The sequence below is a fragment of the Abramis brama genome (assembly GCF_963993115.1).
Source record: "Abramis brama genome assembly, chromosome: 6".
Taxonomy (NCBI): Eukaryota; Metazoa; Chordata; class Actinopteri; order Cypriniformes; family Leuciscidae; genus Abramis; species Abramis brama.
The window spans coordinates 23,370,715-23,514,893 of record NC_139968.1 but is presented as its reverse complement, the minus strand read 5'-3'; the positions used below and the strand labels follow the sequence as shown (position 1 = coordinate 23,514,893).

The 144,179-nt window shown below is 37.2% G+C and overlaps 7 protein-coding genes and 1 long non-coding RNA gene across 9 annotated transcripts; 5 read left to right on the top strand and 3 right to left on the bottom strand.

Moving 5' to 3' along the window:
* Positions 1–7,929: 7,929 nt before the first annotated feature.
* LOC311084314 lies at positions 7,930–12,410 on the bottom strand. The gene is made up of 3 exons (XR_014606482.1): positions 12,179–12,410; positions 10,228–10,402; positions 7,930–9,632 (listed from the first exon to the last, which is right to left on the bottom strand). It is a non-coding gene; the product is annotated as an uncharacterized lncRNA (long non-coding RNA).
* LOC311084313 (amine sulfotransferase-like) lies at positions 9,023–11,399 on the top strand (the record flags this gene model as incomplete). The annotated part of the gene is made up of 6 exons (XM_084116268.1): positions 9,023–9,293; positions 9,448–9,650; positions 9,725–9,851; positions 10,018–10,112; positions 10,238–10,418; positions 10,821–11,399. The coding sequence occupies 6 exons, from the start codon at positions 9,023–9,025 to the stop codon at positions 10,946–10,948; spliced, it is 1,005 nt and encodes a 334-aa protein (XP_083972394.1). The 3' UTR covers positions 10,949–11,399.
* Positions 12,411–15,802: 3,392 nt separating the features above from the next.
* On the top strand, positions 15,803–18,106 carry LOC311084298 (amine sulfotransferase-like). The gene is made up of 6 exons (XM_084116247.1): positions 15,803–16,354; positions 16,512–16,714; positions 16,789–16,915; positions 17,082–17,176; positions 17,302–17,482; positions 17,885–18,106. The coding sequence occupies exons 1-6, from the start codon at positions 16,189–16,191 to the stop codon at positions 18,010–18,012; spliced, it is 900 nt and encodes a 299-aa protein (XP_083972373.1). The 5' UTR covers positions 15,803–16,188; the 3' UTR covers positions 18,013–18,106.
* Positions 18,107–18,523: 417 nt separating this feature from the next.
* Positions 18,524–23,927, top strand: rrp36 (ribosomal RNA processing 36). Its single transcript, XM_084116244.1, has 8 exons — positions 18,524–18,739; positions 19,046–19,452; positions 19,555–19,690; positions 22,639–22,705; positions 22,786–22,890; positions 22,976–23,050; positions 23,170–23,287; positions 23,521–23,927. Exons 2-8 carry the CDS (start codon positions 19,101–19,103, stop codon positions 23,652–23,654), a joined length of 987 nt encoding a protein of 328 aa, XP_083972370.1. The 5' UTR covers positions 18,524–18,739; positions 19,046–19,100; the 3' UTR covers positions 23,655–23,927.
* A 13,002-nt stretch (positions 23,928–36,929) lies between these two features.
* tmem264 (transmembrane protein 264) lies at positions 36,930–40,628 on the bottom strand. Its single transcript, XM_084117262.1, has one exon. The coding sequence runs from the start codon at positions 39,432–39,434 to the stop codon at positions 38,448–38,450; it is 987 nt and encodes a 328-aa protein (XP_083973388.1). The 5' UTR covers positions 39,435–40,628; the 3' UTR covers positions 36,930–38,447.
* A 20,006-nt stretch (positions 40,629–60,634) lies between these two features.
* Positions 60,635–70,495, bottom strand: rpp21 (ribonuclease P subunit p21). 2 transcript variants are annotated; one of them, XM_084117999.1, is made up of 5 exons: positions 70,334–70,495; positions 70,156–70,256; positions 69,983–70,065; positions 69,742–69,876; positions 60,635–60,966 (listed from the first exon to the last, which is right to left on the bottom strand). In XM_084117999.1, exons 1-5 carry the CDS (start codon positions 70,388–70,390, stop codon positions 60,854–60,856), a joined length of 489 nt encoding a protein of 162 aa, XP_083974125.1. In that variant the 5' UTR covers positions 70,391–70,495; the 3' UTR covers positions 60,635–60,853. The 2 variants fall into 2 exon arrangements, 1 of the variants encoding a protein (XP_083974125.1); XR_014606836.1 differs by having other exon boundaries at positions 60,830–60,966; positions 69,996–70,065; positions 70,334–70,487.
* Positions 70,496–71,378: 883 nt separating this feature from the next.
* On the top strand, positions 71,379–115,442 carry gpc5b (glypican 5b). Its single transcript, XM_084116551.1, has 9 exons — positions 71,379–71,796; positions 74,109–74,270; positions 76,682–77,391; positions 79,379–79,560; positions 79,701–79,760; positions 80,148–80,270; positions 86,858–86,978; positions 96,496–96,631; positions 113,777–115,442. The coding sequence occupies exons 1-9, from the start codon at positions 71,628–71,630 to the stop codon at positions 113,962–113,964; spliced, it is 1,851 nt and encodes a 616-aa protein (XP_083972677.1). The 5' UTR covers positions 71,379–71,627; the 3' UTR covers positions 113,965–115,442.
* Positions 115,443–117,532: 2,090 nt separating this feature from the next.
* Positions 117,533–142,243, top strand: gpc1a (glypican 1a). Its single transcript, XM_084117978.1, has 9 exons — positions 117,533–118,089; positions 135,159–135,317; positions 136,593–136,990; positions 139,171–139,336; positions 139,486–139,616; positions 139,760–139,897; positions 139,977–140,107; positions 141,095–141,270; positions 141,939–142,243. The coding sequence occupies exons 1-9, from the start codon at positions 117,933–117,935 to the stop codon at positions 142,145–142,147; spliced, it is 1,665 nt and encodes a 554-aa protein (XP_083974104.1). The 5' UTR covers positions 117,533–117,932; the 3' UTR covers positions 142,148–142,243.
* Positions 142,244–144,179: the final 1,936 nt, after the last annotated feature.

Below are 144,179 nucleotides of genomic sequence, written 5' to 3'. Positions count from 1 at the left end.
CAGCAGAGAGCGTATTGTTTCAAGCTTGAAATACATATTTAAATTCATCGTAATTCTGAATGATTATCTCTTGCTCCTCCGCGGAAAAATAGGCCTAAATCGCTCTCGCTCTACCCGCGATTGGTTGTTCAGTGTCGACGTCACTCTTTTATGTGCACGCGCGCGTGGAGTAATCATAGCTTAAGGCAAAAGCCTGAGTTGACAGAGAAAGTTGATGAGCTGCATCATGGTACCAATAAAGCCTGATTGCATCGGTTTGGTTTTGTCAACTCAAAACTAATCCTGTAACCCTGAGTTTGTTCAGCTACCTTCATGGTACAGGCCCCTGGTCATTGTTTATTTTTGTAATGACAGTAATAATTTCGACATGAAACAAATTCTTCTATACTTTTTTTTTTTTTTTCAACATTAAAGTACTTTTTCCAACTATGAACAACATATGTTAAACATATCAAAATCAACATAAACATTTACAATACATAAAATAAGAAAAAAATGATGTAGACTTTTATTGAGCTGAGCAGGGAGACCCTGGTGGTGCTGCTGGACCGGGATGGGCTGCCCCTGGTAAGGCCTCTCTGCTGGTGGGACATCATCTGGGACGGTCTCCAGAGTGTTTGAGTGCATATTTACACTATCCAGTATCCACTAAGCTGTCTACCAACAGGTTTGCAGGGCTGACTCAATCACAGCTCCCATGTCACTGAGTTTTTTTTGTTGTTGTTTTTTTTAAAGAATATATTTCTGAAAAAAGTACTTTTAATAACTACTAATATTGCATTGGGGAAAAACTACTAAAACCTTAGTTAAGCAAAATCATCTTGCATACTCTAATGTACTTAAAGTATCAAGAGTAAAACTAGAGGTATGTATTCTGCAGGGGAAAAAACTCTTTGTCAGGGTTTTTATTATAGTTTTGTATTTATATTATGCTACTAATGAATTTTACTTCTGTATTTTTTCAAGGTTGTTACATTATATACTTTTGTGTAGTTTAATGTAAAATCATATGTGAGGGGAAAAAAGTACTTCAGTAGGTTACTTCACATTTGAACGTGCATACTTAACGAAATATGCAGTTCCGAAAATTAAAGTAACAAAATGTAGGTCTATTGTCACAATATTAACAAAGTTAACAAATTGTTGCTAACTACAGCTGCGTCCCATATCAAAGGGCACTCGGACCGGTCTAGCCTACGGAGGATTGTTCTTGTCTCCTTGCAACTGTGACAGCTGCCGATGACGAGCGGGAGAAATACTGGACTTTTTTATATTCAGTTGGGTTTTATATTCAAACAGGGCTAAACCGAAAATACATGGTCTGGCAGCGCCGGGGCTGAAACATCCTCACCATGTCCTCCAGTAAAAACATAAAAATGACAATAGCCAATTCTGGCTCTAGCTGTTTACTCAATTAGGCTATATCAAATGAATGATCAGGATGGCAGCAGTCCTCTCGCACATTGCTTGGCGCCAGGAGCGGTGATCAGAAGAAGCTGCGTCCGAAATCGAATACTTCCCTACTATATAGTATGCGAAAAACAGTACGCGAGCAGAGTAGTATGTCCGAAATCATAGAATTCGAAAAACAGTAGGCGAGAAGTACCCGGATGACCTACTACATCCGGCGAGATTCTGAAGTGCGCATACGATGGACACTTTACTATCCCATGATGCCACGGGAGAGGAGTTGTCGTCCTTATATTTGAAAATGGCGGAAACGGAGACGCGGCTGTTTTCAAGTGTAAGTACTTTACAACACACTTTTTGTTTATTTGTGGTTAAATTGTATTCGTTTAACATCATAAGTAAACGATTGACTTGTTAAAAGTTTAAATAATGTAAATCGAGGGTACAAGTTTGTGAATTGGCTGCAAAATGACAATTTTATCATTATTATTATTACCGAACAGAACGAGCTAATGCCTGTCAGCTAAGTTAGTTAACACTGTTTTATTTAAACACCGACGTTGTTTCTCAGTTAAATGAGAGGGTTACAAAACTTTTATTTTTTAATTTTACAACGATTTTATTTCTCCTTTACCAGTGTTGATGTAGTATGTGTTGGCTACGTAGCAAGCTACTGTTATCAAGTGTACCTCAACTTGTCCATGTAACATTAATATTAATTTAATAATATAGATTGACCATGGTTCATCACTAATGTTAAATTCTGTGTTGATTTTGCAGGGGACTGATGACCACACCTGTGTTCTTATAGAGTGGAGAGTGGCTAATGAAAGCGAGGAAAGAAAAGAAAGCGCGACGAGAGAGAGGAAAGATTCCTTCAGCTTTTAGAAATAATTGCTAAAAAAAAAATTATAATAAAGAAAACAAATGTTACACACTCTCTTTCCATTTATTTGTTAGTAAGTTCATTTTGTAATGCTGTTTTAGCAAGTTTTATTACAAAACACTTAATTCCCAGGGATTTACAGTAGTTAGATTGTCAGTTGTAAAGTGTTTAATATGTGGCATGGAGTAATTAATATTTTTAAAGGGTGTTTTTTTTTTGAAAAGCAAATTGCAGGTATATCTGAAAAATATGAGTGCCACACTGAAGAGAAATACCCACACACCCCAGACACCTTTAAAATGTATTTGCTTTATTTATGTATATTATTTAACTTTTAAATGGATACAGAATACAAAAGTTTAAAACAAAATCACAAAACTTTGGCACAAAGTAGTATAATAGAGCTTAAAGCACCACCAAAAGCAAAAGTTTTAAAACTTTCTTTATTAAAGTGTCATCTTGATGGAAGAAAATGAACGTCAGCAGCTTCAGTAAGGCAACCTTCACAGGTTTCTAAAAGATCTAAAGGGACTTTCTTACTAACAATCTCATTTGCTGGGCATCACTTTAAAATAATTTAAAATCTGTTTCTTTAAAAGCATGTGTACAAGATGAGAACTTTACACCCTGGGTAATTTTTGGATTTCCACTTGTATTTTTCCTACCCAAATTTAAAGTAAATGATTTGTAAAAAATGAAGCTCGAATATGTGATATGTAGCTAGAACACCAGCACCTCGATGTCCTTTTTTTCCACCCATGGTCGCAATCAGTGACTGGATGGACTACCGTGAAAGTCGGAGGTCGGGGTGGAGGTCAGCTCCATCTTTAAAATATAGATGAAGAATTGGCTCAGTAGGTTGTAGGGCTCACAATCTGTAAACATGTTCATAGTTTATTTTAGAATACAATTTGAATCGACAAGACACTTGTTTTCGGTGTTGGATTATTTATAAATATAATATGTATGTATTATATGTATATGATCCATTTCTTATGTATGTGTGTGTGTGTGTATATACACACATATATATATATATATATATATATATATATATATATATATGAATACTTAAGATGTAAAAGCCTCTAAGTGCCATCTGGAATTTTCTTCTAATTTGATTATTTTTATCAAGCTTGTATGTTTATGTTCAGTTATTTCACTTTAATGGCAATGAAAAGGACCTATTAATTGTCATTAAAGTGAAATTACTGAACCTAAATAATACAAGCTTGATAAAAATGCTCATTTTAGAAGAATTTTTTTCTTTTACGTCTTAAGTCTTCATATGTACACGTATGAATGAATGTGTGTGTGTATTGTATCTGACCTCAGTGTGTGTGTGTGTGTGTGTATATATATATATATATATATATATATATATACAGGGGTGGATTAAGGTGGTCAGGGGCCCCTAGGCTGCTCTTTGTGTGAGGCCCCCCCTAAAAATGTATTTAGTGCCATACATGGTCCACACGCAACTACGGTGAACTGGCATACACACATTGAGAGAGCCAACACTACAGTGTTTCCTTTACATTCCTTCAAGTAATTCACATCTACCCAATCACCTGCTTGTTTTTGTTTTTTTTTCTTGTTTTTTTTCTTATGGGCCAATTAGGGTCTTTTTTTTTTTGTTCGCGGCGCACTTTTCAACAGGCCCACCCAAAACTATTCTTCAAAAAAAAAAAAAAAAAACTTTTAATATATTCTAATTTAGTCAAGAAAAAATCGTCAATAAGCTCATAATTTGTGCTAAAATAGTCTAAATGTTTTAAGAACAATTTTAAAAAGCTGGTTATGTCCATTTTGATGTTTCTGCGCAAGTTCAGCAGACAGTGGTTCGGGTTTGTTCCAATCAGAGCTCGTGAGCGGAGAGCGCATTTCTGAATATTCCGCTCCGCTCGTTCATTCCGCTCAGGGTCGCTCGCTCAACCCAGAATGGCCTGAGCCTGGTTCGAAAATATGTGGAATAAGGGCTGCCTCCGACTAAATTTTTTTCTAGTCGACTAGTAGTTGTTCATTTAAGACATTCGTGGACAAATCGCCCCTTTATATTAATTTAATTACTTAGGCTATATAGGGCGTTTACATATAGCCGCATTCAAGCGCACACACGCACGCATAAAGCTTGCCACAAAGAACCGGTAAAAGTAATGATTATGAATGTGTCTAAAAAGCAAGGAGACATTTAATTATTTATTAATATACTGGTGTTTTCTGTGTCGCTGCAAAGATGAAGTTGACGATGCGGATTCGCCATGAACGCCAGAGAGAAATGCACATTTCAGATGACATATTCAGAGAATAGCCAATTTCTTTTGGTTTTGAATATTTTCGTTTGAAAGTAGACATTTCAAGCTTTCTATAATAGATAGCCTATATTTCTCAAATCTGTGAGGCACAAGCTGAGTTTCGGCGCCCTGCAGTTCACGTGCAATGCAAGTGATTGTGCCGGCGCTTTATTACATTGTCTGCTATATATTTGCTTCTTATTTAGTAAATACAGGCAATTGGTTGATAAAACATTGATCAAAATTAAGATACAATTTATACAAAACGAAAATCTTTTAAAAAGAGACTTTCTACAAAACAAGACTCAATGAAGTGGTCAAAATCATGTTTTACCCACTCCATGTCTCCAGACATTGCGCATCTCATGATGTATAGGCTAATATCTTTCTCATGCTGCATGCTCACTTTCATAATCAACATTGATTAAATTAAAAAACATAATGACGACACATATTTTCTAACCCAGCCCTCGGCCCTGTTGCAACAGTCGTTGTTTAGGTAGGCTACCTTAAACACGCACGTACAGTCTCTGAGTCATCGCTGCAACCAGGAGATGAAGAGAGCTGAGATCCACATCACCTAGCACATCTTCGTCTCTGCCACCCCAGGATACTAGCGCGGCTAGCGCAGCTAGCGTGACCAGCGCCATTGCTAGGAGGGCGCCAGCGCCTCTGCCTCGCGAGTGGATGATAGCCCTGAAGACGCCTAGTAATGGTATACCTTTAGTGGTAGTATACCTTTAGTTAAGTTATACCTATGAGTCTTCATAGCGCGCTAAGAGACAGCGTTATCGGGAAACGCAGCCCAGGTATGATGCGTATGATGCGTAATGGAGATTCCAAAGCGCTCTTCTTTGGTCAGAACCATGGAGAGCGACCGCGGATAGGTCCGTCCTATGCACCGAAACTTTTAACAATGCAACAAAATATTTAAAGAGCATCAAGCTATTAAAATCTATATTATGTATACGCACAGATAATATAACAGTATAGGCCTATTAGTCAGTAATTTTTATTAGGTTAAACAGTGATTGGATAAGGTTTTTAATTTAAGGCCCACCCACAATTGGTCTGGCCCATCCAAAACTGGAATCCGGGCGCCGTGCCTTTGCGCTTAAGCAAATAAAAAATAATAATAAAAAATAATGGTCTGGCCAATCCGAGGCCCCTGCACACGTGGGGCCCCTAGGCTGCAGCCTAGGCAAGCCTGTGCATTAATCCGCGCCAGTATATATATATATACACACACACACTGTGATATTGACATCCATGAATGAATCGACAGAGATAAACACACGCATACTATTGATTCATTCATGTTTATTCATTGATGGTAATATCACAAGCAAATAAATTACTTTTTCCTTACCAAAAATCAACATTGTTCACAGGTTTGTGTGTGTGCGAGCAACTGACCGACGACTCTGAATTGTGAGCACGAACGACGTAAAAACACAGACGAAAGCGGAAAGAAGAACTAAAAACATTGCTCAGTTGGTGCAGTCAGTGGAACGGGCTCTTTAAATTTAAGCGCTGATGTGACCGCGCATGTTACGTGACAATACCAACATGGCGCATGTAGTACGTCCGGACTCCATTCATACTACCCGTATTCATACTATATAGAACGTACTTTTTTAACGGTCGCGAAGTACGTTCTAATTTAAATGTAGTACCTACTCGCAAAGTACGCGATTTCGGACGCAGCCCGCGCCCTTCGCAGAGACCCGCCCCCCTTAGTTACTGTCGCTATGCCCGACAAGCTACGCTGCTCTCACGCCACACCATGTTCTCACGCAGTGAAAAATACATCGCGGAGCAGAGAGGAGACTGACAACACGCTGACAGACAGGACGGACCAGGTTACTTTTCGGTTACTTTTGATATTAGACATAATAAACAAAGTCTCACCTTTCAAATGTGGTCATTTTTTAAAAGAAATTTAAACGATACATACCGTTTTGTGGCTCTTAAATGTGTCTGACAGATCGCTGTAGAGCATCAGTTAAAGCTGCTCGTGAACCGATCATCTCTTCCTTCTAGTTAATATATAGCATCAAATAAACATGAATGAACATAAGAAGGAATGTTGTTTTAACCGCGGAAAGGCGTCAGTACATTCCGTTTTTCAAGTTCAAATTCTCCCATGTTAATCTGCTATCTCTCCTGACTGCTTTGTCGGACAAAATGGCGGATGGCGGATTATGATTGGTTAGATCGCCTGTCAATCAAGCTCCCTGCGAAGGGTCAATTTTTAGCAACCGCGGGAGGTCTGGCAAGCTTTCGAGCGAGAGGGAAACATGCCGAAGCGTTGTGCGTATGGATTGTGCAAATCTGATACCCGGTATCCTAAAAGTTTGGACGGGGTGGTGGATTTTGTTCCCTTCCCGAAACCTAAAACCCAAAGGGAGAAATGCCGGGCGTCATCTTCATTTATATAGCGCTTTTAACAATGTAGATTGTTCCAAAGCAGCTTTACATTGATAATAGGACTTAAATGTAAAGTGTTTTGGCTTTATAGCAGCTCTAGAATAAAGTTATTGTCCAGCTCGTGGATCAAGCAGTGTGATTAAAGGCAAGACGGAGGCTCACTGACATAATTTAACGTTACTTAAAAATATATTTCAGCATTTTGTTAATCGACGGCCAAACTAGTAACGTTACCCCAATCCGATCGCGACTCTCCCAGTGAGGGTGTGTTTCCCATTTGAATGGTCAGCGTATGAGGCGGCTGCTGCTTGCGCTATGACCTAACGTGATAGGCTTTAGCTTCAATTTTGATGAAATTATTCGTTTGCATATTATGTCGCGGATATAGCCCTCGAATGCATACTGCAGTCTTGCTCTCTCATATTTTCACCTGTTCGCCAAAAATGACTTATTATCTCCTTAGGAATGTATGAAACCAGTGCATACATACTGCAATAGACGTGCCAGGCGCAAAAGCTTGACAGGCGTAGCAACAGTAACTAAGGAGGGCGGGGCTTAGCGAAGGGTCAATTAGGAAATCCTACGAAGGCTACATGGTGCGTCCTTCGAAGGACGCATAGGCTGCATCCTTGAAGTCTTCAGTCCTTCGAAGGATGCAGCCTTCACATTGGGACACAGCTACAGACTATAAGTTTTTTCTTCTGCCAGTTAACTGGCAACACACTTTATCTGTAATGTACCTGTCATGTTAATATTTTCCTCCTTTTATCGGCATATTTGACTGCGGTACTCTGAGGCACCGGTTGGCTATGTGGATGAAAACAACAACACAGTAAGCACAAATATTTAGGGGAAACTTTTACATATAGCTCCAACTGTTAGTGAATGACGATATGACATATGCATATTGTGATGTACAAGACATGTACACAGCTGTCTTTTAATAAGGTTAACGCCTTCGCGCAGGGTTAGCATTCATAATATTGTCAAGTGTTACAGTTGACAATACAAAAAAAATGTATTTACATATTTAATATAATATATTGACAAATTCCTTTGCACTAACATCTTTATGGTCAATGCATCTTTCCACATCTTAAAAACAAGCAAGTAAAATCTGGTTAAAAAGGACAAGAGCCTAAAGCGTAAAATGCCTAAATCAGCAAAGAAACTGACCAAAATGGAAAATCACAGTTCTGATGATGAAGAGGACGCTTTAGAGATGGAGAGAAACTTTGCTTTACTCAGTAAAAGGAGCGCGATGCAAACTTCAGCAGAGGATGAAGAGAAAATTAGAGATGAAGATGGATCTGCAGAGGTTGAAGACAATGGCATGGATGATGAAGGTGACACAGGGAGTGAAGATGATGTCAGTTAGTGACCATGAAGATGGAGGCAGTAAGGCACAATCACACTGGAAGGGCAGCATCAATAGTGGTAAGAAGATATCAGATCTTTATGCAACAATTTTGTCATTTAAATTATTATTTGCTGACCCTGTTTAAAAGAGCCATATTTACATTTACACTCATATCTTTGTGTTTGTACAGAATTATCAACCATGCCATTTGAGGAAATCTTAAAGCTACAGAATAAAGTTGGAACAAAAGCATACAATAAAATTGTGTATGGTGCCACAAAGCAGCAGCAAAAAAACGAGCCCATGAAACGACTAAATAAACACAGGTATTTAAATAGGGAAAACGTGGAGGTGTTTGGTCGCTTCTAACTTCATCTCTGTTTGGTCCCTAATGAATGAACTGGACTAAGCTAAGCTAAGTGCTATCAAAGTGTCGCCGCGCGCCAGAGCGATTGAGTGCACGCAATGAAACGAGAGAGGTATGTATCAACTCGTCTTAGTTAAGGGAATAACATAGTTTAATATGAAAAAATGGTGAAGTATCCCATTAAAGCACAAGGGTCCAAAGGTTTGTCATGAACTCCGCAAAAATAACTAACCCTTTGACTATTGTGTAACAGCAAAGATTACCTTTTGTTCTCAATGAAATCCGGCCCTGCATGGATAAGGACTAACAAATTTCCTTCATCATTTATGGTCTTTTGGCAAAACGCGCTAGTGTTGATTTGGCTCAGCAAGAACTACTGTATGGCTCAGCAGGATTACAAAAAGCTTAGTGACAAACTGATCACGTACAAAGACACCGTCTTAAGTTTGAACAAACATCATGATATTACTCCAGAGTATATTGACAGTTTGGAGGATTTCGAAACCAGGGATGATGATCTCTTTGTTGTTACCTTCCCGAAATCAGGTAAGTGAAGACAAAATAATAATAATAAGCCAAAGAGTAACCTATTTCAGAACTTAAGTAGCCTAAGGCATATAGGCTACTTTTTAACACGCACATTTCTAAGGATATAAAACAGAAATGTTTAATGTTGGCATATTAAATGCTTGATTCTCAGGTACGGTATGGACCCAACGGATCATTACTTTAATATACGAGGAAGATTTCCCGGACAAAGCCAAACAAAGCACGTACGAGCAGATGCCCTGGCTAGAGTATCGCTTCAAGGGGAAAGATTACAACACGCGTCCATCTCCGAGACTCTTCTGTTCCCATTTACTCCAGCCGGTGATGCCCAAAGCGCTGCAAAGAAAAGGAAAGGTATGCGTTCACCAATCAATTAATACACATTATTGTCGTCATGCACAGTTTTTAATACATCTTTTTGATGTCAGATCATCTACGTCATGAGAAACCCTAAAGACGTCATGGTGTCATATTTCCATTTTTCCAACAACATGGACAACTTGGATTCTTCCGAGAGCATGGGCCAGATGCTGGAAAAATTCCTCACAGGATGCAGTAAGAGCCAAAACTATATAATTGTTTACATAAAAGATACTTGCTAAGAAATATTTATAAAAAAATATATAATGTGTAAATCTATTTATTTTGTGCGTTTGTATGTCTATAAATATAAAACGAACCTTCTACAAAGTTTGACACTAATGTTGTGTCTGGTTTGCAGTGATTGGTGGCCGTTGGTTTGACCATGTTAAAGGATGGATTACTAATAAAGACAAATACAACATCCTGATCCTTACTTATGAAGAAATGGTCAAGGTGAGACTGGTTCAGTTTATGATCCTATCATCTTTCCATCAAGTGTTATTTTTTCTTGTTGTGTTCGGTGGCTATTGGTAGGCTATCTGTAGACTGACCAATGATATGAACAAACCTTTTAACAGGACCTCAGGTCTGTCATTGTGAAAATCTGTGAGTTCTTGGGGAAGAATCTGTCAGACGCAGCGATCGATAAAGTGGTGGAGACAGCCACGTTCAAACACATGAAGCAAGACCCCTTGGCCAACTATGAATCCCTTCTTCAGAGTGTCACGAAAGATCCTAAAGGACTTTTTTTCCGCAAAGGTCAGATAAAAGTGAAAAAACAAGAGTTGGTAATTGAAGCACTGTCAAATTAATCTTCAAGATAAGAAATAAACAGAGACTTTGTCACTTTCATGATCCCAGCTAACAGGGAACGTTCTCAGAACTTCCTCAGAACGTTAGTTCAGAACTCAGAACTATCGTTCTGACAAGTTTCTCACAAAGTTATGAACAAACTTTCTTTCAGTAACAATGATAGAATGTTCGTTCAAAATTATCTTTAATAATGTTCTCAAAACATTGTGTTGGGTCAGGGTGACCGTAGACTTTTGAAATTATTCATTGTTTAAAAGTAAATGATTCAATTTGATAAATGACACATCAGCAGTTGTGGAATAGGCCTTTGTTACAGTATATTAACGTTTTCAACCTGCCGTGTTACAGGAACAGTTGGGGACTGGAGGAACTCTTTAACAGTGGCTCAGAATGAATGTTTTGACCGCGTCTACCAAGAAAGAATGAAGGATGTACCTCTTAACATGGTCTGGGACATCTCAGAATTGCATGGCTGAAAACTCAAGACATCCATTTTAAAACTAATACAGATATAATGCTATCACGATAAAAAAAGGAAGGCATAATATATAGATAGACTAAATTTCACAATATTAAAACAGATAACTGATGGTTGAAGAGTGTGAACATTATTATTAACATTATGTAAAATATGGAAACAATATGAATTTGCAGTAGGCTATGTAATTTTCACCCAATTTGATATTTAACCTAATAAATATGATAATATTTACGCTTTTATGTTGCAAATGTGAACATAATTTACTGCCAGTTATATCCTATTAAATGTTGAATGCAAATGTCAAAATAAAGGGCTATATTCTCAAAACATAAAACCTTCAAAGTCATTATTTCATATGTGTTTGTGTAATCCTTTTCCAGAATATTATGATTGAATTTACAAAGCTATCGTATTAAATGTATAAGATACATAATATTGTTTACATGTCTCCGAGTACATTTATTTTAATAGAATTATAATTAGCCTCAGAACTTTTATTTTGATAGACTTTTTTTTGGGGGGGGGGGGGGGGGGGGATTGGACGGGTCGCGGGAATGGGGGTGTTTCATTAATAATATTATTATTAGTGTTTTTGTTGTTGTTATTAATAATTGCTCAGATACCAAATACAAAATAGTTATTCAATTTCCGCGTGTGTGTGTGTGTGTGTGAGAGAGAGAGAGAGAGAGAGAGATTATGACTGGTGTTGTTTATTGTAAGTGTTGCCTTTTTGGACTTGTTGCCTTCCACCTGCACTGTCTCCTCCTCTAATGGGTCTACCCTTTTCTCCACCTTCTCTGGGACAGCATCATCTAACCTGGCCTTTTTAGGGGACTCTCCTCTCAGGGCGAATGAAAGGATGCTTAATTGCTTTTTACCTGACATCTTTGAAAGACAGATGCGATGATTAATGCATCCATGGCCGGGATATAATTATAAAATATGACATGATTTTAAAAGTGACCTATAACATCGACTATGCAATACATTTTAATTTATTTAGTGCTAATAAAATTATTAAGCCTATTTTGGAGAGAGAGATGTTTATAATGTGACAGTATGTTTTTCTCACAAGGAAAATAATATACAGGCTGTAAAACTGTACAGACACTCATGAAAAACTGATGAGCTGGGAAACATTCTCTAACAGCAGTCAAGTTGTCACTGTTTGTGTCAAACAAGTTGTGAATTTGTTGTAACATTAAAACAGGAGATCATGACTTACTCTGTGCTCAAAGCAGGGGCGTAGAATTCAGTAGGGACGCTAGGGACGTGTCCCTACCAATATCCAGTGACACTGATATATCCTTAGCAATAATTTCGATCAAAACTTAAAATATATTTATATTGATGTCCCCGTCCCCACCAATTTCAAAATCAAACCTATGCCACTGGCTCAAAGTAAAGCTCGGAGTGATTTCCTCTGTGGGTGAACGAAACTTTCGGAAGACGTTGTCGCAGAATCACGTGAACAATTCCAGCATATGCTTTTTTTTCATTGGTTGTTGCGTTAAATCTTACCCAGATACAATAGTGCTATTTTCTGATTGGCTATTGTGTAGCCCTTTTCTTTTTTTGATTGGCTGATAAGACGCGCTTGATTCCTGCCGGTTCCATAGTGAGAGCGGCGCGGCCAGAGAAATTTTGGGCGCTGCGGCATATTAAATATATTATAAATAGTTTTTCCGCGTGAGAAAAACAATGTGTGGCGGGAGTGCGTGACAAAAGACTGAAATGAGTGACTGTCACGCATTGAGAGCCCTGGGTTAATGCCTTCGCGCAGGGTTAGCATTCATAATATTGTCAAGTGTTAGTTGACAATACAAAAAAAAAAAATATATATATATATTTTTTTTTACATATTTAATATAATATATTGCCAAATTTCTTTGCACTAACATCTTTATGGTCAATGCATCTTTCCACAGCTTAAAAACAAGCTATGATTTTCCATTTTGGTCAGTTTCTTTGCTGATTTAGGCATTTTACGCTTTAGGCTCTTGTGCTTTTTAACCAGATTCTGGTTAAAAAGGACAAGAGCCTAAAGCGTAAAATGCCTAAATCAGCAAAGAAACTGACCAAAATGGAAAATCACAGTTCTGATGATGAAGAGGACGCTTTAGAGATGGAGAGAAACTTTGCTTTACTCAGTAAAAGGAGCGCAATGCAAACTTCAGCAGAGGATGAAGAGAAAATTAGAGATGAAGATGGATCTGCAGAAGAGGATGAAGCACCTGAAGAGGATGAAGATGGATCTGCAGAGGTTGAAGACAATGGCATGGACGATGAAGGTGACTCAGGGAGTGATGAAGGTGACACGAGGAGTGAAGATGATGAGTCAGTTAGTGACCATGAAGATGGAGGCAGCAAGGCACAATCACATACAGTGAGGAAAATAAGTATTTGAACACCCTGCTATTTTGCAAGTTCTCCCACTTGGAAATCATGGAGGGGTCTGAAATTGTCATCGTAGGTGCATGTCCACTGTGAGAGACATAATCTAAAAAAAACAAATCCAGAAATCACAATATATGATTTTTTTTACTATTTATTTGTATGATACAGCTGCAAATAAGTATTTGAACACCTGTCTATCAGCTAGAATTCTGACCCTCAAAGACCTGTTAGTCTGCCTTTAAAATGTCCACCTCCACTCCATTTATTATCCTAAATTAGATGCACCTGTTTGAGGTCGTTAGCTGCATAAAGACACCTGTCCACCCCATACAATCAGTAAGAATCCAACTACTAACATGGCCAAGACCAAAGAGCTGTCCAAAGACACTAGAGACAAAATTGTACACCTCCACAAGGCTGGAAAGGGCTACGGGGAAATTGCCAAGCAGCTTGGTGAAAAAAGGTCCACTGTTGGAGCAATCATTAGAAAATGGAAGAAGCTAAACATGACTGTCAATCTCCCTCGGACTAGGGCTCCATGCAAGATCTCACCTCGTGGGGTCTCAATGATCCTAAGAAAGGTGAGAAATCAGCCCAGAACTACACGGGAGGAGCTGGTCAATGACCTGAAAAGAGCTGGGACCACCGTTTCCAAGGTTACTGTTGGTAATACACTAAGACGTCATGGTTTGAAATCATGCATGGCACGGAAGGTTCCCCTGCTTAAACCAGCACATCGTCCCCTTGGAATTATAAGGTTCTATCTGACATTTTTGTCAAAATTTAGTTATTCACATATTCTTATTCTGTGACCACTTCTTTACATTCTTTGTGTACATTTTGGAACTTTTTATTTAGAAAATAAAAAGGTTCTTTCTACACAGTCGAATGGAATGCAAAAACTTTAAAGCTCAATATCTCAAAACTGCTCAGAACGCAGATAGAACCTTATAATTCCAAGGGGACGACATGTCAAGGCCCGTCTTAAGTTTGCCAATGACCATTTGGATGATCCAGAGGAGTCATGGGAGAAAGTCATGTGGTCAGATGAGACCAAAATAGAACTTTTTGGTCATCATTCCACTAAACGTGTTTGGAGGAAGAAGAATGATGAGTACCATCCCAAGAACACCATCCCTACTGTGAAGCATGGGGGTGGTAGCATCATGCTTTAGGGGTGTTTTTCTGCACATGGGACAGGGCAACTGCACTGTATTAAGGAGAGGATGACCGGGGCCATGTATTGCGAGATTTTGGGGAACAACCTCCTTCCCTCAGTTAGAGCATTGAAGATGGGTCGAGGCTGGGTCTTCCAACATGACAATGACCCGAAGCACACAGCCAGGATAACCAAGGAGTGGCTCTGTAAGAAGCATATCAAGGTTCTGGCATGGCCTAGCCAGTCTCCAGACCTAAACCCAATAGAAAATCTTTGGAGGGAGCTCAAACTCCGTGTTTCTCAGCGACAGCCCAGAAACCTGACTGATCTAGAGAAGATCTGTGTGGAGGAGTGGGCCAAAATCCCTCCTGCAGTGTGTGCAAACATGGTGAAAAACTACAGGAAACGTTTGACCTCTGTAATTGCAAACAAAGGCTACTGTACCAAATGTTAACATTGATTTTCTCAGGTGTTCAAATACTTATTTGCAGCTGTATCATACAAATATATAGTTAAAAAATCATACATTGTGATTTCTGGATTTTTTTTTTTTTTAGATTATGTCTCTCACAGTGGACATGCACCTACGATGACAATTTCAGACCCCTCCATGATTTCTAAGTGGGAGAACTTGCAAAATAGCAGGGTGTTCAAATACTTATTTTCCTCACTGTAGTAAGGGCAGCATTAAAAGTGGTAAGAAGATATCAGATCTTTATGCAACAATTTTGTCATTTAAATTATTATTTGCTGACCCTGTTTAAAAGAGCCATATTTACATTTACACTCATATCTTTGTGTTTGTACAGAATTATCAACCATGCCATTTGAGGAAATCTTAAAGCTACAGAATTAAGTTGGAACAAAAGCGTACAATAAAATCGCGTATGGTGCCACAAAGCAGCAGCAAAAAAACGAGCCCAAGAAACGACTAAATAAACACAGGTACTCACAGTGTTGTTAAATATTATAGTATTTATTAATATTTTGAATTAGCTTTTATTTGTATATTTTCATTATAATTTTAGTTTGAGTTACTTTCAGGAATTTGTTTGTGCAGTAAAAAGTCACGTTGATGGTTGATTCTAATGACAGAAGTGAGAGGGAGAGGATTTTTCAAGCGTGACTTTTTACTGCGCCGAGTCGAAGTGCTCCCAACTTCAAGTGCTATTCCGCCATACATTATAGTTATCCTTTTTACCCGCTTAGAAAAGCACCATGTTTTATTTTGTGTCACCATACTTGGTCGTGTAACTACTCGTGTAAATGTATTTAAATAGGGAAAACGTGGAGGTGTTTGGTCGCTTCTAACTTCATCTCTGTTTGGTCCCTAATGAATGAACTGGGCTAAGCTAAGTGCTATCAAAGTGTCGCCGCGCGCCAGAGCGATTGAGTGCACGCAATGAAACGAGAGAGGTATGTATCAACTCGTCTTAGTTAAGGGAATAACATAGTTTAATATGAAAAAATGGTGAAGTATCCCATTAAAGCACAAGGGTCCAAAGGTTTGTCATGAACTCCGCAAAAATAACTAACCCTTTGACTATTGTGTAACAGCAAAGATTACCTTTTGTTCTCAATGAAATCCGGCCCTGCATGGATAAGGACTAACAAATTTCCTTCATCATTTATGGTCTTTTGGCAAAACGCGCTAGTGTTGATTTGGCTCAGCAAGAACTATGGCTCAGCAGGATTACAAAAAGCTTAGTGACAAACTGATCACGTACAAAGACACCGTCTTAAGTTTGAAAAAAAATCATGATATTACTCCAGAGTATATTGACAGTTTGGAGGATTTCGAAACCAGGGATGATGATCTCTTTGTTGTTACCTTCCCGAAATCAGGTAAGTGAAGACAAAATAATAATAATAATAAGCCAAAGAGTAACCTATTTCAGAACTTAAGTAGCCTAAGGCATATAGGCTACTTTTTAGCACGTACATTTCTAAGGATATATAACAGAAATGTTTAATGTTGGCCTATTAAATGCTTGATTCTCAGGTACGGTATGGACCCAACGGATCATTACTTTAATATACCAGGAAGATTTCCCGGACAAAGCCAAACAAAGCACGTACGAGCAGATGCCCTGGCTAGAGTATCGCTTCAAGGGGAAAGATTACAACACGCGTCCATCTCCGAGACTCTTCTGTTCCCATTTACTCCAGCCGGTGATGCCCAAAGCGCTGCAAAGAAAAGGAAAGGTATGCGTTCACCAATCAATTAATACACATTATTGTCGTCATGCACAGTTTTTAATACATCTTTTTGATGTCAGATCATCTACGTCATGAGAAACCCTAAAGACGTCATGGTGTCATATTTCCATTTTTCCAACAACATGGACAACTTGGATTCTTCTGAGAGCATGGGCCAGATGCTGGAAAAATTCCTCACAGGATGCAGTAAGAGCCAAAACTATATAATTTTTTACATAAAAGATACTTGCTAAGAAATATTTATAAAAAAATAAATAATGTGTAAATCTATTTATTTTGTGCGTTTGTATGTCTATAAATATAAAACGAACCTTCTACAAAGTTTGACACTAATGTTGTGTCTGGTTTGCAGTGATTGGTGGCCGTTGGTTTGACCATGTTAAAGGATGGATTACTAATAAAGACAAATACAACATCCTGATCCTTACTTATGAAGAAATGGTCAAGGTGAGACTGGTTCAGTTTATGATCCTATCATCTTTCCATCAAGTGTTATTTTTTATTGTTGTGGTCGGTGGCTATTGGTAGGCTATCTGTAGACTGACCAATGATATGAACAAACCTTTTAACAGGACCTCAGGTCTGTCATTGTGAAAATCTGTGAGTTCTTGGGGAAGAATCTGTCAGACGCAGCGATCGATAAAGTGGTGGAGACAGCCACGTTCAAACACATGAAGCAAGACCCCTTGGCCAACTATGAATCCCTTCTTCAGGGTGTCACGAAAGATCCTAAAGGACTTTTTTTCCGCAAAGGTCAGATAAAAGTGAAAAAACAAGAGTTGGTAATTGAAGCACTGTCAAATTAATCTTCAAGATAAGATATAAACAGAGACTTTGTCACTTTCATGATCCCAGCTAACAGGGAACGTTCTCAGAACTTCCTCAGAACGTTAGTTCAGAACTCAGAACTATCGTTCTGACAAGTTTCTCACAAAGTTATGAACAAACTTTCTTTCAGTAACAATGATAGAATGTTCGTTCAAAATTATCTTTAATAATGTTCTCAAAACATTGTGTTGGGTCAGGGTGACCGTAGACTTTTGAAATTATTCATTGTTTAAAAGTAAATGATTCAATTTGATAAATGACACATCAGCAGTTGTGGAATAGGCCTTTGTTACAGTATATTAACATTTTCAACCTGCCGTGTTACAGGAACAGTTGGGGACTGGAGGAACTCTTTAACAGTGGCTCAGAATGAATGTTTTGACCGCGTCTACCAAGAAAGAATGAAGGACGTACCTCTTAACATGGTCTGGGACATCTCAGAATTGCATGGCTGAGAACTCAAGACATCCATTTTAAAACTAATACAGATATAATGCTATCACAATAAAAAAAAGGAAGGCATAATATATGTAGATAGACTAAATGTTACCATATTAAAACAGATAACTGATGGTTGAAGAGTGTGAACATTATTATTAACATAACAATATGAATTTGCAGAAGGCTATGTAATTTTCACCCAATTTGATATTTAACCTAATAAATATGATCATATTTACGCTTTTATGTTGTAAATGTAAACATAATCCTGCCAGTTATATCCTATTAAATGTTTGTGAATGTAAATGTCAAAATAAAGGGCTATTATATTACCAAAACATAAAACCTTGAAAGTCATTATTTCATGTGTTTGTGTAATCCTTTTCCATAATATTATGATTGAATTTACAAAGCTATCGTATTAAATGTATAAGATATATAATATTAATGTTTACATGTCTCCGAGTACATTTATTTTAATAGAATTATAATTAGCCTCAGAACTTTTATTTTGATAGACGTTTTGTGACGCGCATGCTCAGTTCTCAAACTTCCACGTGCGTGCGGAACTAGCTTTTTTTTCCGCAAATATAAGTCTTCACTTGGTCTTAGACTATAAGTTTTGACATTTTTTCTTCTTCTGCCAGTTAACCGGTAACACACTGCATCTGTAATGAACCTGTCATGTTAACATTTTCCTCCTTTTATCGGCATATTTGACTGCGGTACTCCGAGGCACAGGTATGTGGATGAAAACAACAACACAGTAAGCACGAGTATTTCAGGGAAAAAAGCAATAAACGAATCTAACTTTTACATATAGCTCCAACTGTTAGTGAATGATGATATGACATATTCATATTGTGATGCACAAGACATGTAAGTTACACAGCTGTCTTTTAATAAGGTTAATGCCTTCGCGCAGGGTTAGCATTTATAATATTGTCAAGTGTTACAGTTATATTAAAATATACTACATATTTAATATAATATATTGCCAAATTTCTTTGCACTAACATCTTTATGGTCAATGCACCATTTCCACAGCTTATAAACAAGCTAAGTAAATCTGGTTAAAAAGGACAAGAGCCTAAAGCGTAAAATGCCTAAATCAGCAAAGAAACTGACCAAAATGGAAAATCACAGTTCTGATGATGAAGAGGATGCTTTAGAGATGGAGAGAAACTTTGCTTTACTCAGTAAAAGGAGCGCGATGCAAACTTCAGCAGAGGATGAAGAGAAAATTAGAGATGAAGATGGATCTGCAGAAGATGATGAAGCACCTGAAGAGGATGAAGATGGATCTGCAGAGGTTGAAGACAATGGCATGGACGATGAAGGTGACTCAGGGAGTGATGAAGGTGACACGAGGAGTGAAGATGATGAGTCAGTTAGTGACCATGAAGATGGAGGCAGCAAGGCACAATCACACTGGAAGGGCAGCATCAATAGTGGTAAGAAGATATAGCAGAATTTTATGCAACAATTTTGTCAATTAAAATATTATTTGCTGACCCATATTTTACATTTACACTCATATCTTTGTGTTTGTACAGAATTATCAACCATGTCATTTGAGGAAATCTTAAAGCTACAGAATAAAGTCGGAACAAAAGCGTACAATAAAATCGCGTATGGTGCCACAAAGCAGCAGCAAAAAAACGAGCCCAAGAAACGACTAAATAAACACAGGTACCCGCAGTGTTGTTGAATATTACAGTATTTATTAAAGGTCCCCTATTATGCCCCTTTTCACAAGATGTAAAATAAGTCTCTGATGTCCCCAGAGTGTGTATGTGAAGTTTCAGCTCAAAATACCCAACAGATCATTTTTTACAGCATGTTTAAATTGTCATTTTTGGGGGCTCAGAAAAACGCGCGTTTTAGTGTGTGCCCTTTAAATGCAAATAAGCTGCTGCTGGACGACCCAGGGGGCGGAGCTTCACGAGCTCGCGCTCAGTCTCTCAGGACAATTTCATCTCACGGAATGATGATAATATCAGAAACTCTCAGTAACGGTGTTCATTTCGAGTCGGACAATAATGCCTACAGAGTCAGAGTGCTGTATAGAGATGAAACAGGTATAGTTTAGTAGTTTAATTACGGTTATAACGTATTTGTCATCTGCTTGTATGTATCCACTATTAATAGCCTACAAGTCTGCTGTTTCGGACCAGGTCCAAATGATGATCAAACATATACTGATGAGTTTAATAAAGTTTATTGTACATCACACAAAAGATGAAGCGTCAGTTTTACTTCAGAAAATCACCGTAAGAGCTGAGTAAACACAGTAAGTTATAAGAAGTGCGCAAGTACATAAACGAATTTCAGTAGAGTTGAGGGAGCATTTTCTTTAAAAACAAAATAATTCCTCCTCGTCTTCAGCGGCTGCCTCAGATTTCGGGAGTAAATAGAGAGAGCTATGTGGATTAATACATCCAGCCCATAGACTGTAAAAAATATGGACAAAGCGTCTGTGACGTCACCCATAGACTTTCTGAAGAACGGGTTTGAAGCCGTTTATGGGGGGTATGGGCGGCGCCATCTTGGGAAATCCTAACCCCGCCCACCTTCTGACGCAGCGCGCGTCACTCAGCTCGCTCTGCTACTCCGGTTATCTCTGTGTATATTTTAGGCAACGAAATATGTTATAAAACACCATACTAACTCTTTTCGTTTTCATTTAAAGAAATCTTAAGCATTATAGCCACACAAGTGTGATTCAGGCAACGCGTATTGATTATATTCACTGCACATAACGTTTGCCTATTTATAAAAACAAAACAAAATATAAAACACAAACCTGCCTCTTTTCGTTTTAAATATAATATAAAAATATTAAACATTTTAATATGGTCCAGGCAATATGTGCATTTGTACTAAACAACAGATGTTGCAGTAAACAACATTACAGATCATATTCGTTGTATTAAAATTTAAAATGACAAAACTCAACCCAGTCTCTTTTTGTTAAATTTCACTTTTATCAATATTAGCCATTATAAAAGTAAAAGGTAAAGTTACAAGAAGCTATACAAATAAAGCAAACAATTCAGTCAAACATACAAATCAGCGCTCTAGTCTAACCATACATCGGTAAAGTTAAATAGCTTATAAAGTTATGAAACTTCCTTCAGCCAAAACGATTGGCCAGGGAACAAATTATAAATTCACGAAACCAAAAATCGCCCGTTAGATATACACAAGACGAATTATATCTCATGTTTAACCACTACAGAGACGCCAGAGTCAGCGGCGAACCTCAGAACGACTAGCCGAGGAAAGGCTGTTCCAGGCGGTGTACATGAACGCCGAGCGCCCGGTCATCGCGGGATCTCACAACTGGATACAATTTTCATAAATCTTTATAAATAAACCACAGATTTGAGCTTTAAACAACTACATTCTCGCCTGAAAAACTCTTAAAACTACATTTCATGATACAGAAACAGTAGTATTATATGTCAACTGTATTAAAAAATGGGACTTCTTATGTTGTCATTCTCCGTGGCGCTGCCTTGTCAGCTGTCAATCAAGCTGTCAATCAAAGTTAACCACGCCCTTATTGTCATACATTTTATATCTAAATATGATCTAAACTAACGAGTTAGAAAAAAATTCACAGCCCTCATGGTTGTCAGGCACTCGGAACCTATCGAAAAAATACAATAAAAGTCCATGGGACCAACCTGTAAAAACATGAATTTATGCTGTGAAAACGGACATTTTAACATGGGGGCTATGGACATTTGCTCCCTTTTGGGACCTTCCCCTAGCGGATTTTCGATGTATTGCAGTTTTTCGCACTTCCGGGTAGGCTTCATTTTTCAGATCAGAATGTTGCCGCTTGATCCAGCCACCCAACACCTACAACACTTGGGAGACATTCTCGTCAGTGCAGCAGCTGTGAACTCGATCAGGGCGGGTCTATGTTGAAACGGCAGTGTCTGTCAACACTCGTGGGCGGGGCATGTGGCTTTAGTGACATCACTAAAACAGCATTCTGAAAACAGGTCGTTGGGAGACACTGCTGATGATTTATGGGGATTAATAAAAAAGGAGTGAGTGGATTTTTATCACTATTGGGTGGTTGTGTACAAACACTGCCAACACACATTTATGTCCAAACAGCATGCAAAAGTGAATTTTGCATAATAGGGGACCTTTAATATTTTGAATTAGCTTTTATTTTTATATTTTCATTATAATTTTAGTTTGTTACTTTCAGGAATTTGTGCTTTTGTAAAAAAAAATTATTCAATTTACCTGATTATTTAAATGTTTTTATTTTTTATTTTTTACTACTTCAACTTAAACGTTTTATTTCATTTAGCTGCCAAGGCAGCATTTCTAATTTCCATTTGTTTTTTAAGTTTAAGTTTTCTAATCTTTATATTTTGTATGTTATTTCAGCTTTATTTTAATTAACGAAAATCATTTTTATTGTTAATAGTTAACAATAACAACAGTAAACAAGGCTTTTTTTAAAAAAAATCAAAGTTTAACCACATTTGATCATTGTTTAAATATTGATGCATCTCACTAAAAATAATCAAAGAATTGTTTTTGTGAGTTAAAGTTATTTTGTCTGTCAGTTTGTGTTAGTTTTGTCTAATCACTGTGTGTTTTGTCTTCAGACCTCAAGAGATTTCTGCAAAGAAACATGTGCCTTTCCTCCGAAAAGTGGTTCCTGTCAAGAAAAGGGTACGTTTCAGGAGTTTATTAATTTAATGGTTGCTCATACTTATGCTTAGGGAGACTTCATTTTTCGCTTTGTAACACAGATTTCAAGAGACCCTCGCTTTGATGACCTCTCAGGGGAATTCAAGCCTGAAATTTTTAATCAGACGCACAAATTCATTAATGATCTCCGAGAAAAAGAAGCACAGGTTTGTGAAAATGTAAAATGCCTTATTGATTCCTGTTGGTTTTCATTATGTGCATCACATTTATGTCCACTGCAATTTGTTTCAGTTAGTGAAGAAGAATCTCAAGAAAGCCAAATCAAAAACTAAAAAGGGAGAGCTGAAAGCCTTGCTTAAGAGAATGGTACGTTTGAAATATGCTGGGCCTAACAACTCTTTAAAATTAAATACCTTTAAGAAAGCTACATAAACCACCTTTATGATGTGCTTTATATCTAATCTGTGTGTGTGTGTGTAAAACAGGAAAACCAACAGAGGGAACGTCAGAGGCAAGAGCAGGATAGAGAAAAGGAACTTGAGTTCAAGCGGAAACAGAGAGAGTTGGTTGGCCAAGGACACAAACCCTTCTATCTGAAGAAATGTGCGTCTCTTTTCATCATGTTCCTTCAGTGTTTACTTTGTTCTGATGTATTTAAAATTCAAAATTACTGATTATTTTGGAGAAGATTTGTTAGTTAATGCCACGCTCTTCAGATTTCTTTTGAGCGCCAGTGTTCGCAATTGTGCATCATTTAACAAAGAACCATCAAATAACCGTACATAATGTGCTATATTGTTTCTTTAATTTACAACTTCTTTAAAACCTCTCTACAGCTGACATGAAGAAGCTGGAATTGGCAGAGAAGTACAGCGAGCTGAAAAGGAGTGGAAAACTGGAGAACTTCTTGAGTAAGAAGAGGAAGCGCAATGCCACCAAGGATCGCAAAAAATTGCCCAATATGCGCTAAATATGACTCCTCTGTAACAACTTGCGTTGATTATTTGTCTTGGTGCGAGATGAGGCAGAAGGACGTCAGCTGAGGAGTTACTTTTGCTGGACTGTGATGTTAAAAGAGAACTTGAGGTTTAAATTCATCTACAGTTTCACAAAACTGGATAAAGATGCATGTTGTTAATAGGTTTGACAGAGATGCTTTTCTTAAATATCCATTGTCTTCTGTTCTTTAATTATAATGTAATGTTTAATGTTTTCTTAAAATAAAATCCTTAGATTTATTGTCGGACACCTCTCTTAATTTACCACTAGATGGAGCTACTGATTCTTAGTTTAAATGATCTCTGCATAATCCTTTTTTTTAACAAAGCTCAGAAGTTAATATGCAGAAAAATCAACTATCTGACCTGTCACTGAATGATGTTAATCCAATTCTTTGACCTTAAGGGCATTAGACATAAACCTGTTTCATACAGACATCCGTCAGAAGGATGAGTCAGCTCGCATTTGTATCTGCCTTCTCAAAATCCCAAAATATTTTTCTTTCGTCTGGATCATGACCCATTTAAGCATGGTCTGTCTTGGGCAAGGTTGTTTGTAGCAAATCCACAGGGTTTCACATAGGGGCGTATCTTGAAATTGCTGTGATTAAGACAGAAGCAACGAGAACCTTGCTTGAGAGATCGCAATTTTCAGCTAGCATTTAAACCCCTAGTTTCCAGCCTCTCCACTTTATTTGTAGCAAGGGTTTCCTAAACCCAGCAATCCTGGCACAAACGCCCCTTGGTAATTAAAGTCTCACAAGGGTAAAGGTCTCAATTAATCATTTAATTTACATTCTTGTGTAAAGAATGAGACTACTGTCGCTATATATCTTCTTAACCTGCTGGTCCATGCACTAGAATCCATCACATCCCTTAAGGGGGTGGAATTAATGCTGCCTGCAAATTTAAAGAAGGGCTTGATTTTAAAGCAGGACACTCCAGCTAAGACTTTTCGTGTTTGAAACCATCCTAGCTTGAATACTGAACGGTGGATTAGTGGCCGCCTTTAACCTTGAGTTTTATGTCAGACTCATTCCCTTGCAGTTAATTCCTTTCTTTGGGTCACCCGAGGCTTTTAGAAATCTTGTTTCCGGAATCTAAAGCACACAAACCCTTCCCTTTCATCCTAAATCTGTCTCGTGAAAGATGCAGTTGTACTTTCGGGTATTGATGAGAGAATCTAGTGCATTCGCTAAGCAGTACATTTGACACAGCATTTGTCAAATGCTCTATGGCCATTGGGCCACCCAAAGGAGTGATTGCTGAAACGCAAGCAGAGATCGTGGAATGCTAAACTGCGAACCATCATTCTTAATCTGCAAGCTAGGATATTGCTACGCCTTCATATGCAGGAAAGTAACCCAAGGCAACCCGAGGTTCCTTTTAGAAATTCGCAATAGGCACAGAGGACAGATTTGCATTTTATTACCAACTTGTCACCTCGTTGATGTCTTCATATTTATGGATATAACAGTGGAATGTGAAAGGAAAGGGATTGGAAAATGAAACAGGCCAGCCACACAGCAGCAAAAGAAAAGAGCTATGGTCACCATGATTTTTCCAAGACGTGCTCCCAGATCAACATTTGTTGGTCCTGGGATATCATTCATATAAAAAAAAAAATAGTCCTAAACCTATCCCAATCCACAACCAAGACTGGTGTCCTGAGCCTAACTCTTAAACCTAAAAGCCTAACCCTAAAATCTAATTGGTTGATAGGAATATTGTTCCTGGAGCAACAAGGATCCTTACTTTCGAGTTATTTTGATCTAAATAAAATGGGCTCGCTGGACAATATCTCTTCCTGATAAAGTCAGGAAGCCTTTTTAATGGCAGTACAACATAATGAAGTGCAAATGATGCATGAATGGTGTGTAAATTATACTTTATCTGTGTATTTATGGTGGGTTTAAGTCACGTTGGAATAGTTCTGTGGCGAGCAGGACGAGGCCGAGGGCCGTGAGAGAGCGGCACGAGGCCGGTGGCGTGATTACGCTGATGAGCGACACCTGCGAGACGCACCGGTCTCGTATCTCTCACGGAGGAGCGGAAGCATAAAGGAGGAGCGACGACAGTGAAGAGCGAGAGAGGACAGGCCTGAACTTATGTTGTGTTTTTGTTTTGTGTGGCCAGCAGTCGTCCGTGAGGGGCTGCTGGCTTTTACTTTCATTTTGTATTTGTTTTATTTTGTTATTAAAATCTTTGAATGTTCACCGGTTCCCGCCTCCTTCTTCCCATAACAACATACCTCGTTACAAGTTCGTTTTTTAAAAATTGATTGCATATGAACTCCACCACAAAGTGGAAAACTCCTCAAGATTCCGAGTTGAGGGCATGCCATTGAGAAACATGACGTACATCATGGATACAGCGTCTGTTTTGATGGGAAATTTGTTGAAGTGTTTTTTCTTTTCATTTAGAATAAAACTAGCTAAGTTGTAGGCCTATGTACAAAATACAATAGTATTGTTCAATTGTGAATATATTCATAAACTGAATAAAAACACATCCAATGTGCATTCTTTATTCATCATTTCAAGAAGAAGAGTCAATTGTGCTCCAACCAAAATATGAATGCACCTTACGTTGTAATCGTGGGTATGTTTATATGACAACGATGTACTAAAAACTGGAAAGTTTTTCATTTGTACAGAAGACAATGTTGTCAAAACAATCCACAAAAATTGCTAAAAACACTGTATTATGTTGCCAGGCGAGTAGTTGGCAATGTCACTTTGTAAAAAAAAAAAAAAAAAAAAACCTCTATGATCCTATAGACTCAATACACAAGTCATTAACAATATCGTTATTAACAATATTAACAATAACCCGTTTTCAAAAGTTTTCAGGCCCCCAAAACGCTGTTGTCATGTAAATGAACAGCAAAAACACATAAAAGGTTTTCCGTTTTTCTTTAAAAACGGTGTCGTGTAAACGGCCCCTATGGCTTCCCAACTCGTAGCCTGTGAACTTCCCTGGAAGACTTGAATGAGCCATAAATTCTTCTTGTGCTGCCATAGGGAATGATGGGAAATGTAGTTTGGTCATCGTTGCGTTTTCAGACAAGCCACTTTTTTTCACCAACGTTACATAAAACATGTAAACTAAATTGTACAGTCAACATTTGCATTAGCCTACAACTTATTATCAATACCAATTCGTTTCAGCCACAAGCTTTTAATTGATATGCTATGACTTAAACTCATTAAGTCCAAAGTTTTCCACTGGTAAAAAGGTGGCCTTCCTGCATGCTCAACTTGAATATTGAGGATCATTCCAATGTGACTTCAAACTTCATCAAGTAGATGATCATTTTAACAACCTTACAATAAAAAGAGTGCGTATTCTCTCTTTTTTAAGCTCTCCCCTGAAAGATTTTTTAAGATAGAGTGGTTTGCCTTGCCAAGTACCAACAATCCATTTTGAGGGTGGCCTGTTGGGAAATCTAGCACTAAATGAGGAGGGAGCTGTGTGCCTTACAGACGGTGACTCCGTGACACCTCCGCCTCGTCCCCTGACACATTACGACAGTCCTGTCCGTAATGACATTAGCCGACTGAGTGTTGAGAGGCAAACTGCCGCCTGGATTGAATTACCGTGCCCCGCCGTTTCTCTCGCCGTCAGATTCTGATGACCGTCGGCAGGAAAGTGGATTTTCAAGATGCTGCCCTGTTTCTCACGTGTCTGCTTTCCAAGGCTAAGGATTTGTTTATGACCATGGGTATTCGGATTTTACAAATGAGGTGGTGAAAGGGAATCAAGGACACGTTTAGGGATGCAACATGGTGCAGAAATGGAAATGCACAACTTAACGTTGTGTCAGGTTAGCATTAATTGCATTGGTAATCTGAGATTTGAGTTAGGATGACAAGAGGCCATCACACAAGCAGGCAAAACGTTTATCGTCCCAAGCAATATTCGTTGAATATAAAAAGGTTATTTCAGGCTGAAACATTTGAAGGTTAAATTGCATTTGGTTTAATCAGCCCAATGCCATTGGCGGTGGACTCACAAAGGTCTGAATTTGCATTGCTTCTAAGACAAGACTGAAACACAAGACAAAAGAAATGAAATATTTAAGCTTTGCATAAAGTATGGGCACAAAAAGCACATACATATAAATGCATTAGATGTAATCTGAAATATTTCCTTATGCAGGCCTATAAATTCATGAAACTGACTTTCCTGGTATTTCTTGAGTTTAGATTTCCAAAAGAGGCAGAGAACAACTAAACAACTCATTTATTAAATCCTTAAATGCATGAATGTTTCCCCAATCATTATTACATATTCAGGTCTTTAGCAACCCGGGTTTATATCTAACATGGATGGATCTCTACCTGTTGCGATACTATAAAACTGTCCTGATATTACAGTAACTATAACAGAAGACTAAAATAAAGCATATTTTGTTACCTTTTGGAGCTTGGAAGGGTTCAGTTTGAGCAGATGTTTACACCATCATCACTGTCCTCATCAGAGCTCATTTCCCAGTACATTCATCTGGCTCATATTCGCAATCTCAAACATATTCTCAGAACTATAATTTTCAACGCCTTCAAAATCAATATTTTGATCTCTGACAGCTTTTCCCCAGATCCACCATCAAGTAACAGTGACATTAATATTTGGTTGCGTTTAGTACTTGCTCTGCAGGAAATCACTGAGCCATTTAAAGTTTTGCTGATGATACTTCCTATTCTTTTGTTTTCTGCCTGCGGTAACTATGAGTGAAACGTCACTTCATCATTGTGTTTCAGACATCGCCACCTTGTCGATTAAAGGTGAATTGAACTTATTCAGTCATCAAAGATTCAATAATTGTTGTGCAGAAAAATTATACTTACACTGTTACTAAAAAGGTTGGTGTCTAAAATGTGAGTGTAATTTCTGAATCACTAGCAGCATAAAATAGAACTGCCAAAACTAGATTTAGAGAAAATGTGAGTGGTGCTTGTCCATGAAAGATTTTATCTGTAACACAAAAAGTGAAGAATAAGTTATACACATAAAACAACAACAGTGGCCTGTTTATATATATATATATATATATAACAATATATAACAATATATATTGTTTTATTATTAAATAGTTTTATGTCATTGTCAGGATATTACAATGAAGCAAGGAACTTGTTTGATCAACACAATGGTGTGAAATTTAATTTTATAGTTACAGCGTTTAAATATTTCCAGAATCAATCAAACCACAGGGAAAGTATTAGCAATGTCAGCATATTGAGATACGTTTGACATAGATCCGTGATTCATTTTCTGTCTGCCTGCAGTCTTTCCCTTCAGAGTGTCTGAATTGATTCTGCTTTTATTTAGAATAAAAGACAGCTCCTCGTCTACTTCAAACAAACATATTCACTGCAGAGCAGATTCAGTCACTTCACCTGTCCTTGGCCATCAGGAAAAATCCATAAAAAAAAACTTTCTTTAAAACTATCAGTACATTTTAAAAACTGGTGCGCATGCAGTTTTGCTTCATTGCTCCTTGGGTTTGGTTCCAAACCTCTTTCTCTCACTATCTTTAACCCTCTGGTGCTGTTCGGTCGTTTTTGACTGAAAAATTTTGTTCATTTTTTTTTTTTCATTTTTTTTTTACTTCATCAGAATGTTATGAATTTTGGTAAAGGTTTTGGCAATTGCTATGTGAAACACAAAAATAAATGGTCCTAAAAAAAATTAAATCTATGGGGTTGGTACTCCACCCAAACAAAATCTTACTGAAAGCTCTTTATATATATATATATATATATAGATCCACCTCAAATTTGGAGCACAACTTGTTTAGATTTTCTCACAGTTTTAGTGTAAAACATGTTTTGGAAAATATGTATTTCATATAAAATCTAAAAAAAATTTTTTTACTTATTTGACTTCAGCAATAATCTGCCAAGTGTCATCTTTAAAGAGAGCCCAAACTTCAGTTTGTGCCCTAAAGCATTCAAGATTTATGACCGTTTAGGTTGGAAATTAAATTTTCAGGTCTATGCTTAAAAAGTGGTTAACAGGTAATAAATGGATCATAACTATTCCATAAGTATAAAAAATAAACATACAAAATAGTAAATAAAAAACATTATTAAACTAAAATATAGTACATTTATTTAATTGAAATTAAAAAGGTCATATTTTTTTTTTTTTTTTTTTTACCCCCAGAGGGTTAAGAATGTAAACAGTCACTTGTCAGGGTTTCATTTGCGCATAACTATCTTATGCGCAAAGACAAAAAAAGCAGTTTGAAAGACTCCTCAAGAAAAGTACTTCTGACAGTGTGAGTCAAGACAACATATTTTTTTCACAGCAGTTCAGCTTTCTTACATCTTCTCTTAGGCACAAAAGGAACGACTGATTCATCTTTCATTCTCTGGTTGCTGAACAAATCAGTTTGAACTGAGACTATCGCTGTTATTGAATTTCTTAAGCCTTTTATACCTAGTGAAAAGTAATTATTTCTCTTTGGCTTTTAAATATAAGCAATAAAAAGTGTGAAATTAAATTTTTGGTGTTTAACATTCAAAGGCAGACTTCTCTTTGTCTTGACACTGATGTATTAATTTCATACCCGGCATAAAACATGTCCCATATGGAGTTGTTAACAATGGGATGAATGTGTGGTGAATATTAAGATGCCTAATTATATTCAAAATGAATTTTAAAAGTGAACGAACAAAGCCAAAGACTGATTAACTGAACATATGCCTTCAAGTGTCTGTTTAATCAAATAATAACAGATAATGGTGCAATAAATTGCCTTTCTACTCAGTAACAATGCAATCACTGACAACAGTGGTAATATTTCAAACTTATGGAAAAACAATGGCAAATGGTATTATGACACCCTTGAATTAACCTGAAATCCATCTTAATTGAAGTCGCCCATATGTGCCAGTCAGAAATACAAAGTAAAATGAGTTGCAAATGCTGCTTAATGTTGATTTTAAGACGACATTGCTTTTATAACATGCATCTATCTATAAATTACAGAAACGTCTGTCTGTCTGTGTGTCTGTCTGTTAACCGCATATCTCTCGAACCGTTAGTCCGATGGATTTCAAATTCGACAGGTGTCTCGCCACGGGCACGAGTAAGTGCAGTGCCAAGTTTGACGTTGTTTGGATGAGAAATGCTAAAGATATCGTTAAATATATCTTTTTTTAAAGGTTGTTGTTTAAAAATAAACATTCTGACATTAGAGGGTTGTATCGGACAAAGAAGCCCCAAGAAGGTTGTGGTTAGTGATGGGCAATCCGGCTCTTTTTCGTGAGCCGGCTCGTTTGACTCATCTCACTGAAAAGAGCCGGCTCTTTTTGACTCACAAACGGCTCTTTAAAAAATATATGTTTTAACTCGCTGAAAGTCCACCGCACAACTGTGCAACGTGAATATTCACATTTTTAATTGTCCATAACAACCCGAAAACTTGTCTGCTTGCCTTGCACATCTAATTAATGGGCAAAGTTATGACTGACTATTTTTCTTACCTTCTTTTTTTATTTTTTATGTGGATGTTATTGAGCTTGTAGAAGTTTAGCTCTTGCGTTCTTCTGAACATCTTGCGCTGCCATTGCCCGATATCATTTCTGAGTCATATCAGACCATAATCTATCTCTCTTTTAAATGCCTATTCCACGAGTGGTAGCTACGACTGGCTGTTTTAAAATATAACTAATATCGAAACAAAATAACAAAACAACCCAGGCAGTCTCATCTACGAGACGTTTAGGCCTCCTCCAATAGTAGGCTACTGACAGCTAGGGTCATAGCTTGCAGGTTTGCTTAGTGGCAAACTTTTTTCATTTGACTGGTTCAACCGCCACCCGCCCGAATTTAATTAAAATATTATTTTTCGTCACGTCATCCGCCCGATCCGCGGTTTATCCGCATCTAGTGTGTGTGTGAGAGTTAGCTCGGCCCTCCCTCATGCAGTTTAATTGGTTGACAACATTGCGTGTATGATTGACAGGAACAGAATGTGAGGCTGATAAGACAGTCGAAACAAATGTGTGTGCGACTTTAGGCCTATATAATTATGTTTTTGTTGGTTTTTGAATTAGTCAATTATTTTAAATACAATTAAAATCATTCATTATTTCATTATTAGCCTACATAATGATTTAATTTCTATAGGCTATATTTTTAAAAGTAGAGTCGGCTCTTCAGATATGCGAGCCGGCTCCCGTCGTTCACCTACAAGAGCCGGCTCTTAGATCCGGCTCATTCGCGAACGACCCATCACTAGTTGTGGTTTAAAAATAAACATTCTGACATAAACACTCAGTCAGCTACACTGTTTACTTCTGAATATTATAGTTTGGTTCCAGAACGTGATAAATCCATTTTGATTAATTTGAGTAAAAATGTGTTTTCTTTACCAAGAAAGTGGCCAGATGAAAACCACTATTTTCTGTTTCAAACTTTCACATAGCATCTTTAGGTTATAATAACATAAAAAATTCTAATCCAGATTTTGATTTTCAAAGATCTATTATAAAAACTGATTATTTTTCCCCAAAAATGCAATAAATTCATGACACTTTTTTTTTTCAAAATGCAATTAATCCATTGAATCAATATAAAAGTTATTTTTTATCATATTGAAACTGTTGAAATCAACCATCGCTAAGAAATATCTCCTGAACTTTTTTGACGGCGATCAGCTCACAAAAACTGATTTTGCACGGGCACTTTGTACTGCTCCCTGAATCGACACACTTATTCATTTGTGGATGTAAACTGAATCTATAAGTCAGCTATGCTGTTTACTTCTGAATATTATATTTCATTCTGGTGCGCTTAACGTTATCGCTACTGTGTAATAGTAGCCTATGCTATTCACCAACCAAACAAATCCTTTTCAATGCGTTCACAGTCTCTTTCACAGGCATCATTTGTAGTAGCCTATTCACAAACTGTTTGCTCAAGCATAGCGTTTTCTCGGAGTTCACTGTGTGCTTTCTACCATGCACAAATAAAAATGTCACTGAACTTTTGCTGTGTAATTGTAACAATGAGCACTCAAACACACCAAACCAGCAATTACTAAAAAGACACACAAAAACTGATTGTGCACGGGCATTTTGCACTAGTACCATTCAAAAACTGGTATCACATTAGATGTACCACAGCAGCTTTGAATATGACATTCCCCTCATAAAGTATATGATTCATTGTTGACTCACCTTAAAGTCTTCATCGAGTTTCTGTTTTGGGCATCAGAACAAAGATATCACCTGAGGCTCATGTTGCCATAGGAACCCCCTCAGGTGTGAAACACCAATGACAACTTCATCTCAGTGTTGCGATGGTAATTCTCTTAGATTAAACTTCTTCGAGAAGTATCATTGGGTATATTCAGCTCACAGTTTTAGACACCAACCATTCTATAATTAGATGATGGTTTCTGGTTTCTCTTTCCTCTTTCTCTTTCAAATCTTTTTCACTTTTTTTACCAGGCTATCATTTCAGAGGTGGACGTGGAAATAGAAATTTATTTATAATTTAATCCTGGATCAAAAACGAAAAATAAATGATGCATATTCTTTATAAACTACATTTTTTGAATTCTTCTGAGGAGCTTCGTACATATGCTATCGCGATTATTATAAATACGAGTTTCCGAGTTAAAAATTGGACATGAACGCCCTCTCAAGTCGTATTTACCACTGGGATGTTCGGAGATCATTTTGATAAACAAGTTGAGTTGGGCGTGCCATAAACTTTAAACATGGTGGAGAACGATTGCCGCTGTGAATGGTTCTTTATTAGTCAATGTACCGGTTTACAAAACATCAAACTGAATCGGTCCGAGAAGTTCCCGAGCCAACAAACCACACACTCATTAATCCATAATGAGGTAATTGCATTGAAGTTTCGAAGCATTTAATATGACATGTTGTGAAGGTTTAAATATCCCATGACTGAATCTCTTATTTGAATGTTTCACGAAAATGATTCGGACTGACTAAATGTAACGTTGTCAACAGTGCAACAATAGAGCTACACGTACACAGACATGTAAATATATGCGTTCTACGGTTAATTATGCAAACCAATATAGAATTACTCAAAGTTCAGACTGAAATGTTTATTATTATTAGACAACTGTGCATTTATTTAACCACATTTTGCCTGAAGAAGTCAACAATGGCAGCCGAAAAAGAGCTAATAAGAAACTTTAAAAAAGAAAATTGTCATGGTAAATCAAGCAGAGCAACAGATTGACGGCATCCTTGAGTAAACAAGCAAAGTGTCTGGATGGCACATTGTGTTTCGGTCTTGTGTGGTGGTCCGGGCTCTGTGTGGCACAGCAGGCAACTGAATGCATTGTTAGGCTAATTGAAACAAGAGGAGTGAGACCCCCTGTAGGCTCTTGGCGGGAACAAAAATACACAATCATATAATTCAAGAATCCGAATGGAGTGGCGAAAGATAATGATGTGTCCAATTAAATGCTGCTGAAGCTGTTCCAGTATATGACTGCAGCCGCAATGTGTTGAAATGCCATGTTCTTCCAAAAGCAGCTTAATTGCCACCCACTGGTTCTGTCAACAGGTGCCAGCGGCTCTGAATCATAGTGGGGGAAGTGTGTTAAAGCTTTTTTATGTTTCCATCTCTGATTATGAGTGAATTCTAATCAGCCACGTATACATTAATATATATATATATATATATATATATATATATCGCTCCATCCATCTATCCATCTATCTATCTTCATTTCACGAACATTTGTCACCTCATCAACAACTTTAATCACATTATCTCACTAAAATTGGGTGTACACTCTATATGTCCATAAGTATTTTAAGTTATTTCCTCTGTTAAAATGAGACAAAATCATTTGGCATTGTGCCGATTTGTGTCGTGGAAGTCTCATTAACAGTCCAGTGATGAAATATGCCTAGAAATGGGAAGCCTCAGGTGCCGCTTCACTCGCCGTCTCCTCGTGGAAAGGCGAAGTAGGCAGATGTAGATGCACTTTTTCTCCTTCTTATCTTTCTGTCATTTCTTAAAAAAGCATGATATTGAACTTTGTGCATCCACCATGGTCACCGCATGTTAATGTACTCTCACGTGCAAAGAAAATGACATGTAAATGTACCAAACTTGTATCGAACCGTGACCCCAAAACCGTGATACTATCTGTACATGCTAACTAATATCTTTCCTCAGATCCTGAACTCCACTGCCTTGAGACTTCTCATATCCACACAGAATCACACTAATATGTGCATATCCAGAGTAACCGAAGAGAACATTTTTTATGCTGTCCTCTATTTCAGATTTGACTTTCATGGCTCCCTCCGGATGCATTTATCAGCTGCGGGTTAGTAGTTAGCTGTGTTGAGCACTGCCTGCAGCTGCCCCATGTCTTTACAGTACATTTTTTTTCAGTTTCACCCACATTAGGACTGACTGACACATAATCTCTTGGCGCAGTAGTGGCCTCCATTTTCTTGGCAAATAGCAGCAAGTTTAATTCCACCCTCTGTCCAAAATAACAACTCACACTATTTTGTTTCTGTAATTGGGCTATTATCATCATGGCGTGAGGGCTGAATTCTCAAGCTTGATTATTGAATGGTCCCAACCGAGCCATTACTTGAGAGGTTTTTCAATGGTCAGCTATTAGTTGTAGAACAATTTGGCAAGGGCTAGTGTGCTATTCATATGCAATGCTAACATTTAGATTTAGACATAACTGCTCTGTTTTTGTTGTAAATGTTTTAACGTAAATGATAAGATTTGCTTAAACTTTAGCGTAGTTAAATATTGACCTTATTTGAACAACATTTATGTCAAACGAACTTTCACATTACTTTTAAAAGTAACTTCCAATATTACGTTTTTCAGTTTATTCAAAATCTTTTAATAAAAATGAGCTATAAAGTTCAAATTCTACAAAAATATTTCCTCACAGAAAGCTACAGTATCATATGGTTTCAGAAGACATGAAATATACCGCACACGTCATTTGACCTACTTTTATGGTGTTTTTGTGTGTGTGCATGTGATTTTGCTGCTTGAAAGATCTAGTCCCATTCACTCCCGTGAATAAGGGTGAGTAAAATATGTCTTTTTTTATTTGTGAACTATGCCTTTTAGAAGCTACATCTAATGTAAATATTAATCAAGTGTGATGAATTTCGATCTTTATTTTGATTCAGAGCACTTTACAGATTAACTTGCAAGAAGAAATACACACCCATAAATTACTGACTGAAAGAGACTGCTTTGACAAACTAGTTACTATTTACTTTACTGTTGACAGGTAAAAGAAACATGATTTATATTTTGTGTTTCAATCTGGCACAGAAGCATCTACGGTGTCAGTGAAGCGATGAGAAGCTGTCAGGTGTATTTACTGAGATCTTGGTTTTTTTTTTTTAGACATGCCTTTGTGCTATATTTGTCGACTGTGCTAATCTAACAGTAGCTATAGCAACATGCTAAAATTATAGCTCTGGGTATACGCTGTCATAAAACATTTCTTTTAATTTACCCAAGGCACACAATGTTTTACTTATTATTGAAATACTCAGGCTGAGCTTTGATTTAAATAGAAAGCCCTCGGAGATTTGGAGTGGGTTAACAGCAAGCTAATCATTTAGGAACAGAAGACAAAACTTGTCTAAATTTGCATTTGATTATGACAACTTTATTCGAATGAGTTGCCTCCAATTCTAGATTTGTGGAAGAAAAGAACAAGCTGCCTTTTATCATCAAGTTGAGCTGACAAGATAAGAATAATCATACTGAACAGCAGGATTGTGATTTGGTCCCAGTTTGGGGAAGTCTTTGCTTTTAGCAGACTTGTAATTTTACTCAAAAAGAACAGAGGATGACGATTGATTGAAAAATACTAGATTTTCTTAAGAAACACATTTGTCAATGCCAATCAGTAGTTGACAGGGTGTTGCTACACACACTGTAAAAAATATTGTTGGTTTAACTTAATAAAGTAAGTTATCTGGTTGTCAAGTTAATACAATGAAGGAGAAATTATTGAGTTGATTTGACAAAAGAAAAAATCTTGTGATAAGAAATCATGAAAGTATTTTTTACAGTGCTAAGGTGTTCTAAGTTTCTAAACAGTTTCTGGGGTTGCTACATTGTTATACGGTTGCTAAGGTGTTCTTAGTTTCTAAACCATTTCTAGTGGGTTTTGGGTGGTTGTTAGGTGGTGGCTTAGCATCAGTAAGAAGGAGAAAAAATAATATCAGATATCAACAAAAACATTGTTTTAATAACAAAATATCATTCATTTGATTCTCATAAAACATCGAAACAAAGAATATATTAATAATTCCATTAAATATAAAACATTCACTTTGTAATAGGTTTAGATAAGTTAATTGTAGAATTAGTTGTTCCAAACACACAACTTTTCACCATAGTTATTAAAATACTGCATAAATAAAATGAAATAAATACAGACCATGATGATTCAGTGCATTTTTTAACACGAAAATAGATGAAGTATTCGCAGCTGTCTGTAATTGTACAATCATAGGGTCACTGAGAGTTCCTTCAAGTGTGATTTGCCACTTGTTAATTAATGGCTTTCGGAAAAAACTTCTACATTCCAGATTTAAAGACATTTTCTGGAAATGAATGGACCCCAGATCCACCACAGCTGCTTTATGTCTTCGTTTCACGAACATTTGTCACCTCATCAACAACTTTAATCACATGATCTCACTAAAATTGGGTGCACACTCTATGATATTTGATAACTCTATGATAACATTACTTTTTTGTTGTCAGAGACTCACTCAGCCTTTTTTTATTTTCAAGGCGAAATTTGGAATTGGCATTGAATGTAAGAATGTACTACGCTGATTTTTTTTTCTTAATCACTATTTTTTTCTTATCTTTCAGCAAAACAACACACAAATCAAAATGTAATTATGTTTATAATAAGAAAAAGTTATTTACCAATGTGGAAAGATAAATAGCCTACACAATTTTGTTTAAAGCCTGGGACACACCAAGCCGATGTCAAAGAGCTAGCGGCGACAAAAGCTGACTGTGTTGTCGCCTTTCGTTGTCTGCGCCTGCGTGTAAGTAAATATCTGTCTATATCAGCAGGTATCAATAGTCTGTTTTCTTTACTATGACTTTAGATTTCCGAACCGTAAACAAAGCAGCGTTTGCTTACCATTTTGAATATCAATCACGCTGATCAGTTTCTTCGTTCCAGTCGGCTAATGTTATCATGAAAATATTCGTGCATTCGAATGCTCAGGTAAGACGACGTAAAATTCTGTCTGTCTGTACCGTCTTGACTTCTTTGCTCGCTTTCATCACTTTTACTTTCATTCTCGTTCACTGACTCGTTCGCAAATCTCAACAGCCAATCAGAGTTCTCTTTATTACCGACGGTGCCCGACTAGAGCTAACACCGAAAAAACTAAGATGACTGATGCTCAAAAACGGCCCAAAGGAGTGTTCTGGCCTTGTAAATGTATCTTGTTTTTTTAAAAAGTTGGCATTTCTACTGGAAAACAAGATGAAAATAATTATTATGATTTCTTTTTACACTGTGGTGACTCAAAATGCCTAGTCAGTGCAGTCAATTTCGAAGTCTATAATATCATGTCATACAATCTGATAAGAAACAATGGTAAAGTACAGTAAAAATCAGACAGTGTACACCCGGATTAACTTTAGGATAAAAATCTCAAAGCAGTTCATGTTGTGCGTTGTCCAAATATCCTCCGTGCAAACTCTTCTAATTCCACCTTTTGTCATGTTTCCTCAAGTTCGGGCTCTTCTGGAAGCGTGGTGAGATCTTGTATGACTACCTGCGGAGTTGGCATGGTGACGGACATTGGCATTGCGACTGGCACTGCCCTTCGAGAACTTTGTGGCACTGCATCCCTCTGTAGCTCCGGAGCGAGAGCGGGTGTCGGCGCCTCCTGCAGGTGTCTCCGGTACTGCACGAAGCTGCACGTCTTCAGGACAATGGCGAGGACGTTCTTGCCCATGAGTATTCCAGACACACGGACGTCCCTATAAAGCAGCATATTCCCTCCCCGTATAAAAATCGTAATAAAGTTGATGGCGACCAAACTGAGAATGGGATACAACAACATCTTGTGCGGCACAATATTTACACCTTGCATGCTTATTTCGCTTAGCGACACACACGGCAGTATCAGAAGTAGTATGTAGCAGTAGAAAAAAGTAAGGCCCTCCACCCATAGGGGAAGCCCTTTTCTCTGAGGCTCCCATAGGCTGGCCTGAATGTCCAAGATGTCGAGAAGATCCACGACAACCCAAAATAGTCGACTCCTCAGCTCCTCCCTCTTCTTGATTGGCCGAACGTATTCCATGTGGTCGATGGCTGCCAGCGTCACGTAAAGTCCTGGCACGAACACGGAAAGCAGCACCGTGAAAGCCTTGCAGGTAAGAGCTTCCGCTCTCTCGCCTTCCGCCTTGTAGTTCTGATAGACAAAGTAGACCTTGATCTCGAGCACAAAGACGTAGAAGAACCAGAGGATCATGGCGTAGCCGCGTTTAGCAGTTCGTACTTCGGCACCAACCCATACTGCAATGTACCGCAGCACGATGAGGAAGCACACGTCGCCTACCATCACCATGATGCAGACGCCCACCTTCCGTGGACCTTGATTTTGCTCCACAAGGTAGGCGTCCAGCAGCGCCATGCTACTCATGATAAGAACACACGAAAGGCAAACGTGTGGCTTGTTGGAAGGGGGCGGTGGGACCATGTTGATTATGAGGAACAAGGAAATAATGATGGGTGGTTGAATGTTCAATCAAACCAAGTTTTGTAGACCCATATGCGTTGCTTAACTGTTCATCCCAAAGGAACCGCAGTCCTGGAAACAGTAGTTAATCTAAATCTGCTTAATAACACAGCAACCTGTTCCTCAATATGAGGCGTGATGGGAGGAAGAGCTAATGAGGAAGCAAGAAAAAAAAAAAAGATCAAGATTGAGCCAAACTTGCTGTTTCTAAATTCAGCCCAAGGCTGAAGACAACCTAATGCATAGGATGTACTCCGGGGTACCACACAGCAAACCTGGTACCGCTGTCAGTCATTAGTCCTCTCGTCTTAACTCACTCCCACAGTTTTCAGAGTGAATGTAGGCAACCTGTGCATGCTGATCACAGCCGTTTCAGTTTTCATTAATCGTTAATTGCATCATTCACAGCCAGAGTCTTAAATATTTCAGATCTCCCAGTCTGTAAGCACAACCAACGGCTCTTATTTTCCAAAGAGGAGTCTCACGGCTTCTAAAGCGAGAGGGAATAGAGAAATAAGCCACATGTTCTCCAAAAGAGTGGGTCAGAAATGATCGGAAGTGATAAATTTCTCATTTTATGCCAGAAGTGAATTTCTTCCCGTCATTATTCCTCAGAGCGCCGCATACGAGACTACAACTGACATGCCTCTCCTATGATGTTCATCACTCCAGATTGCGTTGAACAGTAAGTGCGTGGGGTTCACGTATGCATGTTTTTCTCAGAAAAATTGCAGCAGAAGAATTCTTTGAAGCCCCAAAGTCTCAAATCCGATCCAGTCCTCACATCTCTTCCTCCCACATAAATCGACGTGAGTTGTAAAAGGTAAAGTATTTAAAAGTAAGTTTACCTAGAAGAAAATTACCTCTTTTCTGAAGGATTAGAAGCACGGCACTCCTCCACAGTGGCAGTCTTGCCCCTCTTGTAGATTGAAATCACTCAATTCTCATCTTCTTCCCAGTATCGACGCCAAAGATGTCAATAAGTTTCCACTTGCCCACACCTCTGAAATCTCTGCAGCAATAATCTCAATCTTCCTCCTTTCATCCTCTCTAACTCCAGAGCAATTTGCTGTGCGCAGCCTGTGGCTCTTCAACATAGTCTGGCTAGATTTCACCCTCCTCCTGCTGTTTTTCTCTTCTCTCCTCCCTCTCTCTGCTCCCCTCCACTTATGCGCAGTCAGGCATTGGGTGTCAAAGAGGGACGCTCTGCAACAGCTACAGATAAAGACCGCGTGAAGCTTTCATTTGATCAGAGCTGCGCTGTCACAACAAGACCAGGAGGACCATGCAGTACCTCTCTTAGGGATTCCCTTTATGAGACCTTCAGTTCCTCAGAAGTTCCGCTTTATATTGTGAGCTGTGCAATGGTTCAGCGGTCTTTGATCTGACATAGCAAATCTCAGAGAAACTGTGACTGAAACAATAAAGAGAGCGAGTAAAGGTTTCCACAATGCAGAAGCAACCAATGAGCGCATCAGGACAAAGATGCTTGATCTATTCTAGATGGTCGCCCTCATTTCATTAAATAATTGTTTGGTGTAAAACTTACTGGTCAAAAGTTTAAGGTTGGAATTTTTTTTAATTATTATTTTAAAGCAGCATTCATTGGATTACAAAAAAACAACAACAACAAAAAAAAAAAACAGTAAAAACAGAACTCATTCTAATTTGCTGATTTGGTGCTCAAGAAACATTTATTTTCATTTTTTAAATTTCATTTTCACCAAAGCAGCATTCGTTTGATTACAAACCCAGTAAAACAGAAATCATTCTAATTTGCTGATTTGGTGCTAAAGAAAAAAATGTATTATTATTATTATTATTATTATTACTAATATTACTGTACTATTGTTATTATTATTAATTTTATTTATTTTTTAAATTTTAACTTTCATTTTTTTATAACTTTAATGTCACTTTTGATCAATTTAATAAAATCATATATATATATATATTATATTAAAATACTTTTAATATTAATCATATGAATGTATTAATATTAATACAATATTAACTTCAACAAAATCTAAAGTTCAACTAAATGTTTCATTGCCTGTCTCAAAGATAAATTATGTACAATCATTTTAATGGTTTTGCATTGTAAGCATTCTAACATCCTACATTCAATAGATATTTAAGTCAGTGATTTAGAATGTATGTAGATTTATGAATATATAACACTGTGCACATGAAACTTACTAACGTGTATTAAAACTAGCAAAATGTAGCCAAAGTTGCGTTTTAACACAGAAATGATGCTTAAAATAGAACTTTTCAGATATTTCATTCTCTCAGACTTCTTGCTATGTATGTAGAGAGAAGAGAAACCCAAATGCGCCTAGCTACATATGACAAAAATGAGACAAAAGAGGTACAATTTACATTTGATTCAAGGGCTGGGGGCAAAGCTTTCATTTATGAACTATAGGAGAGAACAAAGATTTCTGATAGCAATATGAGCATTCAATGAGGAAAACAAAAAGCATAACATGATTTCCTTAGGCTGTCTTCAGCAAAGGATCTGCTCATGCACATTTAAACGCCACAGAAACAAAATTACAGGTGTTTTAGAGCAAATACATTTTATAGCTTTTAGTCCATGTCTGTAAGCTTTGAGCTCATCTATGTTAATGTACCCATAAATGTTGACTAAATCAACTTGTGGGAAATATATGCATTCAAAATTAACATTCTTACTCAAACCACATGCTGTTTGACTGTGATTCTGTCAATGATTAGACATAAGCCTTAAGATAAAATCTTTATGATGATCGACAATAAATTAAAAATGCACAGAGCCTTTGTTGTTAATTATAAAGCATATTACTTATAAATGTCCTCCTTTCTCATTAGCGTTAGACAGTCATGAATGTTTGAAAAGAATCCAGAACATTAGTTCCAACAATGAAAGGCTGATTTCTTGCCTCTGTTAATTGGATGTGTTTGATCACTTTCCCTGCCCCCTTCTGAAAAGCACCAGGCATCAATCTAAATGTGCCACTGAGAGCTGTTACAGTTGGACGAATCGTCTGATAGATGGTAGTTTGTTCCATCGATGTGTCAGAATGTGCACCCATCCACAAGCACCATTAGACAGTGACTCAGATGAGTACATGGCCATAAATGACCATTAATAAATGATTCAGCAGAGTGAGAAGAGCTAAGGAAGAATCTGTTCCAAATGGCATACTAATGTAGCTGCATTCACTGATAAGCATTTTAAACATTTGTATGCAGCTTCGCCAATCTGATCTCACGGGAAAAAAACTAACTATATGTTACAAGGGGGAGATTTTATGCGATGTGAATCATACAAAAACGATTATTAGAAAATTAAAGTAAGCATGAAGGTCCACCCCTAATCATACCCATAACTGGGGCGTAAACATTGTATGAATTAATGAGATTGTACGAAGTCATACAAATTAGCCACCAGTTCGCCAAAACGTAAATAGTTACACATTTTCATTAGATTGTTTTGGCATTGCCAAGTTAGTACGTATTGCATGCTAAATTGAGCAAGTGGCATCCGGTTATAATTTTGAAATCAAATTGTGCACTATACAAAAAAAATGATATGATCATGGGGCTGTTTACACCTGGCCACTTCATGCGTTTTCTCAGATCGGATAGCTATCCGATCGTGAAAAGACCAGGTGTAAATGCCCTCCGAAACGCATTCGAGACAGATTTGAATCCGATCGCTCAAACCACTTCAGGAGGTGGTCTGGGCCGCATTCCAGACAAAATGCATCTGGTTGTTGAAACCACATATGTAAATTCTACTCCTCCCAAAAATGCTAAAAAAATAAACGTGTGAAAGCGTGTTATAGGCTATATGCAATGTTATACCCAGATATGACGACGCTACTGGAACACGCATCACCGCAGATGAGAAGCTGAGCATATATTCATTAAGCAAACGTGCAAACTATCGCAAATCAAAGTGAAAGTAAGTCGCAGACGCTTATCACACAATCATCATCATTAAAAGTAAATTCTTAAGAAACGAAATTATCTTACCAGGGCTGTTGACGATTGCGGTCTTTGAAATTTTAGCTGATGATAATAAAATGCAGCTAATATCTGTTGCTTTCGGTGATGTGCACGCCATTAAATCTGCATGCATATAGCGCGGGAATTGAAGATCGGATTTAAATCCGTTTCGCAAAAACACATTTATGTGACCAGGTGTAAATGGAATCGTTTTGATAAATCAGATAGCTATCCGATCTGAGAAAACGCATGAAGTGCCCAGGTGTAAACAGCCCCTAAGTTATAACAACATGTGTTTTTGCATTGCTTTAACGCATATAAGTTATACAAGATTCAACTCATTTTTTAAGTCAGTTTAATGTAATTTAAGTTGACATGACAAACATCCAAGTTGATTGTACTTAAAAATTTAAAGCAGCAACTTTTTTTACAGTGAGTGCATAAATGTTTAAATTTTAACGAAACGTAAAAAATTGAGGTTGTTGCTATTTACAGTTAATTTGTCACAGTGCATTGTGGGATACAGTGCCCAAATGTAGTGGTTTATATAGTATGTAATTTGGGAATTTTATGCCATACAAAAATAGTTTCGAAAATAGTCGAAAATAACTTTTGGCTGTCTGAAAAAAAAATAAAAAAATTGGAAATGGAAGTTCTTGTTGAGCATAATGCGCAAATGACAAAAATAAAGTAGGAAAAGCAGTATGCCATTCCGAACATATCAAATGTATCAACTAGGGAATCAAATGGGCTGTGTCCAAATGTTTCATTCCGAAAGCTCATTTGTCTTGTTTAATGAGGCACTTTAACAAAACTTGGCAAGGATTGCAAAATTACCCTCTGCTTAACCTGAGCAATTACAAGTTTAAAACTTGCTGTAGAATATACTGCACCCATATCCCCAGTGTAGCGAAACGAAACGATACCCTTTATGACTCTTAATTAAATTTGCTAGCTGTAACTGTAAGTGACACTGAGCATATTCTATGTAGTGTAGAAGGAGGCATAATCCAGTTACTGCTTCATTCTGGGAGATGCAGATGCAAACTTGGAGCATCTGTAAGCATATTCGATCCGAGAAGCAATAAACTTTGAAAGCAATAACAAGTCTTCTGACCTAAGCAACATGCATTATACATGGGACCGGATGCTGTAAGATGAAATATAGAAGTTTTTTGCCTTCTGCTGTTAATGTAACTGTGTAAATCTTTCAAGGAGTTTGCTTACAGCGTTTCGCTATTAAATAAATCCTGCACTTGAAGTCTGTGAAGGTACCACAGTAATACGCACATAGAATGGTCATTCCTGCTATAGTGCATTTTACCTGACAAAAGCCAGTTCCTTCAAGAAGTAACATGCATTCAATGAATTCTGTGACATTTGGTGGTAGTTAGTTTGCCCCACATAAAACTTTCAATCTTTTTAGACAAAATTACAGAAATCAGTATGATAATTTGGAGAAAAAAAATCAAAAAATGGTTAAAAAAAAATCAATTTCTTCAAATAGTTGGCATCCTTTAGCTAACGCTCAATAATAATAGCTAACTTTAGCACTTTAGCAATTATTTCCATCCTGTTAGATTCATCCCTGTTAATTGGCTTGCCATTGTGCAGGTGTAGGCAAGTTTGGTCCTAGAGAGCTGCTGTCCTGCAGAGTTTAGCTCCAACCCTAATCAAACACACCTGAACAATCACATCAATGTCTTCAGACTTCGTCGGCTATTTTCATAAACGGACATTTCATCCTCTCCGTTTTCAAAAATAACATCGTGCACACCTGTCAGTTTTCAGAAAAGTGTTCGTTTACACGAACCCGTGTATATATGCCGTCAAGAGCATGCCAAACCTGTAGGTGGCAGTGTAACGAGAAGCTCAAGCCCACGTTAGCCAATCAGAATCCTGAAAATAGCAACAACAGTAACAAATCACTTCCTTAACAGGAGATGGGGTAAAGGATACACAGAAAGCAGTTGTACAATATCTGAAAAATATAGGGATATATAATAGGATTTAGTTTTTTTTTTTTTTTTTGAGATATAAAGTAGTCCCAACGGACTACTCATGTTACATAGCTCATGTTACATACTCCGATACAGTAGGTGGCGGTATGCACCTTCAAAAGTCATGGTTGCAGTCTGCCATAAATTGAAAAGAAGAAGAAGAATCACTTCCTTTTCCTCTTTAACATAGGTCGCACTTTTGACATAGGTGCAAGTTCTGTCGCATACTGTGACGACGGCTGCCAAAATCTCCACTCTGGCCGGATTTTTTAGAAAGAATCGTTTTCAGAGGCGAATTCTCCGTTTGCGTTTTTCAAAATAACCATGTACGTGTAAATGGGGCCTACATTAATCCAGATTCATTTGAAAAAAAAGCTCACTGAGATGATACAGACGGAAAAATAAATAAAGTTATCGCGCAATTCTTCTGACTGGATAATTTTATTTAGCAAAATATCTCACCGTTCACTTTTTTTACCGAACTTCAGATAATTCGATTGACAAGTGGATGTAAACTTAGCTATAGTCGCTATGTTTCTCATCACAGTTCGGTACAGGCGTCAGAACGACTCCGACATACCAGGACTAAATGTATCGTTTTCTGTTTTTGGTCCAGACCAAAAGAACCAAAGAGAACCGAATTACAAGTGTGAACACACCCTAAATTACATAACCATATTAATTTTTTATATTTAACTAAACAGTAGCGCCACTTTTGCACACATGCAGCATTTTGGAGCAAATTGCTTTTAGCATTAATTTTCTAGATGAATTTGAGCCTTATCTGATTTTCAGAATCCCTTCGGTGAACCGGCCACCAAAACAAAGCAGAAAGCATGTCTAAATAAACAACGCAACTAATTCTTGGTGAATTTTCCCCTACAGAGTTCAAAAAGTACAGGAATGGCTCGCCTATCGCTGGAAGGAAGAACACTTTTAAAATGTTTGTGTCTGCTGAAAATGATTGCTTTTCCCCTTTGTGTGCACAGAGGAAGCACTTATTTTCTTGAATGTGTTTTCCTCTATCTGTGAGTAAGAGAGATCGTGCTCCAAGTGTTCATTTTTAGCAGTGGCCTACTTCTCTGTCACCATGAAGAATTGTCCCCGGGCATAAGACCTGTTCCTCGTACCTCTCTCCTTCCGTCTTCCCCGCTCTCTCTCTCCCTCCTTCTACCCTTTTTCTCCTTCCATGTGCCTCAGTTTTTACCCAAATCCACAGGGCCATTCAGTAGAGGCTTGTTAAAGGAATAGTTCATCCAAAAATCAGAAGTCTTTCATTATTTATTCGTATGTTTATATTTTTACTGCAGAGCAAACTTATTTTTTTTTAAGAATTGAAACATTGCAACTCTTGTCTCCATGACAGTTGTCCAAAAAAGTAAAAAGAAAACAGACAACAAAATACCATAAAATTAGTCAGACTTCTATGTAATAGTCAGAAGTCTTCAGAAGTTGTTGTGTGAGGAACCGATGAAAATGTAATTGTTTAGTTGTTTAACAAATTGAATGGAGCCTATACAGAAGGCCAACTGAAAACACAAAGAAAAGGAATTTTCTTAGCTTTGGTTTTCTAATTTGAAATGTAATTCAAGAAAATACTTTTATAAATCCACAGCTAGTAAAGTGATTTTTTTTGTTATTCCTAATCAGGCACCGATTAGAGTACCCATACGAAAGTAAAAATACATAGGCCTACACAAGATCATAACCCTCTATGTATGCATTTCTGCATTATTTAACATAACTTGATTGTGTGTGTGTGAGCTGTGTAGGTGTGTGAGGTCTCTGGTTTTGCCTGGGTAACTGCAGATGGAGATTGCAGACTATGTCGCCCTCAGGCAAATCGACTTTTATTTCAAACGGTTCACCCACAGTGGCAGCTTACCGTACTGTAGGCTACCTCTCTCTCCAATAATAACTCGTCAACACATTCTGTTGAATTTATAGCTGGTGACTGCAAGTTAACTTAATGGTTCATCTCATAAATTTCCAGCATTTTTATGGAGACATTGTTGGTCCATTTGCTGATGAGCATCAAAAAAAAATAGCTGAACATTAAACATCAGATTAGAACTACCATAGGGAGTATATTTTTTAATTGTTGGTCTATGTGCATGCAAAGTCATTTCTTTCAAGTCTTGCTGTTTTTTCAGGGTCTAATTTCACGATTGCTCCCTTTTAAAATCACCCCGTAAACTTAGACCTGTTTTTCACCACATTTCACATTCAATGTTTCTTCAAAACATTGTTTTTCACATTTCACCACGTTTTTCTACATTCTACGTGTCAACATCGTTGCTGAAACAGTGCGAGCAGTGTAGACTGACTCCATGACTCGCTATGAACCGGTTATTATCGGTGAATCAAAAACATACAGCGCAACCAGGGCAGTCCGACTCGCAAACTACTGACTCTAAAGAGCCGGTTCTTTTTAGTGAATCAAACACAAGCAGCGCAGTCCAATTCCCGAACAAATGACTCAAGGCTACGTACAGACTGTCAGTGCAAATCCGATTTTTGTGTATATCCGATTGAAATCCGATCAGAATTAGCTAATGTGAACAGCAAAAAATCACATGAAATACGATTTTTACAAATCCGTTTCAAGCTAGGCTACATCCATTTGTGGTTTGAAATCCTATTCAAATCGCATTTCTGTAAATCCGTTCCGGATTTCGCGTGGTTTATGTGACTTTCTCACGCCACATAAAATGTAAACGTCAGACGTTGTTAAAGGAAACATGCTGAAAGTCGCTGCCGAAACAATGCTGTGTTGTTGCAAAGTGATGACAATACGGAGACATATTTTGAAACCGGCGGAGATGACAGCGCGGAACAAAGCTGTGCGGTCCGTGTACTTTTTGATCATTTCATTTCCTGTTTGGAATGGAATAACGAGAAATGAAAACCAGCTCGTTTATTCGTTTTTTAGTTTAGTTAAAAAGTTTAGTTAGTTAGTTTAGTTACGCGTTCGACCCGAGTTCGAATCCACCTTTTGCCGAACTCCCTCTTCTCCCTTTTCTCAACACATATGAGATGTAAAATGTATAGTCTAACATAAAGGTCTCTAGCGTTATATTTTGCCAACGAACTAAAATCGAAACCGTGAAATGGCTTTGTGCCTTTATAAAACAGCAAACGACTTTACTTAAGTAGCCTACGTAGCCTATGCTGTGATTACACAATTCCAATACGAATAGCACCGGGAGGCGTCTGGAATAACTGTGCAATGATCAATCCGCATTTTGAAGCTAATTTTACAGTAGGCTCATTTTCAGAATGTCCTTCTCGTATAACGCAAACGACCGCACAAATGGGCTTCCTTTGTGAAATATAGCAGACCACCTTTTTAAATAACAGTTTAAAAAAGGTGGTCTGCTAGTGCTGTATTTCACAAAGCTTAGACAGACAGACAGACAGATAGACAGTATACAGAACTACAATAGCCTAAACAGAACTGGAACCTTTGTAAGATATGCCCTCGTCTCAACAAAAACTACATGCAGGGTTTTTAAACATCTTGTGTGGAGAAAATATTGTTTATTCTGGGCAGAATAGCAAGCCATGGCAAAAAGCAGGATAACTTGTAGGCTATAGCCTACTTCAAAGGAAACCAAATTTGCCGAGTAAAAACAGAGTTTGTGTTGTTGAATCATATTTTTTCTAGTACATCTTAAAATATAGAGCTCATGACAAATAAAAGTTCCAAATGGACAAACATTAAATGCAAAAACCAGTGTGAATAACAATATCTTAAAAGAAACTAGAAAGTGGCAAACTTTGAAGTAGGGTTCAAGTTTAATTAGTTGTACAGCTTGAAGTGTAAAGCTTTTTCTCATACACAGATATGGCCTATTTATGAATGAAATTCATGCATTTATTTGTCGTATAAACTGATGCAAACAGGGAAAGAGAGTAGAAAAGACTTCTAGTGGACAGCATTGAGTAGCCTATTACGGCCTTCATTGCCTTGATAACGCAAGTCAATGGATTTTTTGGGAAAGTAAGTCTGACCAGTTAGAAAAGATATAGTCAGACCAGTCTGAAGGTCTGAGCTGAGTTTGGTGAAGTTCTAGGTGGAGTCAATTTCTCATAATAATAAATAATAATGTTTAAATACACTAACCTAAAGGATTATTAGGAACACCTGTTCAATTTCTCATTAATGCAATTATGTAATCAACCAATCACATGGCAGTTGCTTCAATGCATTTAGGGGTGTGGTCCTGGTCAAGACAATCTCCTGAACTCCAAACTGAATGTCAGAATGGGAAAGAAAGGTGATATAAGCAATTTTGAGAGTGGCATGGTTGTTGGTGCCAGACGGGCCGGTCTGAGTATTTCACAATCTGCTCAGTTACTGGGATTTTCACGCACAACCATTTCTAGGGTTTACAAAGAATGGTGTGAAAAGGGAAAAACATCCAGTATGCGGCAGTCCTGTGGGCGAAAATGCCTTGTTGATGCTAGAGGTCAGAGGAGAATGGGCCGACTGATTCAAGCTGATAGAAGAGCAACTTTGACTGAAATAACCACTCGTTACAACCGAGGTATGCAGCAAAGCATTTGTGAAGCCACAACACGCACAACCTTGAGGCGGATGGGCTACAACAGCAGAAGACCCCACCGGGTACCACTCATCTCCACTACAAATAGGAAAAAGAGGCTACAATTTGCACGAGCTCACCAAAATTGGACAGTTGAAGACTGGAAAAATGTTGCCTGGTCTGATGAGTCTCGATTTCTGTTGAGACATTCAGATGGTAGAGTCAGAATTTGGCGTAAACAGAATGAGAACATGGATCCATCATGCCTTGTTACCACTGTGCAGGCTGGTGGTGGTGGTGTAATGGTGTGGGGGATGTTTTCTTGGCACACTTTAGGCCCCTTAGTGCCAATTGGGCATCGTTTAAATGTCACTGCCTACCTGAGCATTGTTTCTGACCATGTCCATCCCTTTATGACCACCATGTACCCATCCTCTGATGGCTACTTCCAGCAGGATAATGCACCATGTCACAAAGCTCGAATCATTTCAAATTGGTTTCTTGAACATGACAATGAGTTCACTGTACTAAAATGGCCCCCACAGTCACCAGATCTCAACCCAATAGAGCATCTTTGGGATGTGGTGGAACGGGAGCTTCGTGCCCTGGATGTGCATCCCACAAATCTCCATAAACTGCAAGATGCTATCCTATCAATAAGGGCCAACATTTCTAAAGAATGCTTTCAGCACCTTGTTGAATCAATGCCACATAGAATTAAGGCAGTTCTGAAGGCGAAAGGGAGTCAAACACAGTATTAGTATGGTGTTCCTAATAATCCTTTAGGTGAGTGTATATGATGGCTTTCTCAAGCCAACATAATAAAGAAAACTCAGAGAAACATTGACCAATTCCGTATGTAATAAAACTGTATTAGTTTTATAATAAAACTAATAACATTTCAAAGATATCCCGTGCTCTTCAACCGACATGACTTTAATTAATCCCAAACCTGGTAATTTTGACAGTATTAATGTACGTTCACTGATTAGCTTCTCTCTTTTCTGTCTCTTTTAGTAGGCTACACATGCTTACATTCATAAATATGAACTTTATTTCTATTCAATTTTCAAAATTATTTATACATATGTCACACACACGCCTACTGCCTTTTGATGTAAATAAAAGACGAGAGTGGTAAATGTTACGGACATATATGGTACAGTTCAGCCTATTATTGATTTTTATTTCCACTTCCCTTTTTTCCAAAGATACGGATTTGCACTGTATTTATCAATGGGAAATAGAATCATGCTAAAATATTCTGTCATACTGTGGCTCACAATAATGGGGTCGCTTGCAAGTAGCAGCAGCACGAATTAGGTGACCAGCAACATATTTCTGCTTCAAATATTGTGCGTAGTTAACAGTGAGTGGTGGTTTCAGGCATTATTTTATTAAAGTCCATTTGTCAGTGCCGTACTCGTACTGACACATTCTGCCTGACAGAAAGAAAAGCTCGTAGCCTACTGAAGGCGGAGCGGTTTGACCAATCAGATGAAAGGGGCGTTTCAGCGCCACCCACGTGTGCAAATGAAATATCAAACCCACCGATTTGTAAACCACAAACGAAAAATAAAAAATCGAGCCAAAATTTTTTGTTTTTTAAACTAAACTAAAAAACGTATAAACGAGCTGGTTTTCATTTCTCGTTATTCCATTCCAAACAGGAAATGAAATGATCAAAAAGTACACGGACCCTGTGCCTCAGAAGACGCATAGTCCAGCGCGGCAGGTACACATTTCCATGTTGTAAAATTTAAATAAGACATTTCTATTGCAAACCCCTCCATGTTCCGGTTGTTGTTTCTGACGTATGCCGACGCAACATCATTGCCATATAAACCAATGCAGATATTCCAGAAAAAGAAAGAGCTGCATGGACACACAAATCGGATTTGGACTGACAGTGTGAACGTAGCCTTAGATCATTCCAATCGGATACACAAATAATCGGATTTGGACTGACAGTGTGAACTTAAGCCGGTTCTTTTTAGTGAATCAAACACGTGCAGCACAAACAGCGTAGTCCGATTCCTGAACGAATGACTCTAATAAGCCAGTTATTTTTAGCGAATCAAAAAGCCGGTTCTTTTTAGTGAATCGAACACATGCAGTGCAAACAGCATAGTCTGATTCCTGAAAAAAATACTCTAATAAGCCAGTTCTTTTTAGTGAATTGAACACATGCAGTGCAAGCAGTGTAGTCCGATTCCCAAACAAATTACTAGCAATACACTGGTTCTTTTTATTGAATCAAACATATGCAGTACTAGCAGTAGACGATTCCTTAGCAAATAACTAATGTACAGTTAATGCAGATTGAATTGCTGACTTTTTTCAATGAAGTGAGTAGTTTGCTCCATTATATGAGACAAGCATTCAAATTTATTAAAGGGGTGGTTGATCATGATTTCACTTTTCTAACTTCAGTTAGTGTGTAATGTTGCTGTTTGAGCATAAACAACATCTGCAAAGTTACAACGCTCAAAGTTCAAAGCAAAAGGAGATATTTTCTTTTAAAGAAATTGCTTTTTAAAGACTACAACAAATGGCTGGTAGGGATTACACGGCATTCCTCCTGGGTTAGTGACATCACCAACCCTAGAATTTACATAAACCCCGCCCCCTGAACGTGATTTATAGATTATCAAGACAGAATATGCTAATCAATGACTAGGAGATATCTACACATAAGCTACATAAATTCATCAACTAACCATTCAGAAATGTTTTCTACATGTTGTCACTTCTTCTTGAGTCTCTCCATCTTTGTCTGACTCCGGTTTGAACATAAAAGGCTAAAAGTTTTTGAAATTTTCAGTGCATGTCTATGTGAGTGCAAGCTGTTAAAGCTCCACCCTCTGTGCCTGGAGCAGCAGCTCATTTGCATTTAAAGGGACAGACACGGTGCGTTTTTGCTCAACCTCAAAAAGTGAAAATTTTAACATGCTATATAAAAATATCTGTGGGGCATTTTGAGCTAAAACTTCACATACACTCTGGGGACATCAAAGACTTATTTTACATCTTTTGAAAAGGGCATTATACCACCCCTTTAAACCTTGAAAAACGCACCTCAAGATTCCTGCAATTTGTTCCATTCCAATGCGTTCCGTTTAGCTGCTTTGAACACAAGTAATGCGTTTCAGTGTAAATGCCCCTAAAATTTGCATCATAAGCACACACATTAAACCACAGCACATTGTCAGCATAAATAGCATCCGAGTCTATGATTATTGCTCTGCAATTAAATGTAAAGCAATCACGTGGATGTTGAGAACCATCACATCACAGGCGGTTTATTTTTAACGAGCCTACTTGATTAATCGCAGTAGATTCTAGAAGTCTCCAGGAAGGCTGCCTCTGACCCACAAAAATAATTCCAACCCCCATTTTTTTTTTCCAAGTTTTATGGTGCTCATATTAAAAAGTCATGAGAAGAAGTGCTAAAAATGCATTCGGCCGCATCAAATTAGCCCAATTAATGCTGGAAGTTCAGGAGCATGCATGTGTCCCGGCATGCACCACTGCATTCTGTACTGCTTATGTTCTCTCTTCCTCTAGACCCTGATTGTAGTCCACCATCCACGCTAGGATTCAGGATGACTTCATCAGCCTTTCGTGGAAAAGACATGCAGTGGCACCTAAAAGTACATGTAAGCTATAATTAAAAATGCATGAATGTCTTTGCATTACATAATTCAATATCAAAACAAGTAGCATTTATTTTAAAGCTAGCATTTGATAGGTTTTAAAGGATGAAACAATGGATACCATTGTGAAAAAGAAGTACAGGCTACTCTTAAAAAGAGTACTTACTAAGAAAATGAAAAGAATATGCTTAAGTGCAAACTGAATGTAATGTTTTCAGACACTTAATTGCATGTTAATTGCCATGAAATGAAAATGTATTAGTTTAAATTTATATTAAATGCAATTTGTTTAACTTTAGAGTGCTTTTTTGGGCAACTTAAGTAGCACTTAAGTCTTTATATGTAGTTTGATAATTACTTCTATTGTCTTTGAAATATGGTTTAGCGTATCTGCCAAATGTACTGACTAGCATTTAAAGTAAACTGAAAACAATTGAAACTTGTGTGTCATGTTTTTAAATGAATTACAAATTTTTCATGATGATGTAGCAATTTTGTAAAAAAAAATTGAATGTAGCCAAAACCATTCCGAGAGTTGTCATTTATGAATCTAGAGTCATTCATTCCTGAATTTGTGTACACGATATACTGATTCATGACCTAGGGAGCCCAGGAGCTGATTGAGACGCACCCATAGTCATGAAGGTGGACTCACTTACGTACTTTTACGATTTGAAGTACACTACTAATGCACATTCAATACAATTAAGCACAGTTCTTTTTCACACGGGTGTACTGTCCAAAGAAATATATAGTGAGCTGCCTACTGTATGTTCACATGCATGTTCCCAACACAGAAACAGTTCCAAAAGTTAACTTATTCTGTCTAATATATCTAGTGTTGGTCAGACTGTAAGGTGGCATCACATGTAGCTTTTACAAAGCAGGAAATCCCATAATACTTTGCAATGAGCTCAGTGGAAGAAGAAAAAATCCAAGATGGCGGACAAGAAACTTTTCAAAATTTAAACCGGTTTTAAAATGGATTGTTTTATCAAATATCTATTTGTTCTCTGTATTTTTATGCCTATTAGAGTATTGTTCCATGAGCTTAGCAACATGCTACTGGCGAATTCTTTGAAATCAAATGCGAGTCTCCCTTCATTCATTCAGTTGCTGTCTGTATAGATCATTTTGGGGGTTTTAGAACAGAGCTAAAACATATTTCCACATATTAAGATTGTTAAATGTTTGTGGAGCCTGAGGAAAAACACAATGAAAAATCATTTTGTCACTGTAAATATGGCCCAGACAAGTGAAGTTATCACTGAAAGGTCTAGCAGCATTTGTTTACAGATGCCATTCATACATTTTTAACTAACTTAACTCTTAACCTGTAACTTAAGTATCCAAACAATTTTTTTTAGCAAAACTGCCATGAGTATTCAAGGCATGTTTTTAGATCATGTTTACCCGGCAGATCAGAAAACCTTGAAAGCCTTTGATCAGTATTTGTGTCTTCCACTGACATTTTGATAGACCGGCTAAGCTACGAACGTTTTCCTCAGTAACATATATATATATGAGCTCAAACCTAACAGCTGTTTATTAAATCTGATAATGTACAGGAAAACAAAAATATGAGGAACTACTTAAACCATTAATCACACATGTAATCATTGATTACATTTGCTCTAGTTGAATCTGGCTCATTAACTCTCAAGGGACGGTGAGCGCAAAGGCCCAAACAGATGTTTACCAAAGTGTGCTTTCCAAACTCTTCAACCTTTCCGTTCCTCTGTACTTCGACTTCAAAGCTCAGAGGGGGCAACCACCAATACATTTGCATATATTTGCATACCTGAAGGAGCATGTTAATTTGAGGCAGCTGTTGGCATAAGTGAGTAAAATTAAGGAGAGGAGGGAGTACTTCAGGACCTGTTGCAGACTAATGAATGCCTTTTTCCCTGTCGAGGGACAAGAGACCAGTTTGGACGGAAATTAGTAAAAAAAAAAAAAAAAAAATTGTAGCCGTGATTTAGTGGGCAGCTTGCAGAAGTACATAACAAGGCCTTTCCAAATAGGACCAGTTTGTTGTAAAATCTACTATATATAATATTTTGTTTTGCCAACCTCTTATAAAATAAATGCAAACAGTAATGCAAATATGAATAATATACATATACTGTGTGGTCAGTTTTGCTGTGTGCTTTGGGTCATTGTCATGTTGGAAGGTAAATCTTCTTCCCATTGACAACTTTCTGGCAGAGAGCAGCAGATTTTCCTCAAGAATTTGACAGTATTTTGCCCCATCCATTTTTCCTTCTATCCTGACAAGTGCTCCAGTCCCTGCTGCAGAGAAACAACCCCATAACATGATATTACCACCTCCATGCTTTACTGTAGGAATGGTGTTTTTTGGATTTTCGCCAGACATATCGTTTGGCGTTGAGGCCAAATAATTCAATTTTAGTCTCATCTGACCATAACACCTTTTTCCACGTGGCCTTAGAATCTTCAAGGTGCGTTTTGGCAAAGCTCAGTCGTGACTGCATGTGGCCTTTCTTGAGGAGTGGCTTTTTTCTTGCAACCCTCCCATACAAGCCCCATTGGTCGAGAATTTGTGATATTGCTGTCACATGCACACAATGACCACTCTTTGTCATGAATACCTGCAACTGCTTCAGAGTTGCTGTAGGCCTCTTGGTAGCCTCTCTGACCAGTTTCCTCCTGGCTCTTTCATCCAGTTTGGAGCGACGTCCTGACCCAGGGAGGGTCTGTGTTGTACCAAATACCTTCCACTTCTTAATAATAGACTTCACTGTGCTTCTAGGCACTGATAAAGCCTTTGAATTTTTTTGTATCCATCTCCTGACTTGTGCCTGTCCACACCTTTATCCCGGAGATCTTTTGACAATGCCTTGCCACCCATAGTTGATTGTTTTCTTCAGTTGCACTACCAAGGACCGAAATGCTTCAGGAAAAGCTTGTTTCATGCTGAGCTAATCAAAATGACCACAGCTGCTCACAGTTGAAAGTCAATTGGCTTTGTGTGCTATTGAGAAGGTGATTAACTACACCTGGTTGGGTTTACAAGTCATTTTTAGGAGGGGGGTGATTCTTTTTCCAACTCAGTGATTCTGTTTTTTAATTTGTAATTATTTTTTTTCTGACAAGTTGGTATTATATCTTTCACTTGGATGTTATAAGTTGTAAATACAGCTGAATAAAACAAAAATTGTTTTTGTCTGTTTTCATTTCAGGCTGCAAAGTATATATATATATATATATATATATATATATATATTAAACAAAATATATTGAGTAAAATGTATTATATACACACAAATAGTTATGCAAAGACAAATAAATATAGTAATAATTAAAAAGCATAAATAATTAAGTTTAATATAGGCTATACAGTATGCGTCTACATATTTTACATTGAATGCATTTGCTTTCAACTTTGTTTTTTAGGATTCAGGGCCTTTTTGGGTAAAGTGCCAACAAATGACAGTTTTGTTTCTCTTAGTGGTCCTTATTAACCAGAAAAAGAAAATATTGCTCCATAAACTCATCCAGAAGAACATTCACAGCTTGCTCTTCGTTTAATTGTGCCTCATAAACTAAAAAGCCTTGTATAGTGGATCTCGTAAAAAAGGCAGTAATTATGCTTATGAAAATGGCAGTTTTCCTCCAAGACCTTTATCATTGTCCAGTGCCCATCTTCGAAAAATACAATCGATTTTGCATACTGCTATATTTAAAGGGTATTTAAGAATAAAGAGATTAGCGCCTGACACTTTCACATCTGTGCATCCTCCAATACATTCTTGCCACATTTTCCTATCAAATTTTTCTCATGACTAATTCCACTTGCCTACGAGTGCTTATGGATAATCACAGTTGGCAGCCTCGGCTGTGTTGTGGATAATCTTTTTAGCTCTTTTCTTGTTCTTGTTCAATTTGTAGGAGTGCTGTGGATCCAACCCAGCCAACAAGACGGCCAATATTTTGCAGAGATGTTTTGTGAGGACTGGGGGAAGCTTGGCTCGGTTTTTATCATTTATCAATAAATGTAAATTATTAAAGTGTTTATGGCCTACTGACACTCGGTACATCACATCGAGTCTGTAAAATCGGTACAATACTGCCAAGCACAGAACTGGTTGAGGCTTTTATTTTTTTTGTATTTATTGTAAAGTATTTCTTTATTCTGCTGATGCAACTTGGGATGATGTGCAGAGCAGATATTGCATCATGCAAAGATTTTTTTTTATCTGTAATTTGCATTTGCTTTGAAAAACTGACTTCTTTATGAATCGCATTATACATTTTTAATTTATATATAATATATATAATATATATATATATATATATATATATAAAATATAAATATATATATATATCATATTTTTATATATATATATATATATATATATATATATATATATATATATATATATATATGGGGTTATTTATTTATTACTGTCATTTCATATTGTCTAAGGTTTCTTTTATTTGGTCTAAGGTGTCCTTGAGTGTCTTGAAAATAGCAATAAAATACACACACATACACACGTATGCATGTACAGTCAAACCAAAATGTATTCATATATATATATATATATATATATATATATATATATATATATATATATATATATATATATATGTATGGGGTTATTTATTTATTACTGTCATTTCATATTGTCTAAGGTTTCTTTTATTTGGTCTAAGGTGTCCTTGAGTGTCTTGAAAATAGCAATAAAATACACACACATACACAGGTATGCATGTACAGTCAAACCAAAATGTATTCAGACACCTTCAACATTTCTCACAATATCACAGTTTAGTCGCTATAGTTTAGAAAATGGTAATAAAATATGACAAGAATTCAGAGTTATCAAATCAGTTGATATTTCACTGGTTTTAGCCATCCTTCTGTTAAGACTGTCTCACAAATGAATTAGGTTGAATAGCTGTCAGCTGTTAAATTTAAGTACATAATACTAATTTAGGTCAACCAATTACCAAGCAATGCTTAATTTGCCAATTTTTTATAAATTATACTGGTAGTCCACTATATGAAGAATGTTTGGGTATAATATGTCACAGCTTACTTTATTTTGCTATCCTCACTTCCATAAATTAATTATAGTGTCCTGCACCCACTTGTAAAAAGATATCAAAAATGATATCTGGTGTCTGAATAATTTTTGGTTTGACTGTAATATATTGTATCAGCCCTCTTCCTGCTAAATTGGATGGTTCTTGGCCAGAATAAACCGCAGTGAAACAATTTTAACAGTTCAAATGGATGTATGTACAGTAGAATTACAATACCAAAATGTTTCCCTCAGGTAAATGCAATGTTTGTGGACGGATAGTTTTTTGCTCTAATATTCCAGTTTTTTGTCCCAATGCAGTGCTACCAAAAACAATATCAAGAAAATGAGCTAGTGGGCATGCATTATATTTCTGACAACACGGAAATGGTTTTGTTTTCCCTCAGATGGAACATGGCAGACTCAGAATTAGTCAGATAAATGTCATGGCACAGAAGAACAGCAAAGCACGACTCAGGTAATTTCGCAGCATATGAAAAATTCATGCACCAACACTACAGTATATATTGGCAATATGCACCCTGCAGGGGATACCGGTGGCATTACTGGCGTTTACAGTGAATAGCACATATGTGCGTGCATATCAAAGCATGCTGCAGTATAAATGTTGTTTATTAATATTAGCATAACAGTCATTTCTAAATTTCCACTCGACGGTCAATAAAGTTCTTTATAAACGAATCTGGTCTTGTTGGGTGAGCCACATTCAGAGGCGTTTGTAAAGTGACCGATACGTGCAAGCATGGATGAATCTCGATTGGATTTTTTATTAACATTCCACAGCTGCTACAAACCATTAGTATCAAGAAAATATATGCAGGTCACATTTCTAGACAAAATTTCTTTTTTAAATCAATATCATTGGGATATGAGAATGTACTGTGTAATAAACCACCCACTTCATCTAGATCTCTTTTTGACCTTTCTTTTCACCTCCGATGCTCTTCCATACAGCGAGCCTGTGGACTTATCCATTTAGCGCAATCCCTCAACCACACGATTTTAATTTCTAATGCACTCCCACTGACATTATGCGATGCAAATTGAATTAAATCCTGTCTTCCTATGCATCTCGTTCTAGCCTTCAGGGCAATTGATTCAGCTCTCTAATTCGAGGAAGTGGGAGGGGTTCTTTGGCTTAGATGAAGCCTCATGGTGGTACTTTCCATGTTTGCCGTATTGACATCCCATAGATGCATATCCTCGGGGCCGCGCTGTTGTAATGCGTTTAGACAAGATCCATATCCCATCCAATTAACAACATCAGCACCGACTGAGTTACACTCATACATGTGTAAATATCTTTATATCACTTATAAATTATCACCAGGGTGAAGGATATCATGAATATGCAACAGGAACTGAGCATCCAAGATTTGAAGTGCGATACATGTAGAGGTCGTGCTCGCAAATTTGAATAATTCATGAACACGCATTGCGCACTGCGCGAAGAGAAGCCTTTTTTTATCTCATCAGAAACTTCAAATATCAAAACCTTTAAGCCCAGGATGGGATATATGTGCGACCCTGAGATCAAGAGACTATCAGAGATCAACTGACTGGAAAAATCACTAAGGCGTTAGAGGTTCGGTGAATAAAAAAATAAAAAAATATATAAAAAAAATCTAAACATGAAGCATTAAAGTTACTAATAAGTTTATGGAGCGTGTCTAAGTGAAATATCCACATGGATTTGGTTTGGATAAAGAGATAATTTAGCAACAGTAGATCAATCAATTTTTATGTAGTCAACTGAATTCCCACCAGGTTTCCAAACGCTCCGGGTGATAAAAGCAAATGCTTCTTTAGAAGGAAGTCGTGTAGAGTTCAATGATATTTAAGCATGCAAAAAAAAAAAAGTATAGGATAAAAAGTCATTAGCAATGTAAATCAGCCTTTTACAGTACGAATACTTTATTGCAATTCAAAACATCCATTCAATGCGGAAGGAAAACCATATTGCACATTCTGTCAGGAAAATAAAAACGGCATTTTTAAATCTAAAGGCTGCAAAACTTTAACAAAAAAAACTAAAATAATAATAATAAAAAAACATCCACTTTGTTGAACCAGCCATTTTAATGTATGTGTACAGTCTCAAAGTGAGTGTCATGAAGGTTTAGTCAGATTTGTTTGCGCTGCAGACGAATTCTTCGCTGTTGTGCCACTTGAAATATCCGATTTCTTCCCTTGGGTTGTGGACTTAGATGAAGGACCAGCAACTGTAGACATAACAATAAAGATAGTGTATAAATGGTGTGTATTTGCGATATTAGAAGATAAAATGCTAAAAAATTAATGGTGTCATTTGTACAAAATTGCTAATGATGCATGTTGTCTTAACAACAAATGTTTATTTGAATATTTATAGCTGTTTTTTTCTGTTCCTCACAAGCTAATTCGTTTCCAGATTAGTGTAACATACGTTAGCATACAGATAGTCAGTTAAAGGACAAGTTCGGTATTTTACACTTAAAGCCCTGTTCACAGATCGTTTCTGATGAAATAGAACGGTTAAGATTAATATTTGGACAGATGCTGCTGTCCCGAGAATTTTAGGTTTATTTCGCTTCTCCCCCCCACCTACAGAATGGCAGCCTATGTGCACTGGAACAATCCTTCATAAAACACATTAAACTTTCGTTTACAAAGACGTGAAACTCACCGAGTGGTCAGGGGTGTTCACTGATATGCTCACACAAAAATCGCTGCAAAAGATGCTTTCCAACAGGTGTTTTACCATTCGTTGTAAAACTGTGGATCTATTTTTCCAAACGTCTCACACCCGTTCTTCCGTTGAGAGCTTGAATAATAGACACTCCAGCCCAGTTGGTGGCGATAATGCACCTTAGCCAATTGCAAGCAAACCACTGGCATTTCATTGAATACACAGAAGAAGCAGAAGAAGAAGCGGCGGAGTAATACTGTACCTCACACAGGTCACCCAATACAAGTCAATGGAGTTGGACAAAAACTATGATAAAACCTGTTGGAAAGCATCTTTTGCAGTGATTTTTGTGTGAGCATATCAGTGAACACCACTCGGTGAGTTTCACGTCTTTATAATCGAAAGTTTAATGCGTTTTATGAAGGATTGTTCCCTTATCCTTATGAAGGATTGCACATAGGCTGCCATTCTGTAGGTGGGGCGGAGAAGCGAAATAAACCTAAAATTCTCGGGACAGCAGCATCTGTCCAAATATTAATCTTAACCGTTCTATTTCATCAGAAACTATCTGTGAACAGGGCTTTAAGTGTAAAATACCGAACTTGTCCTTTAACCCGCTAGTGTAACATACAATTACTGATTAGTCTGCGATTTTTAGCATATCACTAGCTGATTAGCCTGCTCTCATAAGGTGCGTCCCGATTGACAGGGTCCCTAAGCAGTGTTCACTGCTCCCTACTCCCTGAACACGGTATATCAGTGGAAGTGGACTTCGCTGACAGTTGTCGCTCATTTGGAATGCCCTGCAACGTCATCAAAGAAAGGCAAAAAGACAAGGTCACGCAGATTATGATATAACATTAATAAATATTGTAATTTACTTTACTTTCAAATTTAAAATCATATAATAGGCCTATACATAGTTCCCACATGACGTCACAACATACGGGCATTTGCCGACCCGGCGCCATTTCTGAGGGCAGAACACAACATTCTTACAATGCAGAACATGAGAAGAAGAAGCTGAAACGGAAATTTTGTGATTAAAAAGTGAAAATGGTCATCTCCTGCTGGGTCAATGGATGTTCCAATCGTGCCGGAGGTTCAGTTAAATTTAGTTTTTTAGCATTTGCCGACCCGGCGCCATTTCTGTGGGCAGAACAATAGTAGAAGAAGCTGAAGCGAGTTAATTTCGTGATAAAAAGTGAAAATGGTGATCTCCTGCTGGGTCAATGGATGTTTAAATCGTGCCGGAGGTTCAGTTAAATTTGGATTTTACAGTATACCCGTCATTAGACTTCATGAATGTGAGAAGACTAACGTTAAGCTTTTGTCAGAACAACGACGGAGGTTATGGCTGGCGAGGATAAACAGGAAAGAAACTCCCTCAAAACACGCAAGAATTTGTTGTTTTTTATTGCGAGTGTACACAAATATAAGTTAACACTTTGCAGTTTGAATTATGTCCTGTATGAACAAAATGACGAGATATTAAAAACATACAAAAACAACATTGTTTCCACTGTTCGATCGCGCCCGCGACTCTCTCACTCTCACACACACACACACATTCCAGCACGGCAATCTCAGATTATGTCCCTAAAGAACCCGCGTATAAAGTAGTTCCGCATTACATTAATTAATTTGCACGCGAGTTTTATTTATTTTCATACCGTGTATATTCATATTCATGCACATATTTCCAGGCTCGGAATTGCTCACATGTATTAAAACTCCTAACCAATACCAGATAATGATACACATGATAATACTGTATCTGCTGCATAATCAGTGCTCAGTGCTTCCTTTGTTAGCGCATACGGATCCACACCATTTATGACTGAAATTTTCGCATTGTACCTCTCTCTGTCTTGTGTTAATAGAGTCTCTTTATAATCTCTGTCACTTTGTCTCTTCATGATTTTCGTAACATTATAAATGGAAAGAAATATTCGAAATTTGCTTGTAAAACTCATAGACAGTATGGTAAAACATTGTAAACACAGCAGCTTTTGCCCTCAAAGATGGCGTCTCCGGGGAGGTCACGTGACATTAATTGGCCTGTGGGAACTATGTATACATATACAAAACACAACGGCGCTGGCAAAACCAGAAATGCAGGTTTGAGAGGTGGCGCCCCGACAAATCTCGCGAGAATCACGACTTGCTTTACGGCACGACGTCACTTACATCAACAACATATGAAGCAGCCTCTATAGAAGACACTAGCACGCATTTCAGACGTGAATCATGGCAGAGTCGACGAAGAAAACTAAGAAAGCGCAGTCGGAAGAGTGCAGAGACGGCTCTGCGTGAGTGGTATTTACGACAGTAACGTTAAATATAAGTACTCCACCGCGACTCTAGGGGGCGCTGTTTGAGAAAAACGGAAACTGCATAGTGTGCCTTTAAAGTAAAATAGAATAAATGACATCTCAACACTTTTAATTTGTTTACATATTCCTACAACTTTGCAAATGTAACACTCATCACCGTAACCATTCATAAATACTCTAGTTTGTATAATAATAACAATATTTATGAATACTCAAATACATACATAAACTCAGAGCCATTTAAAATCTCTTCCAACGGCTCTCCTCTATGGTTAGTTCAGACGGGTGATTTTCGCTCTCCACTTCCTGTAAAGTGTTGTATCGATGTTCCCGCAATATTTTCTGGCCCGCCGGATTATTTTGGAAGTCCTAAATGCTGCACAAAACTCTTCCAATACTTGAGAAAAGCCGTAGTCGCGCGGCGATTTCACCGCCGCATACTGTGTGAAACGCACATAGGGAATCATGCGGCGCGGGATTACATTTTAAAGTATAACTGTGCGTTCACACCGGACGCGAATAGCGCGTCAAATTCGCGCCTGCCGCGTCTAGTTATACGCTTGACCACTTTGTGTGCATTCGCGCGTCAAAAGACGGTAGCGGTCAGAACTCTGGACTGAGCGGGCGGTCTGACTGACAATAGCCCACTCCCGACATCTTTTGACAGCGTATCCGCACTTAATTCTGACCACCTGTACACCTAGCTCTGAGGAGCTGTTTGGTACTGAAACCATTGTCAGTCAACACCATTCTTTTTTTGCAAGGATGTTTGAAATAGTTCGGCAGAAAATAGCCTACTTCATTTGTCAGTAGGGCAATATGATTTTCGTTTATGTTGCTTTGAAATTTGAGTGATAGGCTTTGTCCTATTCAATTTATGTTATTTATATTTCATAAATTTTTCCTGTGGCATTTTTTTTCTCTGCTGACAGTACAATTAGAGTTAGAGACATTTGAATGTGAGATTATGGAAACGAGATCTAAATTTTGCGGACCCCTCAGGTCGGGAAATAAAGCGGGTGAACACAGAGTGTAGCCTATTTTAAGCGGTTGCTGAATAGAACCTTGTGGGAGCGGGACGGAAAAAAACAGTCCCGCGCAGACCTTCTTAAACCTTAGGTGTGTATGTGTGTGTCCCGAATAAATAATAATAATAAAAAAAGGAATAAAGTTCAAAAGTCGGACTGTAAGCAAATGAGGCATGATTGATGATGAGGCTATTCACACCTTTATTAAAATGGCTGTAATCTGTTACCACAATAGTACTTGATCTGTTTAAAATGATTTCCTTGATATATCATGAATCCGTGTATCATTCGTTCAGTCGTTTTTTATTTAATATTGAAAGTATAAAAATTAGAAAACAGTTCATTTTTCGATTTTTCATTTTTTCCAAAAAAACGAAAAACAAGAATTCAGCTTGATTTTTCGTTTTTCGTTCTGAGGTAGAAAAAATAATAAACAGCTTGAATATTCGATTTCTACACATGGGCGGGAATGAAACGCCCCTTTCCTCTGATTTGTCAGCCGAAGATTTTCCTCAGTTCTGCACTGCAGAATAAGAGTCCTCCATTGTGCAGATTCTTAACGCGTTTATTGCAACTAGGCTACATTTAATCTTCTTTTCATCAAACAACCAGACTAACGAATGGTTCGACACAACCCGTACTGGGGAATAGACTAGACAGGGCTTTCTTCTGTGTAGATATCAATTCACATACGCTTTGCATCAGCTGGGTATGCAGGGTAAATGACGGCTGTGACGGCTACCATGGTCGCCTCACCCAGTAATTATTTTATTTTTTTAATAATAAATGAAGATATAAATCAATATAATTAGTTGTAAATTAAATATTTTTAACACTAATACACAAAGAAAAGAATAATGCATTGACTATATAATAGGCCTATTTTAACGTAAACGCATGAACTGTCATTCAGACTGACTATCTAACAACCGGAGAACAGAGAACAACAGAGATATTAAAATACATACTCTTCTGAAATGTATTAATTTATATCTCAAAGATGTGCGCTTGCGCGCAGCGCACGGTCATGTTGAGAGGGAAACAAACGCATTTTATTATTAGCCTATTCAGAAATAGTGTAAAAGACCGTAAATAAAATACAACATTAACATTATAAACGCTATTAATAACATGTCTATGCGTATTTTACTTCCCCTTACTGTAGCCTGTCAAATCCTTAAATGAATGGTATTCAGAAAACAACAAGAATGAAAAATAAGTAGCCCGTATAATAAAAATATAGCCTAACCTAATAACTTATAATAATAGCCTATTATGTCCTTTATTGAAACTGAAACTGTACGGACATTGGTTTCGCGCATCTCTCATTCGGTCCAAGGTTTCCATATTTGCAATGTAACATTTGGATGCTAACTAGTAATGTAAAGAAGGCTTCGTACTTCAGTCGAGTCCCAATATACAAGTATATGCTAAATCATCATCTTCACAGCAAGGGAAATGAGTTTGGAATAACAGCAAGTAGGACTGTGCAGCACAGCCTTTATATTGTACAAAAGACCAATTAAATTAAGCAGAATAATTTTTATATATTTGGTTAACTGTGTTTTATTTTAATAATGAATAGGCTGCGATGTCAAGTTAGCAATGCCAGAAGTGAACTGATAATAGCCTAGATCCGGGCTATTCAATTGGCGGCCCACTGGCCAAATGCGGCCCGCCAATCATCTCCATCCGGCCCGACGGCACCAACCTCCCTCCCCCTCTTTTCCTGGCGGTGCGGCTAATTTAGTTTGATACTCGCTCCGATTAACCTGAGAAACGTTTTACGTGCGAATATTTCAGCAGTTATGTGTCCCGAATTTATGTCGACTGAACCAGCGATACCAATCATTCGTGAATGAATCATTCTTTTAGTTCGATCCTTTCTAAACGCGCTTGCATAACTGTGCGTTCACACCGCCGCCAGCGAGACGAGAGCGTCAAAGTGGCCGGTCAGTAACGGTCTAAAACTATTCGGATTCATTCGGACCGCTCCGTCACTGAATCATCTGAAGCGGTTTCTCGGTCAGAACAGTAACAACAAATAGTTGCGTTTACTCCGGTCCCGGGCACTATTATTAAACAGCGTTGCGACAACCAGTGGGAAGCGTTTTTCAGTTCGACAGAAACCTCTCTGTTACAAACCACAAATCACTCGACGATTTAACTAGTATTAAATCAGATGAAACAGCCTCAACATTCCCAACAAGACTGATGAGGAAAGCAGGAGAAGAAACATTGTGGCATGAACGAAATTAGAACACTTTAAATCCGCTAATCACCCTTACAAACATTTAACATGAATGTGCTGTAGTAATTTACCATGGTTGGGCAGAAATGTGTAATATTTATATTGAATTACTGTGTAGTAATAAATAAATATAGTAAATATATATATTTACTATAATATTATACAGTATAATAGTAAATATAGTGATTTATATTGCATTAGATTTATTAGGTGGGTAGAGGAATATATAATTAATGTTTGTTATGAAATTATGTCAGTTTCTTTGTAAAGGTGCGTATAGTTTTTAACCTGTGTTTAGGCATTTTTTTATACAGTGGGAGTGAGTAGCCTGTGGTTATCAAGTCTCACTGTCAGAATACTTTCATTTAAGCGTAACAATTATAAATAAAATAATTATTATTTCTCACCAACAGCTACGAGTTTGTATAATTAATGTATTTGTTCCAAGGAAAATAGTTGTACACAGCTGTAAATTATCAAGTTTTTATTTATTATGGTTTTATATATCTGCATACTGTTGGGTACCACATTTTCAAGTAAATACCATACTTTTTTAGGTTTACTTTAACTTATTTATTGAAACTGTTATGTTTCAATAAATAAGCTAAACCCCCAAACCAACCCACCGGCCCACCTCAACTTTTCGATTTGATAATCCGGCCCTCGAATGAAGCTAATTGAATAGCCCTGGCCTAGATGTTGTGTGAGCGAGCAATGCGCCAGCGCCATCACTTGGATTTGTTGCTCAGCAGGGGAAATAACTTAATATTCTGTCTTTTAATACTGTCATTCGAAGCAGTAAAATTTATATTTTTATTTGTGTACATTCAAAATGACTACAAATGACCTTTAAAAAATAAAGAAAACAACATGATGCGCTGCGTCTCAGACTCCTTGAACATCTTTCTGGCGCACACCAAAAATGAACCAAAATAGAGTGAATAGCCTTCTGACGCGCCTACTTTTGAAAGTCAACATTTAGATTATTTTAAGTAAAATGCATTATATAGTCACTTAGGAATAAAACACAGCGTGGTTCATGATAAAAAATTAAAAAAAAACGTGACTTTACAGTTCGGAAAATAGCAAACCCCTGGCACTTGAGAACTCTGGTCTACAAAGAAGAAAGCCCTGTCTAGTCTATTCCCCAGTACGGATTGTGTCGAGCCATTCGTTAGTCTGGTTGATGGAAAAAAATATGAAAAAGTTGCAATAAACGCGTTAAGAATCCGCACAACGGAGGACTCTTATTCTGCAGTGCAGATCTGAGGAAGAACTGATGACGGGACAGTTTGATCTTCGGCTGACAAATCAGAGGAAAGGGGCGTTTCATTCCCGCCCATGTGTAGAAATCGAATATCAAGCTGTTTATTAATTTTGCTACCTCAGAACGAAAAACGAAAACTAAAGCTGAATTCTTGTTTTTCGTTTTTTGGGAAAAAATGAAAAATCGAAAAATGAACTGTTTTCTCATTTTTCTACTTTCAATATTAAATAAAAAAACGACTGAACGAATGATACACGGATTAAATCATGCCTAAGATGTTAAATTCAAAATCAAAATTAAAATTTGTCTAATCCAGTAATTATTTTTTTCTATTTTTGATCTGAGCACAATCAGAAAATCAGAAATTTGTTTTTTTTCATTTTAGTTCAGGAACTAAATAATGGAAAAACAAGTCGTTTTTCATCTTTTTATTTTTGGTTTTAATTTGAAAAAAACGATTGAACGAATGATCCACGGATGGTGACGGACCCATCATATTCCGCGATTATAGGCCTACAGTATATAAGAGTATTTAATTTGTATCCATAGGCCTACTCTGTGTAGCTGGCCCGCCATCTACTGGCTAAAAAAAATATTGGCCCGCGGCCAAAGTTACTTGCCGACCCCTGCCCTACGCCGTTTGCAGTGCCCTTCGAACTGAACATGTTCGCTCCCTTCGGATTGGAATCTCACTTAAGATGGCGGAATACCCTGTGAAGTCCACTTACAGTCGAATTGAACGCACCTACGTATTGATTTCACTGTTACAACTGGAAATATTTGTTGAGAACCAGCTAAATTAGCCGATTAGCTTGTTAACTTAAAATAACACCGTTTTCTTTTGTTAGCCGATTAGCTTTGTTACTTCTAACTGATTAGCTGTTATTGTAACATACCAGTAACAGATTAACTTGATAGATTAGCATGTAATCTTAACTTTCACTGCTACAAAAAGGAATTTGTTTTGTTTTTAGCATTTGTTGTTCTTTTTTTAGCTCACAGGTTAGCCGATTAGCTTTCCATACTGCTGATTAGTCTGCTATTCTAACATACCAGTAACATTAAGATGATAGATTAGGATATTGATTTCCTTAGCTGATTAACATGTTAGCTCAGCTTTCCCTGCTATGAAAGGATACTCAGAAATGCTATTTTTCACACCAATTTGTTCTTTTTTTTCTAAGCAACAAATAAACTGAGGATGTTTGAAGGCGTAAAATAGACATCAAAATGGATATTTTTTTCCTCAACTTCTAATGTAGCTTGACAGTCACATGTCACAAACAGCTCCGGTGATTGGCTTAAAAAAAAGTGATTGTCCTGAGTGAGTCAGCCAAGCAATCGCTATTGAAATGATGGAGGTCTTTCTAGGTTGGACATTCTTGGAAATCACACACTTTTAATCGAAACTGAAGACAGTTCAAAGACAGCCGATGATCATCTTTACCTTGTGATGTCTGGTTTTCTAGCTGAGCCTCCGGTTGATCCACCCACAATTTATATTTAGGGTTGTTTGGGAACCGTTTGGTCAGTCCACAACTTGAACATCGTACAATAGTCTTACGTTGTCGTCTTGGTCCTCCTTCAATATTAAGATTTAATATCATTGTTATGATAGATAGATAGATAGATAGATAGATAGATAGATAGATAGATAGATAGATATATAGATAGATAGATAACCTTACTTTTTTGTCTTACAGTGGATGTGACACCTGGTACCAGTAAAGTGCAGCATTTCTTGCAAATGGTTCTCTTCACTGATGGATCTCTGTCAGGAAAAAATCATCATTCCTTGTTGAAGCTCCATCACTGATATTAGTTTATATATAATCCACATTATTAATGAGAAACTACTCACTGTCTGAGCACCAGTCGTTTGGAGATGGTCTTCTGAGTGAAGCAGTAAAATCTTGCTAGTTCAATATTCTCTGGATTTTGAGCCAAAACGCAGTGAGCCGCCTGGGATCGAGAAAACAGCAAGAGAATGTTTGGAGATGAAGAAAAAAAAAATTGATCTGATAGAAAATCTCACTGACCTGATAGAGGAAGTTCAGGCGTTGATATGCTTCTTTATCTTTTATGTTCCCAGCCATGTTTCTCTATAGACGTTTAGCTGTCACTCCAAAGTGTGAACTAGAACTGCATAACATAACATGACAGCATGTTTGTTTTATTCCTTCTGCTCGCCAGTTGCGGGTAAAAGCACTATATTTGCTTTGTATTGCCATCTAGTGGAGAAGCGGTGTAATGTCATCTTCATGTAATATGTTATGTGAAATGACCAAATCGCGCCTCCTAGCGACTCAACGATATATCGCTTACTTCAAGACTGGGAGTTTGAGTTTGTATGTCTGTATGCATAGTTAGAGCAGTATATTAGACAAGACATTATAGCAATTTGCAAGTAGGATATAACTAAGACGTTTGGATCTAAATTACAGTTGAACTTTGCAACATTGCAAAGTTTTCGAATATCCAGTTTCTGAAAATGAGAGTTAATATAATCATTGGTTTGTCAACTGTTGCTGCTATTATTGTGAGCATGACTTTTAAATAGGCTACTAGGCTACATTATTGTGTGTGTGTGTGTGTGTGTGTGTGTGTGTGTGTGTGTGTGTGTGAGAGAGAGAGAGAGAGAGAGAGAGAGAGAGAGAGAATCCATGCGAGTCTGTGTCTGTGCGAGTGTATGTGTCTGTGTGTGAGAGTCTGTATGTGTGTCTGTGAGTGTGTGTTATTAATTAGCTTTTGTTGAGAATAATTTATATTCAGTTGACAACATCGAGTGATGTGCAAAACCTAATTTCACCCATTTACAGACAGCCCCTTTTAATAATTTATATCAGGATTTTTCAAACATTTTGTAGCCTACTGTGTGAGCTAAATATGAAGTGCATATTTCTAGAGTCTTTGTTTCTTCTTTATTTATTTATTGCTGTTACTTTACTATCTATCTATCTATCTATCTATCTATCTATCTATCTATCTATCTATCTATCTATCTATCTATCTGTGCCAAAGGGGGGAGGGGGGGTCCAGTGGGTGTTGGGCGCACAAAACTGGCAGTCAGAAGTCTCTTTCTCCACATTGGACACACACACACACACACACACACACAGGGCCCTTCCTCACATGCCTCCAGACCAGTCTGTCAAAACACACAGCATGTGAAGCCCCTGCGATCCACCAGTTTGGAAAACTTTCTCCCTGGATAACGTTACTTCATTAAGCGGCTTTAAATGTGCATCTCTTCCGGATAATATTTTGACGGTTTTTTCCCCCCTCTTTCTCACACATTGGCTCAGAGGGCTTTCTGTGGACTGAGATGGTGCAATGCTCCGCAGGACAGCACCGCGTGTATGTTGGTTGTGGATCCTGCTCTCCAGTGTGTTAGTATGGAGAGTTCACTGCGCCAGTGGCCAGAGCTGTCATGAGGTTAAAACCGCTTTCCAGCTGCGCCAAGTCGGTTCATTAAGATGGGTTCCGGAGACCGCAGCAACAGGTTCGTTTATATAATGTTACTGTGGGAAGCGCGCGGTATTTAATATAACATAACACATAAACATAAAACATTAATATTCTCCACATTATTCCCAACTGTCTTTATTATTTTGTTTACTTACCAAGAAAAAAATACAGCCAACTGAACACACGTTGACCATGTTGTCGTAATGTTAATGTTATTTTTTTTTTAGCTAAATTTTAACCGTAACACAATTACGAAACGCAAAAACAACAAGCTGAAAAGATGAACAACAATAACAAAACATTGTTTTGTAGTAAGCCTAATTAATAAAATATTAAATATAAATTTCTAACGTTTAAAACACATAACAGATTGCCCCAAACTGACAATTAAAAAAAAAAAAAAAAATGCACGTGACTTAAAGGGATATTATAAAAATTCTGTCATCATTCACTCACCCTCAAGTTGTTCCAATCCTGTATGAGTTTCTTTGTTCTGTTGAACACAAAAGAAGATATTGTGAAGAATGTTGGCAATCAAACAGTTGATGGCCAAGTTAAGCCGTCATGTATCTGATTACCAACATCTTAATGTATTCTTTTGTATTCAGCAGAAAGAATAAATTCAACAACTTATAAATAGAACTACTTGAGGGTGAGTAAATGATGACAAAACTTTAATTTTTGGGTGAAGTATACCTTTAAACTTTCAGTTAAAATAGTCTATATCGTCTTTATAATTTTCTTATAGATATTGTGAGTGATCGTTTTTCCCATTTTGACCATTTAATCGCCTTTTCAACTTCATTTAAATAGTCCTGTTAAGTTTTTAAAAGTGTATTTATATTTTTATTATATGAGGTCATTATAATAGCCTAATTTTTAGAAAAAAAAAATTGTTTAAATGAGTTATAACCTGTCAGACAGTTATGTGTGAAGTAATTAATAATATATGTATATATATATAAAAAATATTTACATATTCATTTGTATATTATATTAGTTTATCTACTGGCTACATTGTGTCAACTGTAATGACCAAAAAAAGTTGTCTAACAAATAAGTCATATGATTACGGAGCATAAATCAGAAATGTCAGTGGTGTTGACAAAATTAACAGGAGTGTAGGATAGACTGTCAAATGTTTTTCATGTTCCACATTTCGTGTTAAATCAAAAACGCATTCCTGAATAGAAGTCATCTCAAAAATGTTTGGGAGTTCCTATGAAATTGTAAGCTGGGCATATTTAGTTTGTCTCAAGTTCTTGTTTATGGAAAGGATACATTAGAAAAGTATGTAACAAAGTTTTATTCTTAGTACATACGTTTTGAGGCATTGCTCCATGCGTATTAAGCGCAGAGGAGGTGAGAGAGGTCAGCAGAATGCCGGTGATCACAGTCAGCTGTTCTAATGCGTGGCTTATGGGGTCCCATTGGTGTAAAATTGGTCACATAGGATAGGGCAGGGTGACTGACGGAGCAGATATCGTCTGTCTTGATCACATGTGCTCTCTTTACATGCACCCTTTGCTGTACAACCATACTGTATATGTGTTATTTCTGTCCCATATGATTATTTTAATGAAAAAATGCTTAGAAACATTATTGTATTTTTAAATAATTGAATCTGTAAATTTTTGTTGTGTCTCTTTATTGTACAAAAAAAAGTTGCAACTTTTTTTTGGATATTAAACTTGGATGTTTAATTTATTTCAACTTAAATTACATTAAACTGACTTAAAAATGATCTTGTAAAACTTCAACTTCAAAAATTGCTTAACTTATTTTGTTGAGTTAAAGCAATGTAAAAACATATGTTGTCATAACTTATTGATCATATCATTTATTACAGTGTTTAATTATATTTTCTTAATTTTTAAGTGCTGAAAGGTCACTTTTTCCAATCAGATCAGTCAGATTTTTACTTTCTGTAGTAAAATTATAAAAACTGTTAAAATGAGGGATGTTGTACTCTGTACTTTTTTTCTAATAACTTAATTTAAAAATCATATGCCTATTTGTTTTTGGTATTTACAGTATGTGTACAATTTATATAAAATATATCACACAAAATATAAAAAATCCACACCAAATCCACTTGACGGTTAATGATCAAAATTTGTAGTTGTAGTCGTAATGGTACCTCCCATTAAACAGCAAAAAAGTTAAATATGAACTGTAAATTAATTTACGATATGCAAAACAATACCTGAAACGTCAAAAATAGGTAGGGTAAAAACAAATCAAACATTTTTACACATAAATACTATGATCAGAACTTTATTCCAAGACGTGATTTAGTTTGGAGAGGTTTAATGTGAATGACATTCTTTGATTAATCCTCCACAGATGCAGATCTTCTCATCTGCAAACACCAGGGTCCCACATGTTGCACCCGCAAGATGGAGGAGAGATACTACGACGCCGCCCAGAGAGAGACACACCACAGCATTCTCTCCTATAGCTTCGAACTCAAATATCTCATCCTGGGCCATGCCTCTACCTTCCAGGGTATGTATCGATATTTAGCGATGCCTTTTGTCAAATAGATACTTGGTCATGTGCTTTTTGCATTTGCAGCAGGAGCAAGAGGTCATGGGATCAAGTCCCGGCCACAGCAGGTGGTTCACACGTTCACTACATGCTGTAGCTTTGTACGCATGTATGGATGCACTGCAGGGTGGTGTTTAACATCTCATGAGTCGTATACTTTGACTTTCCTAGGTTACTTGGAGATTTGCTTTTTGTCCTCTGTTTTTCACGCTCACAGAATGATCCTTTATCTGCCTGAGGTCTCCTGTGAAGCAGTACATGTGTTTCTTAAAGGTTGACTGGTACTGTAGGATTAGGCCTTTCAGAATCAGTGTTTGAATAAAACGTACAAAAAGAACCAATCAGAAAGTTGTTTCACACACACACACACACACACACACACACTTAGCTCTATGCATATCATTATCTACTCCAGTGAGTTTCCATAACATATGACGTTATAAACCATCAAATTTACAACTCTAAAACCTCCTCCAACCAAATATTTAAGTTCATCCAATTTGTCCACCCAAACTTGCACAAAAACCCTTTCAGGTTCATAGGAAAAGGGCACAGTTGCTGTCCTCTCTATCTTTGCTGCCAGCCGAGTGAATATTTAACGAGTTTAAAGCAAACGAAGAGAGAAATGTTGAAATTCTTGGCGTATCCGTGGAGATCCGTCTCACTGCACTTCAATGTATTGCTCTATAATGAGAGCTTTTGAAAAGATCAGTTGTCCTTTTCTGCTACTTTTCGCATGGTTGTAGCTGGTGTCCTGTTTAAAAGAAAGAAGGTCTGTATAGTGTTTTTCATTCCCACGTGAAAGAGGATTTTTAATGTAGATCGCTTTTTGTCTATATGCCTGTGTGTTTAAGGGGGAAAGTAATAATTCAAGTACAAACCTTATGGACTCTTTTAGGAATGTGTCTTTTCAAGTGTTAGTTCACCCAAAACTTCTGTTTTTATCAGTATGATTTTCTTTCTTTCATGGAAGAAAAGAGAGCTATTTTTCATAATGGGGACAAGGACTGACAAGGTCCAAAAATGACACCAATGTTAAGACATGTGAGAACCAAAGATGTTTGATATTGTTGACGTTGAAGGGTTAGAAGGATGAACTGTTAACATTTTTAAAGTAAGTACATTTTTGGGTGAACTATTTGAAAAGTCATCTCTGCCCTTTGTACTGGAGTAATTCCATTGTAAACCAAATCCAACATATGCTGTTCACATACTAGCTATCCAAAAGGCACTAAAAATACTGTGTGCTGCCTTCTCTTGATCTAAATTCAGACCTGGACTACTGGGTACAGTGAGTGGAGTTATTCTGACTCTGATCTTTTTAAAAGAAGGATCCATATCAAATCCAACAGGCACTGAGTTAATAGAGCTATCAGGGGTTCAGTCATCCAAGTTGACCCTTCTATCCATCTTCTCAGAACATTCTGCTGTCCCAGAGGTTAGAGGTCAGTTGTGGTGATTCCCGGGCGCCCTCGGTGACCCCTGCGATCTGCATGACTTCCCCCCACATGCCTCCATCGCCCAGAACCATATGAGAAGAACCCCATTACACGATCCAGGCATAATCCCCTGCCATGTCACCTGATACTGAGGTGTTTGGATGTAGTTGCCAAGATACACCCTAGTCTGAATTTTTACGCATCTTTTCTTGCAAAACCTCAAAGGCTTGTTATAGAAAGATTATTATGGGTGTCTTAGTATTGTTGGCCAAACAGGTGTTCTATTGTTCCTCCATCAATAAAGAGCAATCATAACTTTTGGCTTGTTGTTAGCATGCTAGTCATTCTCATAGAAATAAAACAGAGCTGGAATGCTTTGGTTGTTATGAATGAGATGACACTAAAGCAAACTGCACTTTGAAGGCTTCTACCAGCTGTCTACTTAAGTACCCGTCTGTCACATGTCATACAAAAGTTAATATGCCATTGTAAAAAATGTGCATGGTACAACTGACTGTGATCCTCGACTTCCATTTGCACCCCGTAGGCAAAGTGAGGTATAAGATGTCGCCCTGACTGCTAAAATTGGTAATAAGCTAGTCGCATGTGTCACATATCTTCAAACTAACCTTCAGCCCAATAGCGGCAGTCCAAAAGATCCATGGATTAAATGTTGTCAGCTTCCATTAGTCCAATGGAAAGAGAGATTAGATGCATAAGAAAGAGTTGTAAGCAATGTGAGACAAGGCAGAGGTGTACCGTGACAGACTATGTTTGACCCTCTCGTAAATGTCAAACAAAATTACCGCAATTGTTAGTCCACTCATGTTACGAATGTTTGTGTCTACTGTAGGTTGACTATGAAATAGCTGTTCATGTGCGTAATTTTCAGCGCATCCAGAATTTATTTTTTATTTCCTCTTCCCACAGATACCTTCCATTCCATACTCTCCTTCACTCTAAACAATACCTACTCGCTCTTTGACAGCACCTACAAGACAATCTCTCAAGACGCAAGACCTTTAGTGTCTACCCTCTTCTCTGACCTTGATCTCTACCTCCGTGGCAATGCCAATATCTCTGTGGAACACTCCGTCCACAGTTTCTATGACAAGCTCTTCCCGTTGGTATACCAACACCTGGTCAATCCTGGCTTGGGCTCTCCTGTTTCTACCTGGTCCTCCGAAGGAAGCGAGTGCCTACGTGCCACACGGCATGACGTCAACCCCTTTGGTCCTCACCCGCAGGCACTTGCTCAGGGATTGTCTAGGGCGCTAGTAGCTGGTCGTGCCCTCAATCTGGCACTGGCAATGGGTGCCGAGGTTCTGAATGTCACAGAGTTGGTGGGGATGACTAAGCAGTGTGGACGTGCACTGGTGGGGATGTTGTTCTGTCCGCACTGCCGCGGACTGACCCTGATCCGGCCATGCGGAGGCCTGTGTCTCAATGTGATGCGAGGTTGCCTGGCAGGCCTGTCTGAGCTGGATGGGCCCTGGCGACGCTATGTAGCATTGCTGGAAGAGCTGAGCGGGGCACTAGCAGGGGGATACGAATTGGAACTGGCACTTCTACGCATCCGGGAAAGAATTAATGATGCCATCCTTAATGCGCAACTGCATGGGCCACATCTCAGCGCCGTGGTGAGTCATGCTACTCTCTGATTCATAGAACACATTTATTTTTATTCCTCAAATGAGCTACACCATATGCTGGACTAATCAGGCCGAGCACGCTTGAACTTGCAGCAGCATGTTCGCTGATTGGTGCATATCAAATGTCTCAGCCAATCATAGGCTGTGCAGTTGCAAGTTTTGCAAATGCTAATCTGCAATATTTGCATGTGCTTAAATCTTAAATGTAGAAGTCTTATAAATTAGCCTTTAGCTTAAAAATTTGTATCTTCACAATGGAGCCCAGTGATTTATTATATCTGCAAGGGATTTATTATTAGCTCAGTGATTAAGAGCATGATTATGTGGTAATATGACACGTTCTGTAAAAAATGTGTTGGTCATGACAGTGTGACTATGGCTGTCTGTAAGTGAATACCCAGCCCTGAGGCTATTCATACCATCAACGCCAGAGTCTGTGTGCGCGCCATAGGACGGCCGTCTGCCGGTCTCTCTCACTTGACTATTTCACTGGAACTGTGACTGAGGGGACGCAGGGGTCAAGGGTTTCGTGACAGCTCGGCTTTGCACCTATCATGTCCTGGTGCTGACAGCTCTCTATGGGTAGGTCAAGTTTGAGACCGCATTCCCACAAATCTGTCTCAAAGAGCATAGACTTGCCAGTCAGAATGAGAGATATTATTACTTAAGCCCTCAACCGCAGCCCTCATAAACTCCAACACCAAGCTTACCACTTTACAATGGAGGCTGCTTGTGGGAGTTCGACTCCCCCCACCCCCCTTTCACACTCCATCGTTGGATCAAGTGTTGCTCACTCACTGATGCCACGAGGCTGGAATAACTTTAGTTTCACGTTACCTGGTTTGGAGTCTTATGGGTTGGACAAGAGCTCTTGAAAAGTTGTTAGATGCAACCCCAAGACTGGTTGGTGAAGTTATAATTTGGCCAAAAACACACTCTATGCTGGTGATTCTGCTTTGGGCCCCAGAGATTACGTTGGACATGAAGTGACATGTTTTTTCATTTCTTACTTATGCTCTTGTGCTCAGCCACTAATTAACTGCACAAACCATCTTTGTAAGTGCATCCTTATTTGAAGTGGAACTTTTTTTGTTCATGGTTTTCGAAGAAGAGGGAATGTCACGCTACTTGTCCATGTTGGTGTCTAGCTAAATTGGCTAGCTTCTGCTAATTGTAAAAAAAAAAAAAAGAGAGATTCTAAAGAATAACTTGTGATAACTTAATTGTTTATAAGATGTCTATATATGGCGCCCAGTGTTGACATGGAGGACTATGGTGCCTCTCCAGTCCCTCACGCTGCTTGTGGTCTGGCGCTATCTTGGTGCTGCTTGAGTTGTTTGGGTGTTGTCTGGTCCCAATTAGCCTGATGTCCTGCATGCAAATTCACCTCTGGACAAAGACGGCTCCCGTGAACCGGCCGGCCCCTTCCCAAAATGCAATGCAGCTAGCGAGGGGCCAGAGTAGGGGAATGAGAAAGTTCGGCTAATCCTTAGATAAATAAAGCGCTGCAGAAGATATACAAATACAAACACGTTTACACACGCTCACATAGACCATTTTTTCAGCCCTCATTCTGTTTTGTAATTTTTGGTACCGGAAGCGGTAAAATACGGCAAAACAAAACTATTTTTTGATTTATCTTATTTTTATGTTTTTGGGGTTTTTTTGCGATTGGTAAGATACTGAATAAAATAAAATACACATTTTATGTATACAGAAAAGTTAATGTATTATAATTCAATATCCAGTACAGTTAAATACAGTTAAACCTCGAGATTATTGTGCAAGACGGTTCCAATTAAAAATCAATAATATTGTAGAGTGTTATTGTACCATTTATGAGTGGCCACTAGATGGAGTAATGTCTTTGAATTGGTTTGAGTCAGTTCAAACAGGCTTAAATTGTGCCATTCACCATGGTTTTTCAAACACATAATAATTCAGTGGATCTTTATTCCTCATCTCTCTCTTTCAGGTAGGTAAAGTTTGTGGTTCCTTGACTGAATCGGTTTCCTCCACTCCAGTCAGTCCCACCTCAAGAAGTTTGACTCCTTCAGTAAACCCCACCATTGAACTTCAAACCTCAGTCACGTCCTCCAGCCCGACAACACTACCTGAAACAGGCAACCATCATGAGCACATAACTCAAAAAAAAAGGTGAGAAAATGACATGCATCAATTGTTGAACATATTTCGACCCTTTTAAATCCTTACAAATCAGGTTATATATAGTATATAGTAACTTCCCTGCTGTTTGTCTTCTTTCCTCTAACATCTGCACTTGTCGGTGACCCCAGGTCTCTGCCTCTGAAACCTTCCAAAAACGACAAACCCAGAAGCCTGAAAAAGATTTCAAAGTAAGTGTTGACTAACTAGCTTTTATAGAAATAGCAATTCAGCTTCCAGGTTGTTGTGTTTAACCAATTTCCAATAGTACCCTTAAGATACCCTTTTTAAATTATCTCTAATTATTTTGTCATAAAAATTACTTTGGCTGTCAGCCTAAGAATGTTTTAATGATTTAATTTAACATCAAATGAACGTGTGTGCGCAAGGAAGAACGCTGTCAGCATTAATAACAGTCACAAACAAGTATGGGAGACCAATCTGCCGCTTGTATCTATCAGTGTTAGGGCATGTTTGATTAGAGAAGTGTGATGACTGGGAAAGAACTGGTTGTACTGTATAATTATGCCTGGTTTGATGCTTTTTGATAACTTCCTGAATGCCTGAACTTCCTGCAGGGAGTTTATGGGCTACATTCAGCGATACAAATCGTTCTTCTCCACCCTGCCAGAGATGCTGTGCGAGGGGGAGGTAGTGATGGATGAAAACACCTGCTGGAGTGGAGAAGATGTGGTGGAGAGGTAAGCTCCTCTCAGATGAACTCAAATGTGCATTAAGATGAATATTGGTCAATAACAGGGTGCTCTTTTTTATTTGTCTTTATTGCTTTTAAACTGGATTTTTATACGATTTTCTTTTTTGTCAATGACCCATATTCCTGTTTTAGAGCCAAGAATATCATATTGGTAAGATTTGCACATTGCCATATCATTCTACATCATCATCAGTCAATTTCTTTGAGTGGCTCTGTATTGAAAGAAAATGGAGCATATTGAACAAAAAGAAGATTTCCGGTCTGGCTGAAGACTTATTAAAGAATGAACAAACATGAGAATGTTTTTGTTTTTGTCCAGACAAAGTCCCAAGCTGATTGTAATTGTTGGCAATCAAATCCAATCTCTATCCATAAAGGTCTCTATCCACTCTGTGAGGTCGTGAAGTTCACAAGATGGCCAAGAGGAGTGATGGTTGCCATGGATTATCGTGGCTTTTCTCCAATCCTCTTCCGGACAGAAGCTTCATTCAGAAAGTTCTGGAGCTCTATTGTGACACAAATGAGATTCCCTGAAAAACACACACTCAAAATAAACATTTGCATATAGGAGGTTTCGCTAACAACATATGTTCATTTAAACACATTCTTATTTGGCTTCCGCAACACAAAATGACCACGACCACTTTGCTTGGATGGAAGTTTTATAATTCCAGATATATCCCCAATCGGGCCTCTTTTGCTCCTCAGCGTTGGCTCAGAGGTTAGAGATCCCACTCCCCACCCACCCCCTGGACAAATTGCCCCATCGCCATCCACACTATGGCTGTAACGCAGGGCTGGCACCATCCATACTGGGGGCCCCCAGTGGGACAAACACAGGGTAGTCCTGGAGACAGGCCATTGTTACCAAGGAGAAAAAATGACTAGCTTGCTAATCTTTTTTTTTTTTTTTTTTTGGTTTGTGGAATTGGTATTAAGACAAGACAGCTTTTTATTACGTCAAACTGAATTGTTTTGTCTGAAAGAGAAGGATTTGGTGGTTCACTACATGCCATCGATTGGCTGCAAACAGGTCCAATATAAAATGTAAACTCTAAATTTAGCTAATCCCACATGTTGGCATTTTTGCCCCATGGCATTTAAGTAATTACTAAATCTTTATCTTTCAGAAAACGTAAATCAGTGGGAAATAACAAAAGCATGCTTTGTATTTTCTAATACAGAGATTCCAAAAACTGTTAGCAAATAAAGAATAGACTAGCTTGCTAATCTGTCACATAAACGTACTACACACTGAATTACAAATGTACAAATGTGAACAGAACATGCTAACAGCAATGCTAACAAAATGATAGTATGCTATGTATAGTAGCTTTCTACGTACTTAATAATACTAGTAGTATAGTAACTAACTCATACAATGTTTTTTAACAGTAGTATACTATACTTGTGTCTATCACTTCCCTTGGAATTACAGTTTGTTTGTTTTTTTTAACCATTTTGTGTAAAATGTCAACATTTGACTGATTAAATAGTTAAATAATGATTAAACAATGAGTCGAGAAAGAGACAAATCCTGGCTGATATTACTCAGTTCACTCATCACATTGGAAATGGAAAGTCAAGTTGAGTGCAGTGCTTTGTGGGATATTCCTAGCTGTGCGCTCTAAATTTTGTAGTAGTAGATCATCTGGATAATCCAAGCTTTGCAGATCATTTGCATTCTGTGCACAATATACATGATATACACCGTAAAAAAATAGTGAAATTAGCATGTTAGCATGATGTTTACAACCTCTTTAATAGAGCCAACACTGCCCCCCTCTGGCCAAAGTAGTTTTCCCCATTTAACGGCTTGAACCTTTTGTTCAGTCCGTCATAAGGAAGAAAAGAACAATGATTGCATGTTTTTTGCATGACCATAATGTATTAGCCATCTAAAAATATTCTGCCACTTGGTCATAATAAACAGTGGGTCAAAGAAACACATTGAGGGAAAACATATGTTCACAATATGGCCAAGCTTTCACAGTGACTCCAGTCCAAAACATGCATTTTTAGCTTGGACTTTTCAGGTCCATTTGTAGAGCTATGTACAATTTCAAATTGAGCGAACAAGGTCATTTTAGAAAATGCTTAGCTGCAGTTGTGGTTCACCTCCCACTGCACAGTGAAGTGTATGAATGTCTGTTTCGTAGGATGGTGGAGTTAACCAAGGAAATGTTAGCATGTCTTATAACTTGGTGTCAGCCAGAATCCAAGTGACTGGATATGTGAGGTTACTATGGAAACAGTGTGTTTTTGTTTTCATTTTAGGCAACTACCATCCCTGGTCAAAGTCCTTTTGGGTCGTTCATAGTTTCTCTCTCTTTCTTTCTCACGTTTTGTCCATTACTGCCGCCACTGCCAAAATTTCACCCACATCAGAGGTGAAAGGATTGGAAAAGTATGGCCTCTGCTGACTGTCAATCATCGTTAAACGCTACAGCCTCGTTCTCAATGTTGTGTTCATGACTGATTTGACGTGTGTGTGTGTGTTTTCCTTTCCTCTGTGCTCTTACACTGGTCGTATCCTCATTACAGCTGTATTAGATGATGTGTTTTCACTGAGGACTCGCCCTTGTGCTCACCATAACACTTATTTTAGTTTTTAAGAGCTTAAGACTGAACATGCTACTTCCCTGATGAAAGCTGGTTTAATGGGGTTTAGATAGTGTTTAGCTGTACAATTGGCCTAAAGCTAGTAGCTCTGTTTTTAGCATGGACTGATACCAAGTATTTCATTAACTGGTCCAAGCTTCTCATTAGATAGTCCACGATAATCATATTAGCTGGTCAACCAGCCATTATGTTTTAAATAAACCACCCTGACAGCCTTAACTTGGTATGAACAATAGCTAACTGGTTTGTTGATGGTCTAAATGGTTTAGTATGTAAACACAACTACTAGATTAAAATGGAATTTCCATTTTGGTGTAGTGCCTGAAAACTGTCTAAAAACATTAATTTAGACCAGTGGTGAACAGCTTTTACAGGTGATTGCTGCTTTTTTCAACTGGAACCACTTGTCTTGAACCGCGCAACTTTGCTAAGAGCTAAAAGGCTACATTTGACAAATTAGTAATTGAATTTCATAGTTTATTTTTCTATTTTTAACTTACATTTGTTATTTTCCATATAAAATTAACATTCTGTATAGCATGTTCAGTTTTGCCACACTATAGGTATACTTACCTCCGCATGATAATAATGCTAATGCTAACCGACACAGTGTTTGGTATAATAAGCCTAAAGGCCGGAGGTGTGTTTTCTGTGATAAGAATCATAATGACTTAATTTCAATACAGCACAGTGCAATTTTAGCCTATTTAGCACCTGTTTCAACAGGACTGTGGGTTGTGGGACTTTTGTGCAACTATTTGGTGAATTATCCACTCAGGCCAACTGGAAACCTAGTAAACTATCTACTTAGACAGCCTTTTTGAACATCTTCACTAGGTTTCTTAGCCTACAAATGCTACATGATACACAGTATTTATAGTGGCTGATTGACCTGAAAACCTGTAACGGATACTGTAACTGCATATAGGATATCCAGAGCTTGTATTACAACTTTTTATTGAATTACTCAATTCCAAACAGCTGCTTATACAGAACGGCACTGTTAGCTTTGTGCAGTTCAAAGCTGACTAGATATATTACAGCTGTCCTACATTAACATGGGCCCTTCCCAACTTCATAGACCACAGACAATAAATAGGATGGAAAACTAGCAACCAGAAGGTCTTACACCCGGTTATTACACACATGAGAAGGCGCACAGCTGAATTCATGCTGACGTAAGACAGGATAGCATAGCTTACTCAGATGCTAAACACTAAAGTTGTGTATTGTAAAGAAACGGACTTGTTGAAATATTAGCATATGGCATCCGTTTTGGCTGCGTTTTGATGCCAAAGGCAATAACTTGTTGAAAAGCTGTTCTGAAAGAACGGAGAAACTTCTAATGCACAGCTCATGAAGAACGGATATTGCTAGCTCATTAGGTGCTGAGTTTCATAACCTTCTGAGCAAACAAATGAGCTAATCCAGTATAGCAGATGAATTTAATTGGAGCTTTACTCCTCACAGTGTTATATGTGTGTGGTTTCTTTGGGAAAATAAACAGCGTTTAGTCAAAGGGGAACTCCAAAGTCTTTGGTCTTGAGCTGGGTAAATATTTTCTCTGATTTTTTTTTCTGGTTTGGATTCATTTAGCTGCTAATTATTGTGAGAAATGTGGGTGACTGCAGTGACAAGCCCACCGCACTGAACTGTAAGACCCATGTTCTCGCTAGCACATCTGTTTAAAGAACCTGATGTTCTTTGTTGCTTATTTGAAACAGTTTGTCTGTGTCATAATCAAAGTATTTTATGAGGTGGCTTGTTTGTTGTGGTCTTTGTTTTGTGGAAAGGAAACTTTTCAAGGGAGAGCAGGACTTTTTAATCGGTATTTGATTGGATTGTGTGGGGGTGAAACGTGGCAGGCTATGCTAATATTAGTGGCACTCGCTGAGGCAATTTGCATTTACCATAGCTAAAACGCAAAGTATACTTCAGTTTTGATGTGAACATCTAAAGCACGTTCATACCAAGGATATCTATAACAATAACAATAAAGATATAGTTTTAAAAATTGTTCTAAAAGTGAAAGAATAGCAGAGTTAACATACTTAGCATAATAGCGTACTTCGTGTGAGTGTCTGCTGAAAAATATAGAAGGCGAGCGGTCATTTCAACAGTCATAATATTGTAAATTTCCATAACGATTTCTATTTGTGATTATCAGAATCTTAAGGTTGTCTGTATGTTTATTGAAACACATCGAGCAGATTGTGTCCTCTTTAATTATGCGCATACGGATAGGTAATTTGGCGCACTGAAGAAAGAATGAGCCTTAAAAATGATAGTATCCACAGACAGCTCATTCTTCTTGTAAATAAGCCACATAATCCGCTCCTCTCACATAGTGAATACTCACATATCTCATCTCCACCGTACCTGCCGCCAAAATGCATTTACGCATGACAGCTAAAAAGCACAAACCAACAAACAAGTCCGTCTCGCATCAGTTCCTGACAAAGTGCTCCCACCTTGCAAAGTGAGCCGTGCATTCGGATGCTGTTCGGATGCAGCATGAGGTGTCTGGGGTCATTATTTATTCACTTAGATTAGCTGTGGTGAAAACAGTGGGGCGATTCTCCCACAAGCATTCATTTATTGATGTGCAGGCACACTGCTGCATTATTCTGCCCCCCTGCCGTGGTTTATATGCCCCCCACTGTTAACCCTTTGATCCGTCCGTCTGACTGTCTGTCTCAAGGACATTGTTGCAGGAAATAGCTTCTGCATGATAATCTAGCAATTGCATAGACTAACAATTTTGCATACATTGAGGTATGTTTACTGTTCATGATCTGGAAAATTGCAACAGTTAAAAAAGGTGTTGCTTTGCTTTAGTGTTTGTCTCTTGATGAAAAGTTCCCTTACATTCATTAAATATTTTGTCATGTCATATATTGATGAATTTAATTTTAATTAATTTGTAAGAGTAATGTAATATGTATGATGTACATTCTAAATATGATGTATATCATACAATTTGGACATTCTAATCTCCTAGACTCCTTTGACTTGGACCAGAAAATAACCACCTAGCAACACCCTAGCAACCTCAGAGCAACATTCTGGATGTGATTTAAATTATGTTAAGTTTTTTATTTGCATTTTGGGAATTTTTAATTGTGGCCTTTAAAATTGTGCTCCTTTGACTTGGACCAGAAAATAAGCCCCTAGCAACACCCTGGCAACCATATAGCAAACATTCTGGATATACATTTACTTATATTATCAAGATTAAAGAACATTCTTTGGCTTATTTTAGTCAATAAAATCCCTGCAGCTTTACATGCCTGTAATTTATCCATACCAACAATCATCTCTGTATTTAAAGTTCACGCTCTGTGCTTAATCAAAGTTTTAACCTATCTGCCCTGCCCAAGCTTGACCCATTGATCTTATAGACTGCTGAGCATGGCACTCTGACAGTCACCATGGCAACCAATGTTGAGATGTCCCCCCAAAGAGTAAAGATTGAGAAGACCTATCGAGACCTTTTAATCAAGTTTGTTTCCTCATCAACATCCCTTCATTAAAAATAGAATTCTCAGGGATCCATGAAATGGTTTTATTGTCCATCTACCCAGATGTGTTTATCGCTCACTTGAATACTGTTTAGCAGGTAATCATGTTGTGTGTCTTGGTTGCATCGACTTGGCCTTTGTTTAAGGTTGCCCTCCATGATCTCTAATATAAGGGTGCAGAGTCAATACCTACATTTGCAGCACAGTTGTGTCTTCAGGCTTCACTCCGGGTTTCATAATGAATTATTTATGTGGGTGAAAAGGCTGTATGTGTGTCCGATTAATCCTTGGGCTTGTTTCTAATAGTCAAACCTCGAGCATTCCCTGCATTTTTAGGAATCGAGAACTCAGAATTAGGAGATCATTATCAGTCCAAAATGAGCTTGATTTCTGTGAAGGTAACTTATCTCTTGCTCTGTTTCTGCCACAGTTATACAGGCCATGTGGTGGGGAATGGACTGCAAGCCCAAAGACAAAACCCAGAGATAAAGGTCAGAAGTGTGGATCCAAACTTGGTCAACGTGAAGGAAAAGCTAGAGCACTTTAACCAGGTAGGTCCAAAAACATCTGAGGTCAGAGCATCCATCCTGCCACATTTGACCCAAACGATATGTTCTTAACCCTTACCCTGACCCTCTAACTGTAAGCTCAACAAAATCTTTGTAGGACAAAAGTCTGTGCACTCGGTACAAATTTCACCACGAGTTTGCCAAGATATCTCGAACAACTTTGAGGAATTGTAAGAGATTTTTTTGGTCGTAGGGCAAAATTGTTTTTTTTTTATGTAGAGTGGACGTGCACTGAGCAAGTTCTGAAAATCAGGAGGTTGAGCCCTTGCTCACGTTACAAATCAGTTGAATCAACATGAAGAGTTTAAACCAAAATTGTCCAAAATGTTTAGATAAACTTAAAACTGATCAGGTGCTTGTAATACACAATCCATGCCACGACCAATTCCCAACCTTTTTCCTTTGATACAAAAAAATCTATTGGGAGCTTGATTGACAAGCTAAAATCATAAATGTACACCTAAATTTAGAGTGACATGCTTTCCAACCGAAGATTTGTCTGAAATTTTTGGCAGTTCTGCAGTACGACTACAAAGTTCCTACAATGACCATCGATCGAGGAACCAATGAGAGCACAGCAAGAGCTTGTTTGGGGTTTTGCTGTAATTTTGCATGTCAATGTGGATGTCAGAATGCAATTGATAAGTCAATGCTGTCCATCGTGACGTAAGTTTGCTAAGATGCATATCATATTATCATTGATCATTGATCAAGGTCTCACCATGGTCAAATCATACAATCTGACTAGTAACAATCAGATAAAAGAAGTACAGCTTTGGCTTGTGTGCATTCTTTTTATAAAACATTCACTGAATGTTTGCTTTTCAAGCCAAAGAGAAGACATTAAGAACCGCCAGAAGCGCTAGTTTCAAGCTTGCCCACCAAACAAAAATAGTCTTGGCCAACTCAACGCCAGCGCACATGGCAAGAGTGGTGAGACGGTGTCATTAGGCCAGGGTTTGCTCTGTGATCAGACTAGAGCAAGATCAGACCAAGAATCCCCAACAGGAGTGTTGAAGACCTCTTTGGCATGACGACAAAGTCTGTCACTGCTGCAGCTGCTTTTGGGAGGGGATGGAGGGCAGCTCAGTCGGCCCCCATTTTGTAACATCTTTCATTGCTCCATTAAAAACAGACGTTCTGGTTCCACATTATGTCCAAACCTGACCCAGCCCTGGCCACATTGCTTTGCTGTGAGGACTTGCGTCACTGACAGGCAAGAAAGCTGGGAAAGTACAGTAGATTTGTGTCAGGGGTTGAAGAGAAGGTCACTTTGAACCGCTTCTGAAATTATTCCCATTATTCCCATAGGTCATCAAGCCCCTGTGAGGTCTTGCAGAGTCTCACATCTTTTTTGCTCTCATAGTGACCTGTGGTAGTTTTTCGTGGCTGGCTGGTATTTAATTAACCTATCCATCCACTGACAGGTAAAATACGTCATTGATGTACAACTAATGCTAATACATAACCTTAAGTTGATACTCTTGCAAATAAAATCAGGTATTAATTGAATTGTAAAAAGTGGGAATGAGATACCAGAATGGAGACTTGAGGAATGGGTTGAAAAATACACTAAAAGTGTACTATCATACTACTCTTCCTATATGGCAGTAATAGTAAAAGTTTTATGCTAGAATGCATTTCTGAATTCAACCAAACTCTACGCAAGTATGTGAATGCAGATTCTTCTAAGGACGCAAGCTTAATTGTGTGCCTTGTTCATTCAAAATGCAATGCTAGTACATTTTGAGTGTTTCAGCAAGTCTGTCTTCTTCTGTTTCGTCTTTCAGGTTAACTATTGTCATGCTGTAAAATCTTGCTAAGCCAGTTAACTAAAATAATAGGCTGCGTCCAAAAACTGAAAAATGCTGCCTCCTCAGGTAGTACAGAGAGTTAGGCTGCGTCCGAAATTGCCCCTTATAGCCTTAAATATGGCACTATTTGAAGGGACAGCCATTTGTAGTGGTGTCCGAAACTGTAGTGGACATTATCTAGCGCACTCCTTCAATCCCATAATGCACTGCAATAACGAGTGTACAACCGATGTGCGCTAACTGGCTAGAGAATACCCATAATGCACCTTGCTTGATAAGGGCAGTGATGTAACAAGTCGGCTCAGCTGCCTTAACTTTCGGACACAGCCATAGAAACTCACCTGAATTCGATTTAAAGGTCCCGTATTATGCCCATTTTCACAAGATGTAAAATAAGTCTCTGATGTCCCCAGAGTGTGTATGTGAAGTTTCAGCTCAAAATACCCAACAGATCATTTTTTACAGCATGTTTAAATTGTCATTTTTTGGGGGCTCAGAAAAACGCGCGTTTTAGTGTGTGCCCTTTAAATGCAAATAAGCTGCTGCTGGACGACCCAGGGGGCGGAGCTTCACGAGCTCGCGCTCAGTCTCTCAGGACAATTTCATCTCACGGAATGATGATAATATCAGAAACTCTCAGTAACGGTGTTCATTTCGAGTCGGATAATAATGCCTACAGAGTCAGAGTGCTGTATAGAGATGAAACAGGTATAGTTTAGTAGTTTAATTACGGTTATTATAACGTATTTGTCATCTGCTTGTATGTATCCATTATTTATTAATAGCCTACAAGTCTGCTGTCTGAATGATGATCAAACATATACTGATGAGTTTAATAAAGTTTATTGTACATCACACAAAAGATGAAGCCTCAGTTTTACTTCAGAAAATCACCGTAAGAGCTGAGTAAACACAGTAAGTTATAAGAAGTGCACAAGTACATAAACGAATTTCGGTAGAGTTGAGGGAGCATTCCTGTGGGCGGAGGATAGTCAAAAAACTGTTCTACTGACGTCATTAAAGAAGGAAGTAGAGGGATGTAGTCCAAACGGGCCGTTCGATGTAGGCGACTTCTGTTAAATAAAATATCTCGCTTGGCATTGAACTTTGAGCTTTATAATTTTACAGATATTATTTATACTCTAACAACAACATTACACACTAACTAAAGTTTGAAACATGGGATCACGAAGAACGGGACCTTTAATGACATTTTAAGGTAACTCTATCGCCCCCTTGAGTACACAACAATAATGACTTCTTCATGAGTTTTTAATCACCGTTTTGTCTTGTTTGCAAGTAAAAAATATTTCAATCTTCAAAACAAAATGCATTTACTGAATAAGATATTCAAACTTGTTTTCATAGATTGTCTTGAATTATAACTGTATTTTGTCTTTCTTAAAATAAGTGAAAATCTTTCATTGCAGAAAGACAGAAGCACATTTTATGAAAACAAATCTTAATATTTTAAGCAATATGCCTATTAAGTATTCTTGTTTTGAGGTTATTTGGATATTTCAACTGGAAGATTACATGAAGAAAAAAACTTTAAGAAAAGGATTTTTTTTTTTCATTGTACTGCGGGTTGTTACCAATTACAGATCCTTTTCAGAAGTCTTTGTTTCATATGTATTATTGGCCCCATATAAAGTGTCCTGAAAAGAACAAGTGACACCGAATACTACAAAAAGTGTCACAGGGTATCATAACAACCTGCCGTCTTAAGTGTCACTTTATGCATTTAGAGGTGTGTGAGATCTTCATGTAAAAACCAGAACCTTAGTGCCAGTCCATCTCTGATCAACGCTTATTGAGAAATTAATATTGCAACGGCATGTCCCAAGAGTGAGCCATCTTGCGCTACAGGGAAGATTTATGTGCCTCATGCTTGAGTTTACATCAAAGGTCGTCATTATTTTTTTCTCTGAATCTTCTCTGCGTCCTTTAGCTTTGAGCGGACAGTATGATATAACTCTCTTTTGCATAAAGCTAAGTAATTTATGAGCCCTCCCCGTAAAAATGGCGAATGAAGAAAACCCCAGGCAGTATATATAGCTGTATGAGCCGAGATGTGTCACAGAGGGATGCTAATGAGTATGAATGCTTTCATAACCCGCTATCTAATGTAAACATACATCAACACGCAAACACTTACACGTACAGTATAAGGCATGCAAGTGGATGTGTGCATCGTATTTCAGTGTGAATCGAAGACATCCAAGTCCTTGTTGTTCGGTATAGTTATGGATAGTTGACCGTTAGTCTTTTCAAACTCATATGATGTACTTTTTTCAAAGAAGAATTTTGAAGGATCTTTTTTATATATAGCAAACAAATGTCAAGTGTTAGTATAGACCAAAAACCAGCATGAAGCACCATAAGGCCATGTGTCCACAAACGCATTTCTTCCCAAGGCTAGCGTATTTTTCCAATTTTTTTAAAACACCAGCACCGTGACGAGGCGCTGAACGTCTATTTCACGCTGAGTGTTCTGCATTTTTTTCTGGTCTCCGAGTTGAATAATATTAAATTTTGGGTAAAATGCAGCGCTCAACACTGTCACTTTTTATCCAGCCGTCCAATCACAGTGGAGGAGGGGCGGGACAAATACAACACCGACCAACCATCATATTCTGTATAACAAACGATAACAACAGTCACATCTCTTTATCCAAAACTAGTGCCAGAGAAAGTGCGTTACAATGTGTCGATATTTTTATATTATAAAAACCATGGAGAGCTCCTGAATATAAAAAACAGAAACATACTATTTGTGAAATCAGATACTAGTAACTAGCTTATTCAACCTAGCATGTTGCCTTCGCTTACGACAAATATAGAATGACGTTTTAGTGTCAATGATGTCAAACTTTGAACAATGCATCTGTAAATAACAACTTAAATTTCGGAAAAGAATTGCATTAAATCTTACGAATTTCTCCTTTTGTGTTACACGTAAAAAAAATATGGTTGGTTGGTTGGTTCGTTGGTTCGTTCGTAATTTTTGTTTAAACTGAAGTCCTAAAATTTAAATTTAAATTTCAAACTTTATACCAATAACAGTTATATTTTCCAAGTAAATCTGAAGGTGTTTAGTTAGTTATTTAGGCAACATTTCTCATTTTCTTTTAAATTGAAGTCCTAAAATTAATAAAACTAAAAATGACATTGAAAAATTAAAGCTAAATAGAAATATTTGAAACAAAACCACATGTAATAGAGTAATATATAAAATAATAACAAAAGCACGTTAAATAACTTAAACTTAAACTAAAATTAAAACTGAAAATATAAAAATAAAAATAAAAGCAAAGTAAATAATATAATGAAGTGGCCTAGATAAATAATGCTAAAATAACACAGAACAACAGCAGATTATTATTTTTTTTTTTACTTTGTTCTCAAAGTAACACATCAAGTGTTTGGATGTGTCTTATATGTTGATGAGTTATTGGTCTGTTTATCTGACCCCTGCCAAGCACGCCTCGGTATCGCTTTCCTTTGACCATTAGAGGTGTATCTCCCGTCCAATTGATGAGGCCTGTTGTCAAGGAGACACGGGTTTGACAAAAAAGACCCCCAAAGCATCATATCGATCCGTTTACATGACTGGGGTCTTGAAACTGCAATGGATATAGGAAGGGAATTTGTTTCCTGGATGACTCTGAATTATGCAGAAAATCCTGCTGTAGAAACAATCTTTTTAGAGACTAAATGAAGACTGACCATGGAGAGCTCCGAATATTAAAGGGATAGTTCACCCAAAATTCTGTCATCATTTACTCACCCTCAAGTTGTTCCAAACCTGTATAAATTTCTTTATTCTGTTGAACACAAAAGAAGATATTTTGAAAAATGTTGGTTATTAAACAGTTTTTGGACCCCATTGACTTCCATAGTATTTTTATTCTATACTATGGAAGTCAATGGGGTCCATTGACTGTTTGGTTACCAAAATTCTTTAAAATATCTTCTTTTGTGAAATAACTTCATGCAGGTTTGGAACAACTTGAGGGTTGAGTAAATGATGACAGAATTTTCATTTTGGGGTGAACAATCCCTTTAACGTTGTATCAGACATTATGTTTAAGATTTTAATGTCCTATTTTGCACTGCAGTGGATTGCGTAAGTACGTTCTCTGTAACATAGAGAAATGTAATTTCATATCAAACATTTCATGATATCTATTGGGTCACTTTTTCTCAGAGATAGATGTCCTCACTCCATAGGATCCTAAAACATTTTTTTTTTTTTTTTAGCCAATCAGAAACACTTTGTTTGCTGACTGGTCTTTGGAGGGCGGAGTTTAGTAGGGAAGGGGGTGAAAACAATGTGGAACACACACTTTTCACAATCCAATCAGAAAAATGTCACAAAACAGAAGCAAAAAAGGTTGAAAATGCCGCTTCATGTCATTTTTAACCTTGATTTCTTTATCTATCTACAGTAGGAGGAGATGGAATGAAGTCAGAAACTTTAATCACTGAAGTATTTCAATGCAACCATGTCAATTTAATACCAACATGCTCATGACTCCGCTTGGAGGGCGAGAGGTCTTTCTTTAATTGTTTCTTCTCTTATCACAAACAAAACAATTAAAATTTAATGTGCAGCTAAATTGAATAATGAACCAGGCAAGGCAAAAAAAGAAAGCACTAATAAGTATGTCGCTGTTTTATCTCAATAGAAGGGGGTGGATGCGCTGGAAAAGGACAGTCTGTTCGTCCTGTTGTTGCCATGGTGTTCGCCTGACGCATGGCATAATTCATTATACAGCAGTTAATTAACAGTCCCCCGGGGAACGATTTCCACAAAGTCACTATGCAATTTGATTTTCGTTGCGTTCCTTCATCAGGGAGAAACATAATGCAAGGAAAGTGAATTAAAAATGTGCTTGAATGTTGTACAATATACAATCAATGAAATCGGAAATATTCATTGTTCAACTTTATATTTATATTTTTTCTTTATATTTTCCAAATACATGAACTAATAATGTAATTAATTTAAAATGTATGATTATTTAAATATTATTTAATATTTTATTAAATAACAAAATATATATATAATATATATAATTTATATGATATATATATATATATATATATATTTCATGTTTTCTTGTTGTGTATATACAGTATATTAGTGCTGTCAAATCGATTAATCACGATTAATCGCATCTAACATAAAAACATGTATTATATATATATATATATATATATATATATGTATATATATATATATATATGTATATATATAGATATAGATATATAGATATAGATTATAATACAAACTTTTGTACAACATTTTATGTTAGGCGCAATTAATCGCAAGTAATCTATTTGACAGTGCTAATATAATTAAACTAAATTATTTTATTTTTTATTTTTTTTACATAATTTGTTGCAGGGCCTAAACTTGTAGCATTTAAACTGATTAATTTGACTGTTAGTGTTTTATTTTTTTATTTACTTTTTGCCATTTCAGCTATAATATAAAAATCATTATCGGTTTCAGCAAGAAGATTTTTTTGGGGGTCGCTTATTTTCTGCTTTTGTCAAGTCACATTTGGTAGCCACACCCACAGTAAAATCTCATTGGTCCAAAATCTTGCTCTACTGAATATTAAACATCAGTTATGTTCTGATTGGCTGTGATTCTTTCCTGGGTTCTATGAAGTTGTTTTGCACTTCTCTGTTAAAAACAAATTAGAAAGTGTGACAGAATATGAAAGCAGAAACAATGGGGAGCCAGAAAATAACTGAGTTAAGATGTTGTGAATTATGCACAACTCCGATTCCCAGAGCTGTTTTTCTAAACAGTTCTGAAATGCCTCGCAACCGCACGTGTTTAATATTCTCTCGCTGTGAAAATGGAATTTGCACTTGAGTGAATCCACGTTTGGTGCAATGGAATGCTGCTGTTATGAGCCTTGACTTCTTGCCTGGAAGCCTTTGTTGGAACACATGGGGCTATTTGGTCGTGATGGGTGATCTCGACTCACTTACTCGCTTCAGAGGGAGTCATTTCAGGAAAATTCCACTATTACAGCTCGTGAATTTGAGAACAGAGCTGCTGTAGTTGTTAGGGTACACCAACTAGAGCTTGGATCAGGTTGGACATTCCCTAGAAAGAACTAAAATATATATATATATATATATATATATTCATTGTTCATAAATATTTTTATTCTTTTATTTTCTTTTATTTATTTTATGATATTGTAAGCATATTGCATAGCTGTGTTTGTTTTATTTGTGATAACGCAATGAAACTCGCCAAATTGTGCAGACATACAGGCTGTCAATTATAAATTATGAACACAGTGAAAAACCAAAGAGACCCAACAAAATATTAAAGGGGTGGTTGATCATGATTTCACTTTTCTAGCTTTAGTTAGTCTGTAATGTTGCTGTTTGAGCATAAACAACATCTGCAAAGTTACAATGCTCAAAGTTCAAAGCAAAGGGAGATATTTTCTTTTAAAGAAATTGCTTTTTAAGGACTACAACAAACGGCTGGGGACTACACGAGCTTCCTCCCGGGTTGACATCACCAACCCTAAAATTTACATAAACCCCGCCCCCTGAACACGATTTATAGATTATCATGACAGAATATGCTAATCAGTGACTAGAAGATAACTACACATAAGTTAATAAATTCATCAACTAACCATTCAGAAATGTCCAGTTGCTTCAACATGTTGTCACTTCTTCTTGAGTCTCTCCATCTTTGTCTGAATCTGGTTTGAACATAAAAAGGCTAAAAGTTTTTGGAATTTTCAGTGCATGTCTGTGTGAGGAGGTAATCGAAGCTCCGCCCTCTGTGCTGGGAGCAGCAGCTCATTTGCATTTAAAGGGACAGACACAAAAACGGTGCGTTTTTGCTTACTCTCAAAAAGTGACAACTTTAACATGCTATATAAAAATATCTGTGGGGTATTTTGAGCTAAAACTTCACATACACACTCTGGGGACATCAGAGACTTATTTTACATTTTGTGAAAAGGGCATTATACCACCCCTTTAATGCCTGATGATGTTGTAGTCGATGTATGCTTTTTCCTGTGAGCTTTTATTCTTGCATAGTAGAGGAAGACCTGTAGCTGTTTTTTGTCAGAAAAATACCTTAACAAAGTTTAGTGTTTTGTTCTTCCCTCAAATTTAAAATATTTAAAAATATTATTATTTATATATATATATATATATATATATATATATATATATATATATATATATATATATATATACATACATTACCGGTCAAAAGTTGGGAAATATTTATATTTTTAATGTTTTGAAAGAAGTCTCTTGTGCTCATCAAGCGTGCATTTATTTGCATTTAAAAAACTGTAATATTGTTATTAAATTGTTATTAAATAATGGTTTTCTATTTGAATATAATTTAAAATATCATTTATTTCTGTGATGCAAAGTTGAATTTTCATCAGCCATTATACTCCAGTCACATCGTTCTAATATGCTGATTTATTATCAATATTGCAAACAGTTGTGCTGCTTAATATTTTTTTATAACCTGTGATACTTTTTTTTCTGTGATACTTTTAGATTTTTTGATAAATAAAAAGTTGAATAATAAATAAAAAGTTGTTAAGATTGAATCTCATAAGAATATCTGTCTGATGGTCCGCTGTCCTGTGATTTACGTTTTGTCACAGGAGATGTGGAGTGAGACGGGTTTAGGAACAGATGGTCGTGAGGATGTCGAGACCAGCGGCGGCGACATGGCAGAAGGCAGTGGCGAGTGCGATGATGAAGACGGCTGTCAAGGATCGGGCCGGGGCGACAAGACAGGTGAGTTTGCTCGTCCTCTGCATCTGCGGCTCAAAGCCAACTGTCTCTCTGCATTTACTTGATCTACTGGTCCCAGGAGAGGACGTCCTTCCCATGTTGCTAAGAAACCCAGAGCCATTTACTGTCTTGTGTTTGTTTTAGGAGGTCAGTCTCTTCTCATTATTTACAATGCCGATCACAACAGGGCTATTATAAGCATAAATCTAAACAAAATTGAATTGGAGGTTTATGTTAAAAATAATTGTAAAAAATCTCAGTGATAAGAAAAATACACTTTTTTTTTGTCTGTTTTTTTTCTTGTTTTTCGGCATCAAACAAAGTTAAATTGAATTAGGTTTATGTTAAAAAATAACAAACAAAAACAATTTCCCTGGCGGTGAGAAAAATAAACTTTTTTGTTTTTTTCTTTTGTTAAGCATAAATCAAAGCAAAACTGAATTAAATTAGTTAAAAACAAACAAACATTTTCCCAGTGTGGTGAGAAAAATAAACTTGTTTTTCTTCTTTTAAACATAAAACAAAACAAAACTGAATTAAGTTTAAGTTTAAAACAATAACTGGAGAAAAAAAAAACACGTTTGTTCAATTGTTAAACTGTTCAATTTAAGAAATATTCTTTGAAAACAAGTCTTTTCTTCCGAACGTTTGCTTCTCAAGTAAATTTATTTTGTGCAAATTAATGGTATTTTAAATAAACCATTGAGGTCATTTTGAGTTTATCTATTGGTTTCATTGAAAACAAATGCTTTATAACAAATTATTATGCCTAAGATGTACTTTAATGGAACAGTATTGTTCTTAGGTCTGTGCTCTACTTAGTACGCTGGATGCACTCAGGGGTTGGACTAAATAATGGATTTCACCTTATAATAGATGAATAGAATTGTGTGTAGGGAGTTATTGCACCATTTTTCAAGGAACGCCCGCTGTTCTTTTACTCTGTTGCTCAGAGTCCAGCCTCGGTGCTGCTTCTATGAGGTCATGCATCTTTGTCCACTGCTCTCGAAAACATTTCCGGATAGCATCCATGCTTTAAAAAATAATCTGGCTTCGTATTTGTTGAGTCGGGTAACAAAGCACGGATTGATTTGGCTGAGACTGTGTTTTTTGGGATATCATCCTGTGAAATCATCCTTAGTCTTTAATTAAATGTATCTCTTCAATACATGGGCCCTTTTGACTTTTAAAATATATTCCTCTGTTATGTATGAATGTTATGTATGTTTTATGTATATGCTATGTATTTATATGTTATTTATTTATAAATTACTTATTTATAACTAAATAATTATTGATTAGTTTATAAATAAGTAAATTATTTATTTATTTATTTATTTATAAACAAAATGTATTTAATTATTTATACAAATATGTATTTATAAATATATAAATAAATACAAATATTTATTTATATTTTACCCAATTATTTGAGTACTTTTGCCTTTGTAATTTGTAATTGCCATTATTTGCAATTTATTTCTTTATTTATAAAAATATTTATTTATAAATTAAAATTACAATTTAATTAAAAAATAAAAATAAATTATTTATTGATTGATTGTATGTATTTATTTATAAATACAATTATTAAATATATATATAATATTTAACTAAAATAGTGTAATTTAGTGTAAATAGTGTAATAGTATAAAAAATTAAATAATAAATCATAAAAATGAAAAGCATTTTATGTATCCTAAATACACACAAATAAATACAATTTTTACATTTTATTGGCATAATTTGACAAAATCACAGCTTGATTGGAAATGACACATTTATTTTATTAAGCCTTTTATTTTGATTGTTTTTCTTTTGAGATTTTAGATTTATTAAAATTGTACAGTTTTATGATATCATTTTTACTAAGTGTTTTATTTGTTCATTTATTTTTATTTACTCATGACTCCTAAATTTGGGAAACCCTGGTTTGGATTAAAATGCAATTATATTTTTATGATGGATTTTCATGTTTAAAATTGTAAGTCTGGGTAAAACCAAGTAAATCCATAAAGTCTATAAGTAGTAAAACAATTTTTTTTTTACCTGGATATAAAAGTTGGTTTATTTGAAGAAAGAACAATAACAACTATATTGGCACCAAAACCCTTGATCATCTTTCGATTTCATGCCAAAATGAAGAAGTGATCCAACAAATGTCTTTCTCCTGTTACCCATGCAGGCAGTTTTTCAACAAGAGCTGTCGAGAACGAATTACATTTGGTGACAAATTGACAAAAGTTACCGTTACACTTTTACCAAGGTATCCTCACTTTTAGTGATTTTTAATCTATTTTTCTTTCCCCAAACCCAATGGAATGAATTCCTGGCTTGGCCATTTTAAATCCCTCAAATCCCTTGAGTTGATGAAAGAACGGATTGCTGAATGACAGCCCGTCTCATCCGGGGTCATGGAGGTATAGTTTCCCCTACAGCGACCACAGAGCTGGTCATAATCAATCAATTATTCATTTTGCAGGAAACGGTTCATTAACGGAGACCAGAGCGTTATGATACCCACCGCTCCGTCTCTCTCGTCTTTCTCTTCATGCTTGGTGTCTCTGTCCAATGATGCTGAGATAAGCACACAGACAAGGCTTGCAATTTGCATTGTTTGTTTTCTTCGAGCGTACCTCGTCGTAATTGACCGTGACTATGACACACACAAATAAGCATTGCTGCAGTTCGGCTCGGCCTCGGATGGATGGAGACCAAACTCGAGGTCTGTTTTCTGGTGTGCTTCCGAACATGTAAAAGGAATGGTCTTTTTTTTTTTTTGCATGCACCTCCTCTGAGGTCCATAAAATTACTCATTGATCGTTTCCTGCTGAACCTCAAAGATTCAGATCTGAGACATTTTCAGTCACTGTCTGCGTCAATAATGCTAATAAGGCCTGTTTTCTTGAGCCATTTGCCTGGATACACACACAATTATTGTTTTTGGAGTTGAGGTGGACTTTATCTTTGAAACTGTGGCACTTTAGATGGTCATTTTCTTATAAAAGTTTAGGCAAAAATCAGTATGATAATGTTTAAAATGGTTTTAGATGGAGTATAGCATGTAACACTATAGGACACACCACAATGCCATGGCTTCAAATGCCCTTTTGCTACAAGTTTATCTGTTTTCTTGTTTATTTATTTCACTTTTGTCCCAGCTTTGTCCTTTTTTGTCCGTCATTAGACCCCTGACTCTGCAGCGCGCGTAGGGAATGTGGTATTTAAAATGTAATTCTATCCAGCTGTTTATGGAACCAGAGTCTGATAAGCACTTGCTGAGGCTGTAACCTCCAGCCAAATGAATGAAATGAAATCTCGCAACACCACCAGTGTGTGTGTGTTTACTGTTTGTGTCCCCACATCTGCAGTGTGTGAGTTCACAGTTTGGACTACCTGATAGCCAGAATGTAAAAAACAGGGCCACTAAAACTCTCAGTTCTGAGGAAGCTACTTTGAAACTCAAGCTACAAAGTATTTATTTGTTTGTTTGTTCTTGCGTCTTAAACAGTGGTGCTCGGAGTGCCCACATATATTATGTGACATGCCATACTAAATTTACTAATATATATATATATATATATATATATAAAATGCTTATTTACCCTTTTTTTATTTTAATGCATAAACCACATTACTACTTTGGCAATGCAGGATCACTTGTGTAGGGTTGAATTTTTTAGGACAATACTCAAAAGGTTGTAGGCTTGCGTCTTGCCAGGGTGATCCATGAAATTTCATCATCGCGCCCTTGAGCAACAGACAACCCTAGGTTTCTCCAGTGGGACTGTCCTTGTAATAAGCCTACTGTATGTTGCTTAACAGGCCGAGTCGTGTGGCAATAAAAGAGTCAAAGCCAAAATGAAGGACTCTGATTGTTCTGGCCACTGGACCGTCCTCCATTCTCCCCAGCTTTCCTTTGATTAATTAAGTGACATCTACACCGTCGCTATTGAATCACTGTTGTTGAGAGTGAGCGAAGGCTCATTATTCAATCTGCCAACTCAAGAGCTCCGTGAAGAAGATCACTCCAGCTTAATATATCCATTAATGCTGTTAATGTGCAAGGATAAATTACAAAAGAGAGTGTGTGTTTGCTTTCTGCGGCGGTCTGGGTTAGAGTTGCATTTAAGCGGGTGTGTGTTGGGTTTGCTGCCACAATCATCTCTTGGGAATCGTGGCTTGGGTAATGAAGGACTCATTACTGATTCAAGAAGGACCGCGAGAGATACCTTTACACCCCCAACCTCAAGCCTCTAGTGAAGGTCAAACAATACCAGAGGCTGTGTGTATGTGTGTGTGTGACCCGAATTTGTCTTTTATGCAAATGATCTTCACTTTTAGCACAACACCGTGTGATTCTTATTTTAATTACATAATATGAGTGAAAAAAGAGGTTTGAGTTGAAAAAAATGAGGATGGGATTTAATTTGATCTATTAGGAATTGATTGGGTCATGAAAAGTCAATGTTAAATGCCACAATTGGCATTACAAGTACGATATTCATGATATCAGGTGAATCACTTAATCATTTCTAAACGTAATTTTAGAGGCGAGTTTTTATTTATTTATTTATCGAACAGTGCCCTCAGGTAGTAATATTTATAGATAAATATTATCTATTGTATATTTTATCATTTCCATATTATATATATAAATTATTCAACCCTTGTTGTTTCAAGCACACCTGATGCAACTAATCAATGGTTTCATTAGTTGCACCAGGTGTGCTTGAGCTATAACACATGAAATATCTGAACTGGCTAGGTTTGTTGTGTCATGTTTGACTGCATGTTAGAGATATGGCTAAGTCAAAAAAATGGTCCAAAAAGTTAAGGGAAGGTAGCATCGCCCTTCACAAACAAGGAACAGAATACAAAAAGATAGCGAAGCCACTATGTTCCTAGAGACACCGTTGGAAGCATAGTTCGCAAGCTCAAAGTTAAAAGAACAGTGGTTACACTACCTGGACGGGGCTGAAAAAGGAAACTATCTACGGCTGTAACCAGATTTCTGAGATGGCAGGGTCAGAAAAACCCTCAAGTGATTGCAAAAGACCTGCAAGCAAGACTTGGTGGCAACAGGTACTAAGGTTTGCTCTTGCACAGTAAGGCGTGTACTAAACGCATGTGGTTTCCATGCCAAAACTCCAAGAAGTACACCACTACTGACCCAAAAGCACAAGAAAAGTGCTCAAAATCATATAAATAAGCCACAGAAGTTTTGGGATTCTGTTCTGTGGAGCGATAAAACAAAACTGGAACTTTTCGGCCCTATGGATCAGCAGTATGTCTGGAGGAAGAAGAATGAAGCGTATGCTGAAAAGAACACTCTGTCTACAGTTAATCATGGTGGGGCTTGGTGATGCTCTGGGGCTGCTTTGCATCCTGTGGCACTGGAAACCTGCAGCGTGTGGAAGCCAAGATGGATTCATTGAAATATATATCTAAGCAATTGGTTGATGAAACATTGATTAAAATTAAGATACAATTTATCCAAAATGAAATTCACCTTAAAGAAAGGCTTTATACAAAACAAAACTTAATGAAGTGGTCAAAATCATGTCTGACCCACTCCATATGTCTTCCGATATATTGCGCATCTAATGATCCTATCTTACTCATGCCCAGGGCCGTACCCACTATTGAGGGCCCTGAGGTCTGGACCTCGGTAATTTTTCGAAGTGCATATAATGAAGGTTGTGAAATAATTGCCTAATGTTAACTCTACTTTGGTGCTGCAATAATATCGCCACGATAACCGACTTCATCTGAGCTGCTTTAGCAGCGCCCAAATAGAGAGCGGTGCCGTCACAATGCTTGCTTGTTTTCCCAGGCAAGGTGAAAAAAATCTAATCAAAGTAGGCTTTAGGGTTTTATGTTCACAGAAGGTGCGAGCCGAGCGTGAATTCCAGCGCGACGCTTCACGACATGCTTTCAGTTAACGGTCATATAGTGTGAGTCTGGCCTTCGAAATGTAAGTAGCTAAACCAAACAACTGTTTACGATAAAAGTATTAAACGAACAGAAACAATCAGTTTGCAAAGACTGTATCAATCAAAGCTGTATCAAGGGAAGATAAGATATACAGGTAGCTAAAGATTAGTAGACTGCGAAAAGAAGAAAGAGAGAATGTGATGAGGGAAGAGGAAGAGCAGGTATTAGATACTGTGCCCATGAGATTAACATTATTACAATGTATTCCTATTTAACACATGTTCTTTGCTAATTACAGTGGAAGATATAAGCTCAATTTAACAACACAAGCACCTATTAATTATAATGCCATAATAGTAGTATTGTATAAATATTAATATTTGTATATGGTCCTCGAATACGTTTCACCAGTATCAGCATTGGGAGTGTTTTCGCAACTTGCATCATTAAGCCAGTAGGTGGCGACAAGTGACCTACAAGAGTAGGTGGCGACAAGTCTTCATGAGTGAACAATTTAACCATTAAATGAACAGATTAGTCCAAAAACAAGTTGCTGAAACCAATCTTTGATGCTCATATAAATTAAATTTGCCTCTGGACACAGAAGTATTGCATTGGCATTTGATTGAAATGTAACAATAAGCATAAACATTCTGCATTTCCATTTTGTAGTGTGGATCATTCATTGCAGCATTTAAACGGATTCTCATATTTAAGAATCTGTTATCTCCTTGACAAATAATTTATGCCACTGCCCACTGCTACTGGTACTTTTTTTTTTAACCTTCAAACACCTTAAAATGCACGTGTATATGAAATCAAATTTCTCGAACCCCCATGAACCCCCATAGCATGATCACTATAGCAAGGACCTCTGTATTTATAAAATCCTGCATAAGTCCCTGCTTATGCTGTTCACTTTTCATATAATCAACATAGATAAAATTCAAAAATAACATTATATTATTTATTTATAATGGCTAGGTTAAAAACAGATATTATATTATGTATAGTTTGTGATATTAGCTCACTTTTCAGCAAAAGCTCTGTTAACTTTTATTATTTGAGAAATAAAAACTTGTGTTAAAGTTATGCGAATGGTTAATTATTTGTATGACTACATCACAAAGAGTCAAGTCTTGTAAAAGGATTAGATTGAAAACATTGAAATTTCATAAAGTGTATAAATAATAGAAACAGTTCAAAATGGCCTTTCTTTAAATGCAAATGTTATTTAAGTATTTCATTTGTGAAGGTAAAGCATGTACTCACTATACTCCTAATTACAAGAAGAAGAAAAAACTGCTCTTAAACTGGGTGTGTGATAGGCTGTGGAATGGGGTTTGGCCCGGGGGAAAATTTTCAGTCAAGAGATTTATTTATTTTTTGCTTTAACCCCTGACAACACCTGCCTACAAAACATACAAGGTCCTGGATGAATTGCTTAGAAAAAAAAAATGTTTTAAAAATCACGACTGTTGTTTGTTTGGCACATACTGGCGGTTGCACTCATGTTACTGCATTGGCACTCATGCGTGTCTGGGTTCGTAATTATCAGATTATTTTCCCAGCATCAGACATTGGAGCGGACATGCTCTGACAGCTTGGTAAACTTTGATTAAAGTGACCTCATCTCCTGCAAATGTGCCGTTGTCTGTTTGTCAGCACCTGCTTCTTTCTCCTTTTTTCAGTAAATATGTTTTTATATATTACAATAACAAACCGGATTTTTTGCAAGTAGATGTCAGTGTAGCTAATGCTAACATAATTTCAGATCCTCTGGCTTTCCTCCCCCTTCCCCCAGCAACACAGACGGCGAAGAGGGGAGGAAGATTAGATTGACTCCCAAAGGTAAAACCAGATTCATCCTCCAGCTGTAGAAGATATTGCAGACATTGTGTCTAATAGAGTAAGTTTGCTTACCTTTAGCCATGCTCTTAATACAAATGTCTTTCCTTTGAACTGGTTGGCCATATTAATGATCAAAGAGTGTTAGATCAGGCTTGTGTTTTTATTTGTTATAGTTAGTGGTGCTAAGCTTAGTTTCCCGCCTAATAGTTTAAAGCGGAAAACTACATTAGCGCATTAGCTGCATGGATCTGCCTGAAAAAAAAAAAAATTGTGCTACATTTATAATACCTTTGTCATTAGATTTAATTCTGGATTTGAAATATGTTATTTGAACGTAATCTTGACCAACAGTTTTGTAGATTTTTGTATTTTCCCATTCAGGTACATGATTGTAAATAACAACTCTGAGGCGTTTTCAAGATGGCCGCCAAGCTAACTTGCCTTAAAAGGCAAGTGCCTTAAAACTACTCAAATGTATTTACGTATTAACCATATAAGAATTTTTTTACTGAAGCTCTGAACACTCTTCGGTATGTGAACATAATTTTATATTCTCTGAAAGCAGAATTACTAACGCCCGGCTACAGAAGCTAAGTGTGCATTTGGCATTGCTGGTAAGGGATCACATTTCTGCACCTGCTTTTCACACCTTTAGTTTAAGAAAAACTAAACTAAATGAATGGAAGAGATGCTTTGTCTTTGTTCTCATACACATCACTAGTATTAGAGACTGCCAAGTACATCACATAATTACACCCAGTTTGTGGGTGGACAAGTTAACAATAGTGCCCTGTCTGCTTTAGACGTTATGTCTATCATGGAAAATGAATTATTAAACCGCTGAATGCACAAATTTAATGAAAGTCTAAGTATTTAATGTAAAAAAAACGACTTTCAAAATACTAGTTTTTGGTTATTAGTAGAGATGCACTGATACTGAATTTCTCTGTCAATACAGATAGCGATTATTCAGAATGATATCAGCCGATGCCGATACCGATAGTTAGATTTTTCTTAAGGAAAAAATCATCTCTCCCAAATAATGCTGCAAACTATACAGGGAACCCTCTTATTTGGTACACTGTAATGGAGGTTCAAATTAACAACATAGCTGTTATATTCAACTGCTATTTATTTCCAGATATAATATTTACACTCAGATAAAAGCTGAAATGTTTGTATACAACTCAGTTGCACATAAGGAATTTTTCTTAAACACTTCTTCATGGAAAATTTATTCAAACACATATAATTAACAGTAAATAAGCTCTTCTCTAGTGATTTTTATAGTTAACCACGAATGAACTGTGAACACTGGAAAACTTTCCTAAGGTAAATGCAACATTAAGTGATATTGTTCACAAGCTGTTTTATTGACGTCTTTGCACGGTTGAGAAACAGATTGAGCGATTACATGAGTCATGATGTGGGTTTCGGTAAGTTGTGCTGTATCTTTCAACATACCTTCTGATATTCATCAGTGTTTTTCTAGATATAATTTGTGGAAGAAAAGACTCACACTCCACGCTGTCACTTGAACTGAGGCGCTACAGTAATCTGTCACGTCACATTTAAGAGCATTAAAGCGACATTTATCGTTCAAATTTTGTGATAAAATGTACTGAATTTGAAAGCTAAGACTTCCGATACAGATTATTGGCCGATACATCGGTGCATCTCTAATAATTACACTGTAACAAACGTATACTGTAATTACAATGTAACAAATGTTGTTTTACACTGTAACAGACATTATTACAATGTAACAAATGTATAAATACAATGTAAAAAAGCTACACTAACTACACTAACACTGTTAGTTACACTAACACTGTACATAAATGTATAATTAGACTGTAACAAACGTATAATTACACTTAAACTTATAATTACAATGTAACAAACATTACTACGCTGTAATAAACGTATTACAATGTAAAATTAATATTATTACACTAACAAACATGACACTGTAAAAAGTATAAATAGACTAATGTATACTTGCACTTAACAAATGTATAATTACAATGTAACAAATGTATTATTACATTGTAACAAATGTATTATTACACTGTAAAAAGAATATTTACACTAACATACATATTACACTAAAAAGTATAATTAGACTGTAATAAATGTATACTTACACTTAACAAACGTATAATTACAATGTAACAAATGTATTACACTGTAAAAATATTATTGTACTGTAACAAACATTATTTCACTGTAAAAATGTATAATTATACTGTAACAACTGTATTATTACAGTGTAACACATATAATTATGGTAACAAACGTATTATTGCAATGTAACAAACATATTACAATGTAACAAATGTATTACACTGTAACAAATGTACTATTAAATTGTAACAAACGTACAATTACACTTAACAAACGTATAATTACACTGTAACAAATGTATTATTACACTGTTACAAACATATTATTACACTGTAAAAAGATATTAGAACACTATAACGAACATATTGCACTGTAAAAATGTATAATTAGACTAACAAACGTATGATTACAATGTAACAATATATTATTGCACTGTAACAAATGTATCACACTGTAAAATGAATATTACACTGTAACAGACATTATGACACTAAAAGTATAATAAAACTAATGTATACTTAGACTTAAACGTATAATTACAATGTAACAAATGCATTATTACACTGTAACAAACGTATTATTACACTGTAACAAACATATTACACTGTAAAAATGTATAATTACACTGTAAAAATGTATAATTAGACAAACAAACGTATAATTACACTAAACAAACATAATTACATTGTAATAAATGTAATTATTATGCTGTAACAAACATATAATTACAATGTAACAAATATATTATTACACTGTAAGAAACATATTACATTGTAAAAAGTATAATTAGACTGTAATAAATGTATACTTACCCTTAACAATCGTATAATTACAACATAACAAATATATTATTACACTGTAACAAACGTATCATTCCAGTGTAAGAAACATATTACTTTGTAAAAATGTATAATTAGATTGTAACAAACGTATAATTACAATGTAACAAACACTTTATTACACTGTTATATATATAATTAAACAGTAATAAACATGTAATTGGACTGTAACAAACATATAATTACACGTTAACAAACGTATAATTACAATGTAACAAATGTATTATTACACGGTAACAAACGTATAATTACAATATAACAAATGTATTACACTGTTACAACTGTATAATTACACTGTAACGATCATTTAATTACAATGTAACAAACCTATTATTACACGTTAACAAATGTCTTATTACACTCTAACAAACATTTAATTACAACATAACAAACGTATAATTACACTGTAACAAACGCTTATTTACACTGTAACAAACATAATTACACTGTAGTAACATGTATATATACAATAAACGTATTATTACACTTAATAAACTATTACAGGTGTATAATTATTAGGGATAGTTTACTTCAGTATCTTCACACAAGGATTGAAGAAGAGGCACAATTAAGTTAAGTAAGTTCAGAAACAATATATGGGCTATATTATATTATAGATAGATAAATACACTTCAAACTTTTGGGATCAGTCAGTTTTAGCAGACATATTAAACAGGACAACTGATAATAATAAATGTTTCTTAAATCAGCATATTAGAAAGATTTCTGAAGAATCATGTGACACTGAAGACACAAAGTAATGATGTTGACAATTCAGCTTTGCATCACAGGAATAAATGCAATATGTAGTAAAATAGTGAACTAATATTTTACATAACATTAAAATTTTTTCCACAATAAACAAAGTATACTATGTTGTTGTCACAGAGTTGTTGTTTTTTTGTTTTTGTTTTTTTTGTTAAATTTTGAGTGAAAAATGTCTTTACATCAAACATAATGACAAAAAAAAAAAAAATTTGATTAAATATTACTTAATCATTCATCACACTAAAAATGGAAGGTAAAGTCCAATCCATACAGAAATATGCAGGAGTATATATTTATATAGGAATAGAATGAGTAGTATGTCAGAACATATTATAAACATTCTCAGTTAAAAAGGAACATTCTCAGAAAGTTCTAGCAAGGTTCTCTAAAAGTTATGAACAAACGTTCTTCCAGTAAATACAACGTTCTGATTGGTTTCTGCTGTATCAATAGCCATGAGCTCTTTAAGAAACCCTCCACCTTCCCCAGCTCCACCTGTACAGATCTGCTATGGGTAATTCATGTACACTATATTGTACAGAAGCAGCATGTCTTGCTCACAGCAGCGTGTCATGTATGTATTGGAGGTTATAATATTTAGCAGTGATTTAGCAGTAATTAGGTGTTGAGATAAACTTCAGCTGGAAAAGTTGTAGAGTCTTTTGAAATGCAAAATAAGTTAAGGGCACGTAAAAGTCTTGTAGACTGTGATTTTTTTTCCTCGTTCGTCATTTTTTCTCAGCTGGAAGTTGGCAAAACTAGGCCAAAGCAAGCCGTTGCACACTTCACTGTCATGATAATGTATTCAGTCTGTTGGCTGTGTTCTGTGAGGCGTTCAGTACGGTGATCCCCACCGCTCTCCGCCGTCTAGTTTCAGATCTCTGCCGTCTCGGGAGTTGCCATGTGACCTGCGGAGGCTTGTTCCTGCAACAGCTAGAGGTTCATGGGAAAGAGTTGAAATGCAATCATTCTTCCTGTCATGTGTGGTCATGCTTCACCTGTGTGTTTGATAGACAGAAGGCAAAGGTTTTACGGATGTGGAATTATGCCGTTTGTCTTATGAATGAGAGTCTAGATACGTTGTGGTGTTAGTGCATGTTGGCATTCAGCAACTCTGTATACATATTTCATATCCATCTAATCCAAATTTTAAAGGTGAGATATAGCTATAAAGATGTCTGTCAGATTTTTGACTTTCAGCATAACTTCTGGGCCACACTGCAGCTTATTCAGGCCAAGAACCACCAATAAAGGAACAGACCATCTAAGTAACATGTGGACTAATGACCAATCACATACAGGTAGACTTGTGAAATACAGTAAAATTTTGAAAAAAATTACAATTTAAAATAACAGTTTTTTTCTATTTGAATATATTTTAAAATGTATTATTTTCCTTTGATGAAAAGCTGAATTTTCAGCATCATTACCACACGATCCTTCAGAAATCAATCTAATATGCTGATTTGCTAGTAAAGAAACATATATTACCATTATACATTTTGAAAGCAGTTGTGCTGCTTCATAGTTTTTTGGAAACCGTGCTAAAAAAAAAAAAAAAAAAAAAAAAAATAGGATTCTTTGAATAGAACGTTCAAATTAAATTATATTATTTGAAATAAAAATATTTTGTATTATTTCTTTTCTAAAGCATTTCTTAGGTAGTATTTCTTTTTTCTTTTTTTTAAATCTCACTGTCCTTTTATTTTCTCCCCTTATGTAAAAGTAACGTCTCACAATTACATCAGGGGTAACTTTTATGTTCAGAGGTTACGTATGTTTTTGGTTTCTGACCGACTAAAATCAGCTTATGTGCACAGTTGTAGCTAATACTGTAGCTAATAATGTCTATATTGATCTCACTAATCTAAAAGTGAATATTTTTATATTACCAGTGGATTTCTGTTGAGAATATAGTATAATTGTATTACTGTATAATACTATTATAGTATTATCTTGTATTATTTACTTAAATTAATTAGTTAATCATTTATTTAATTTTTTTAATTAATATTAATTTATATATTTATAAATGTGTAATTTATATATTTTTTTAATATAGTGTGTTATGTTTTATTTATTTATAAATTAAACTTTTGATATACTGTATGTATGCATATTTATTTACACATTTATTTATACATTTTTATGTATTTAGAAATACTTATTTCATTTACATTTTTATGTTGTACAATTATTTTCATTTATATATTTTTTTTAATATATATTTTATTTATATATTCATGGAATGTACTGCTTCAGTGTAAAAAAAAACTAAATTATCATTTTTGGACAACAAAAAAAATCTAAAATTCAGCACATTTCTCATTTTTCTACATTCAAACATACAGTAGAGGTAATAAGCATTGAATCATACAAATACATTTGTTTTCTTTTTAAAACTATAAACACCATAGCGGCTTGCCAATGCCAAGACACGGAAATACAATATGCTAAATAAGTAGATCCTCCAACATTCTCACATTCAGCGTCAGCAGGAATCCTCAGTTTCACACGACTTTGCATATTTAGCCTGATATTCATACAGCATATGTGATCATTCCTACACATCTCTCCTGTCAATGCCAAGCAGCCCGCGGGCGTTCGCTCTCTGGTCTGATACGAATCGGATCCATTTACTGCTTTAATTGGCATCAAGAGATCTCCTCATGGTGATTGTGAATAAATGAACCCTTTGTGTATTGTGCGAATGGCACAATGGCTATTGTGTGAGAATCTCAGGTTGGATTTCATTGGGAAAAGGTGTGACTGTTTTCGTCTCGCCCTGCCTTGTTGCGTCTGGGTCAGATTTGTTGTTGCAAAATTAGGTAAACGGATGCCTCTGAAACATCAGACCATGAATGTGTGTTTGTTTGTGCCGAGACATCCGCACGTGAAGTCATTCGTTTGTGTCCGTATGGACACTATGCATCATTTCATTGTGACATGTTAATGCGTTGCCGTCTGTTGGTTTGTGTCTGCGAGTGGTGCGGCTCTCGGCTCATAGCCTGGTGCTGATATATGGCCCTGCTCATCTGCTGCGCAATGCACATATGTTCAACCCAGAGCATTATTGTGTGTGTGTAGTTGCGCAAAGCGCATTTGTCACTGTAACCAAATCGCATTTGCTGTTTCTTTTGTCGGAGGATTGGCTACACTCTAAAAAAATGTAAGTTTCAAAAGGAGGATTTCGCAGCAATGTCATTGAAGAAACATTTTTGGTTCCCCAAAGAACCTTTCAGTGAAAATTTCTTAAAAGATCAATTTTTTTAACCAAATGTTCCAAGAACATTATGGTAATGTTCCCATTATGTTATGAAAACACTATGCTCACTAAACGTTCAAAACGTCCAGATTTTTAAATGTATTTTAAATGTTTTTCTTGATCAATTGTGAAAACATTAAGGGTTCCATTTTATCATTTTGCAAACATTATGGTAGGGTATGACAAAAATCATAATTGTCGATTATTCCCTTGAAATTGTAATTGCGATTATTAACTACAATTATCATAATTTACATTGAAGCGGGTCCGCTTACATCGACATGTTTCTACAGTGGCCCTAAATGGACAAACGCGTTTTGTCACTATGTTGTTCTTCATGCAAAGAAGCTAAAGTCAGCAAATAACACAATGAACAACAAGTAACAATAATATTCGCAATAACATCGTTTTACTGAATAAGTAAACCTATTTTTTTAATTTTATCCTTAAAGGAACCCTCCACCCATTTGCATTAAGCTTTGCATTGTTAGAAACCCAGTCATACTATTGAATGGTCGTGCAACACTCTCTCATTTTCCCCTGAGACGGGAGAAATCCGTATTTACCTCTTAACACTTCCTCCCACAATGACGCAAAAATCGTCATTTTGCGTCATTGTCAGAGGAAGTGTCAGAGGGGGGGATTTCTGTTGAGACTACAAGCACTAGTTCCCACCCTTTCAAACCCGCCCATAGGGGGTTGGACCTAATGCGTTAACAGACCTATCACAGATCAGTGCCAGTGCGTTTGATTTCCAATGCCATCCTCTTTTTCCCGGACATGTCCAGCCGTCGAGATCGTCCAAAATGTCCGTGATTCGGCTTTTGCTTTCTGCGGTCGCCATTCATTGTTTACATGCACACCTTTTGTTTCAATCTAGCTGAATTCATTCCGATTGGTGAATCTGAATGTAGTGTTTACATGAACGCTAAACAAGTGATCGGTTGATGTGCGTTTTAACATTGCTAAGAAAATTCCCGCTCCTCCGTGAGAGATGCGAGACCGGTGCGTCTCAGTAATGACGCCACCGGCCTCACGCCATTCTCCCGTGCCCCTCAGCCTTCGCGCCGTTCTCCCGCGCCCCTCAGCCTCGTCCTGCTCGCCACAGTAAACATGATGAATGGCGACTGTAGAACGCAAAAGCCGAATCCCGGACATTTTGGGCGATCTCGAAATCCAGGGCAAACTCATCACGGAGACTCGCTAGTAGCTTAGCTTTGTTGTTGTCAACTGCCCTCTCTTACCGGTAGGCGTGGCTTGGGAGTGGCCTCCTAGGGCAGCGAAGCAAGTGCATTCTGGGAGTTGTTGTCTTTCATCCACATAAGCCAAAAATACATTTTCTGGCTTTTCTTAGTCTAGAAAGCTCCAAATTCAAAAATAATTTCACATTTCTTCTACATAAATGACCTATTTTAAATACACATTCATCTTTCCAGAGGTAAAGTGTCCCTTTAAGAAACCTCATTGGTTAACTGGCTACTCTCTGCTGTCTCAGACGACGACATCACTTCCTGTCAGCCACCGTAACTTCTGTTGGTTGCAATTAGCAAACTCACAAAATTACACACTGCACCTTTAAAATAAGCTATAGAAAGACAAACAAAAACACATCTTAAGCACACAGAATAATGTAAGTGAAGTTTTTTGTTGTTGTAATTGCACCTTTAAACGATTACATAATTGTGGCATCCGTAATTGTAATTCGCCCTACATTATGGGGAATTACCTTTAAATGTTCTCTGAACCAAAGTCCAAAGGGAGGACATTCCCTGTTAGCTGGGAAAGAACCTTTTTGTGAACTGTAAAGTTTCAATGGAAATTAAATGTTCTTAATGGAACCATAGATGCCAACAAAAGAAGCTTTATTTCTAAGAGTTTATACGACAACGATGTACTAAAAATGGAATCGTTTTTCCTTTGCTTTTTTTGCACACAGATGACTATAGGTTGTCAAAACGATTCCTGTTCACACGGATCCTCGAATTAAACGATTAAACGCTTAATTATTTATGCCAGGCCAGTAGTTGGCGATGTTACTTTGAAAAGAAACATTACACGCCTATTGACTGAACACGTAATGTGCATGACGTCGCCATTTTCACAAATTCGTATTTTTGTAGTTTACACAGAGACGATAACGGCATCGTTTTCAAACACGTGCACTTTGAAACCCGTTATAAAAAGTTTGCGTTTTCAGGCCCCCAAAACACCGTTGTCATGTAAATAAACAGACAAAACGCATAAAAAGTTTTCCTTTTTAGTTGAAAATGGTGTTGTGTAAACGTCCCCTTGGAGTATCTTGTTTAAATGTGATATTCGCACCTAATTCTTAAATGTTTTTGTTCATTTTTCTTCCAACAGTCACTAAAGAGGAAATCCATGTCCTAATTTCACCACAGGGCGGCTTTATCCCAATCCAACCCCCCAACTCCAGACCCGAATCGGACCTGCACGCCAAAGGAGTCACCCACATCCCAACCATCTCAGCCGTCCTATTTCTTGCTCTTTTACCCATAATCCAGCTCCTCCTGTGGCCCGATGGTGTCTGACGCACAGTAGAAAAGACTGAACGATTCACGCATGCATTTGCACTAGGCCCTTAGAAGTCTGCACATTCGTCTTCTGATCTCCTCAGATGATCAGTAAGTTCTTCAAACACTGGGTATTCGTTTGCTCTGGCCTGTTTTAAAGGGTTTTATGTAGCTACTAAGTAGTGTAAGGAGACGCAAGTGTGATGAGGTCCGCCATCATTTCTTTGGTGGTTTAATGTCATATTTTTTAGTGCCGTTGTTTTGAATCTTCTTGAATGAGGATTTACCATTACATTCATCTGGTTTGGTACATTTTAGAGTAACATATCACATCCTGAGTTCATTCACACCCTCCTGTCGTAGTTCAAGGCTGGCCATATATATATATATATATATATATATATATATATATATATATATATATATATATGTGTGTCAGTGTGTGTGTGTGTGTATGAATAATGTTTTATTGTATGTGTGGATTATATTAAAGATAGCTGTTTTAATTCTCCCTTTATCAGTATATCCGGGTGAAACTCATAAAGTTCTAAGGGGGGGGGGGGGGGTATTATTTTAAGAAAATGAAGCCACATTAGGATTTTTTTGCATTGTGACATTTTAATTGGGGGGGGGGGGGGGGGGGGGGGGTAATAATAGTTTATTTATAAATATTTTCTTCCCAAATGAAAACTGTATTTCTTTGCATTACAGTATTGACAATTTGAGAGGAAAATCTGAAAATAATGTAAGGAATACAAATAATGCAAAACAAATCTTAATGGACTTCAAAAACAGGCCAATTTTCATTTTCACAAGTATTGTTTATTTATTTTTTAGAGGGAAATGACAGTTTTTGTAAGATTGACCCACCTGCTTGAGCAATTGTAGGGCTTTTTTGTTGTTGTAAAAAGTCGAATTGTACATTTAACATATTTATACTGAAGTCTATGTATACAAAAATGTTTATATGATAGTAGGGTTGTGCATATAACCATTTAAAACAATGAAAACAGCTTTTGATTAACTCATAGGATAATGAAATACTTTATTTCTAGTAGAAACTTCCTAACATCGGCGTTTAACACTTTCTAGACGCAAAATGTTCCTATATATTGTTTGTTTTGACAGTTCTCCGTGACGTCACAGTCTTAAACTTATATTTTGGAGTTTTGAGTCAATAATGTCATTTTCCATGTAGCTCCGACTGCGCCGTATGCCATTTGTCACTGTAAGTGCTCGCACAGAAATCGATCAATAAACTACCATGTTTTCAAAGTATAGGCTACACGTGTCTTTTTGCTCCCTCTCCCTTTCGCGTTCTCACTCACGCGCTTTGAAATTGAAATCATTTCTATTTTCGCACCTCACCGTCAACATCTGAGCACGTTCTTCATCTCGTCTGCGGGTTATATTTTATTTTCCTGTTGCAAAGCTGTGTGTATATGTAGCAATTACATATTTTCTGACAACATAGCCTACTCTGTTATCTAGCTGAGCGATGTTTGCAATAAACCAGTCACGCCCAGAATGCACAATTGAGTCTTCATGTCTTTCAGCAGACATGCTGTAATTCATGCTGCTTTTTTAATTAGCTGTGTCTTATTATTTAGATGCCAATTAAGCTGTCATGAACATTTCCTGGTCTCCAGCCACAGTTAAACCCTTCATTTTGCCGCTGCTACGTTTTTGTTCCAACAAAGTACATGGCAACTGTCATAGAAATGCTGGGAACTTGGCGTTGAAACTGCTTTTGAGTAAAGGTGAGAGGTTTATTATTCTCTTAGTGTGGTCAATGACTCATTTTTCACCCACGCGTCTATATGATCAAACATAGGCGTCGCGGTGCAATGTGCGCTTTTTGTGAAAAATAATTATTCTTCTTTATGCAGCTGTGCAACCACCATAGCCTGATTGAAATGAACCCGCTCAGCAACCCCTGAGAATCTGAGTGCTCTTAATTAGACGTGTTTTGACTGAAAAATAACAGGCTTTTCGCATCTCGGTTTCAGCCTATTACCGATTCGATCAGTTTTATGATCACGTCCATTTAATATCCCACCTGAAAATCAATTGCCATGCAGGATAGTGTTCCAGTTGTCGGGGAAGGCGGCAGGGGGCGTCTGTTACCTCCTGCAGGTGTCTCTGGACCCCCAGCCCTTATCTTTTATTCCAACACAGGGCTGGACTTGTTCAGGGATGTTGGGAAATCCGAAATTCGAACGGATTGTTTCAATGAATCGACTCAAATGATTCATCACCTCAAAATGTTCTTCGAATTATTTATTTATTTATTTTGCTATGAAATTAATATTTTTACCTAAGTCACAGTGTTTATTACTATGTTTTTGTTAAGATTTCTTTTTTTCTTTTTTTTATTAAGCGAATATTAAAATGTATCCACGAAAAGATGTCTAGATATCCAGCTCACTATCTATCTATCTATCTATCTATCTATCTATCTATCTATCTATCTATCTATCTATCAAACCATCTATCGTTCTATCTATCTGTCTGTCTATCATCTATATATCTATCCATCTATCATTGTGTCTCTCTGTCTATCATTTATCTATCTATCTATCAAACCATCTATCGTTCTATCTATCTGTCTGTCTATCATCTATATATCTATCCATCTATCATTGTGTCTCTCTGTCTATCATCTATCTATCTATCTATCTATCTATCTATCTTTCTATTGTTCTTTATCTGTCTATCATCTATCTATCTATTGTTCTGTCTCTATCTATCATCTATCATTCTATCATTCTGTCTGTCTGTCTGTCTATCTATCTATCCATCATCTATATATCTATCTATCCATCTATTGTTCTGTTTCTTTCTATCTATCTATCCATCTATCCATCTATTGTTCTGTTTCTATCTATCTATCTATCTATCTATCTATCTATCTATCTATCTATCTATCCATCCATCTATTGTTCTGTTTCTATCTATCTATCATTCTATCTTTCTATCTATCGTTCTTTCTCTGTCTGTCTATCATCTATCTATCTATTGTTCTGTTTCTATCTATCCATCTATCGTTCTGTCTGTCTGTCCATCATCTATCATCTATCTATCTATTATTCTGTATCTATTTATCTATCGTTCTGTCTCTATCTATGTCTGTCTGTCATCTATCTATCTATCTATCTATCTATCTATCTATCTATCTATATCCATCTATCGTTCTGTCTCTATCTATCTTTCTGTCTGTGTTAGGGTATCTATCTATCTATCTATCTATCTATCTATCTATCTATCGTTCTGTCTGTATCTATCTGTCTGTCTATCATCTATCTATCCATCTATTGTTCTCTATCTATCTATCTATCTATCTATCTATCTATCTATCTATCTATCTATCTATCTATCTATAACCAGCCTAAGTTCACTGATCTTAACTAGTTATCCCAGTCTGTGCCCCAGTCAGACCATATTGGAAGACCAGCAAACCATCTCGTTTAAGCTGTTTTTCAACACTAAATACATTGTTTCTGTGAATAAGCGAATCGATTCGTCCGAATCATTCAAAGGAACCGATTCAAAAGAACGACTCGTTCGCGAATCGGACATCACTATTGTTCGGTGAGAACGGGACAGTAAAGAGACAGACAGCACAGGAGCGCGCAGCAGCAGCACTGAGCGCTTTAAACAGATATTCCTACAGCAGTATTTACTGTTTATACTACAGTAGCTACTTGTAGGGATATTATAAGTTATGCATTATTAATAGGCTAGTGAGTAAAGACATGAGCACCAGAAACAGATCCCCACCGGACTGATCAATAACACGCATCCTCTTTCATCAGGACCACCGGCTTTAAACCTGGACGTGCATTTACATCCCTAAACAAGTGGATTTTTACTATAGTATCCTGCTGTTGTAGGAAAAATCGGATGCTTTGATTCGCTGTGTGAAGTGTTGAGCATCAGCGTCAGTGGACTTCATCCTCTTCCTCAGTCTCTGGATCCTGGACACAATGGATCTGACAGCGGTCGCGCTGCTCGTGTCGCTCGTCTCCGTGTCTCTGTCTGCGGATAACGCGGGCGGCAAAGCGCGGAGCTGCGTGGACGTGCGCTCCTTCTACAACGGCAAAGGCTTCACGTTAAACGGCGTCCCGCAGTCCGAGATATCAGGTATGAATTATCAGTGATTGTTACAGGTACAGTACTGTCTCATTCATATTCAACACTAACATTTCTCTGTGTGTTGACTATGTTTATGTAGACTACACTCACGAGAATAATTAAGTATCTATCTATCTGTCTGTCTGTCTGTCCTGTTGTCTTCTGTCTGTCTCTCCACCTGACACGCTCCTTAATTTTAGGCAAGGTGCATGTTCTTATTGTCAAGTTCACATGAACAGATGGAGGGTCCCAGACAAAAGCTCTACTCGCCCCACCGAACAGAACAATAGACGAAACTGTAACTGCTGAAACAGGGCTACACCTGGCATAGTGTTGATCACGAGCAGCTTCCCCATTAAAAATGACCTTTCGTTTCATTCATCAGTTTCATATAGACACCCACCTGATGTCTGGATCCCCATGTGGTTTGAAAGAGCGTGTGCTGGAGCTCATCTCCAACAGTATGTGGTCCCTGTAGGTCATGTTACGATGAACACAGTGACGACCAGATTCGTAGGTTTTCCCCAGGGTTGCAGTCTAGGAGTAAAAAAAACCTCCCTGTAATTGCAATTTGTGGTATTAGTCAGTGTTGTTGGTGTTATTAGATACACAAAGGGCAGTGAGGGCAGTAAATGGTGGCATTTGATGAGCAAGTCTCATGATTTTCTTTGTCATTTGCAAGTAAAAGGCAGTGGCTGAAATCCGTGCAGTCAGCAAGTGGTTCGTAGCTGGAGCCAGGGATTTTTAACGTTCCCATTAGGGGCCAAAAAAAATGTTGGCAGGTTGTGAATCTGTCCCATGCATGCTGGGTAGTATGAAATCTGCCATCAATATTTATGACACAGCCATCTTTTTGATGACAGGTCGCACATTATAACCGGTAATATGTCACAAATCAGTTCGCGTAAACATGCAATTATATCAGTGCATGATGTGCTCCCAGTTTTTTTTCTTCCCAGAATTCCTCTGGGATGCATATGTCTAATTGTGCTGTGTGCCCAAGAAGCTAAAGGAGATAAATGATCGCACATGTGCCACACTCACACACATAAACACTTGTAAATAAAGCTCAAACCAGGAAGGAAACATTGCCAATATTCACAATGTACTTTTTCTGTAAGATAATGAAAATATATCCGTACAATATATATCCTGCCTCCTCGTTGTATTCCACACACACACACACACAAACACCTACTGTACACACAAACATCAACGCAACACCGCCTTCAGTAATAAGTGTATTTGAGGCATTATACATTGGCATCCTCAGCAGATTTGAGAGGCTGGGAGAAACAAAGAGTTCCTATTGGCCGAGAGGAAATTCTCAAGGTCATCGCCTGCGGTCTCAATGACAGAAGGGGGAGACGAGGAAAATGTAGCAAGTGCCGGCCGCCCACCACCGTCTCGCTTGAGACCGTCTCGTCATCTTTTATCCATTGTTCACACCGTCTGAATAAGTTGTTCGTTTAAAGCTTTAAAGTGGTTGACGGCCAGATTGTGTTTGTCTGCTTGAAGCGTTCATGTTTATTTAAATGAGATGCATTATAAGTTAGTGGCTAAATATAAATGACTTAAGTTGTGTTGTTTTTAATTTAGACTTTATTTCCATCACAAAACACAAAAGTAGATATTTATAGCATATGTTCAAGCTGCTCTTTTCCATACAATGAAAGTGAATGGGGACTACGGCTCTCAAGTAGGATTTTCTGTGAAGAACCTCTTAAATGTCTGTTCCTCATTCACAGCTTTAGAAGACTTGGAATAAGTCATTTGGATTACTTTTATTATGTTTTATTGTGCTTTTCGGAGCTTAACAGCCCCAGTCCCCATCCACTTTCATTGTATAGAAGAGTGCAGCGTAAACATTTTTCAAAACATCTCCTTTTGTGTTTCACAGAAGAAAGAAAGTCATAGTGGTTTTGAATGAAATTAGGATGAGTAAATGATGACAGAATCTTCCTTATTTGACTGAACTCTTAGAAATATGTCACGTTACAGACTTAAAATAAGTTGCAAACAACATTTCATGCTGAGTTTTAATAGTAAGTCAAATTGATAAATCGCGATTAATCGCATCTAACATAAAAGTTTGTTTACATAATATATGTGTGTGTATATCTATTATTAAATTTATATATATATCATATATATGTCTGTGTGTGTGTGTGTGTGTGTGTGTGTGTGTGTGTGTGTGTGTGTGTGTGTGTGCGCGTCTCTGTATATGTACATATATACACACACACACACACATATATATGTATAAATGTGTGTTTGTATATATATATATATACATATACATATACATATACAGTACATACACAGACATATATATAATATATATAAATTTAATAATGTATACACGTACATATTATGTAAACACAAACTTTTATGTTAGATGCGATTAATCGCGATTAATCGCGATTAATCGATTTGACAGAACTGGTTCATTTGCATCCAATTGCATGTTAATGTTTGCAATATTTTGACAACAAACTATGATTTTCACAGAATATTATACACAATGTTGTTTGAATGTTGAACTGACATTCTGGTTAGTTACACACTGTGTCTGAAATCGCATACTGTATAGTAGGCACTACATTCGGTTTGAAACTTACTTTACGACCATTAAAAAGGTACGTTCTATATAGTATGAATGTGTCTCGTTTCAATGAAATTCAGACGCACTACATCCACCATGTTGTGACCTACGGCATCAGTTGCGTTGCTTCACCACCAATCATAAATCTGTTGGCGAACTGTTTTTCACTTACTATATAGTAGTGAAGTATCGGACGCAGCGACAGAGTCGTCATTTCTGTAAGATGTTATTTTGATGCCTCTTTAACTGGTGTGACAGTGATACCCACACTGTGCATTCTGAGTTGGAGGGTTTGAGGTTTCCGCCGCATTTTGTTTTAGCATGTTTTAGAAAGAGCTGATCATAAAGCATCACCTAAAGGTCAGAGAGGAACCAGAGCTGAATGCCGCTGTCTAGAATTACCGACGCAACTGGTGTGTCTCCCATTTTTACAAACGCAGAGGCAGCGTATTGTTCAACGGAGGGGAATATGTGACACTTTGAGCCCTGCGGTCACTCAAAACAATGACAATCTCACATTTCCCTCAAGTAGGCCATGAAGATGTGAGTCGGGTGGGGATGTGTGCGACCTCGCGTTTGTTTGTGATTGTAACTTTGTTATTTATTTCCAGGTTTTGAAAGCGAGATCCGGGTATCCAAGTGTTGACGAATTAGTGATGTTTGGACCCTTGTAACCTGTAGCCTGGTTTCAGACCTCAGCGCTGGCTCATGTTTGCTGTTCTTCTATAGAGCGAGGCACACACCCATGAGCCCTGTGTGAAATGAAAGAGGCACACACCCATGTTCTCAGCCACACTGACACGCACACACATCCAACCCCCATAGATCAGACAGGGCAGGGGCCTGATTCGGTTAAGCTTTTTGCATATATCAAACACGTTCGCACATGCAAATTCAATAACACGGTCGTTCAGTGGAGAGTGACAATCAAATTCGCTCATTTGATGTTGTTAATTAGTTTTACGCATCTAATTTCTGTTTGCACGACTGTCACACATTTTAATCCAGTGGTAATTCCTCACAAATTATGGAATTATTAGGCATGAATTACCAGATCAATATTTTTATTATACTTATATACAATTATACACATAAAAACATATAATACATCATTTGAATATCACTCATAAATATTAATATATATATATATATATACATATATATATATATACATATATATATATATATATATATGAACTGATTTTATTATTATTCAAAATTGAATACTGTTAATAATTATTACTATTATATTTAATATTTTTATATATTAAGGTTTAATATATTTACAAAATATTCTGTCATGTAAATAAAAAAATGCTTCATATGATTCTAAATGAACTAAAATAATATGTACTGTAATATCAACTTGTGATCAATTTGGCTATATTAGTTTAGATTAAATGATTAAGTATGAACTGATTTCATTATTATTAAATGTAATCGTATATTATACATTATAATATTATTCATTTTAAAATGGAATATTATTAAGAAAAATAATTATTATATTTAATATTTTTATAGAATGTTCTGCCATGTAAACTAAAAATGAAAAATATGCTTCACGTGATTATGAATATATTAATAAAAAAATAATATTCACTGACATTGTAAAGTATGAACTAATTGAATTATTATTTTAAATTATACATTGTGTTGTTAATAATATTATTGATTCTAAAGTTTTTATATTATTAACAATTATTATTAATATATTTCATATTTTTATACATTAAGATTGGTTCTGTAATGTAAACTAAAAATGAGCTTCCTTTGATAACATTTAAATTAGTCATAACATTTACTGTAATATGACCACATCCACCTGGTTACATTAGTTTACATCAGCAAAAGTATTTTCATCATGTAGAAATAGTTCCTGAACATTTCATTTTTTACAGTCTAGTTTTAGTAGTTTCAGCCTGTGCTAATACACACAGTACCAAGAGATTTGTGGCGAAAGCTCATGTTTTGGCAGATGAATTGTGGACTCGTGATTATCGGAGCATAATTACACCTTCTCCCACACAGCTTCTCTCCCTCTGGCCCGCTGATTGTTCTTTTGATGCGCGGGGGTGTTTCTCAGCGGGGATCTGCAGTGCACCGTGAGGCTTGTTAGAGTCGAGATCATGCAGACATGATCAGATCTTACACCCTCTTGCCCTGCCACTGATCGCGAATAAAAACACACCTGCACTCGGAGGTACACGCAGCACCTGGAACCACTGACAAGCCTCCTTCTGTTCAAGTTTGGAACAGTTAAAAACTGGAGTAGACACTTCAAGATCTCTGAAAAGCATCGCTTGTGCCCTTAAAAAGTGTGGAGGATACGTAGACATTTCTTCACATTAAAAATACAGAATAAATACATTTTTCAATAAGGTTCTATTTGTCAACTACATTAGTTAACATGAACTAACATTGAAAAATACTTCTAAGCTTTTTTTAATCTCTGCTAATATTAATTTCAACATTTAATAATGCATTATTATACCTGAGCTAGCATGAACTAACAATGAACAGCTTTATTTTTGAGGATGACGGCATTTCCCTTGCATAATATATTATTAATATATATATATATATTGGGGGTCAAAAGTTTAGAATAATTAGAATTTTTAATGTTTTTCAAATAATTATTTTCTGCTCGAGGCTGAATTTAATAGTGTGAAATGTTAAAAAAAATGTAAAAGAACAGTTTTCAGTTTTAATATATTTTAAAATGTATATAATATGATAAAACATTAACAAATCTTTATTATTCCAAACTTTTGACCGCTAGTTTAATGTATTTTAAGATTGGAGGGTCTAAACGAAATATATCTTTAAAACTAGGTTCACATGACCTGCTTTGCTAGCTTCTACCCAGGGACATTTACATTTATGTAAAATCCAAAGCAACATCAATTCCATTCAATTTGATTAGTTCTTACATTCCCTGAGAAACTAACCCTTAGTCTTAGCATTGTTAGCGCTATGCGCTACTGTAGCAATGCCTCATAACAAAGAAGTGACAGTTGGACTTAAACCCAAAATTGTCAACAAAATCGACCCCCTTTTAACAGTTGATTAACCTACCTAATATATGTAGCAATCACTGAACATGTCATGTAGCAGTTAGCATTGAATTAGTTATTAACCCAGCCATGTTGATGTTGTATGTCGATAACACTCTTGCCTTACATAATTTAACACATTAAATCCTTGATTAATTCTTACTCTCCACAACTACAAAAGAAAACCCTGACACATTTGCTTGTTGAAAACAAATTCAGCTAGGGTTCATTGTTTAAGCTATGCTGTTAGCACCTCTCTAGCTGATTAAATGCATGAAATGGCTCCATTTGCGATTAGTCTTCACCAGCCGTCGACAAGTGTTCGTCACCTCATGCTCCTCGTGCTATTCACATTGTTGTGAATAATTCACAGTAGCGCCCAGTGTTCCTTCAGCCACTTTGCTCTGCCAATATTAATTGCACGTTTTTTTGCGTTAGCCAATTTGCTGTCAGGTTATCTCGCTGCCAACACGCTGGTGAAAGGGAAGAGAGGAGTGAGTGATGAAGACGGAGATGTGATTATTATCGCTGTCAGCTTCTTTGTTCGAGGAACATTATCCTGCTCGAGTGGCAGAGACACAGAGTGCTGTGCAATGTGTGTTGTCACTGGGATTGAACAAGATTTACTTAAGTGAGATTGAAAATATAACAAGTATGTGGATGTTCTGTGTGATTTTAAAGAAATTTGGGTCTCATTCTCTAATTATGGCGTGATTAATTCGTATTTACAAGCACAAGAGAACATCTCCCAAAATAGTTTTTTATCTAATTCACATCATGTTATGGTTTTAAGGTAATTTGCATAAACACGCCCACCTCCATATATGGGCTTTTCACACTATTTGTTACTTTTTACTTTTTTTCCGCCAAAAACCAGTTCAACAACCTCACAGCTTGAGCTTAATGCCACTTTTATTACTGTGTATAATGAACTATATTTAAGATGAAATAATCATGTATAAAATTTCATCTTAAAATTCATCTTAAAGAGTTTGCGTACTTGTTTTTTCCCCGTAAATTTAGAATAAGTTGAGTATGAAAGTTATTGATGAATGATGATTTGTTCTTGAAACTGTTCATACACAGATTTCACATGCAAATTTGTGGATATGCATGGTTAGTAAATGAAACCTTTTACCTTTTATCTTGTATCCGGTGTCCTAACAACAGGGACGCCAACATCAACAATTAGGGTTCTGGGAAGGTTTTGACATCATTCTCCGTTGACTGCATTAGTCAGGTAATCTCTTTAGGGTCTTGACATTGAGTGAATTATCAGTTCTTTACCATTTACTCATTAAGTGTCTCCTTGTAGTTGTATCCAATGAAGAAGAATGCCTGTCAGACTCTATTAAAGGTGAAAGTGTGACGTTCGGGACATGCTATGAATGTATTCCAAGAGTAGTGCTGAGGTTTAGTTTGATCACCGTAAACAGGCAGCTACTACCCAAAGCCTCCCATTAGCTACAGGAAATGTTAGCAAAACATGTTTTCCCTTCACTATTACCTTGTTTCCGTGTTTCGCAACTCAAAAATTAAGGTCTGTTTTGGTACAAAACAATGCTAACAATGCTAAATGCAAATAATACAATGCAACCAAATAGTCATGGGTTGTTAGAGAAGCAAAATAAGTGTGCTAATCATATGTGAGGAGAAAACATGTCCCAAATCTTTTGTTGTTGATGTCAAAGACAGTATGTCTAACTCTGTGACACTTTAGTGCCAATTCATGTCACTTAGGAGAAACTAGTCAAATAAACACCGACTGGTAGCATAGCATCCACGTTTCCTCTAATCATGAAAAAACGACCCAGACAGGTCAAAGATCACTCAGAAGTGGTGTCTGATATCTGAAATTGCAGTAAAGATGACCAAATTTGAGGTTGTAAAATGTTGCAACTGAGTTTTTTTTACAGTGGAACCGCTAATGCTAAATGCTAAAAGCACAAATAAATGTGTAGCCATTTCAAAAACAAAACGTATATATGCTCTCTGTTAAAGACACACTTGTGACTCAGTGCGTGACAGCTCGAGGATTAGGATTTCTTTAAGACTCAAATACTCTGTTCGTAATCCATGGGCTCGTAATCCAGATTTTAGCGGCGGCAAGCATGGCAATTTGAGATGTCTCAATGACGTTGTTAGAAAGCAAGGATTTCAAGTTAAAGAAAAGCACTCAAATGACCCCTTTACCTAGCATTAGCTTACGTTTTCAGTGGTCGGATAACGTTCAGATAGCACTTGAGCTGTCACTTTGACTGGCCAGGTTGTAAATGTTTCATAAATACATTTAAAAATGTTCCTTTTGTTTTTATTGGTCGTTAAAATACCCTTGTGAAATATATATATATATATATATATATATATATATATATATATATATATATATATATATATATTTTGCTCTCGGAATTTTAGTATGTTTAATATATATATATATATATATATAAATGAAAGATAAATATAATACTAATTTATATAATTATATGAATGTACTTTTTATAAAATAAAAATGCAGTTAAAAATAACTGAATCCAGCAGCCAAACACACTGTAATCCATTATATCTGTTCCTGGTGTTTTTTTTTTCCATTTGTCTTGACCCTGTCAGCCAATACGACAGACCATTAGGCTGATGAGATTTATTTATTGTGACATTTTTTATTGTTTGAGTGGAAGCAATTATGAAGAACTTATTATTTTGCATAATGGCTTGCCGTTTCAGTCACGGCACGTTTTCCTTGCTCACTGGAAGAACCTCACACACCGAATGACAGCCACTGCGGTCGATAAAACTCACTGAGGGATTATAAAATTAATGCATCATACTGAGAATGATGGGACATTATCATTTACTGTTTTTATAGTCTACTTAGTAAGCACATTCTCACTTTCTCCCAGCCTGGTGATTTGCGGAAAGCCCTGTGATTTATCGTTTTTTTTCCTGCATGGTATCTCTTCCTTTAGCTAATTGTACAGCAGTGTACTAGTGTGTATGTACCAGTGGTGATTACTTTAAGGCTATAGAGTGCAACAGCCAGTTCCGGTAACTTATAACTTATAAACTTATTATAAACGTATTATAAACCGATAACTTATAAACCTTTAAAGACAACCTTACTGTGAACTACGAAGTTGTTAATGGTATTTGATGGTACTTGCTTCTTTTGAAGGCATCATCCCCCATTATTTATAAATGTTTAACAGCGGAATTCGTTGTGAAAACTACATTACCCATGATGCTGCACAGAAAATTCCACCAATCAAGAGTCAAAACAAGCAAAACACACCAAAAGATCTCCTTAGCTCCGCCCACTCCCCTGAAGCACTGCAAATGTACAATGTAATCGAATCCCTATGCTCTCAAAATACTATATGCATATTTAAAATATATTGTTTTTATGTATAATCAACTTTTTTTAAATGAGTAGTTTTATATTTCCCTAACGTTTTTCCCATGCGGACGACATGGATGACAGCAGATTGCCAAAACAGCTCCTATATAGTGAGCTTTGCTCAGGCAAACGCAAGCAAAGCAGACCACGCAAAAGGTTCAAAGACTGTGTAAAGTCCAACACAGCTACCTACGAGTCCACAATAGATGAGCTGTGCAAAGTATCGTCATCATCGACATCGATGGACTACCAAGAGTTGTGGGGATGAAGCATTGAGCAAAAAAAAAAAGTTGGTAACCAACGCTTTTGTTAGGCTACTGATAGGACTGGAGTCAAAATATTATAAATTTTTACATGCGTAAAACTTTTTAATTGAGGAAAAATTACTAAATGCACATAACTTCAATATTATACAAATATATTTTGAGTTAAAAAACACCAGCCGCCATGGTACGTATAGCCTACCAGAGCTGAATATTTCAGCACCAAAATCCAGGCTAAAAATACTTCTTAAGAAGAACTGAAGCAACCAGACAGAAGTTCTTGTGGTCTTTCTCTTAAGTTTCTCCCTCTCTCTCTTCGTCTTAACCCCTTAGCCTGTTTTCCTCATCCACACTCTCACACGTGTCCTTGTCTCATACTCGATTAGAGATCAGGACGTCTGTTTTAACAAGATTTGGCAAACACTGTAATGTGCACGATTACAAGCGTTTTTTGCACACACACACACATGCACGTGTTCACTCGCACACGTGTTTGTCTAGGCAGCCGGGCAGAGTCTGAGCTGCGGTGTATTTTTAGATTTATGGAAACCTAGAAATGTCCAATTCAAAGAGCTGGGTTGTACGCTTAGCCATCTTTCACCATTAGCGAAGCAAGGCACACGTTTTAGAGCACATCCATAATGCATTGCTATGTGTCGTGATCTCAACAAATGCTCAAGAAGATGAAGTCGCTCGTATAAGAAACGTATCTTTCCTGCCTCAATGTACTGCCTGAAGCAAAAAAGGTTTATTAGATGTTGTTAATTCTGCTAAGATAATATGATATGCAGTCCAAATATACAAATTTAGTATACATTTTTCATTGTAGATATACTGCATTTCCGAAAGGGAACATTAAAGTTGTTTCAGAGCAAGTTATGTTTAGAACCCAGTTAAGAAGACAACTTTTTTCTTTTCTTTGGAATAACATGCAATTAGAAATTGCTCGCAATAATATTTTATAATCTTTCATGAACGTGTAGTAAAAAAGTAAATTAGCAGATTATGTAAATTAGCAGCAACAAACAGGTTTCCATAACACTCTCCTCTCTATCATTGGTCCGTCAATACAGATAGCCCCGCCCCAAACTCACATCATTGGTTGAGCCACTGTTGCTATGAGCTTGTCGGAATGTTCAAATAAAAAGAGTTTTGATTGCACCACAGTGTTCACAGGAAAACAACCAATGAATGTTTATTTATAGTTGTCTTTTACTTTAAGATGGGATGAGATTAAGTATTTTAACATCGGGAAAGATATTGCGATCTAAAAAAAAAGTTCAATAAACTTCTTGGTTTTTTACTTTTTGTACATGTTTTACCCCACACGCCTGTAATAGTGTTTTAAATGTTGGTGTTGCTCTTATCATTAAACTCGAATATCTAAGCTATGCTGTCTATGTAACACTAAGCTGTACTTTTTGTTTTAATAGTTTCCTAAAAGGCGCCTGTATATCATGTTCTATGTATAAAGTCAACAGGGCTGTATTTTCCGTTTGAACCCTCTCATATATTGTGTGTTATAGGATCATAGCAGCTCATTAGACCAACCTGTTATGGCCTTTATATTTCACACTCACTTCTGCTTCCTTGGTTCCCCTGGGTCATAAAACTGTAAACACGCATATGAGAGCAGACCATGTGCAAACTAAATCACAGTCAGGCCTGGGCAATTTTCACCGCCGATTATGGCCAGACCCCAGACATACCTCAGCTTGACGATCCTTCCCATTTACCAAAGAAAGGAAGGGCTGGCATCTCAGAACTACCTAGGAAATCAATTAAAAGGTGCTTTCCAGTGTTTTATAAGGCATACCGGGGCTTGCTCTGAAGTCGTCTCTTTTAGCACATAAAGCGAGTGGCCGTCAATCGCCTTTATTGCGGCTTTGTGCAAGGCCTGGTTCAGGGGTCACAAGCCCTTAACGTAAGACGGCACGGCACCCGGGACTCTTTGAGCAGCCCCGCGACTCAGCAGGGTAGCGGATAAGAGAGACCAGAGGCAGATGGTTAAGAAAGTGCGAGAAACCCAGCAGGAGGGGGGTAATGAGTGCTAATAGGCACAGGAAGAGGTTGAAGAAAGGTCACCTGGAAATGTGGCGGAAGACCAGATGAGAAACGGACAGGAGATTAAAAGAGTTGGCCAGAGGTGACAAAGGCCTAGATTAATTTTTATACTGTATGAGAACTTAATCCCTCATCAGTTTTTATTCCCCAACAGGAACAGATTATGATGTCGGGATGTCCTGGGCACGGATGCCATACACCGGAAAGGGAACAGCACATTAAGACGTTATCAAATTAGATCTTTCTGTTTACACAGAATTCAAGTGTAGACAGTTTAGCTGATCTAGTTTTGTTGCAAAGTATAAAGTGGTGTCAGACCCATCATAGAGTTCTTTGCTTAATAAAATGACCAAACTGTGACACAATTCTTGTCACAACTTTATTTTCTGTACTGTACACATTTTTTCTTTGGTTAAGGGGCAGGTACGTGAAGAGCATGTTAATTGTTGTTTTACTCAATGTGCAATTGCTTTTTAGCATGTAGCATGCTGATGTGTGTCATTGCTAGTTAGGAATTAGCTAGTCTAGTTCCTCAGTCAAACATGCGATGCGTCCGAAATCAAATACTTCCCTATATAGTATGTGAAAAACAGTACACCAAAAGAGTAGTATGTAGGCAAAAAGTCCCCGGATGACCTACTACTTCTGGCGAGATTCTGAAGTGTGCATATGATGGACACTATCCAATGCTATTTACAGGAACTGTATAAAACAACTGTACTGTTCTTGAAAATATGCACCATTTCTGCAGCTCATCAGGGCCCCCTACTGGTCTGGAGCCCTGGGGAAACGGTTGGCAGGACCGTGCGTTAATCCATCCATGCTTAAATTCAAATCCATGGTGCTGACACAAATGCGGAGGTGTTTGGCACACTTCTTTGACAGATACATTTTCTCTAGGTTACACACTTCCTCCCCCTTCTCTCTCTTTGTCTTCCTAACCTCATTTTTCTGCGTATTTTCCCAGTGTCCTCTGAGGACATTGGTCTGCTGGGGATTACAGAGATATTGCATTGTGTTCATTAAAGGCAGCTTATCCTCTTAATTGAGACCAATGTTTGGGCAAAGCACCATGTCACCCGTGACCTCATATTTAAAAAGAAGGTCAGATTCAAAGATTAGTTTGCGAATTGCGGCCAGCTTAGAGTTTTCTGTGCCAGAGTTGCTATCATGTTCTGATATGTGAGTAAATCAGACAATATGGCCGCATATACACTGTGTACCAATTCAGTTGGCACATGCATGTACCTAAACAACAAAAAACGAATACAAGATTATATTTAATGTATACATAGCCATCATGCTACATCGCTTCTTCATTAGATTTAGATTTTTGCATTTTCTGAAGAAAATTTGACAATTAACAATGCTAGGGTGGTTACCAGGGTGTTGCTATGTAGATTTTGAATCTTCTAAATGAGAATTTTGTCATTATTTTGGAGCACATTAGCTTATAGATAATAGTAAGTCTAACAAAAAACTTCCATTTTGATTTCATGGGGACTTTAAGGTGTTCTTAGTGTTTGTTACTGGCTTAACTCAAAAAAGCTCATTCTTATTTCTGTGATATTCTCGGTCACTCCTTCAGTAATTCTGTGGTATTTTTTTTTTAGTCGTTCATATAATTTCACAAACTTCTTCTTAGAAAATAAGAGTCATTTGTAGATAAGTCAGTATGTTAGTGCTTGAGTTCCACTTTTGTACTTTGAATAAACCTCTGAATGGGTTTCCATAAATTATTTTACTGCTTGCTGAGCTTGTTCCTGAGAGTTGTGCTATGTGGTACTTGTGTGGTAACGCGGGTGTGGCGTTTATAAGTCTTCCAGAAGGGCTTGGTTGGAAAGCAAGCTTACCAAACACTTTCTCACTCCTCAGAGACACCCTGTTAATCAGGCATGGAGGACATGAGCATGTTTTTTTGGCCAGCGCAGGGATTTAAAACCTCAGCCAGCCTCACCTGTAGATCCCCGCGCACCTGCTTCTGGTAAACCGGTGCCTGAGGCAGCCTTTGCTCTCATCTCAAAGGAGTCCACGCAAATCCTCTCCCAGGAAAAGAAGGAAAGGACGGAGATGGGAAAATAAAAGAACTATTCACATTGGTATGCCAGGGGCTTTGAAGATGAACTTGAAGAACATCCCTCTAAAGAACTTCCTCTTACTGTTTGGTTGTTCATTTTTAAAACGAGGCCGTCTTTTTCTTCTGAAGTCAGTCCAAGTCAAATTTCAGAAGCCGATCCAGAAAGCACTGAGGCTATTTTAGTCTGATGTGTCAGTGCTTCTTTATGAATTAGCGCAGATTTTCTTGTTGGAATGTGGTCAACAGAACAGGCTCGTAAAAATCATTCAGCATATTGCTATGCAGTTTCTAGGGTGTTCTCAATGTAGGTATAGGTCTATGATCATTTTTGGACATTTTTTTTTGTCCTCCAGGTCAATTCCAGAAACTTTTTTTAAGTATGTGAATGCAGATGGTACTACCTACGTTACTTTTACAGGTCATCTCACTGAGAAATGTTTTTTCCCAGTGCTTTGTTCAAAAGCCCTTCATTCTTTTTAATGAACTTTTCAAAAGCTGATACCCTGATGTATTTTGCAGCATGTAAGCAAATATCAAAGAGGCATGCAAGGGAAAAGAATGGAAAAAGAGCAGTCAGCACAACACCGCATGGAGCATTCATTTGATTAAATAGTCACCGGCCCTGAAGGGATTGCGCCAGTTGGGTTGAAAGCTACCTGCTAACAGTTTAACTTGAAGGGATTTGCTTCATCTGACACTACACAAGGCCTGTTTGTCATCCTGCTCGACTATTTGTCTCTCTGTCCATCTCTAACAATTAGGCTGTCTGAAGAAACCTTTGATTTTTCTGGGCAGACTGAGGCGGCTGACAGGTGATTCTCTGTCAGGCTTTGATTAAGGGTCTTGTTCATTTGGCAGCCTGTCGATTTTCATCCAACGGCATGACACCGCTCAAGGAGGCTCAAACAATGTTTATTCAGAACAGAGAAGAGATAATTCCTCTGGATTTATTTTTAGCTTATTGCCTCGGCAAACGTCCTGCATTCATATAGAAATGCATCATCTCTTGATCTGCCTGGAATTATGGTAGATTCAGTTTGCTCTTGCACACACAAGATCAGCCTCTGTTAGTCTTTCTTCCTGGCTACGTTCAGAATGCAATACTAAGAATGCTTACTAAGCAGTATACACTGTATGCCAGGGTGTATTCAGTTAATTCCAAGAGGTACGGTCTCTATATTTCCTTCCCAGTGGAGGTCCAGACAATACTTTTTTGCAAGAGCTATACATTTCCATCAGGGAAGCCATACATTTTTTACGCTCTTTTCACTGCTAACTTCCCTCCGTCTCGTTCACTCGCATGTACGTCATTGCTTATGATGCACAAGTGCCCACTACTGGTGGAACCCTTGCTATGTGTTTCAATGGAATGCCTTAAATCCTTGTTCACTTAGAATCCACAATGGAGTGATTTATTATTTACAGTCTAATGAATTTGTTTTACGCACAATTCTATAGGCCTGTGTGTATGCTTGGGCTGTTAGAGCAAATATAAAAAAGGTAGCTACAAGTATTATGTTGTTAAATGTCAAAATAACTCCAATATCATACCCTAGAGTTGTGTAGGGTGGGGGTAAATTAAGCGTGATCTGCTGTGACGTCACAATCGTGGTGCATTGAGGTCTATGGATCTGCCTGAAGTGTACATATTGAGTAGACTCGCTCCCTCTGTAAAAATCCAGGGTCTATCAAAATAAACTTCCCTTGTCCACTTGACGAAGTTAAACGCACTTCAAAATGGCGGATTCTCCCGAGGGGACGTACTCATGTCTAAAAGTGGAGTTAAACGCAGCCATAGTTAACTGTTGATATGCTTGTAGTTCTGACTAATATCATCCAGTTTAATGGGACTGACATTTAAAGAAAACTCTATCGCCCCCTTGAGTACTGGAGTTTGCTAATGCCACAGAAATGCAAGAACGTAAATATAGGACCTCACTGTTTAATTTGCGTATGCATAGTTGTGTAGAATTTGTTCTCAATGATCATACAGTAGATGTGAAAAATTTTAGGATTGTGCTAAAACTATGCAGTTGCATTGTGAGATACAGTAATCTATCCAGCATGCTTAGGTTGTTTTTCTTTCTCACTATTTTAGTTTCTTTTCGTATGTGTTTAGTTAATGTGCAAAGCAAGATCCCAGCTGTAATGTAAGTGTGCATACATCTATGGTTGTGCGGTCACATTGTCGGCACAGACTCTTACTTTGTGTGCCAGAGCGGGAAGAAAAGCTTCATCTGTCTTGTGTCTCGCGGTCCCTCGTCAGTACACATTGATATACAGGCCACACTCCCGTGCTGCTCACGGACTGCAATGAAGGGCCCGGGATTTGATGCATAATGACACCGAAGGCTCTTTAACACCACAAAATGCAGAGCGACACGCTGAAAATGATCTTGGGATATCACCACTTGTTGATGTACAAGCGTACACATTTAAAAACAGGCTCATTACATGCGTGCATGTGATATAATGCAGCTGAGCATGTTTGAAACCAGGCCTCGTTGAAAAAGGTTGTATTAGCAATTAAAGAAAAAACACGCAAGCGAAACATGGTCAGGTCAAAGTGTCTGAATAAATTTTGGTCCCAAATTTTTAAACATTTTACTGGTAGTCCACTGTATGAAGGATTTTTGGGTATAATATGTCACAGTTTACTTTATTTTCCTATCCTCAAAAAATATTAAAAATCTGGTGTCTGAATAATTTTTGGTTTGACTGTATATATAAATTTGTTTCAGTGTTATTTCAATTAATGAAAATAATTTTTATGCTTTGGCTTTAGTTAACAATAACAACATTGACAGACACATTATAAAACCATTAATTTATTGTCAGTGATTAAAAGTAACAATGCTTGGGCAAAGGCTTGTGTAAAATAATCTTGAGTGGTCCTGTACGTCTTCTTACCATACTTTTTATTTCTATAAATAAAATATTACCTAAAAGACTTGCACTCTAGGCTAAAGTGCATTTGCACAAATAACATTTCTTGCTACTAAACTGCAGATACACCAAGAAATCTGATTGGATAACTCTTTTAGGTTGACCATAATATTGCAAAGCAAATATTTTAGCCCCTCTGCTGCAGTCTTACCACGGCGAATGCATAAAATTGTGCTTCTCTGTGATTTTTCACTCTCGCTGCAGTCAGACGGCATAAAAAATGTATGGTAGCGATAGCATCTCTCGCTCTAGTTCCCTAAGTCATGACCCAAGACAAGCTTAAATGGGAAAGTTGTTTGCTAACTGTCAGCCGGATCCAAGAAGCTCTTGCTCTCTAGAGGATCTCATTGACCCATTGCTCTGTGTTCAGTGATGAAGCTATTTTGAAAACTTAGCAAGCTAAGTTAAAGCTACTAATAGTTAAACTACAGTCAAGCTACCCTTTAGTAAGTAGACAGCTAAACTACAAGATACTAATACAATTAGCTAATATATAACATTAAATATCTGTTTTATTTCTTTTGTGGAAGTTTGACATTAAGTTTAACATTTATTTCAAATCTTATGGAGCTTGATATAGGCTATTATGTTATTGGAGTAACTGGCATCTCTGGTGCTGTAACTAGGTTAAAACCTCTGCTTAAATCGTATTATCTTTCTATTCCATCTTCAGGCGAGCATCTCCGCATCTGCCCGCAAGGTTACACCTGCTGCACCAGTGCCATGGAGGAGACGCTGTCGAATCTAAGCCGCCGAGAGTTCGAAGGCCTGGTGAGGGAAGCAGGACGCTCCATTCAAGCCTCGCTAAATGCCCAATACAGGACCTTTGACAGTGAGTCCACTACTGGAGTTAAATGTACTCAGTCTTACAGTTGGTCGTTGTGTTTGCAGCTGCTAACACGTCTGCTCAGTTTTTCCACTGTATGGGCGGCTATGTTAGCAAAATGATTTTCAAATAATCCAAATGTTTAAGGTGTCATTTCTCCACCCACAGCGCAAAGTTGAGGAAGAACAGAGTAGCGACTGCAGCAACTCGCAAAGGAAATGAGATTTAGAGGTTTTACAGTGTACTTGTACTGTCACGGACAGCTTTCTTATCTAGAGCAGTAGTTTATGAAACTTCATCTGCTTTTAGTTAACATTTTTCATTTATCCATCTGCGGGGGCTAACGAATGTGAAGGGTTAAACAGTTGCAGTACTTTGAAGCCCAAATTCGCTCCTGGTTTGTGTCATTGTAAGCCTAGATAAAAGGAAAACTCTGAAGTTCATATGCCTTCACACCGAGTGGTCCTCGGAGGGCAATTACAGTGGGTTTTTATAGCTTTTTACAGCAGTGCACCATTTAAGCTTGATAAACTGTAGTGACGCCAATAATGATAAAGAGATTTAGATGTAGCTTTTCAGTTTCATGACCCAAATCAGATACTTCCTGCATCCCATAGAATGAGAATGCAGCAATCATACGCGCATATACATATACATATATATATATATATATATAAACCAGTTATATTAATTATTAATGCAAGAATGGTAATTATTAAGTTACCTGAATGTTGAACATATAGTACATGTTATTGATATTAATGATTTGTGTATTTCATCTTATAAATCCCACTAACAGGCAAAACATGCGCTTGTTCAAGAAAGTTTTCAAGCAGTCCGTAACTTTTGGCGCTCTAGCGGTTAATAAACAGAACTGCATCCGTCTTGCAGAAGAACACTGTAGCCAGAGCTACTTCTATTGCAGGTACTGGGCTGCTCCGCAGCGGTACGACCCGACAGGTCTAAAATAGTCTGAATATAAACACTTATTATTGGTGTACCATAGTGATTAAGGATAAGACAAAAACACGGTTTGGAAAATGGATTCATGATGTACTCGCTTGTTATATAAATTTGTAAATTTTGAACACAAAAAAAGTTATGGACTGCAGCTTTGAATGAATATTGTTTGTAAGTTATATTAAAAGCTATGTAAAATATTCAGTAGTCAGGGTGCTTTAATGTTGTTGTACTGAAATCTGCAACAATATGGACTCAGTTGCATGTGATTTCTTTATTAATTTCACTCTATGATAAGTGACTTCCTTTATGTCATTTCAGCATACTTTCTGGAACTTCTAAATGGCTCTGAACGGTGGTTGGAGGAGGCGTTTGTGGCCGCTCTGGGGGAGTTGTACCGACCTAATGCAGGAGTGTTCCGTGACCTCTACGCCGACCTGCGTCGATATTACAGTGGTGCCGCCCTGAACCTTGAGGAGATCTTGGACGAGTTCTGGATGAAGCTCCTGGAGCGCCTTTTGAAGGCGTCTGACCCTGAGACCGCCTCGCTGCTCTCTGATGACTTCCTGGAGTGTGCCTCCAAGCAGACAGAGACCCTTCGTCCTTTTGGAGATGCCCCACGTGAGCTGAAGGCCAAGCTGGTGCGGGCATTCATCGCTGCTCGGGCATTTGTCCAGGGCCTTAATGTGGCTGGAGAGATTGTACGGAAGGTGTCTCAGGTATAGTGGATTATTTTTCTTTTGTAGGATGGTGTGATGTAGGCTCAGGGCTGTTAACCAGAAGGTTGCTTGTTTGATCCCCTCAAGACCATACTGCCCTTGAGCAAAGTAATTAATCCCAGGGTTCTCCAGGGTGACAGGCGGCATTCATGCATGAAAGTTAAAAACAAACGTTCTACTAAATAAGTTAAAAATAAAAAACCCAGAGTTTACACTTGGTAAGACCACCTTTAGCAGTATTTCCAGTCCCTACCAGCATTTAACATCTTTGAAGCTGGAAGATTCGCTTTTTGGTAAAACCATTTGTGAGCAAAAAACGTTGAGTAAGTTCAATAGTGCTCAACTGAATTGAGGTCTAATTTTCTTGATTTGTAAGACCCACCAAATGTCTTTTACATCTTTGTTCTGTAGAAAGATGAGTCGTCTACCAATCATTCTCAATGCTCTTGCAAACCATATCATATTTTGCTCCAGAAACCATACTGTCATTGATATTTCCAAATGAGTATTCCAATGTGACTTCTTGGGGTAGGTTTGCACCAAATATAGCGCTTTACATCAAAGTCTTATAAGACCAGGGATTCTCCTCCAAGTCATTGAGTCTTTGACATGCCTTTTGGGCAAATACCAACAAAGAAGTGATAACAAAGACTTCCATCTTCCACATTCCTTACGAGCCAGATTTGTGTTTCTGTTCTTGAAGTGCTATTGTTGCCTCCTGATAGTTTCTCCCATCTATTTATTCTATAAATGTAACTCTTTAGTGTTGCCAAACTCTTCTTGTCCAGACACCCAGTTCTGGAGGAAGTTCAATTCTTTGCAGATGAACAGTTGTTTCATATTTTCTCACATTCATAATGACAAAGATCACAGTGCTTCAAGGTATATTTAATGTGTCATGACCGGTATTTTTTTAAGACCTTTGCCTCAGATTTGATTATAATTATCATTCAGTTCTGCGGTTAGGGTGTTGCCTTGGAAAAGAAGTGTGTATTCTCCTAGAGACAGGTGTATTTGACATTAGAGTTCTACGGCAAGGGGAAAAAATCTTCAGTGAATCATTGTTCCATGGTGTAACACTGTAGAATTGAGATGAAACTGAAGACTCTTTTATATGTGGCTTAAACTCATATATGTCGTTCTTTGATTTAATGTGCTGCAAAACTGTAGAAAAAAAATATATCATGCATACCATTGAATGCCATACCCTCAGTAGGTGGTCTGGTTTCACTTAAAGAGGGCAGAACCTAGTTGTCTTGAATGTCAATCAATAGATACTCCCAAATTAATCAATATTGGATCCATGACATCAGGACAAATGGCTACACTGCAGCATTCCCGAAGATGTTTGCCTCAAACCAACACAAGGAAATTTAGTCCAAGTCCTTAGTGGCTACCCTACCCTTCCCTAGAACTCCCTGCTGCTTTGACAAATGAATGTAGGGCGCAATGGTACTACTCTGTTCTTTAAGGGATTTCTTACAGAATTGGATTTAGTCTCCTGGTGCCAAACTCTCGGGAGATTCCTGCTAAGCAGACCTAAATTCTTGCTGATGTTGGAAATATATCAGTTCGCAATATTGAATGTCCTCTGGAAATGGCTAAGTTATTTTATGTTGTCATATGTAAAAGCTGGATCCATTGCATGGCACATTTAGATGGATTATTTAAATGGCTTAAATGTTAAATGTTTAGTCATAGCTGTTTTCGCATTTGCATCAGTAGCATGCGAGGCAGGTTCACACATGGTTGTCATAAAATGATTCAACTGAAGTTGCCTTCGGCTAATATACAGCATGATTACTCTGCCTTCCACACTTGGCTTTCCCAAAAGACTTAAAAATTACTTTTAAGTTTTTCTTGCAAAATACAGTAGATGACTTGAATCCACATGCAGGTAATAAGCAGGTACTGTAACATTCAGGAAATCAAGCGTCCTCACAGCAAGTGATAACATATGCCAGTGTTCATGTGCAATTTACTAATAACAAACTTGTTTAGCTGATACTAAAAGGACTTGCATGCTTTTATTACGGGAACAGTTCCCCCGAAGCAATACTGGGCTAATTGCCATGCTCACAGTGTTGTTAGTTCATTGATTAACAACCAAGGCTTCAACCAAATGTTGTTCTTAAAAAAAATAAAAAGTGTATGGCAACTAATGCCAACTTTTCCCATAGGTTCCTCTGAGCACAGAGTGCAATAGTGCCATTATGAAGCTGGTGTACTGTCCTCATTGCCGAGGTCTGGGATCGGTCAAACCTTGCGTCAACTACTGCAAGAACGTCATGAAGGGCTGCCTGGCTAATCAGGCAGATCTAGACACTGAGTGGCAGAGCCTTATAGGTAAAGCAGAGATTATACCACATTAACTCTTACTCTTTTGTTGATTGCTTGATTTCTATTTTTGTTGCATCACACTGGGTAGCTCGAGACAGAAAATTTACTTGACACTGTTAATTTGTCCACACATTCTGTTGTTTTCAATCAATCAGAAACCATGCTACAGGTGGCCTCCAGTTTTGGTGCCGAGCCCAGTATGGACACGGTGATCTATTCAATTCCCGTGCGAATCTCAGAGGCAGTTCTCGCCATGCAGGAGAACATGGAGATCTATACAAGCAAGGTTAGGACATTGGAATTAAGCATCTATTTTAAATTTGTGTGAGTGGGTTAGATTGAATGCACTTGAGGTATGAGGTTAAAGATTTATTGATCACGTAAGGGCCATTTGTACAAATATACACGTTAGTTTGTGTTGCGTTTCAGGTTTTCAAGACTTGTGGGGACCGTGGTGAGGAAGGCACACCAAGCTCAATATCTGAGGAGCCAAAGAAGAAAGGAAGTACAGTTACTGCCCTGGAATACAAACCCAGCCCCAAATCTGCAGCCAGACTGGAGGTGCAGGTGTGTGCATGTGTGGCAATTTCTGGCCAACTTTTATGAGATTTATACAATGTTATTTAAGTGTGTGTGTAATTCCCAGGTAACAGACGTGTCCAGCAAACTCAAGGAAATGCAATTTTACTGGATCCAACTCCCTTCGGCTCTGTGCAGCGGTAAAACGGCATCCACAACCGGCGCTGATAAATGCTGGAACGGCATCACCAAAGCCAGGTATTATATCTAAAATCTTCTCATTCTACAAAGAGAGGTGTTCATTCAGCTGGTCAGTACGTGTAATTTGCAGTTTTATACTGTATATTCAATCAATTTACATGCTTCTCAAGCCTAAAGAGATGTGCAGGATTTTGATGGATGACTATTAGGATGAACGCACATTATGAATTTATAGATCGTTACTCATGGTCAGTGCTGGCTTGACTGCATCCCTCCCTCTTTTTGCAGCCAAAGTCGTTAAATTGATTGTTTAGCTATCACTGCCACAGAACTGAACTCCCATTGCCCAAAGTCATCAGAAGTGATTAATCACTGGATGCGGTTTAGATGTGCGTTCATTTGAGAAGATTTAAGAAAGTACAGCCAAACAAGCTTTATTTTTAGTCATTACTAATACCTATTAGCTTCGTATAACCAAATTTGCAATCTCCTGAGGGTAATTAATGCATACTGGTATGTGATTAGTGGTGTTTGCTAACGCAAGCATCCCTATTACTATTAGATTACTATTAGTCATAATTATGGTTCATGCACAGAAAAAGGAGGGACTTGAGACAAATCTAAAGACTAGAATATCATAGAGACTTGGGGACATAGAGCTAAAACACTGTAGCAACCACATAGCAGATCACTCAGAAAACCATAGCAACATAATAAAAACAGCTCAAAACATCACATAGCAACATATCTGAACACCCTAGGAACATAGCAATGAATTAAAAAAAATACTCAAACTCTTTAGCGACATGCTAAAATCAGAACGCTTAAATAAGTGCACCAAAAACCACTTAGTATTGTAGCAGCAGGTTTTGCTCACTCAAGAGCCACACTAGCATGACACGTTGTAATCTAGTTTGTATTACTGATGTGCTAAACTGTTTTTTTATTTCAGTTTAAGACCATAAATAGTCAAAAATGTAATATAAAATCCATTAACATAATGTGCGTGACTGAAATGGTTCTGGAAAATTGATTTTTCTGCAGCTACCTCCCAGATGTCATGGGTGATGGGCTGGCCAATCAGATTAATAACCCAGAGGTGGAGATCGACATCACCAAGCCTGACAGGACTATACGTCAACAGATCATGCTGCTGAAGATCATGTCAAACCGCCTGAAAAATGCCCTCAACGGCAACGACGTGGATTTCCAAGACACAAGTATGTAGCTAAACATGCTAAAGTGCTAAAATAAGAGCTGTGTAAACATCACTCACCTGGCCTCATGAGGTGCACTAGCGACTGACGCTAGAGGCTGCGATCTTAAGCGTCTTTGTTAGCACGCCCACCTCCCATGCCGGAAACGCCGGTTTGAATCCCACTGGGAGAAGGATGAGTAGAACCGGAGCGGTTAAATTTGGTGCCGTGACCCGGATGGGAGTGAGGGTTAAGGGGTGAGGGTATGAAAACCTCACTCCCCTGGCCTCACTAGCGACTGACGCTGGAGACTCAGGTCTTTAGCATCCTTGTAAGTGCGCCCGACTCCTATGCCTGAGACGCCGGTTCGAATCCTGCTTGGAGCGAGTCAAGTAGGACCGGTTAACCTAACTACACTGCATTGTGAATGATAATCATACAGTGGGCTTCATGCAACCTGGGCATGAGAACAAATTTGTGTAAATCATTCAGCATCAATTAAATTTATTCAATTCACTAGTTCAGTTTGTTCTATTATTGTTACATGAATGAGGCCCAATGATGCAAAATTTGGCACGATTTTGTCTTTCCGTAGTATTCCGCAATTTCATGTTAATTAGATTAGACCATTACTTCTGTGACCTGTTTTGCACCAGAGTAATTATCATGTTTTTCCCATAATGTGCTTCTAGGTGATGATTTCAGTGGCTCAGGAAGCGGCATGTGTGCGGACCACCTGTGCATCCGTGGTAGACCTCCGGTATTTGGGCCGAAAACGGACAGGCCCAAACTCTATGCCTATAATCCTGAAAACAAAAGAGTCAAAGGATCCGGAAACCAGATTCAACCCTCCGTCATCTTACTGGTTCTGTTACTCGCGAGTCTACTGCTCAGGCGATAATGGAGACGCTAAATCGAACTTTGGGATCTGGGTCAGGAAATTTGGGATAGGACAAGGAATGTAAAAAAAAAAAAAAAAAAAAAAGAATAGCGAAAATGAGAAAAGGTGAGCTTAATAAAATTGCCAAAAGAAAAAAAGAAAACTTTTGAGTGAATGGACATTTTAATTCCTCTGGAATACACCATGACCATGAGAATAGGTGGAAAAGGAATTTTGTTTTTGTGTTTTTTATGTTTTGTAATATGTCAGATTTTACATCAATTGACATCTTGTTTTTTTACCTTTGAATGTAAAAAGAAGAACTGGACAGGGACAATACCGGTTTAGATTTACAATACGAGGATCTCAGCCACCTACACGACTTACCCACCGTTCTTTGTTCTTAAAGACACACAGTCACCAAGTCACCTTGTGTTTTATTTCGCCATGCTTGAGTTATGAAAGTTCGTCATTGCACAACTGTCCATTTTGTCTTAAATATTTCACAGAGGGACATAATTACAAAGCACTACATTAGTCAAACCCCTTTTAGATAAAAAAATTAACTTTTTGAACTTTGGCATGGACATAATACGGAAATACAGAATTGCTGAGTATGTTTTTAGTGTCCCAGTGTGTTTTTATTTTTTAAACTGTTCATTTGGTTTAGTCCACAATTATTTTGTATATTAACAAGCTGCAATAATGAGTCAATACTTATAAAAATTTACAAAAAATGTCAATTTATTTCACACCAACATCAAAAGAAATTGTTGCATAAAAGAAAATATAGCCTATTTTTTATTGGACCATTAAGATTTATTGCATTTGATGTATGATTACTTTCATAATTTTATTTTCACAATCATTTTTCTTTAAACTTTTCTTAATATTTTTCCTCATCTGTACTTTTGTCCTGTTTTCCATTAAAGCATCTAACCATTCTTAAAACAAATTTCTAATTTGTTAGATTTGTGAAATAAAATTCACCCACACATTATAATTAAACATATATTCTCAGAAAATGAAATTTCTGCAATTTGAACTTAATTTATTAATTTTGTTTTATGGATTAATTATCGGAATTCATTTTGATTTTAAGGAAAATCAGTTTTATTTTCAGAACTTTCATTTTCATAATTTAGCCCATTCTGCCTCTGGAAAAAAAAAATCACGCAATACATCATGTTAGTGTATTTTATATATAAATATTATGACTGAACTGGATGATTTTTAATAATTACTTACTTTACATTAATGACATTTTAGTGAGAACTTGTACTTAATTTACATTAAATTAATGCCACAATGAAAAAAAAAAAAAAAAAAGTCTTAACCTCAAAAACTAGGCTTTATTTTTAATGCAGTTTATTTTATTTATTTTTTGGTGTGAAATATGACCCAAATCTGAGATGCTCTTGTCTGAAATTGTAAATGTAAAACAACAAACGTCCGAAAGACAAGAATGCGCAAAATATTTGTTTCACTCACCTCGATGCAAACCCTTAACTTGCATTTAGAAACTTATGGCTGTATTATTGCTCAGTGCAGCACAAATTTATATTCGGAATGAGTACTTTCAGCACCGATGTCAAGTTAAATAGAAGCATGTGTCAGCCTTGAATGAATTGATTTGCCTTGAATGGAATTGCATTATTGCCAAAGCCAATGGGAAGCAGTCATTTACAGAATGTACAGTTTTAAAATACCAACTGTCACTTTTAATAAAAGCTCATAATAATTTTGACGACTTCGATTCCAGAGCAATATGATTCATTTAGACTTGTGGCAGTGATGTTTTAAAACAACTCCAAGGATTTGATTCAGAAGTGAGAGATTTGCGATGGTTTAGACAAACATGTAAAAAAAAAAAAAAAACCATTCCTACAAAATGTCTTGGACAGTATCAGCATCTAGTCCCTAGATTTTGCATTTGAAGGTGTCAAACGATCTTTGTGTTTCTGATATTCGTTTCTAATGACTTCCTTTTTTGATGCACAACTAGAGCTGAATCCACAAGGACCTGGTTCAAGTCAGATGCGAAATGTAAAAA

What these genes read in the sequence shown, in the direction of transcription:
- LOC311084298 (XM_084116247.1), top strand. Translation starts at nt 16,189, where the DNA reads ATGGCTCAGCAGGATTACAAAAAGCTTAGTGACAAACTGATCACGTAC. An exon ending in TGTTACCTTCCCGAAATCAG is followed by an intron (nt 16,355 to 16,511) that starts GTAAGTGAAGAC and finishes CTTGATTCTCAG; the next exon opens with GTACGGTATGGACCCAACGG. An exon ending in AGGACTTTTTTTCCGCAAAG is followed by an intron (nt 17,483 to 17,884) that starts GTCAGATAAAAG and finishes GCCGTGTTACAG; the next exon opens with GAACAGTTGGGGACTGGAGG.
- rrp36 (XM_084116244.1), top strand. Translation starts at nt 19,101, where the DNA reads ATGCCTAAATCAGCAAAGAAACTGACCAAAATGGAAAATCACAGTTCT. An exon ending in TGGTTCCTGTCAAGAAAAGG is followed by an intron (nt 22,706 to 22,785) that starts GTACGTTTCAGG and finishes TTTGTAACACAG; the next exon opens with ATTTCAAGAGACCCTCGCTT. An exon ending in ACCCTTCTATCTGAAGAAAT is followed by an intron (nt 23,288 to 23,520) that starts GTGCGTCTCTTT and finishes ACCTCTCTACAG; the next exon opens with CTGACATGAAGAAGCTGGAA.
- tmem264 (XM_084117262.1), bottom strand. Translation starts at nt 39,434, where the DNA reads ATGGTCCCACCGCCCCCTTCCAACAAGCCACACGTTTGCCTTTCGTGT.
- rpp21 (XM_084117999.1), bottom strand. Translation starts at nt 70,390, where the DNA reads ATGGCTGGGAACATAAAAGATAAAGAAGCATATCAACGCCTGAACTTC. An exon ending in AAACGACTGGTGCTCAGACA is followed by an intron (nt 70,066 to 70,155) that starts GTGAGTAGTTTC and finishes TTTTCCTGACAG; the next exon opens with AGATCCATCAGTGAAGAGAA. An exon ending in ATCCACTGTAAGACAAAAAA is followed by an intron (nt 69,877 to 69,982) that starts GTAAGGTTATCT and finishes TTAATATTGAAG; the next exon opens with GAGGACCAAGACGACAACGT.
- gpc5b (XM_084116551.1), top strand. Translation starts at nt 71,628, where the DNA reads ATGCTCCGCAGGACAGCACCGCGTGTATGTTGGTTGTGGATCCTGCTC. An exon ending in CACATAACTCAAAAAAAAAG is followed by an intron (nt 79,561 to 79,700) that starts GTGAGAAAATGA and finishes CGGTGACCCCAG; the next exon opens with GTCTCTGCCTCTGAAACCTT. An exon ending in GGAGAAGATGTGGTGGAGAG is followed by an intron (nt 80,271 to 86,857) that starts GTAAGCTCCTCT and finishes TTTCTGCCACAG; the next exon opens with TTATACAGGCCATGTGGTGG.
- gpc1a (XM_084117978.1), top strand. Translation starts at nt 117,933, where the DNA reads ATGGATCTGACAGCGGTCGCGCTGCTCGTGTCGCTCGTCTCCGTGTCT. An exon ending in CCAATACAGGACCTTTGACA is followed by an intron (nt 135,318 to 136,592) that starts GTGAGTCCACTA and finishes ATGTCATTTCAG; the next exon opens with CATACTTTCTGGAACTTCTA. An exon ending in CAGCCAGACTGGAGGTGCAG is followed by an intron (nt 139,898 to 139,976) that starts GTGTGTGCATGT and finishes TGTAATTCCCAG; the next exon opens with GTAACAGACGTGTCCAGCAA.